Source organism: Trachurus trachurus (genome assembly GCF_905171665.1).
Source record: "Trachurus trachurus genome assembly, chromosome: 22".
Classification (NCBI taxonomy): domain Eukaryota; kingdom Metazoa; phylum Chordata; class Actinopteri; order Carangiformes; family Carangidae; genus Trachurus; species Trachurus trachurus.
Genome location: NC_139907.1, coordinates 11,028,393 through 11,167,318, shown reverse-complemented (window position 1 = coordinate 11,167,318; position 138,926 = coordinate 11,028,393). Strand labels below are relative to the sequence as shown.

Below are 138,926 nucleotides of genomic sequence, written 5' to 3'. Positions count from 1 at the left end.
AGTTGGCATCACTGTGTGAACAGGTGATTTCTGCTCTTTTTCCTTCATTGCTGTAAATATCGGCCGGACCCTGGTTGACTTTGTCACTGAGAGATGAACCTGTTGGAGAAGCATCACAGAGCATCACAAAACAAAACAATGAAAAGCCCAATTGAAATAACACAATTACAAGAAACTGTTACCTGAAAACAGAACAATGTTGATGAGGAATAAATAAATCAGGACAGTCATTTTGTGTTATTGAGTTTTTGGTTACATTGAAGAAAATCAGATCATGTTGTTGCTGCAGTGAGTGAAGTAGTTTCTCTGAGAGTTTCTGATCATCTACTGGTTTAAACCCTCTGATGTCAGAGAGTGGGTGGAGTCATGGTCCGTCCTCCTCAAAGTCTAACTATCAAAAGGCATCAATATGAAGAGATTTGAGGTGGAAACACACTGAATGTTTAATTCTGCTTTTTATAACAGGTGGTGTGGCGTCAACAACATTGGACCTCCCATTATAATCTCTGATCTTAATCAGAGGAGAGAGCGACATTGGTTAGATGGTTTATTCCAGGTGCATGTGGCTGTATGAGCTGTAACACAGGGATCACAAGAGGTTTTTGTACAGAGGAGCAGGGATGTGTAGCACTGTGGTAGCGAGCAGCACAGAAGTAAACTGCACTGCTGTTCACACTGAGCTCTTCAATTGTTAATGTGCAGGTCTCTCCTTTATTTGACCCTCCATCTATTGTCACATCCACTCCTTTCTCTGGATAGCCGTTTCCATACAAATATCCTAAAAACTGCAGTTGTTTGTCTTTCGTTTGTTTGTACCAGAGGATTCGATCATAGCTGTCAATATTGTGTGAACACTTGATTGTAGCTCTTTTTCCCTTATTGATGTAAATATCGGCCGGACTCTGGTGGACTTTGTCACTGAGAGAAGAACCTGTTGGAAAAGGATCATAGAGGCATTAGAGTAAAATACAGCATGAGCATAAACACAGATAACTCTCAAATTTGATGTGTATAAAAAAATAATATTATGAAAAGCTCAATTAAAATAACATCACTACAAGAAACTGTTACCTGAAAGCAGAACAATGTTGATCAGCGATAAACAAATCAGGACAGTCATTTTGTGTTATTGAGTTTTTTGCTACATTGAGGAAAATCAGATCATGTTGTTGCTGCAGTGAGTGAAGTAGTTTCTCTGAGAGTTTCTGATCTTCTACTGGTTTAAACCCTCTGATGTCAGAGAGTGGGTGGAGTCATTGTCCGTCCTCCTCTTATAACAAGTTCACTTCAAACTATCAAAAGGCATCAATATGAAGTGTCACGTGGTGCACACTGAATGTTTGATTCTTTCTTGGTGTGACGTCAACATTGGACCTCCCATTATAATCTCTGATCTTAATCAGAGGAGAGAGCGACATTGGTTAGATGGTTTATTCCAGGTGCATGTGGCTGTATGAGCTGTAACACAGGGATCACAACAGGTTTTTGTACAGAGGAGCAGGGATGTGTAGCACTGTGGTTACTAGCAGCACAGAAGTAAACTGCACTGCTGTTCACACTGAGTTCTTCAATTGTCAATGTGCAGTTCTCTCCTTGATTTGCATTCCCCTCTATCTTCACTTTTACTCCAGGTTCAAGGGTTTCACGGGTTATTACAATGTATCCAAGCAGCTGTAGTTTTCCATCTTTTAACTGTTTGTACCAGAGGATTCGATCATAGCTATCAATACTGTGTGAACAGTTGATTTTGGCTTTTTCTCCTGCTTTGCTGTAAATATCGGCCGGACTCTGGTGGACTCTGTCACTGAGAGAGGAACCTGTTGGAAAAGGATCACAGAGGCTTTAGAGTAAAATACAGCACGACCATAAACACTGATGTCTCAAATTTGCTCAATATAAAAAATAGTACAATGAAAAGCCCAATACACATAACTACAAGAAACTGTTACCTGAAACCAGAACAATGTTGATTATAAATAAATAAAACAGCACAGTCATTTTGTGTTATTTAGTTTTTTGTTACATTGAAGAAAATCAGATCATGTTGTTGCTGCAGTGAGTGAAGTAATTTCTCTGAGAGTTTGTGATCTTCTGCTGGTTTAAACCCTCTGATGTCAGAGAGTGGGTGGAGTCATGGTCCGTCCTCCTCTTATAACAACATCAAACTATCAAAAGGCATCAATATGAAGTTATATGAGGTGGAAACACACTGAATGTTTGATTCTATTTTTTATAACAGGTGGTGTGACGTCAACAACATTGGACCTCCCATTATAATCTCTGATCTTCATCAGAGGAGAGAGCGACATTGGTTAGATGGTTTATTCCAGGTGCATGTGGCTGTATGAGCTGTAACACAGGGATCACAACAGGTTTTTGTACAGAGGAGCAGGGATGTGTAGCACTGTGGAAACTAGCAGCACAGAAGTAAACTGCACTGCTGTTCACACTGAGCTCTTCAGTTGTTAATGTGCAGGTCTGGCCTACGCTTCCACTCCCAGATATCGTCACATTCACTCCAGGTTCAGTGTTTTCAATGGTTGTAAATATGTATCCCAGGAGCTTTAGTTTTCCATTTTGTAATTGTTTGTACCAGAGGATTCGATCATAGCCGTCAATATTGTGTGAACACTTGATTGTAGCTCTTTTTCCCTTACTGCTGTAAATATCGGCCGGACTCTGGTGGACTTTGTCACTGAGCGAGGAACCTGTTGGGAAAGGATCACAGAAGAATCAGACAAAAATAAAACATGAGTAGAAAACTGATTTAAAAAAACAAAAGAAAGAAAGAAAACAAAGAATTGAAAATTGTCTAAAAACTTGATTTCAAATGATTTCATTGTCTCCATACCTGCAACCAGTACATAGTTAACAGTGATGCAGATGAACAAAATGATCATTCTGTGTTTGCTAATTATACTGAATGAAATTAGATCATGATCATAGTTTCTGTGATGAGTGAATCCGTTCTCTCTGCTTTTACCTTTCTGAGTAAACCCTCCCCTCTCATTATGTGGGTGGTGTCATTGTGCATCTTCCTCTTCTACACAGAGGTGGGAGGTTTTTGTACAGAGGAGCAGGGATGTGTAGCACTGTGGAAACTAGCAGCACAGAAGTAAACTGCACTGCTGTTCACTCTGAGTTCTTCAATTGTTAATGTGCAGGTCTCTCCTTGTTTTGCACCCCCGTCTATCTTCACATTTAGTTCACGTTCAAGCTTTGGAGTTCCTGCGTACATGTAACCTAGGAGTTGTAGTTCTCCATTGTGTAACTGTTTGTACCAGAGGATTTGATTAAAGCTGTTATCACTGTGTGAACAGTTGATTTTTGTTTTTCCTTCATTGCTGTAAATATCGGCCGGACTCTGGTGAACTTTGTCACTGAGAGAGGAACCTGTTGGAGAAGGATCGCAGAAGATTTAAATTACAACACGGCCATAAACACAGACAGCTCTCAAATTTGATGTGTATTTATATAAAATAAAACAATAAAAAAGAACAAATTAAAATAACAGCAGTATAAGAAACTGTTACCTGAAAACAGAACAATGTTGATCAGCAATAAATAAAACACGACAACAGTCATTTTGTGTTATTGCGTTTTTGGTTGCTTTGAAGAAAATCAGATCATGTTGTTGCTGCAGTGAGTGAAGTAGTTTCTCTGAGAGTTTCTGATCTTCGACTGGTTAAACCCTCTGATGTCAGAGAGTGGGTGGAGTCATGGTCCGTCCTCTTATAACAAGGTCAAACTATCAAAAGGCATCAATATGAAGAGATATGAGGCGCAGCCACACTGAATATTGGATTCTGTATTTTATAACAGGTGGTGTGACGTCAACAACATTGGACCTCCCATTATAATCTCTGATTTTAATCAGAGGAGAGAGCGACATTGGTTAGATGGTTTATTCCAGGTGCATGTGGCTGTATGAGCTGTAACACAGGGATCACAACAGGTTTTTGTACAGAGGAGCAGGGATGTGTAGCACTGTGGAAACTAGCAGCACAGAAGTAAACTGCACTGCTGTTCACTCTGAGTTCTTCAGTTGTTAATGTGCAGGTCGCTCCTTTATCTGCACTCCCCTCTATCTTCACTTTCTGTCCAGGCTCAAGTGTTTCAAGAGTTTTAAACATGTATCCCAGGAGCTGTAGTTTTCCATCTTTTAACTGTTTGTACCAGAGGATTACATCATAGCTTTGTATGTTGTGTGAACAATTGATTGTTGTTCTTCCTCCTTCTTTGCTGTGAATATCAGCTGGAGTCTGCTTGACTTTGTCACTGGAACCTGTGGAAAAAGCATCAGACAAAATACAACATGAGTTGAAAAACCGAGAAGCACAAAACCTTAAAAATCCAGTAACAGCAGCAGTATGGGAGACTGCTCAAATAGAAATCTCTAGTGCTTTCAAATTTTAAATAATCGTATTACCTGAAACCAGAATCATGTTGCTGAGGAAAAACCAAAGTAGAAGAATCATGTTTGTTTTCTTGACAGTATCAGCAGATCAGATTGTTCCTCAACTTCCTTCAACTCATATTAGTCAAATAAAGTTGAGCTGTGTAGGTGGTGGGTGGTGTCACAGTGCTCTCTCCTCCTCTGAACGTCGTCATCTTCATGTCATCTGCCACTAACTGAATATAGATATACTGCCACCTAATGAGAGGAAGGAACACAGGAGCTGATGATAAAGATGTGACGTGCAGGTTTTTGTACAGAGGAGCAGGGATGTGTAGCACTGTGGAAACTAGCAGCACAGAAGTAAACTGCACTGCTGTTCACTCTGAGTTCTTCAATTGTTAATGTGCAGGTCTCTCCTTTATTTGCATTCCCCTCTATCTTCACATCCACTCCTTTCTCTGGATTGCCTTTTCCAAACATGTATCCTAGAAACTGCAGTTTTTTGTCCTTTGTTTGCTTGTACCAGAAGATTCGATCATAGTTGGCATCACTGTGTGAACAGGTGATTTATGCTCTTTTTCCTTCATTGCTGTAAATATCGGCCGGACCCTGGTTGACTTTGTCACTGAGAAAGGAACCTGTTGGGAAAAGCATCACAGAGCATCACAAAACAAAACAATGAAAAGCCCAATTGAAATAACACAATTACAAGAAACTGTTACCTGAAAACAGAACAATGTTGATGAGGAATAAATAAAACAGCACAGTCATTTTTTGTTATTTAGTTTTTTGTTACTGTACATTGAAGAAAATCAGATCATGTTGTTGCTGCAGTGAGTGAAGTAGTTTCTCTGATAGTTTCTGATCTTCTACTGGTTTAAACCCTCTGATGTCGGAGAGTGGGTGGAGTCATGGTCCGTCCTCCTCAAAGTCTAACTATTAAAAGGCGTCAATATGAAGAGATATGAGGTGGAAACACACTGAATGTTTGATTCTGCTTTTTATAACAGGTGGTGTGACGTCAACAACATTGGACCTCCCATTATAATCTCTGATTTTAATCAGAGGAGAGAGCGACATTGGTTAGATGGTTTATTCCAGGTGCATGTGGCTGTATGAGCTGTAACACAGGGATCACAACAGGTTTTTGTACAGAGGAGCAGGGATGTGTAGCACTGTGGAAACTAGCAGCACAGAAGTAAACTGCACTGCTGTTCACCCTGATCTCTTCAGTTGTTAATGTGCAGTTCTTTCCTTCATTTGCATTTCCTTCTATCTTCACTTTCACTCCATGCTCTAGAGTTGGCCGCTCTCTGTTCATGTATCCCAGGAGCTTTAGTTTTCCATCTTCTAACTGTTTGTACCAGAGGATTACATAATAATCCTGAATACTGTGTGAACAGTTTATTTTAGCTTCTCCTCCTGGTTTCTCGTACATGTCAGCTGGAGTTTGTTTGACATTGTCACTGTCAGAGGAACCTGTGGAAAAACATCAGACAAAATACAACATGAGCTGAAAAACGGAGAAATAAAAAAACCTTAAAAATCGTATAACAGCAGCAGTATGGGAGACTGGCTGCACACATGCAAATCTTTGTTTGTTTTAAACTTTAAAATAATCTTGATGTTACCTGAAACCAGAATCATGATGCTGAGGAAAAACCAAAGTAGAAGAATCATGTTTGTTTTCTTGACAGCATCAGTAGATCAGATTGTTCCTCAACCTCCTACAACTCATATTAGTCAAATAAAGTTGAGCTGTGTAGGTGGTGGGTGGTGTCACAGTGCTCTCTCCTCCTCTGAACGTCGTCATCTTCATGTCATCTGCCACTAACTGAATATAGATATACTGCCACCTAATGAGAGGAAGGAACACAGGAGCTGATGATAAAGATGTGACGTGCAGGTTTTTGTACAGAGGAGCAGGGATGTGTAGCACTGTGGAAACTAGCAGCACAGAAGTAAACTGCACTGCTGTTCACACTGAGCTCCTCAGTTGTTAATGTGCAGGTCTGTCCTGTATTTGCATTCCCCTCTATCTTCACATCCGCTCCTTTCTCTGGATTCGGACTTCCGATATTCATGAATCCCAGGAGCTGTAGTTTTCCAGTTTTTAATTGTTTGTACCAGAGGATTACATTATAGCTGTCAATTCTGTGTGAACAGTTGATTTTGGCTCTTGTTCCTTCATTGCTATAAATATCAGCCGGACTCTGGTTGACTTTGTCACTGAGAGACGAACCTGTTGGAAAAAAGCATCAGATATAAATAAAACAGAATACAACATTAATTGAAAAAAAGATTTTAAAACTGTGCACTTAAAACCTGCACATCTGAAATAGTTAAAAACAAACAAACAAACAAAACAGAATTGGATGAAAACTTGATTAAAATACTTATTTCTTTTTACCTGCCACCAAAACAGAGTTAACAGTGATGCAGATGAACAGGATTATCATTTTTGTATTTTCTAGTTATTATGTTGAATGAACCAATATGATTCTTTAGTTCCTGTGATGAGTGAATCAGTTCTCTCTGCTTTTACCTTTCTGAGTAAACCCTCCCCTCTCATTATGTGGGTGGTGTCATTGTGCATCTTCCTCTTCTACACAGAGGTGGGAGGTTTTTGTACAGAGGAGCAGGGATGTGTAGCACTGTGGAAACTAGCAGCACAGAAGTAAACTGCACTGCTGTTCACACTGAGCTCTTCAATTGTTAATGTGCAGGTCTCTCCTTTATTTGCATTCCCCTCTATCTTTACATGTAGCCCTTTCTCTGGATAGCCATTCTTTCCAAGCATATATCCAAGAAACTGCAGTTTTTTGTCCTTCATTTGCTTGTACCAGAGGATTCGATCATAGCTATCAATACTGTGTGAACAGTTGATTTTGTCTCTTTTTCCTTCATTGCTGTAAATATCGGAAGGGCCCTGATGGACTTTGTCACTGAGAGAGGAACCTGTTGGAAAAAAGCATCAGATAAAATACAACATGAACTGAAAAAAGGATTTTAAAACAGTCCACTAAAAACCTGCACAACTGAAATAGTTGGAAAAGAAACAAACAAAACAGAATTGGATGAAAACGTGAATAAAATACTTATGTGTTTTTTACCTGCAACCAAAACAGAGTTAACAGTGATGCAGATGAACGGGATTATCATTTTTGTATTTTCTAATTATGTTGAATGAATCAAGACGATTCTTTAGTTTCTGTGATGAGTGAATCAGTTCTCTCTGCTTTTACCTTTCTGAGTAAACCCTCCCCTCTCATGATGTGGGTGGTGTCATTGTGCATCTTCCTCTTCTACACAGAGGTGGGAGGTTTTTGTACAGAGGAGCAGGGATGTGTAGCACTGTGGTAACTAGCAGCACAGAAGTAAACTGCACTGCTGTTCACACTGAGTTCTTCAGTTGTTAATGTGCAGTTCTGTCCTTTATTTGCATTTCCCTCTATCTTCACTTTCACTCCAGGCTCTAGACTTGGCCGTTCTCTGTCTATGTATCCTAGGAGCTGTAGTTTTCCATCTTTAAACTGTTTGTACCAGAGGATTCGATTATAGGTGTCAATACTGTGTGAACACGTGATTGTTCCTCTTCCTTCTGCTTTGCTGTAAATATCGGCCGGACTCTGGTGGACTTTGTCACTGAGAGAGGAACCTGTAGAAAAGGCATCAATGAAAAAATGATTTACAGTGATGGAGCAGGACGAGAGCTTTAGATGACAACCTGTGGATAAAAACATTTTCTTACTTTACCTGAAACCATCATGATATTGAAGGTTATGGAGAATATAACGATCATCTTGTTGCTTTTCATGACTGATAGAATCAACGTGTGTGCAGCTCTGTTGAATATTTACACCTCTGTGTTTCTACGACTCGTCCCATCAGGAAACACTTGTGCAGCTGGGTGGTGTCTGAATGTGTCGTCCTCCTCTGTGACCGTCACCACACACACCACAGACGTGCTGTTTACTGTACTGCCACCTTATGAACAGAAATAAAATAACACAGACCTGAGATGAACCCTGAATCCCTCCTGTAACAATCCAATCAAATCATCAAATCAAATCAAATTTTATGGCACTTTTCATGCATAAAAGCAACACAAAGTGCCTCACAGAACAAAACAAAAAACTAAGAAGAAAACTCAACCCTCCCACCCCCACAAATACACACAAGTTACAAACCCACACGCACTAGCCGTCATTAGAGAAACATGACCGGGCACCAAGACCTGAGGCGATAACAAAGCCACCTTTGGGGGCCAATCCACCCGGGCTCCCAGCCCACGACTAGGGAGCACTGCCACAGAGACAAGTTGCAAACGTGATGATGAGTATTGGAGGCATCGTATTGATTCTGATATGAGGTGCAGCCACAGCAGACACAATAAATGTTTGATTTTGTTTTTTATAACAGGTGGTGTGACGTCAACAACATTGGACCTCCCATTATAATCTCTAATCTTACTCAAAGGAGAGAGCGACATTGGTTACAATGGTTTATTCCAGGTGCATGTGGCTGTATGAGCTGTAACACAGGGATCACAACATGTTTTTGTACAGAGCAGCAGGGATGTGTAGCACTGTGGTAGCGAGCAGCACAGAAGTAAACTGCACTGCTGTTCATACTGAGCTTTTCAGTTGTTAATGTGCAGGTCTCTCCTTGTTTTGAACCTCCATCTATCTTCACATCCACTCCTTTCTCTGGAAATCCAGTTCCTACATTCATGTATCCCAGGATCTGTAGTTTTCCATCTTTTAATTGTTTGTACCAGAAGAATCGTTCATTGTTTTCAATACTGTGTGAACACTTGATTGTTCCTCTTCCTCCTGCTTTACTGTAAATATCGACCGGACTCTGCTGGACTCTGTTATTGAGAGAGGAACCTGTTGGAAAAAGCATAAAAGAAGATACAACATGAGCTGAAAATTTTACAACGGAGCACCAAAGACCTGCACATCTGAAATACTGTAGCTGGGAAAAAACAAACAAAACAGAATTGGATCAAAACTTGATTAAAATAGCTACTAATTTGTTTTTACCTGCAACCAGAGCATAGTTAACAGTTATGCAGATGAACAGAATTATCATTTTTTAATTTTCTAACTATATAGACTTAATTATGTTGATTATTCAGCTCCTGTGATGAGTGAATCAGTTCTCTCTGCTTTTACCTTTCTGAGTAAACCCTCCCCTCTCATTATGTGGGTGGTGTCATTGTGCATCTTCCTCTTCTACACAGAGGTGGGAGGTTTTTGTACAGAGGAGCAGGGATGTGTAGCACTGTGGTAACTAGCAGCACAGAAGTAAACTGCACTGCTGTTCACACTGAGCTCTTCAATTGTTAATGTGCAGTTCTGTCCTTTATCTGCACTCCCCTCTATCTTCACTGTCACTCCAGGCTCAGTTTTTGGACTTCCATACATGTATCCCAGGAGCTTTAGTTCTCCATCATTTACCTGCTTGTACCAGAGGATTACATTATAATTTTGAATACTGTGTGAACAGTTAATTGTGGCTTCTTCTCCTGGTTTCTTGTACATGTAAGCTGGAGTCTGCTTGACTTTGTCAGAGGAACCTGTTGGAAAAAAACGTCAGACAAAATACAACATGAGCTGAAAAACTGAGAAATACAAAACCTTAAAAATCATTTAAAAAAATATATATATAACAGCAGCAGTATGGGAGACTGGCTTCACACATGCAAATCTTTCTGTTTCTGTTTTATACTTTAAAATAATCTTGATGTTACCTGAAACCAGAATCATGTTGCTGAGGAAAAACCAAAGTAGAAGAATCATATTTGTTTTCTTGACAGTATCAGCAGATCAGATTGTTCCTCAACCTCCTTCAACTCATATCAGTCAAATAAAGTTGAGCTGTGTAGGTGGTGGGTGGTGTCACAGTGCTCTCTCCTCCTCTGAACGTCGTCATCTTCATGTCATCTGCCACTAACTGAATATAGATATACACTGCCACCTAATGAGAGGAAGGAACACAGGAGCTGATGATAAAGATGTGATGTGCAGGTTTTTGTACAGAGGAGCAGGGATGTGTAGCACTGTGGAAACTAGCAGCACAGAAGTAAACTGCACTGCTGTTCACACTGAGCTCTTCCGTTGTTAATGTGCATGTCTCTCCTTTATTTGCATTCCCATTTATTGTCACATCCACTCCTTTCTCTAGATAGCCCTTTCCATACAAATATCCTAAAAACTGCAGTTGTTTGTCCTTCATGTGTTTGTACCAAATGATTTGATCATAGCTGTCAATATTGTGTGAACACTTGATTGTAGCTCTTTTTCCCTTATTGATGTAAATATCGGCCGGACTCTGGTGGACTTTGTCACTGAGAGAGGAACCTGTTGGAAAAGGATCATAGAGGCATTAGAGTAAAATACAGCATGAGCATAAACACAGATAACTCTCAAATTTGATGTGTATAAAAAAATAATATAATGAAAAGCTCAATTAAAATAACATCACTGCAAGAAACTGTTACCTGAAAGCAGAACAATGTTGATCAGCGATAAACAAATCAGGACAGTCATTTTGTGTTATTGAGTTTTTTGCTACATTGAGGAAAATCAGATCATGTTGTTGCTGCAGTGAGTGAAGTAGTTTCTCTGAGAGTTTCTGATCATCTACTGGTTTAAACCCTCTGATGTCAGAGAGTGGGTGGAGTCATGGTCCGTCCTCCTCTTATAACAAGTTCACTTCCATCTTTTAACTGTTTGTACCAGAGGTTTCGATCATAGCTATCAATACTGTGTGAACAGTTGATTTTGGCTTTTTCTCCTGCTTTGCTGTAAATATCGGCCGGACTCTGCTTGACTTTGTCACTGAGAGAGGAACCTGTTGGAAAAGGATCATAGAGGCATTAGAGTAAAATACAGCACGACCACAAACACTGATGACTCAAATTTGCTCAATATAAAAAATAGTACAATGAAAAGCCCAATACACATACATGTAACTACAAGAAACTGTTACCTGAAACCAGAACAATGTTGATTAGAAATAAATAAAACAGCACAGTCATTTTGTGTTATTTAGTTTTTTGTTACATTGAAGAAAATCAGATCATGTTGTTGCTGCAGTGAGTGAAGTAGTTTCTCTGAGAGTTTCTGATCATCTACTGGTTTAAACCCTCTGATGTCAGAGAGTGGGTGGAGTCATGGTCCGTCCTCCTCTTATAACATGGTCAAACTATCAAAAGGCATCAATATGAAGTGATATGAGGTGGAAACACACTGAATGTTTGATTCTATTTTTTATAACAGGTGGTGTGACGTCAACAACATTGGACCTCCCATTATAATCTCTGATATTAATCAGAGGAGAGAGCGACATTGGTTAGATGGTTTATTCCAGGTGCATGTGGCTGTATGAGCTGCAACACAGGGATCACAACAGGCTTTTGTACAGAGGAGCAGGGATGTGTAGCACTGTGGAAACTAGCAGCACAGAAGTAAACTGCACTGCTGTTCACACTGAGCTCTTCAGTTGTTAATGTGCAGGTCTTTCCTTTATTTGCATTTCCCTCTATCTTCACTTTTACTCCAGACTCGAGACTTGGCAGTTCTCTGTCTATGTATCCCAGGAGCTGTAGTTTTCCATCTTTAAACTGTTTGTACCAGAGGATTACATAATAGTTGTCAATACTGTGTGAACAATTGATTGTGGCCTTTTTTCCTGGTTTCTCGTACATGTCAGCTGGAGTCTGCTTGACTTTGTCACTGAGAGAGGAACCTGTGGAAAAAACATCAGAGAAAATACAACATAAGCTGACAAACTGAGAAACATGAAACCCTAAAAATCTGATAACAGCAGCAGTATGGGAGACTGGCTGCACACATGCAAATCTCTAGTATTTTAGACCTTAAAATAATCTTGATGTTACCTGAAACCAGAATCATGTTGCTGAGGAAAAACCAAAGTAGAAGAATCATGTTTGTTTTCTTGACAGTATCAGCAGATCAGATTGTTCCTCAACCTCCTTCAACTCATATTAGTCAAATAAAGTTGAGCTGTGTAGGTGGTGGGTGGTGTCACAGTGCTCTCTCCTCCTCTGAACGTCGTCATCTTCATGTCATCTGCCACTAACTGAATATAGATATACTGCCACCTAATGAGAGGAAGGAACACAGGAGCTGATGATAAAGATGTGATGTGCAGGTTTTTGTACAGAGGAGCAGGGATGTGTAGCACTGTGGAAACTAGCAGCACAGAAGTAAACTGCACTGCTGTTCACTCTGAGCTCTTCAGTTGTTAATGTGCAGGTATCTCCTTTATTTGCACCCCCATCTATTGTCACATCCACTCCTTTCTCTGGATTTGGACTTCCTACATTCATGTATCCCAAGAGCTGTAGTTCTCCAGTTTTTAATTGTTTGTACCAGAAGATTCGATTATAGGTGTCAATACTGTGTGAACACTTGATTGTTCCTCTTCCTCCTACTTTGCTGTAAATATCTGCCGGACTCTGCTGGACTTTGTCACTGAGAGAGGAACCTGTTGGAAAAAGCATCAAACAAAATATAACAAACAAAATATAACATGAGCTGGAAAAAAGATTTTAAAACATGGACATCTAAAATTGTTGAAACAACAACCCCACAATTGGCTGAAAACCTGATTTAAATTTCTTCTTTCTGCATTACCTGCAACCAGTACAGAGGTAAGAGTGATGCAAATTAACAGGATTCTCATTTCGCGTTTACTAATCATAGTGAAGAAAATAAGTTGATTATTCAGTTCATGTGATGGGTGAATCAGTTCTCTCTGCTTTTACCTTTCTGAGTAAACCCTCCCCTCTCATTATGTGGGTGGTGTCATTGTGCATCTTCCTCTTCTACACAGAGGTGGGAGGTTTTTGTACAGAGGAGCAGGGGTGTGTAGCACTGTGGAAACTAGCAGCACAGAAGTAAACTGCACTGCTGTTCACACCGAGTTCTTCAGTTGTTAATGTGCAGGTCTCTCCTTGTTTTGCTCCCCCCTCTATCTTCACATTTACTCCTTTCTCTGGATTGCCTTTTCCAAACATGTATCCTAGAAATTGCAGTTTTTTGTCCTTCGTTTGTTTGTACCAGAAGATTCGATCATAGTTGGCATCACTGTGTGAACAGTTGATTTCTGCTGTTTTTCCTTCATTGCTGTAAATATCGGCCGGACTCTGGTGGACTCTGTCACTGAGAAAGGAACCTGTTGGAAAAGGATCATAGAGGCATTAGAGTAAAATACAGCACGACCATAAACACTGATGACTCAAATTTGCTCAATATAAAAAATAGTACAATGAAAAGCCCAATACACATAACTACAAGAAACTGTTACCTGAAACCAGAACAGTGTTGATTAGAAATAAATAAAACAGCACAGTCATTTTGTGTTATTTAGTTTTTTGTTACATTGAAGAAAATCAGATCATGTTGTTGCTGCAGTGAGTGAAGTAGTTTCTCTGAGAGTTTCTGATCCTCTACTGGTTTAAACCCTCTGATGTCAGAGAGTGGGTGGAGTCATGGTCCGTCCTCCTCTTATAACAAAATCAAACAATCAAAAGGCATCAATATGAAGTTTTATATGAGGTGGAAACACACTGAATGTTTGATTCTATTTATTATAACAGGTGGTGTGACGTCAACAACATTGGACCTCCCATTATAATCTCTGATCTTAATCAGAGGAGAGAGCGACATTGGTTAGATGGTTTATTCCAGGTGCATGTGGCTGTATGAGCTGTAACACGGGGATCACAACAGGTTTTTGTACAGAGGAGCAGGGATGTGTAGCACTGTGGAAACTAGCAGCACAGAAGTAAACTGCACTGCTGTTCACACTGAGCTCTTCAGTTGTTAATGTGCAGGTCTCTCCTTTATTTGCATTCCCCTCTATCTTTACATGTAGCCCTTTCTCTGGATAGCCATTCTTTCCAAGCATATATCCAAGAAACTGCAGTTGTTTTTCCTTCATTTGCTTGTACCAGAGGATTCGATCATAGCTGTCAATACTGTGTGAACAGTTGATTTTGGCTCTTTTTCCTTCATTGCTGTAAATATCGGAAGGACCCTGATGGACTTTGTCACTGAGAGAGGAACCTGTTGGAAAAAAGCATCAGATAAAATACAACATGAACTGAAAAAAGGATTTTAAAACAGTCCACTAAAAACCTGCACAACTGAAATAGTTGGAAAAGAAACAAACAAAACAGAATTGGATGAAAACGTGAATAAAATACTTATGTGTTTTTTACCTGCAACCAAAACAGAGTTAACAGTGATGCAGATGAACAGGATTATCATTTTTGTATTTTCTAATTATGTTGAATGAATCAAGACGATTCTTTTGTTCCTGTGATGAGTGAATCAGTTCTCTCTGCTTTTACCTTTCTGAGTAAACCCTCCCCTCTCATTATGTGGGTGGTGTCATTGTGCATCTTCCTCTTCTACACAGAGGTGGGGGGTTTTTGTACAGAGGAGCAGGGATGTGTAGCACTGTGGTAACTAGCAGCACAGAAGTAAACTGCACTGCTGTTCACTCTGAGTTCTTCAATTGTTAATGTGCAGGTCTCTCCTTGTTTTGCACCCCCGTCTATCTTCACATTTAGTTCACGTTCAAGCTTTGGAGTTCCTGCGTACATGTACCCTAGGAGTTGTAGTTCTCCATTGTGTAACTGTTTGTACCAGAGGATTTGATTAAAGTTGTTATCACTGTGTGAACAGTTGATTTTTGTTTTTCCTTCATTGCTGTAAATATCGGCCGGACTCTGGTGAACTTTGTCACTGAGAGAGGAACCTGTTGGAAAAGGATCACAGAGGATTTAAATTTCAACACGGGCGTAAACACAGATAGCTCTCAAATATATACAGTATAAAAAATAAAACAATAAAAAAGAACAAATTAAAATAACAGCACTATAAGAAACTGTTACCTGAAAACAGAACAATGTTGATCAGCAATAAATAAAACACAACAGTCATTTTGTGTGACTTTTTGGTTATATTGAAGAAAATCAGATCATGTTGTTGCTGCAGTGAGTGAAGTAGTTTCTCTGAGAGTTTCTGATCTTCGACTGGTTTAAACCTTCTGATGTCAGAGAGTGGGTGGAGTCATGGTCCGTCCTCCTCTTATAACAAAGTGTAACTATCAAAAGGCGTCAATATGAAGAGATATGAGGCGCAGCCACACTGAATGTTTGATTTTGTTTTTTATAACAGGTGGTGTGATGTCAACAACATTGGACCTCCCATTATAATCTCTGATCTTAATCAGAGGAGAGAGCGACATTGGTTAGATGGTTTATTCCAGGTGCATGTGGCTGTATATGAGCTGTAACACAGGGATCACAACAGGTTTTTGTACAGAGGAGCAGGGATGTGTATCACTGTGGAAACTAGCAGCACAGAAGTAAACTGCACTGCTGTTCACACTGAGTTCTTCAGTTGTTAATGTGCAGGTCTCTCCTTTATTTGCACCTCCATTTATTGTCACGTCCACTCCTTTCTCTGGATTGCCTTTTCCAAACATATATCCTAGAAACTGCAGTTGTTTGTCCTTCGTTTGTTTGTACCAGAAGATTCGATTCAAGTTGCTATCACTGTGTGAACAGTTGATTTCTGCTCTTTTTCCTTCATTGCTGTAAATATCGGCCGGACTCTGGTTGACTTTGTCACTGAGAAAGGAACCTGTTGGAGAAGCATCACAGAGCATCACAAAACAAAACAATGAAAAGCCCAATTAAAATAACAGAATTACAAGAAACTGTTACCTGAAAACAGAACAATGTTGATGAGGAATAAATAAATCAGGACAGTCATTTTGTGTTATTAAGTTTTTGGTTACATTGAAGAAAATCAGATCATGTTGTTGCTGCTGTGAGTGAAGTAGTTTCTCTGAGAGTTTCTGATCTTCTACTGGTTTAAACCCTCTGATGTCAGAGAGTGGGTGGAGTCATGGTCCGTCCTCCTCTTATAACAAAATCTAACTATTTAAAGGAATTCGAGGTGATATGAGGCGCAGACGCACTGAATGTTTGAACCTGTTTTTTTTTTAAATTTTATAACAGGTGGTGTGACGTCAACAACATTGGTCCTCCCATTAAAATCTCTGATCTTAATCAGAGGAGAGAGCGACATTGGTTAGATGGTTTATTCCAGGTGCATGTGGCTGTATGAGCTGTAACACAGGGATCACAACAGGTTTTTGTACAGAGGAGCAGGGATGTGTAGCACTGTGGAAACTAGCAGCACAGAAGTAAACTGCACTGCTGTTCACACTGAGCTCTTCAATTGTTAATGTGCAGGTCTGTCCTTTATTTGCACCCCCGTCTATCTTCACTTTCACTCCAGGCTCTAGAGTTGGCCGCTCTCTGTTCATGTATCCCAGGAGCTGTAGTTTTCCATCTTCTAACTGTTTGTACCAGAGGATTACATAATAATCCTGAATACTGTGTGAACAGTTTATTTTAGCTTCTCCTCCTGGTTTCTCGTAGATGTCAGCTGGAGTTTGCTTGACTTTGTCACTGTCAGAGGAACCTGTGGAAAAACATCAGACAAAAAACAACATGAGCTGAAAAACTGAGAGACACAAAACTTTAAAAATCTCATAACAGCAGCAGATCGGGAGACTGGCTGCACACATGCAAATCTGTCTTGTTTTTAAATTTAAAATAATCTTGATGTTACCTGAAACCAGAATCATGTTGCTGAGGAAAAACCAAAGTAGAAGAATCATGTTTGTTTTCTTGACAGTATCAGCAGATCAGATTGTTCCTCAACCTCCTTCAACTCATATCAGTCAAATAAAGTTGAGCTGTGTAGGTAGTGGGTGGTGTCACAGTGCTCTCTCCTCCTCTAAACGTCGTCATCTTCATGTCATCTGCCACTAACTGAATATAGATATACTGCCACCTAATGAGAGGAAGGAACACAGGAGCTGCTGATAAAGATGTGATGTGCAGGTTTTTGTACAGAGGAGCAGGGATGTGTAGCACTGTGGAAACTAGCAGCACAGAAGTAAACTGCACTGCTGTTCACACTGAGCTCTTCAATTGTTAATGTGCAGGTCTCTCCTGTATTTGCACCCCCCTCTATTTTCACATCCACTCCTTTCTCTGGATTGCCTTTTCCAAGCATATATCCTAGAAACTGCAGTTTTTTGTCCTTCGTTTGTTTGTACCAGAAGATTCGATTCAAGTTGCTATCACTGTGTGAACAGTTGATTTCTGCTCTTTTTCCTTCATTGCTGTAAATATCGGCCGGACTCTGGTTGACTTTGTCACTGAGAAAGGAACCTGTTGGAGAAGCATCACAGAGCATCACAAAACAAAACAATGAAAAGCCCAACTGAAATAACAGAATTACAAGAAACTGTTACCTGAAAACAGAACAATGTTGATGAGGAATAAATAAATCAGGACAGTCATTTTGTGTTATTGAGTTTTTGGTTACATTGAAGAAAATCAGATCATGTTGTTGCTGCAGTGAGTGAAGTAGTTTCTCTGAGAGTTTCTGATCTTCGACTGGTTTAAACCCTCTGATGTCAGAGAGTGGGTGGAGTCATGGTCTGTCCTCCTCTTATAACAAAGTCTAACTATTAAAAGACGTCAATATGAAGAGATATGAGGTGGAAACACACTGAATATTGGATTCTGTTTTTTATAACAGGTGGTGTGACGTCAACAACATTGGACCTCCCTAGGCCTGGGACGATAACAAATTTTGCTGGACGATATATTGTCCCACAAATTATTGACGATAAACGATATTATTGACACATTTTTTTGAGAACAAATTAACCACTAATATAATAATAATATTTCATAATAATGCAAGTAGACCCTTTTAAATGCGATAAACTTTTATTTCTCATGAGTATTTTTTTTTAACCATGTAATTGGAATGACAAGAACTTATAGCCTATAGCTACTATCCTAAAAAAAATAAAATCAAACAAAAAATAATAAACAGTGCAGTGCAGCTCTTCTGTCCAATAACGTTACACACCTGAAGCTCCACTTTTCATTCAAACAAACTACCGTAATGTGACTTCCACAGATGTAAGATTTCATCAATGAGACTAGCATTTATCTCCTAAAAGATATTAAACCAGCCGGCGGTAAACCTCTAAAAACCTGCTGATAAGTTTTCTTAGTCGTTTTCTCCCCCAATGACGGAGGTTGACCGGCCCGTGAGCTGCTGCAGACAGACGGCTGCAGACTGTGGGAAGCCCCGCTCCTCCTGCTCGCTGCTACCACAGTAGCTCCAAAAACGTCGGAGAAAATCTCCCACAGGCGATATGTGGATAAACTGACCACAGACTGGGGGTCTAAACTGTGACTTTCTGGCATGAAAAAATATTAAAACTTTAAAAAGTGACGTGTTAACAGCGCTGCAGCAAGAATTACGGTAAAATAGCTTTCAGCTGCTTAGCTTTACAGCTAGCGCTGCCGGTTGCTGCCAAATGCATTCTGGGAAACAAAGATCCTGGATGACTGAGAAGAGGGTTCACTCCTTTCATTCTGCAAAACAAACGGCCCAGGTGCTGAGACCGATGCACAGAGTGAAGCCTCTTGTCATCCAGCCTGGTTGGAGGAAAACAAATATGTGCGCATGCACATGGCGATTTATCGAGGCCGGAAAAACTATCGAATTCATTTTCATTTATCGTGCGATTAATTGATTTATTGATTATCGTCCCAGGCCTAGACCTCCCATTATAATCTCTGATCTTAATCAGAGGAGAGAGTGACATTGGTTAGATGGTTTATTCCAGGTGCATGTGGCTGTATGAGCTGCAACACAGGGATCACAACAGGTTTTTGTACAGAGGAGCAGGGATGTGTAGCACTGTGGAAACTAGCAGCACAGAAGTAAACTGCACTGCTGTTCACACTGAGTTCTTCAGTTGTTAATGTGCAGGTCTCTCCTTTATTTGACCCTCCATCTATTGTCACATCCACTCCTTTCTCTGGATAGCCGTTTCCATACAAATATCCTAAAAACTGCAGTTGTTTGTCTTTCGTTTGTTTGTACCAGAGGATTCGATCATAGCTATCAATACTGTGTGAACACTTGATTGTAGCTCTTTTTCCCTTATTGATGTAAATATCGGCCGGACTCTGGTGGACTTTGTCACTGAGAGAAGAACCTGTTGGAAAAGGATCATAGAGGCATTAGAGTAAAATACAGCATGAGCATAAACACAGATAACTCTCAAATTTGATGTGTATAAAAAAATAATAATGAAAAGCTCAATTAAAATAACATCACTACAAGAAACTGTTACCTGAAACCAGAACAATGTTGATGAGGAATAAATAAATCAGGACAGTCATTTTGTGTTATTGAGTTTTTTGCTACATTGAGGAAAATCAGATCATGTTGTTGCTACAGTGAGTGAAGTAGTTTCTCTGAGAGTTTCTGATCTTCTACTGGTTTAAACCCTCTGATGTCGGAGAGTGGGTGGAGTCATGGTCCGTCCTCCTCTTATAACAAGTTCACTTCAAACTATCAAAAGGCATCAATATGAAGTGTCACGTGGTGCACACTGAATGTTTGATTCTTTCTTGGTGTGACGTCAACATTGGACCTCCCATTATCTCTAATCTTAATCAGAGGAGAGAGCGACATTGGTTAGATGGTTTATTCCAGGTGCATGTGGCTGTATGAGCTGTAACACAGGGATCACAACAGGTTTTTGTACAGAGGAGCAGGGATGTGTAGCACTGTGGAAACTAGCAGCACAGAAGTAAACTGCACTGCTGTTCACAATGAGTTCTTCAGTTGTTAATGTGCAGGTCTGGCCTACGCTTCCACTCCCAGATATCAGTGTTTTCAATGGTTGTAAATAGGGCTGGGTATTGTGGCCAATTTCCTGAATCGATTCGATTTCGATTCCTAAGGTTCTAAATCGATTAATCACGATTCGATTCGATTCGATTCGATTTCATTAGAATCGATTCAATCTCCTCTTGAAAAATGAAAATGGCTCAACTCTGTGTTACAAAATACACTGCACTTAAAAGCTGATGTTTATGGTGAAAAGAAAGAAATAAAGAACAAACTTGTAAATGTGACAGTTTAAACTTGAACTGTAAATAAAACTGTTCCAATTCTCAAAAGGGCAATTTTGAAATTAGAAAGGAATTGCAGGTGAAAGTGAACTTGAACTGCAACATTCCATCACTGCAAATTGCATTAATTAATTTATAATTAAAGCATTGTTTCTTTAAGTGCAAAAATAATATTAATGGTAAAAAAAAAAATTTAAAAACTCAAACTGCCTCAAGTCAAGTCTGCAGCAGCTAAAGCTCCCTCCTTCCCTCTTTTCGAGGAAATGTGTAGAAACGGAGCCCATGGTAAATAAAGTGACGGTGAATGTGTGGAGTGGTTCATGAGACGAGTTCGGCCCGGTCACGTCGCTTATCTCCAGAGTCCGGGCGTCATGTGTTATGATCCGACGGTCATTAAGTGGAGAAAAGTCGCACTGTGAAAACACGGAGCTGCTCGTGTCCTTTATTCTGCGGTAACACGTATCATACAGTATGTTGGCTCACCTACGGCGTGAAGAACATGCGGTTCCTGTAGACGTCTGTGTGTGTGTGTCAGCTCTGCACCGCTGCCACACGCACACACATACACAGCGGCGGAGCGCTCAAGTGAAACAATAACCTGCAGATCACCTGAGCTGACGTGAACTCCGCTCGTAGTTTGGTTTGGTTTTTATTCATATCAAACACAGCAATACATTGCACAGCTACAAAGAGGAAGAAAGAAACTCCGCTGGTAGTTACTGTGAGTCAGAGCGTCAGACGTAACGGCGCCGCTGCTTCATCAGGCACGAGACTACCGGAGGAAAAAATCGATCTCACGCGCTGTGAATCGATATTACAAAATTTTAATGAAATCGATCCAGAATCGATTAAATCGATTTTTTTACCCAGCCCTAGTTGTAAATATGTATCCCAGGAGCTGTAGTTTTCCATTTTGTAATTGTTTATACCAGAGGATTCGATCATAGCCGTCAATATTGTGTGAACACTTGATTGTAGCTCTTTTTCCCTTACTGCTGTAAATATCGGCCGGACTCTGGTGGACTTTGTCACTGAGCGAGGAACCTGTTGGGAAAGGATCATAGAAGAATCAGACAAAAATAAAACACGAGTAGAAAACTGATTTAAAAAAACAAAAGAAAGAAAGAAAACAAAGAATTGAAAATTGGCTAAAAACTTGATTTCAAATGATTTCATTGTCTCCATACCTGCAACCAGTACAGAGTTAACAGTGATGCAGATGAACAAAATAATCATTCTGTGTTTGCTAGTTATACTGAATGAAATAAGATGATTATAGTTTCTGTGATGAGTGAATCAGTTCTCTCTGCTTTTACCTTTCTGAGTAAACCCTCCCCTCTCTTTATGTGGGTGGTGTCATTGTGCATCTTCCTCTTCTACACAGAGGTGGGAGGTTTTTGTACAGAGGAGCAGGGATGTGTAGCACTGTGGTTACTAGCAGCACAGAAGTAAACTGCACTGCTGTTCACTCTGAGTTCTTCAGTTGTTAATGTGCAGGTCTCTCCTTTATTTGCATTCCCATCTATCTTCACTTTCACTCCAGGCTCAAGGTTCGGACTTGTTGTGCTCATGTATCCCAGGAGCTGTAGTTTTCCATCTTTTAATTGTTTGTACCAGAGGATTACAAAATAATCTTGAATATTGTGTGAACAGTTAATTGTAGTTTCTCCTCCTGGTTTCTTGTACATGTAAGCTGGAGTCTGCTTGACTTTGTCAGAGGAACCTGTGGAACATCAGTCAAAATACAACATGAGCTGAAAAACTGGGAAACACAAACCTTAAAAATCAGCAGCAGTATGGGAGACTGACTGCACACGTGCAAATCTGTGTTTGTTTCAAACTTTAAAATAATCTTGATGTTACCTGAAACCAGAATCATGTTGCTGAGGAAAAACCAAAGTAGAAGAATCATGTTTGTTTTCTTGACAGTATCAGCAGATCAGATTGTTCCTCAACCTCCTTCAACTCTCATATCAGTCAAATAAAGTTGAGCTGTGTAGGTGGTGGGTGGTGTCACAGTGCTCTCTCCTCCTCTGAACGTCGTCATCTTCATGTCATCTGCCACTAACTGAATATAGATATACTGCCACCTAATGAGAGGAAGGAACACAGGAGCTGCTGATAAAGATGTGACGTGCAGGTTTTTGTACAGAGGAGCAGGGATGTGTAGCACTGTGGTAACGAGCAGCACAGAAGTAAACTGCACTGCTGTTCACACTGAGTTCTTCAGTTGTTAATGTGCAGGTATCTCTTTTATTTGAACCTCCATTTATTGTCACGTTCACTCCTTTCTCTGCAAATCCAGTTCCTGCATACATGTATCCCAGGAACTGTAGTTTTCCATCTTTAAACTGTTTGTACCAGAAGATTCGATTATAGGTGTCAATACTGTGTGAACACTTGATTGTTCCTCTCCCTCCTTCTTTGCTGTAAATATCGGCCGGACTCTGCTGGACTCTGTCATTGAGAGAGGAACCTGTTGGAAAAAGAATCAGACAAAATACAACATGAGCTGGAAAAAAGATTTGAAATCAGAAGATCAAAAACCTGCACATCTGAAATGGTTGGAGAAACAAAACAAAAAACAACAACAGAATCGGCTGAAAATCTGGTTTAAATTTCTTCTTCCAGATTTACCTGCAACCAGAAAAGAGTTAACAGTGATGCAGATGAGCAGGACTTTCATTATGTTGAATGAATCAAGGTGATTCTTTAGTTCCTGTGATGAGTGAATCAGTTCTCTCTGCTTTTACCTTTCTGAGTAAACCCTCCCCTCTCATTATGTGGGTGGTGTCATTGTGCATCTTCCTCTTCTACACAGAGGTGGGAGGTTTTTGTACAGAGGAGCAGGGATGTGTAGCACTGTGGAAACTAGCAGCACAGAAGTAAACTGCACTGCTGTTCACACTGAGTTCTTCAGTTGTTAATGTGCAGTTCTGTCCTTTATTTGCATTTCCCTCTATCTTCACTTTCACTCCAGGCTCTAGACTTGGCCGTTCTCTGTCTATGTATCCTAGGAGCTGTAGTTTTCCATCTTTAAACTGTTTGTACCAGAATATTCGATTATAGGTGTCAATACTGTGTGAGCACGTGATTGTTCCTCTTCCTTCTGCTTTTCTGTAAATATCGGCCGGACTCTGGTGGACTTTGTCACTGAGAGACGAACCTGTAGAAAAGGCATCAACGAAAAAATGATTTACAGTGATGGAGCAGGACGAGGGCTTTAGGTGACAACCTGTGGATAAAAACATTTTCTTACTTTACCTGAAACCATCATGATATTGAAGGTTATGGAGAATATAATGATCATCTTGTTGCTTTTCATGACTTATAGAATCAACGTGTGTGCAGCTCTGTTGAATATTTACACCTCTGTGTTTCTACGACTCGTCCCATCAGGAAACACTTGTGCAGCTGGGTGGTGTCTGAATGTGTCGTCCTCCTCTGTGACCGTCACCACACACACCACAGACGTGCTGTTTACTGTACTGCCACCTTATGAACAGAAATAAAATAACACAGACCTGAGATGAACCCTGAATCCCTCCTGTATCAATCCAATCAAATCATCAAATCAAATCAAATTTTATGGCACTTTTCATGCATAAAAGCAACACAAAGTGCCTCACAGAACAAAACAAAGAAGAAAACCCAACCCTCCCACCCCCACAAATACACACAGCGACACACACACACTCACAAGTTATAAACCCACACGCACTATTGTTGTTAGAGAAACATGACCGGGCAACAAGACCTGAGCCGATAACAAAGCCACCTTTGGGGGCCGATCCACCCGGGCTCCCAGCCCACGACTAGGGAGCACTGCCACAGAGACAAGTTGCAAACGTGATGATGAGTATTGGAGGCATCGTATTGATTCTGATATGAGGTGCAGGCCCACAGCAGACACACTGAATGTTTGATTCTGCTTTTTATAACAGTGGTGTGACGTCAACAACATTGGACCTCCCATTATAATCTCTGATCTTAATCAGAGGAGAGAGCGACATTGGTTAGATGGTTTATTCCAGGTGCATGTGGCTGTATGAGCTGTAACACAGGGATCACAACAGGTTTTTGTACAGAGGAGCAGGGATGTGTAGCACTGTGGAAACTAGCAGCACAGAAGTAAACTGCACTGCTGTTCACACTGAGTTCTTCAGTTGTTAATGTGCAGGTCTCTCCTTTATTTGACCCTCCATCTATTGTCACATCCACTCCTTTCTCTGGATAGCCGTTTCCATACAAATATCCTAAAAACTGCAGTTGTTTGTCTTTCGTTTGTTTGTACCAGAGGATTCGATCATAGCTGTCAATATTGTGTGAACACTTGATTGTAGCTCTTTTTCCCTTATTGCTGTAAATATCGGCCGGACTCTGGTGGACTTTGTCACTGAGAGAAGAACCTGTTGGAAAAGGATCATAGAGGCATTAGAGTAAAATACAGCATGAGCATAAACACAGATAACTCTCAAATTTGATGTGTATAAAAAAATAATACAATGAAAAGCTCAATTACAATAACAGCACTAGAAACTGTTACCTGAAACCAGAACAATGTTGATCAGCGATAAACAAAACAGGACAGTCATTTTGTGTTATTTAGTTTTTTGTTACATTGAGGAAAATCAGATCATGTTGTTGCTGCAGTGAGTGAAGTAGTTTCTCTGAGAGTTTCTGATCTTCTACTGGTTTAAACCCTCTGATGTCGGAGAGCGGGTGGAGTCATGGTCCGTCCGTCCTCCTCTTAAGGTCAAAAGGCATCAATATGAAGTGTCACGTGGTGCACACTGAATGTTTGATTCTTTCTTTTTGTGACGTCAACAACATTGGACCTCCCATTATAATCTCTGATCTTAATCAGAGGAGAGAGCGACATTGGTTAGATGGTTTATTCCAGGTGCATGTGGCTGTATGAGCTGTAACACAGGGATCACAACAGGTTTTTGTACAGAGGAGCAGGGATGTGTAGCACTGTGGTAACTAGCTGCACAGAAGTAAACTGCACTGCTGTTCACACTGAGCTCTTCAATTGTTAATTTGCAGGTCTTTCCTTTATTTGCATTTCCCTCTATCTTCACTTTCACTCCAGACTCGAGACTTGGCAGTTCTCTTTCTATGTATCCCAGGAGCTGTAGTTTTCCATCTTTAAACTGTTTGTACCAGAGGATTACATAATAGTTGTCAATACTGTGTGAACAATTGATTGTGGCCTTTTTTCCTGGTTTCTCGTACATGTCAGCTGGAGTCTGCTTGACTTTGTCACTGAGAGAGGAACCTGTGGAAAAAACATCAGAGAAAATACAACATAAGCTGACAAACTGAGAAACATGAAACCCTAAAAATCTCATAACAGCAGCATCTCTAGTATTTTAGACCTTAAAACAATCTTGATGTTACCTGAAACCAGAATCATGTTGCTGAGGAAAAACCAAAGTAGAAGAATCATGTTTGTTTTCTTGACAGTATCAGCAGATCAGATTGTTCCTCAACCTCCTTCAACTCTCATATTAGTCAAATAAAGTTGAGCTGTGTAGGTGGTGGGTGGTGTCACAGTGCTCTCTCCTCCTCTGAACGTCGTCATCTTCATGTCATCTGCCACTAACTGAATATAGATATACTGCCCCCTAATGAGAGGAAGGAACACAGGAGCTGATGATAAAGATGTGACGTGCAGGTTTTTGTACAGAGGAGCAGGGATGTGTAGCACTGTGGAAACTAGCAGCACAGAAGTAAACTGCACTGCTGTTCACACTGAGCTCTTCAGTTGTTAATGTGCAGGTCTCTCCTTTATTTGACCCTCCATCTATTGTCACGTCCACTCCTTTCTCTGGATTTGGACTTCCTACATTCATGAATCCCAGGAGCTGTAGTTTTCCAGTTTTTAATTGTTTGTACCAGAGGATTACATTATAGCTGTCAATACTGTGTGAACAGTTGATTTTGGCTCTTGTTCCTTCATTGCTGTAAATATCGGCTGGACCCTGATGGACTTTGTCACTGAGAGACGAACCTGTTGGAAAAAAGCATCAGATAAAATACAACATGAATTGAAAAAATGATTTTAAAACAGTGCACTAAAAACCTGCACATCTGAAATAGTTAAAAAACTAACAAACAAAACAGAATTGGATGAAAACTTGATTAAAATACTTATTTCTTTTTACCTGCCACCAAAACAGAGTTAACAGTGATGCAGATGAACAGGATTATCATTTTTGTATATTCTAGTTATTATGTTGAATGAATCAAGACGATTCTTTAGTTCCTGTGATGAGTGAATCAGTTCTCTCTGCTTTTACCTTTCTGAGTAAACCCTCCCCTCTCATTATGTGGGTGGTGTCATTGTGCATCTTCCTCTTCTACACAGAGGTGGGAGGTTTTTGTACAGAGGAGCAGGGATGTGTAGCACTGTGGAAACTAGCAGCACAGAAGTAAACTGCACTGCTGTTCACACTGAGTTCTTCAATTGTTAATGTGCAGGTCTCTCCTTGTTTTGCTCTCCCGTCTATCTTCACATTTAGTCCAGGTTCAAGCTTTGGAGTTCCTGCGTACATGTACCCCAGGAGTTGTAGTTCTCCATTGTGTAACTGTTTGTACCAGAGGATTTGCTCAAAGCTGTTATCACTGTGTGAACAGTTGATTTTTGTTTTTCCTTCATTGCTGTAAATATCGGCCGGACTCTGGTGAACTTTGTCACTGAGAGAGGAACCTGTTGGAGAAGGATCACAGATGATATAAATTACAACACTGGCATAGATAGCTCTCAACTTTGATGTGTGTATATATATAAAATAAAACAATAAAAAAGAACAAATTAAAATAACAGCACTATAAGAAACTGTTACCTGAAAACAGAACAATGTTGATCAGCAATAAATAAAACACAACGACAGTCATTTTGTGTTATTGAGTTTCTGGTTACATTGAAGAAAATCAGATCATGTTGTTGCTGCAGTGAGTGAAGTAGTTTCTCTGAGAGTTTCTGATCATCTACTGGTTTAAACCCTCTGATGTCAGATAGTGGGTGGAGTCATGGTCCGTCCTCCTCAAAGTCTAACTATTAAAAGGCGTCAATATGAAGTTATATGAGGTGGAAACACACTGAATGTTTGATTCTGTTTTTTATAACAGATGGTGTGGCGTCAACAACATTGGACCTCCCATTATAATCTCTGATCTTAATCAGAGGAGAGAGCGACATTGGTTAAAATGGTTTATTCCAGGTGCATGTCGCTGTATGAGCTGTAACGCAGGGATCACAACAGGTTTTTGTACAGAGGAGCAGGGATGTGTAGCACTGTGGAAACTAGCAGCACAGAAGTAAACTGCACTGCTGTTCACACTGAGTTCTTCAGTTGTTAATGTGCAGGTCTCTCCTTGTTTTGAACCTCCATCTATCTTCACATCCACTCCTTTCTCTGGATTCTGACTTCCGATATTCATGAATCCCAGGAGCTGTAGTTTTCCATCGTTTAATTGTTTGTACCAGAAGATTCGATCATAGCCGTCAATACTGTGTGAACACTTGATTGTTCCTCTTCCTCCTTCTTTGCTGTAAATATCGGCCGGACTCTGGTGGACTTTGTCACTGAGAGAGGAACCTGTTGGAAAATCATCGAGCAAAATACAACATGAGCTGAACATTTTTAAAACAGTGCACCAAAGACCTGCACATCTGAAATAGCTGGGAAAAAACAAACAAAATAGAATTGGATGAAAACTTGATTAAAATATCTACTAATTTGTTTTTACCTGCAACCAGAACATAGTTAACAGTTATGCAGATGAACAGAATTATCATTTTTTAATTTTCTAACTATATTAAATACGTTGATTATTTTTTTCCTGTAATGAGTGGATCCGTTCTCTCTGCTTTTACCTTTCTGAGTAAACCCTCCCCTCTCATTATGTGGGTGGTGTCATTGTGCGTCTTCCTCTTCTACACAGAGGTGGGAGGTTTTTGTACAGAGGAGCAGGGATGTGTAGCACTGTGGTAACTAGCAGCACAGAAGTAAACTGCACTGCTGTTCACTCTGAGTTCTTCAATTGTTAATGTGCAGGTCGCTCCTTTATTTGCATTCCCATCTATCTTCACTTTCACTCCAGGCTCAAGTGTTTCAAGAGTTTTAAACATGTATCCCAGGAGCTGTAGTTTTCCATCTTTTAACTGTTTGTACCAGAGGATTACATCATAGCTTTGTATGTTGTGTGAACAATTGATTGTTGTTCTTCCTCCTTCTTTGCTGTGAATATCAGCTGGAGTCTGCTTGACTTTGTCACTGAGAGAGGAACCTGTGGAAAAAGCATCAGACAAAATACAACATGAGTTGAAAAACCGAGAAGCACAAAACCTTAAAAATCCAGTAACAGCAGCAGTTTGTGAGACTGCTCAAATAGAAATCTCTAGTGCTTTCAAATTTAATTGATTTTGATGTTACCTGAAACCAGAATCATGTTGCAGAGGAAAAACCAAAGTAGAAGAATCATGTTTGTTTTCTTGACAGTATCAGCAGATCAGATTGTTCCTCAACCTCCTTCAACTCATATTAGTCAAATAAAGTTGAGCTGTGTAGGTGGTGGGTGGTGTCACAGTGCTCTCTCCTCCTCTGAACGTCGTCATCTTCATGTCATCTGCCACTAACTGAATATAGATATACTGCCACCTAATGAGAGGAAGGAACACAGGAGCTGATGATAAAGATGTGATGTGCAGGTTTTTGTACAGAGGAGCAGGGATGTGTAGCACTGTGGAAACTAGCAGCACAGAAGTAAACTGCACTGCTGTTCACACTGAGCTCTTCAGTTGTTAATGTGCAGGTCTCTCCTTTATTTGCACCCCCCTCTATCTTCACATTTAGCCCGTTCTCTGGATTGCCTCTTACAAGCATATATCCTAGAAACTGCAGTTTTTTGTCCTTTGTTTGTTTGTACCAGAAGATTCGATCATAGTTGGTATCACTGTGTGAACAGGTGATTTTTTCTGTTTTTCCTTCATTGCTGTAAATATCGGCTGGACTCTGGTTGACTTTGTCACTGAGAGAGGAACCTGTTGGAGAAGCATCACAGAGCATCACAAAACAAAACAATGAAAATCCCAATTAAAATAACAGAATTACAAGAAACTGTTACCTGAAACCAGAATAATGTTGATGACGAATAAATAAATCAGGACAGTCATTTTGTATAATTGAGTTTTTGGTTACATTGAAGAAAATCAGATCATGTTGTTGCTGCAGTGAGTGAAGTAGTTTCTCTGAGAGTTTCTGATCTTCTACTGGTTTAAACCCTCTGATGTCGGAGAGCGGGTGGAGTCATGGTCCGTCCTCCTCTTAAGGTCAAAAGGCATCAATATGAAGTGTCACGTGGTGCACACTGAATGTTTGATTCTTTCTTTTTGTGACGTCAACAACATTGGACCTCCCATTATAATCTCTGATCTTAATCAGAGGAGAGAGCGACATTGGTTAGATGGTTTATTCCAGGTGCATGTGGCTGTATGAGCTGTAACACAGGGATCACAACAGGTTTTTGTACAGAGGAGCAGGGATGTGTAGCACTGTGGTAGCGAGCAGCACAGAAGTAAACTGCACTGCTGTTCACACGGAGTTCTTCAGTTGTTAATGTGCAGTTCTTTCCTTTATTTGCACTCCCCTCTATCTTCACTTTCACTCCAGGCTCATGTTGTGCACTTCCATACATGTATCCCAGGAGCTGTAGTTTCCCATTTTTTAATTGCTTGTACCAGAGGATTTGATTAAAGGTGTCATCACTGTGAAAACAGTTGATTACTGCTTTTCTTTCTGCTTTGCTGTAAATATCGGCCGGACTCTGGTGGACTTTGTCACTGAGAGAGGAACCTGTAGAAAAGGCATCAATGAAAAAATGATTTACAGTGATGGAGCAGGACGAGGGCTTTAGGTGACAACCTGTGGATAAAAACATTTTCTTACTTTACCTGAAACCATCATGATATTGAAGGTTATGGAGAATATAACGATCATCTTGTTGCATTTCATGACTGATAGAATCAACGTGTGTGCATCTCTGTTGAATATTTACACCTCTGTGTCTCTACGACTCGTCCCATCATGAAACACTTGTGCAGCTGGGTGGTGTCTGAATGTGTCGTCCTCCTCTGTGACTGTCATCACACACCACAGACGTGCTGTTTACTGTACTGCCACCTTATGAACAGAAATAAAATAACACAGACCTGAGATGAACCCTGAATCCCTCCTGTAACAACACAGAGGAGTGGGTTATATTGTATTTGTTTCTATTTTAAGCTCTGTGGCTGAACTTTACTGTTGCTAATAATTAAAAAAAATTATCTTTAGTTTTTATGAGACTGTTACGATTATCCTATATTCACTTTGTTATCTCATCAGACAACTCAATGGTAATCCCTTCATGCACACATAAAGGAATGTACCCGAATACAGTATTGTTGAGAATATGCACAGGCATATTGTTGTATTTAAGTTTTCAATCATTAAAAATGGACTTATTCAGTCGGGTAATTAACTTTAGAGGCACATTAGCTCTGAAATGTCACTCGTATTGAAAAAAAGACAGTTCCACGTTATATTTTCATTATCCATACTATTTATTTTGCTTATTTATGACTATTTATTTCATATACAGGAATAGAGCTGAACATGCTTCTGCATGTTTTACTTTGTAATTGAGTTCATGTGACAAATAAATAAACTTGAACCTTGAACAACTGTAAACTGCAAAAAATATTAAAACACAATCAGTTTCTCTCCAGTGAGATTTAATAAAAGTGAGTGAACAACATGATATTACCCTGAGTTAGTAGTAAAGACGTCCTGAAAATGAAGAGCTGGTGTGTTGGGTATTTGTGCAGCTGTCAGAGTCGCCTGCATCACTGTGTTGACACAGAACAGAAATACACTCCACTGTCTTGAGGCAGCAGCTTCTCCACAGTCAAAGATCCAGCCTGAGCTCCGCTCCTCTTCACTGGGAATTTGTCCTCATGGAAGTCGCTCTCATATTGAAATGGGGGAAACTGGTTCGTATAAACTATTTGTCTCATCATCTCTCCAGGCAGCTGTTGGTACCAGTACATCTGGTAGTAGTCCAGACCCTTGGTGTGACTGCAGTTCATTGTAGCAGACCGACCCGGTATCATCCACAGCAGAGGAGTCTGGGTGACATCGCTCCCGTCAACTAGATCTGTGGAGTAAAACACAGACCATAATTAAATCATTACTACTAATTCATATCTAATATCTACTAAGAATAGCCCTCACTATAATGTTGTACCTTGAAGCCACAGGGACGAGACTGCAAATGTGATGATGAGTATTGGAGGCATCGTATTGATTCTGATATGAGGTGCAGCCACAGCAGACACAATGAATGTTTGATTCTGTTTTTTATAACAGGTGGTGTGACGTCAACAACATTGGACCTCCCATTATAATCTCTGATCTTAATCAGAGGAGAGAGCGACATTGGTTAGATGGTTTATTCCAGGTGCATGTGGCTGTATGAGCTGTAACACAGGGATCACAACAGGTTTTTGTACAGAGGAGCAGGGATGTGTAGCACTGTGGAAACTAGCAGCACAGAAGTAAACTGCACTGCTGTTCACACTGAGCTCTTCAGTTGTTAATGTGCAGTTCTTTCCTTTATTTGCACTCCCCTCTATCTTCACTTTCACTCCAGGCTCATGTTGTGCACTTCCATACATGTATCCCAGGAGCTGTAGTTTCCCATTTTTTAATTGTTTGTACCAGAGGATTTGATTAAAGGTGTCATCACTGTGAAAACAGTTGATTACTGCTTTTCTTTCTGCTTTGCTGTAAATATCGGCCGGACTCTGGTGGACTTTGTCACTGAGAGAGGAACCTGTAGAAAAGGCATCAATGAAAAAATGATTTACAGTGATGGAGCAGGACAAGGGCTTTAGGTGACAACCTGTGGATAAAAACATTTTCTTACTTTACCTGAAACCATCATGATATTGAAGGTTATGGAGAATATAACGATCATCTTGTTGCTTTTCATGACTGATAGAATCAACGTGTGTGCAGCTCTGTTGAATATTCACATCTCTGTGTTTCTACGACTCGTCCCATCAGGAAACACTTGTGCAGCTGGGTGGTGTCTGAATGTGTCGTCCTCCTCTGTGACCGTCACCACACACACCACAGACGTGTTGTATACTGTACTGCCACCTTATGAACAGAAATAAAATAACACAGACCTGAGATGAACCCTGAATCCCTCCTGTAACAACACAGAGGAGTGGGTTATATTGTATTTGTTTGTATTTTAAGCTCTGTGGCTGAACTTTACTGTTGCTAATAATTAAAAAAAATGATCTTTAGTTTTTAGTTTTTATGAGACTGTTACGTTTATCCTATATATCTGTCCATTCACTTTATCTCATCAGACAACTCAATGGTAATCCCTTCATGCACACATAAAGGAATGTAGCTTGTCAACCCGAATACCGTATTGTTGAGAATATGCACAGGCATATTGTTGTATTTAAGTTTTCAATCGTTAAAAATGGGCTTATTCAATCAGGTAATTAAAGCAGAAGTAAGCGATCCGGTCGTTTTGGCTAATGCTGCGTTCCAGGCAGGCTTTTGAAACCGTAAATTACAGCTTCAAGTCACAACTTACGACTTTGTAGCGTTCCAGGCAACCCACTCGTGTTTTTCCGACCTGTTTTACCTGTGAAAGTCACTATAACTGCCACTCGTAACTTCCGACCCGTGAACTCGTACCAGATCAAACTGGTACGACTTCACAGGTTGGAAAAACACGAGTTACGGGCTGCCTTGAACGCACCATAACAGTCCTCGTCCCTACGTCACCACATTCACGGCGTCCCTTGGCTGCACACACAGCCCTTCATGCCATTCTCTCTCCTCAAAAAAAAAAACTGTAGGATACGATAAATGTTTTCTCCTCGGCTCAGAGCAGAGCAGAGGGACTGACAGACCCGTGTTTCGGTCCAAACACTCTATGTAGGCCTACCGTAAGTGATTGCTGTCGAAAGATATAACTATTTAAGACTTATATTAACACAAATATATCACTTACTTCTGCTTTAACTTTAGAGGCACATTAACTCTGAAATGTCACTCGTATTGGAAAAAAGACAGTTCCACGTTATATTTTCATTATCCATACTATTTATTTTGCTTATTTATGACTATTTATTTCATATACAGGAATAGAGCTGAACATGCTTCTGCATGTTTTACTTTGTAATTGAGTTAATGTGACAAATAAATAAACTTGAATCTTGAACAACTGTAAACTGTAAAAAAATATATATATATATTAAAATACAGTTTCTCTCCAGTGAGATTTAATAAAAGTGAGTGAACAACATGATATTACCCTGAGTTAGTAGTAAAGACGTCCTGAAAATGAAGAGCTGGTGTGTTGGGTATTTGTGCAGCTGTCAGAGTCGCCTGCATCACTGTGTTGTCTCACAGCACAGAAATACACTCCACTGTCTTGAGGCAGCAGCTTCTCCACAGTCAAAGATCCAGCCTGAGCTCCGCTCCTCTTCACTGGGAATTTGTCCTCACGGAAGTCGCTCTCATATTGAAATGGGGGAAACTGGGTCGTATAAACTATTTGTCTCATCATCTCTCCAGGCAGTTGTTGGTACCAGTACATCTGGTTATAACTCACACCCTTAGTGTGACTGCAGTTCATTGTAGCAGACCGACCCGGTATCATCCACAGCAGAGGAGTCTGGGTGACATCACTCCCGTCAACTAGACCTGTGGAGTAAAACACAGACTGACCAGATTAAATCATTACTAATTCATATCTAATATTTACTAAGAATAATCCTCACTATAATACTGTTTAGTACCTATGATGCAGAGCAGAGCTGCAGAGAGTTTGATCAGACCCAAATGTAACAAAGGTGTTCTTTGTACCTTGAAGCCACAGAGACGAGACTGCAAACGTGATGATGAGTATTGGAGGCATCGTATTGATTCTGATGAGGTGCAGCCACAGCAGATGGATGATTCTGTTTTTTATAACAGGTGGTGTGACGTCAACAACATTGGACCTCCCATTATAATCTCTGATCTTACTCACGAGGAGAGAGCGACATTGGTTAGATGGTTTATTCCAGGTGCATGTGGCTGTATATGAGCTGTAACACAGGGATCACAACAGGTTTTTGTACAGAGGAGCAGGGATGTGTAGCACTGTGGTAGCGAGCAGCACAGAAGTAAACTGCACTGCTGTTCACACTGAGCTCTTCAGTTGTTAATGTGCAGGTCTTTCCTTTATCTGCACTCCCCTCTATCTTCACTTTCACTCCAGGTTCAAGACGTGCACTTCCATACATGTATCCCAGGAGCTGTAGTTTCCCATTTTTTAATTGTTTGTACCAGAGGATTTGATCAAATCTGTCATCATTGTGTAAACAGCTGATTGTGGCATTTTCTCCTGTTCTGCTGTAAATATCGGCCGGACTCTGCTGGACTTTGTCACTGAGAGAGGAACCTGTTGGAAAAAGCATCAAACAAAATACAACATGAGTTGAAAAAAAGGTTTAAAAACGGAGCATAAAAAAAATGCACATCTGAAATAGTAAAACACACACACACACACACACACACACACACACACACACACACACACACACACACACACACACACACACACACACACACACACACACACACACACACACACCCACACACACAATTCGCTGAAAACCTGATTTAAATTCATTCTTTCTGATTTACCTGCAACCAGAACAGAGTTAACAGTGATGCAGATGAGCAGGATTATCATTTTTGTATTTTCTAATTATGTTGAATGAATCAAGACAATTCTTTAGTTCATGTGACGAGTGAATCAGTTCTCTCTGCTTTTACCTTTCTGAGTAAACCCTCCCCTCTCATTATGTGGGTGGTGTCATTGTGCATCTTCCTCTTCTACACAGAGGTGGGAGGTTTTTGTACAGAGGAGCAGGGATGTGTAGCACTGTGGTAACTAGCAGCACAGAAGTAAACTGCACTGCTGTTCACACTGAGTTCTTCCGTTGTTAATGTGCAGGTCGCTCCTTTATCTGCACTCCCCTCTATCTTCACTTTCACTCCAGGCTCTAGAGTTGGACTTCCATACATGTATCCCAGGAGCTGTAGTTCTCCATCATTTACCTGCTTGTACCAGAGGATTACATTATAATTTTGAATACTGTGTGAACAGTTAGTTGTGGCTTCTCCTCCTGGTTTCTCGTACATGACAGCTGGAGTCTGCTTGACTTTGTCAGAGGAACCTGTTGGAAAAAAAACATCAGACAAAATACAACATGAGCTGAAAAACGGAGAAATACAAAACCTTAAAAATCGTATAACAGCAGCAGTATGGGAGACTGGCTGCACACATGCAATTCTTTGGTTGTTTTAAACTTTAAAATAATCTTGATACCTGAAACCAGAATCATGTTGCTGAGGAAAAACCAAAGTAGAAGAATCATGTTTGTTTTCTTGACAGTATCAGCAGATCAGATTGTTCCTCAACCTCCTTCAACTCATATTAGTCAAATAAAGTTGAGCTGTGTAGGTGGTGGGTGGTGTCACAGTGCTCTCTCCTCCTCTGAACGTCGTCATCTTCATGTCATCTGCCACTAACTGAATATAGATATACTGCCACCTAATGAGAGGAAGGAACACAGGAGCTGATGATAAAGATGTGACGTGCAGGTTTTTGTACAGAGGAGCAGGGATGTGTAGCACTGTGGAAACTAGCAGCACAGAAGTAAACTGCACTGCTGTTCACTCTGAGCTCTTCAGTTGTTAATATGCAGGTCTGTCCTTTATTTGCACTCCCCTCCATCTTAACGTTCACTCCTTTCTCTGGAAATTGAGCTGCTATGTTGATGTATCCAAGCAGCTGTAGTTTTCCATCTTTTAACTGTTTGTACCAGATGATTCGATTATAGCCGTCAATACTGTGTGAATAGTTTATTTTGGCTTTTTCTCCTGCTTTGCTGTAAATATCGGCCGGACTCTGGTTGACTTGGTCACTGAGAGAAGAACCTGTTGGAAAAGGATCACAGAGGCTTTAGAGTAAAATACAGTACAGCATGAGCAGAAACACAGATAACTCTCAAATTTGATGTATATCAAAAAATTAAAACAAGGGAAAGCCCAATAGAAATAGCAGCACTACAAGAAACTGTTACCTGAAAGCAGAACAATGTTGATTAGCAATAAATAAAATAGCACAGTCATTTTGTGTTATTGAGTTTCTGGTTACATTGAAGAAAATCAGATGTTGCTGCAGTGAGTGAAGTAGTTTCTCTGAGAGTTTCTGATCTTCTACTGGTTTAAACCCTCTGATGTCAGAGAGGAGTCATTGTCCGTCCTCCTCTTTTTAAAAACCATCATATCAACTACTACCACAGGCAGAGTGAAAATATTTGACTCATGATATATTCGGGAAGGGTTACAAACCCTCCCCTCTCATTATGTGGGTGGTGTCATTGTGCATCTTCCTCTTCTACACAGAGGTGGGAGGTTTTTGTACAGAGGAGCAGGGATGTGTAGCACTGTGGAAACTAGCAGCACAGAAGTAAATTGCACTGCTGTTCACACTGAGTTCTTCAGTTGTTAATGTGCAGGTCTGTCCTTGATTTGCTCCCCCCTCTATCTTCACATTTAGTCCTTTCTCTGGATTGCCTTTTCCAAACATATATCCTAGAAACTGCAAGTTTTTGTCCTTTGTTTGCTTGTACCAGAGGATTTGATTAAAGTTGCTATCACTGTGTGAACAGTTGATTTCTGCTCTTTTTCCTTCATTGCTGTAAATATCGGCTGGACTCTGGTTGACTTTGTCACTGAGAGAGGAACCTGTTGGAGAAGCATCACAGAGCATCAGAAAAAAATACAATGAAAAGCCCAATTAAAATAACAGAATTACAAGAAACTGTTACCTGAAAACAGAACAATGTTGATGAGGAATAAATAAAACAGGACAGTCATTTTGTATAATTGAGTTTTTGGTTAAAATCAGATCATGTTGTTGCTGCAGTGAGTGAAGTAGTTTCTCTGAGAGTTTCTGATCATCTACTGGTTTAAACCCTCTGATGTCAGAGAGTGGGTGGAGTCATGGTCCGTCCTCCTCTTATAACAAAGTCTGAAGAGAAAACGGGATGATGTCGCTCCTGTCAGTTAGACATACAGTATGGAGGAAAGAAAAATCATAATTAATTAAATCCTTTTTATTACAGCTAACTGAATAAAACTCCTCAGTTTGACACAGTTCAGTACCTGTGATGCAGAGCAGAGCTGCAGAGAGTTGGATCAGACCTGCTCTGGTCATCGTTCTGCTCTGAGGAAAATCAACTTGGATGTGAGTCACAGTCAGTATGTGTGGTGACGATGTGACGTTACAACAGAGATGTGAAGAGTCGTCTGTGGGAGTGTCACTACTGAGACTTTGCTGCACAGGCATTTTTTGGGGGGGAGTTTTTGTTCAGCCTCCACATTCATCTGTATCACTGTGTTTGCTGGCAGCACAGAAATACCAGCCTGAATCTCCAGGCTCCAGATTCTTCACTGTGAACGTCCCGTTCTCAACATTTGGTCTGGTGGCTGAGAATCTGTCTTGTTTGAAATCTCCAAAGTCGTGTTCAGCTTTAGTTGTTGTTGTGAAGACAATTAGTTTCATCATTTCTCCAGGCAGCTGTCTGTACCAGTACATCTGGAGGTAGTCGACACCCTTGGTTTGTTTACAGCGCATTGTTGCAGTGTCACCCTTCTTTCTCCACTCTAACGGGGTCTGGGTCACATCACTCCCATCAATAAAACCTGTGTAACAATTTGACAATTAGGATTTGAGCACTTTAAAACTCTCCTCATCCTCTGCAGCCATCCATGTAATAAACTGTTACCTGTGTAAAACAGCAGGTTGTATAACTAACTTACCTTTAATCCAAAGCACAAATATCAGAAAGCTGAGTGGACCATGTTTGATCACGTCCATGTTTTCACAGTCTGAGTCTCATATATAACTGTCATGTTGTTCACAGAGATATGAAGAGTTGTAGGTGGGAGTGTCGCAGCAGAGAGTGACGCCTGATCCTGCAGCTGCATCAAAACCCTCTCAGTCAGTCAGGATGTACCTGGGAGTATTTGTGGTGCTTGAGGTCCCCCTACTTGAGACAGAGGGATAGAGGTGTGATACCATTGCATGGGAGGTTTTTGTTCAACGACCTCGTGCGTCTGTATCACTGTGCTCACTGACGGCACAGAAATACAAGCCATTATCTCCTGGCTCCAGGTTCTTCACTGTCAGTGTCCCACGGTGAGCGTCAGGCTTTGTGGCTGGGTGTTTCTCCTCACTGAAGCCAGGTTCATAATCATTTTTACTTTGTTGGGTGAACACTATTTGTTTCATGGTTTCTCCAGGCAGCTGTCTGTACCAGTACATCTGGTAATAAGCAGCACCCTTAGTGTGACTGCAGTTCATCTCTGCATGTTCACCCTTGATTTTCCACAGCATGGGGGTCTGGTTGACATCATCGCCCTCAGTGAGACCTGTGTGCATTTAACAGTTAAAGTTACAGTACATATTGTAAACATGGACAACAAACTAATATTAAATGGCTCAGTTTTTTATAATTTACCTGCAGTCCACAGCAAAAAGACTGATAATATGAGGAGGTCTTGTTTAGTGGTGGTGATATCCATGTTCTGTTGGAGAGAAAGTGTCTGAGTCTCATATGAATGAGTTGAAGGTGGGAGTGTCAGTGCATCAAAATGCCCTGTCTGTATAAATAAAGCTGCAGGTCCCCCTACAGTTCAACAGTATGTACCATGTACGATACCTATACAGTAGTTTGAGGGGCTTCTGAAAAGAACCTATGTAACTATTAATTCAGGGCTTTTGCATATTTTTGTAGTTATGATATTCAGAGAATTTACTGTGGTGCTGCGCTGCCGCCATATTGAATATGTAAAAAAAAAAGAAAAAAAGTTGAGTCTTCAATACATATTTGTCACAAGTTTCTGAACAATGTTTGAGGGATCATTGCAACAAAAAAAAACATGTGTTTCATGTAAACATGATTATTAAGATATTGGAATATTGGATGTTGTTATTGACCCCCACAAAAAAAACATACTGGTCAGGCCGTAGTATTTTGTGATGTTAAAAACAGAAAGTGGAGGTTAGTTGTTGACTTGTATTATGATCATGTCTGTTTCTGAGAGAGTTTATCAATGGACAGAGTCAAAAAGCAGGAAGCTGACTAGTCTGGAGGTGTGGCTCTTATCAATCCTGTAGCTGCTGAGACAACTTCACTTATTCAACATTTTATTCTGCACATCCAAAGATTGCAGTGACTACATATTGTTGAACTGTGTGTGAATGTCATGACCTCACAGAGGATCACAATAGTGGGGAAAACAACGGTTGATAAAATCTTCAAAGACTGCAGCTGCTTGAACGTTTCGTGTGTCTTGACTCGAGGGTTTTTGTATTGACTTGAGGAGAATCTGCAGCACTGTGTCTTCTGGCAGCACAGAAATAAACACCGCTGTCACTCAGTGAAACGTTAGAAATGGTGAGATCTGACTTTTTGCTGCCGTCTCCGTCGAAGCTGATTTTGCCCTTCACGTCCTCCTCAGGGTACGGGTACTGCAGGTTCAGATATCCCAGAAACTTCAACTTGCCTTTGTCTTGTTTGTACCACAGAATGTGTTCAAAGTTTGTTATATTGTGTGCACATTTGATCTCACTGTCGACAGTTTGACCAGTTCTCTTAATCATGAATGGAGGAGTTTGGGAGATATGCTTGGTGTCAGATTCTCCTGTGGAAAATGAATAGATGAGATTAAAACACAGAAATCCTCAGCTCTGTGCAGCATCTTCCTCTGTTTGTGATACTCACCATTATTTCCTGGAAGGTGAAGGAAACAAAATATTAAAACCATGAGGATCATGTTAGAGAAGAGAGAGTCTGGCAGCAACTTCCTTGTCCTGTCAGTGCAGCTCCTGTTGACAAACGTATATTGATGAAACAGGGAGGTGTCGGATATCTACATCACAGATTTTCACCTCCTCTTCTGATCGTCATCTTCATGTCATCTGCCACTACCTGAATATAGATATACTGCCACCTAATGAGAGGAAGGAACACAGGAGCTGATGATAAAGATGTGACGTGCAGGTTTTTGTACAGAGGAGCAGGGATGTGTAGCACTGTGGAAACGAGCAGCACAGAAGTAAACTGCACTGCTGTTCACACTGAGTTCTTCTGTTGTTAATGTGCAGGTCTGTCCTTCATTTGCATTCCCCTCCATCTTCACATCCACTCCAGGCTCAGGGAATGGCCTGGTTACTAACATGTATCCAAGGAACTGTAGTTTTCCGTCTTTAAATTGTTTGTACCAGAGGATTCGATCATAGCTGCTAAGACTGTGCAAACAGTCGATTGTTGCTCTTTTTCCTTCATTGCTGTAAATATCGGTCGGAGTCTGGTGGACATGGTCACTGTTAGAGGAACCTGTTGGTAAAGGATCATAGAGGCTTTAGAGGAAAATACAACACAAGCTTTAACACTGATACTTGCAAATTTGATGTACTTGTATTTATATAAAAAAGAACTTTACAATAAACTGTTGTTACCTGAACCCAGAATAATGTTGCTCAGCAAAAAATAAAACAGCACAGTCATTTTGTGTTATTGAGTTTTAATTACACTGAAGCAAATCAGATAATTCTCCTGCTGCAGTGAGTGAAGTAGTTTCTGATCTTCTACTGGTTTAAACCCTCTGATGTCAGAGAGTGGGTGGAGTCATGGTCCGTCCTACTCTTATAATAAGGTCTGAGGAGAAATCTGGATGATGTCGCTCCTGTCAGTTAGACTTATGGAGGAAAAAATCATAATAAAATAAATCATTAGTATTTGTTACAGCTAATGTTCAGTACCTGTGATGCAGAGCAGGGCTGCAGAGAGTTGGATCAGACCTGCTCTGGTCATCGTTCTGCTCTGAGGAAAATTAACTTGGATGTGAGTCACTGTCAGTCTGTGTGGTGAAGATGTGACGTTACAACAGAGATGTGAAGAGCCGTCTGTGGGAGTGTCACTACTGAGACTTTGCTGCACAGGCATTTTTTTGGGGGGGAGTTTTTGTTCAGCCTCCACATTCATCTGTATCACTGTGTTTGCTGGCAGCACAGAAATACCAGCCTGAATCTTCAGGCTCCAGATTCTTCACTGTGAACGTCCCGTTCTCAACATTTGGTTTGGTGGCTGAGAATTTGTCTTGTTTGAAATCTCCAAAGTCGTGTTCGGCTTTAGCTGTTGTTGTGAAGACAATTAGTTTCATCATTTCTCCAGGCAGCTGTCTGTACCAGTACATCTGGAAGTAGTCGGTACCCTTGGTTTGTTTACAGCGCATTGTTGCAGTGTCACCCTTCTTTCTCCACTCTAAGGGGGTCTGGGTCACATCACTCCCATCAATAAAACCTGTGTAACAATTTGACATTAGGAATTGAATCTAAAGCACTTTAAAACTCTCCTCATCCTCTGCAGCCATCCATGTAATAAACTGTTACCTGTGTAAAACAGCAGGTTGTATAACTAACTCACCTTCAATCCAAAGCACAAATACCAGAAAGCTGAGTGGACCATGTTTGATCACGTCCATGTTTTCACAGTCTGAGTCTCATATATAACTGTCGTGTTGTTCACAGAGATATGAAGAGTTGTAGGTGGGAGTGTCGCAGCAGAGAGTGACGTCTGATCCTGCAGCTGCATCAAAACCCTCTCAGTCAGTCAGGATGTACCTGGGAGTATTTGTGGTGCTTGAGGTCCCCCTACTTGAGACAGAGGGATAGAGGTGTGATACCATTGCATGGGAGGTTTTTGTTCAACCACCTCGTGCGTCTGTATCACTGTGTTGGCTCACAGCACAGAAATACCAGCCATTATCTCCTGGCTCCAGGTTCTTCACTGTCAGTGTCCCGCGGTGAGCGTCAGGCTTTGTGGCTGGGTGTTTCTCCTCACTGAAGCCAGGTTCATAATCAGTTTTTCCTTCTTGGGTGAACACTATTTGTTTCATTGTTTCTCCAGGCAGCTGTCTGTACCAGTACATCTGGAAGTAAGTAGCACCCTTAGTGTGACTGCAGTTCATCTCTGCATGTTCACCCTTGATTTTCCACAGCATGGGGGTCTGGTTGACATCATCGCCCTCAGTAAGACCTGTGCAATTAACAGTTAAAGTTACATATTGTAAACATGGACAACAAACTAATATTTAATGGCTCAGTTTATTACTGTATAATTTACCTGCAGTCCACAGCAAAAAGATTGACAATATGAGGATGTCTTGTTTAGTGGTGGTGATATCCATGTTCTGTTGGAGAGAAAGTGTCTGAGTGAGTCTCATATGAATGAGTTGAAGGTGGGAGTGTCAGTGCATCAAAACGACCTGTCTGTATAAATAAAGCTACAGGTCCCCCTACAGATCAACATGTACCATGTACGATACCTGCTCTCATATACTGTAGTTTGAAAGGGCTTCTGAAAAGAACATATGTAATTATTAATTCAGGGCTTTTGCATTTTTTTGTAGTTATTTTTATTCATTTTATTTCAATATTCAAAGAGTTTACTGTGGTGCTGCACTGAGGCCATATTGAACTTTTTATTTTATTTCTTTATGTTGTGTCTTCAATACATATTTGTCACAAGTTTCTGAACCATGTTTGAGGGATCATTGCAAAAAAAAAAAGTCTGTTCATGTAAACATGATTAATCAGATATTGGAATATTGGATGTTGTTTTTGGCCCCCACAAAAAAACCATACTGGTCAGGCCGTAGTATTTTGTGATGTTAAAAACAGAAAGTCAAGGGAAGTTCTGTGCACTGGAGTAAAAGTCTGACTTATTATGATCATGTCTGTTTCTGAGTGTGTTTATCAATGGACAGAGTCAAAAAGCAGGAAGCTGACTAGTCTGGAGGTGTGGCTCTTATCAATCCTGTAGCTGCTGAGACAATTTCACTTATTCAACATTTTATTCTGCACATCCAAAGATTGCAGTGACTACATATTGTTGAATTGTGTGTGAATGTCATGACCTCACAGAGGATTTGTGGAAAAAAACGGTTGATAAAATCTTCAAAGACTGCAGCTGCTTGAACGTTTCGTGTGTCTTGACTCGAGGGTTTTTGTATTGACTTGAGGAGAATCTGCAGCACTGTGTCTTCTGGCAGCACAGAAATAAACACCGCTGTCACTCAGTGAAACGTTAGAAATGGTGAGATCTGACTTTTTGCTGCCGTGTCCGTCGAAGCTGATTTTGCCCTTCACGTCGTCCTCAGGGTACGGGTACTGCAGGTTCAGATATCCCAGAAACTTCAACTTGCCTTTGTCTTGTTTGTACCACAGAATGTGTTCAAAGTTTGTTATATTGTGTGCACATTTGATCTCACTGTCGACAGTTTGACCAGTTCTCTTAATCATGAATGGAGGAGTTTGGGAGATATGCTTGGTGTCAGATTCTCCTGTGGAAAAAGAACAGATGAGATTAAAACACAGAAATCCTCAGCTCTGTGCAGCATCTTCCTCTGTTTGTGATACTCACCCTTGTTTCCTGGAAGGTGAAGGAAACAAAATATGAAAACCATGAGGATCATGTTAGAGAAGGGAGAGTCTGGCAGCAGCTTCCTTGTCCTGTCAGTGCAGCTCCTGTTGACAAACGTATATTGATGAAACAGGGAGGTGTCGGATATCTACATCACAGATTTTCACCTCCTCTTCTGATCGTCATCTTCATGTCATCTGCCACTAACTGAATATAGATATACTGCCACCTAATGAGAGGAAGAAACACAGGAGCTGATGATAAAGATGTGACGTGCAGGTTTTTGTACAGAGGAGCAGGGATGTGTAGCACTGTGGAAACTAGCAGCACAGAAGTAAACTGCACTGCTGTTCACACTGAGCTCTTCAGTTGTTAATGTGCAGGTCTGTCCTTCATTTGCACTCCCCTCCATCTTCACATCCACTCCAGGCTCAGGGAATGGCCTGGTTACTAACATGTATCCAAGGAACTGTAGTTTTCCGTCTTTAAATTGTTTGTACCAGAGGATTCGATCATAGCTGCTAAGACTGTGCAAACAGTCGATTGTTGCTCTTTTTCCTTCATTGCTGTAAATATCGGTCGGAGTCTGGTGGACATGGTCACTGTTAGAGGAGCCTGTTAGAAAAGGATCATAGAGGCTTTAGAGGAAAATACAACACAAGCTTTAACACTGATACTTGCAAATTTGATGTATTTATTAAAAAGAAAGAACAACTTTACAAGAAACTGTTACCTGAAACCAGAATAATGTTGCTCAGCAAAAAATAAAACAGCACAGTCATTTTGTGTTATTGAGTTTTAATTACACTGAAGCAAATCAAATTATTTTCTTGCTGCAGTGAGTGAAGTAGTATCTCTGAGAGTTTCTGATCTTCTACTGGTTTAAACCCTCTGATGTCAGAGAGTGGGTGGAGTCATGGTCCGTCCTCCTCTTATAATAAGGTCTGAGGAGAAATCTGGACGATGTCGCTCCTGTCAGTTAGACTTATGGAGAAAAAAAATCATAATAAAATAAATCATTAGTATTTATTACAGCTAATTGAATAAAACTCCTCAGTGTGACACTGTTCAGTACCTGTGATGCAGAGCAGAGCTGCAGAGAGTTGGATCAGACCTGCTCTGGTCATCGTTCTGCTCTGAGGAAAATCAACTTGGATGTGAGTCACAGTCAGTATGTGTGGTGACGATGTGACGTTACAACAGAGATGTGAAGAGCCGTCTGTGGGAGTGTCACTACTGAGACTTTACTGCACAGGCATTTTTTGGGGGGGAGTTTTTGTTCAGCCTCCACATTCATCTGTATCACTGTGTTTGCTGGCAGCACAGAAATACCAGCCTGAATCTCCAGGCTCCAGATTCTTCACTGTGAACGTCCCGTTCTCAACATTTGGTCTGGTGGCTGAGAATTTGTCTTGTTTGAAATCTCCAAAGTCGTGTTCAGCTTTAGCTGTTGTTGTGAAGACAATTAGTTTCATCATTTCTCCAGGCAGCTGTCTGTACCAGTACATCTGGAAGTAGTCGGCACCCTTGGTTTGTTTACAGCGCATTGTTGCAGTGTCACCCTTCTTTCTCCACTCTAACGGGGTCTGGGTCACATCACTCCCATCAATAAAACCTGTGTAACAATTTGACAATTAGGATTTGAATCTAAAGCACTTTAAAACTCTTCTCATCCTCTGCAGCCATCCATGTAATAAACTATTACCTGTGTAAAACAGCAGGTTGTATAACTAACTTACCTTTAATCCAAAGCACAAATACCAGAAAGCTGAGTGGACCATGTTTGATCACGTCCATGTTTTCACAGTCTGAGTCTCATATATAACTGTCATGTTGTTCACAGAGATATGAAGAGTTGTAGGTGGGAGTGTCGCAGCAGAGAGTGACGTCTGATCCTGCAGCTGCATCAAAACCCTCTCAGTCAGTCAGGATGTACCTGGGAGTATTTGTGGTGCTTGAGGTCCCCCTACTTGAGACAGAGGGATAGAGGTGTGATACCATTGCATGGGAGGTTTTTGTTCAACGACCTCGTGCGTCTGTATCACTGTGCTCACTGACGGCACAGAAATACCAGCCATTATCTCCTGGCTCCAGGTTCTTCACTGTCAGTGTCCCACGGTGAGCGTCAGGCTTTGTGGCTGGGTGTTTCTCCTCACTGAAGCCAGGTTCATAATCAGTTTTTCCTTCTTGGGTGAACACTATTTGTTTCATGGCTTCTCCAGGCAGCTGTCTGTACCAGTACATCTGGTAATAAGAAATACCCTTAGTGTGACTGCAGTTCATCTCTGCATGTTCACCCTTGATTGTCCACAGCATGGGGGTCTGGTTGACATCATCGCCCTCAGTGAGACCTGTGCATTAACAGTTAAAGTTACATATTATAAACATGGACAACAAACTAATATTAAATGGCTCAGTTTATTATGATTTACCTGCAGTCCACAGCAAAAAGACTGACAATATGAGGATGTCTTGTTTAGTGGTGGTGATATCCATGTTCTGTTGGAGAGAAAGTGTCTGAGTCTCATATGAATGAGTTGAAGGTGGGAGTGTCAGTGCATCAAAACGACCTGTCTGTATAAATAAAGCTGCAGGTCCCCCTACAGTTCAACATGTACCATGTACGATACCTGCTCTCATATACAGTAGTTTGAGGGGCTTCTGAAAAGAACCTATGTAACTATTAATTCAGGGCTTTTGCATATTTTTGTAGTTATGATATTCAGAGAATTTACTGTGGTGCTGCGCTGCGGCCATATTGAATATGTAAAAAAAAAAAAAAAAAAAGTTGAGTCTTCAATACATATTTGTCACAAGTTTCTGAACAATGTTTGAGGGATCATTGCAAAAAAAAAAAACATGTGTTCATGTAAACATGATTATTAAGATATTGGAATATTGGATGTTGTTATTGACCCCCACAAAAAAAACAAAAAAAAACATACTGGTCAGGCCGTAGTATTTTGTGATGTTAAAAACAGAAAGTGGAGGGTAGTTCTGTATGGTAGAGTAAAAGTCTGACTTATTATGTTCATGTCTGTTTCTGAGAGAGTTTATCAATGGACAGAGTCAAAAAGCATGAAGCTGACCAGTCTGGAGGTGTGGCTCTTATCAATCCTGTAGCTGCTGAGACAATTTCACTTATTCAACATTTTATTCTGCACATCCAAAGATTGCAGTGACTACATATTGTTGAATTGTGTGTGAATGTCATGACCTCACAGAGGATCACAATTGTGGGGAAAATAACGGTTGATAAAATCTTCAAAGACTGCAGCTGCTTGAACGTCTTGTGTGTCTTGACTCGAGGGTTTTTGTATTGACTTGAGGAGAATCTGCAGCACTGTGTCTTCTGGCAGCACAGAAATAAACACCGCTGTCACTCAGTGAAACGTTAGAAATGGTGAGATCTGACTTTTTGCTGCCGTGTCCGTCGAAGCTGATTTTGCCCTTCACGTCCTCCTCAGGGTACGGGTACTGCAGGTTCAGATATCCCAGAAACTTCAACTTGCCTTTGTCTTGTTTGTACCACAGAATGTTTTCAAAGTTTGTTATATTGTGTGCACATTTGATCTCACTGTCGACAGTTTGACCAGTTCTCTTAATCATGAACGGAGGTGTTTGGAAGATATGCTTGGTGTCAGATTCTCCTGTGGAAAAAGAACAGATGAGATTAAAACACAGAAATCCTCAGCTCTGTGCAGCATCTTCCTCTGTTTGTGATACTCACCCTTGTTTCCTGGAAGGTGAAGGAAACAAAATATGAAAACCATGAGGATCATGTTAGAAAAGAGTGAATCTGGCAGCAGCTTCCTTGTCCTGTCAGTGCAGCTCAGTATATTGATGCTCCAGTTTAACAAACAGGGAGGTGTCGGATATCTACATCACAGATTTTCACCTCCTCTTCTGATCGTCATCTTCATGTCATCTGCCACTAACTGAATATAGATATACTGCCCCCTAATGAGAGGAAGGAACACAGGAGCTGATGATAAAGATGTGACGTGCAGGTTTTTGTACAGAGGAGCAGGGATGTGTAGCACTGTGGAAACGAGCAGCACAGAAGTAAACTGCACTGCTGTTCACACTGAGCTCTTCAGTTGTTAATGTGCAGGTCTGTCCTTCATTTGCACTCCCCTCCATCTTCACATCCACTCCAGGCTCAGGGAATGGCCTGGTTATTAACATGTATCCAAGGAGCTGTAGTTTTCCGTCTTTAAATTGTTTGTACCAGAGGATTCGATCATAGCTGCTAAGCCTGTGCAAACAGTCGATTGTTGCTCTTTTTCCTTCATTGCTGTAAATATCGGTCGGAGTCTGGTGGACATGGTCACTGTTAGAGGAACCTGTTGGTAAAGGATCATAGAGGCTTTAGAGGAAAATACAACACAAGCTTTAACACTGATACTTGCAAATTTGATGTATTTATTAAAAAGAAAGAACAACTTTACAAGAAACTGTTACCTGAAACCAGAATAATGTTGCTCAGCAAAAAATAAAACAGCACAGTCATTTTGTGTTATTTAGTTTTAATTACACTGAAGCAAATCAGATTATTTTCTTGCTGCAGTGAGTGAAGTAGTTTCTCTGAGAGTTTCTGATCATCTACTGGTTTAAACCCTCTGATGTCAGAGAGTGGGAGGAGTCATGGTCCGTCCTCCTCTTATAATAAGGTCTGAGGAGAAATCTGGATGATGTCGCTCCTGTCAGTTAGACTTATGGAGAAAAAAAATCATAATTAAATAAATCATTAGTATTTATTACAGCTAATTGAATAAAACTCCTCAGTGTGACACTGTTCAGTACCTGTGATGCAGAGCAGAGCTGCAGAGAGTTGGATCAGACCTGCTCTGGTCATCATTCTGCTCTGAGGAAAATTAACTTGGATGTGAGTCACAGTCAGTCTGTGTGGTGACGATGTGACGTTACAACAGAGATGTGAAGAGCCGTCTGTGGGAGTGTCACTACTGAGACTTTGCTGCACCGGCATTTTTTTGGGGGGGAGTTTTTGTTCAGCCTCCACATTCATCTGTATCACTGTGTTTGCTGGCAGCACAGAAATACCAGCCTGAATCTCCAGGCTCCAGATTCTTCACTGTGAACGTCCCGTTCTCAACATTTGGTTTGGTGGCTGAGAATCTGTCTTGTTTGAAATCTCCAAAGTCGTGTTCAGCTTTAGTTGTTGTTGTGAAGACAATTAGTTTCATCATTTCTCCAGGCAGCTGTCTGTACCAGTACATATGGTAGTAGTCGACACCCTTGGTTTGTTTACAGCGCATTGTTGTAGTGTCACCCTTCTTTCTCCACTCTAAGGGGGTCTGGGTCACATCACTCCCATCAATAAAACCTGTGTAACAATTTGACAATTAGGATTTGAATCTAAAGCACTTTAAAACTCTCCTCATCCTCTGCAGCCATCCATGTAATAAACTGTTACCTGTGTAAAACAGCAGGTTGTATAACTAACTCACCTTCAATCCAAAGCACAAATACCAGAAAGCTGAGTGGACCATGTTTGATCATGTCCATGTTTTCACAGTCTGAGTCTCATATATAACTGTCATGTTGTTCACAGAGATATGAAGAGTTGTAGGTGGGAGTGTCGCAGCAGAGAGTGACGTCTGATCCTGCAGCTGCATCAAAACCCTCTCAGTCAGTCAGGATGTACCTGGGAGTATTTGTGGTGCTTGAGGTCCCCCTACTTGAGACAGAGGGATAGAGGTGTGATACCATTGCATGGGAGGTTTTTGTTCAACGACCTCGTGCGTCTGTATCACTGTGCTCACTGACGGCACAGAAATACAAGCCATTATCTCCTGGCTCCAGGTTCTTTACTGTCAGTGTCCCACGGTGAGCGTCAGGCTTTGTGGCTGGGTGTTTCTCCTCACTGAAGCCAGGTTCATAATCAGTTTTTCCTTCTTGGGTGAACACTATTTGTTTCATTGTTTCTCCAGGCAGTTGTCTGTACCAGTACATCTGGTAATAAGAAATACCCTTAGTGTGACTGCAGTTCATCTCTGCATGTTCACCCTTGATTGTCCACAGCATGGGGGTCTGGTTGACATCATCGCCCTTAGTGAGACCTGTGCATTTAACAGTTAAAGTTACATATTGTAAACATGGACAACAAACTAATATTAAATGGCTCAGTTTATTATAATTTACCTGCAGTCCACAGCAAAAAGACTGACAATATGAGGAGGTCTTGTTTAGTGGTGGTGATATCCATGTTCTGTTGGAGAGAAAGTGTCTGAGTCTCATATGAATGAGTTGAAGGTGGGAGTGTCAGTGCATCAAAATGCCCTGTCTGTATAAATAAAGCTGCAGGTCCCCCTACAGTTCAACATGTACCATGTACGATACCTGCTCTCATATACTGTAGTTTGAAAGGGCTTCTGAAAAGAACATATGTAATTCTTAATTCAGGGCTTTTGCATTTTTTTGTAGTTATTTTTATTCATTTTATTTCAATATTCAAAGAGTTTACTGTGGTGCTGCACTGAGGCCATATTGAACTTTTTATTTTATTTTTTATGTTGTGTCTTCAATACATATTTGTCACAAGTTTCTGAACCATGTTTAAGGGATCATTGCAAAAAAAAAAAGTGTGTTCATGTAAACATGATTAATCAGATATTGGAATATTGGATGTTGTTTTCGGCCCCCACAAAAAAAACATACTGGTCAGGCCGTAGTATTTTGTGATGTTAAAAACAGAAAGTCAAGGGTAGTTCTGTGCACTGGAGTAAAAGTCTGACTTATTATGATCATGTCTGTTTCTGAGTGTGTTTATCAATGGACAGAGTCAAAAAGCAGGAAGCTGACTAGTCTGGAGGTGTGGCTCTTATCAATCCTGTAGCTGCTGAGACAATTTCACTTATTCAACATTTTATTCTGCACATCCAAAGATTGCAGTGACTACATATTGTTGAACTGTGTGTGAATGTCATGACCTCACAGAGGATTTGTGGAAAAAAACAGTTGATAAAATCTTCAAAGACTGCAGCTGCTTGAACGTCTTGTGTGTCTTGACTCGAGGGTTTTTGTATTGACTTGAGGAGAATCTGCAGCACTGTGTCTTCTGGCAGCACAGAAATAAACACCGCTGTCACTCAGTGAGACGTTAGAAATGGTGAGATCTGACTTTTTGCTGCCGTGTCCGTCGAAGCTGATTTTGCCCTTCACGTCCTCCTCAGGGTACGGGTACTGCAGGTTCAGATATCCCAGAAACTTCAACTTGCCTTTGTCTTGTTTGTACCACAGAATGTTTTCAAAGTTTGTTATATTGTGTGCACATTTGATCTCACTGTCGACAGTTTGACCAGTTCTCTTAATCATGAACGGAGGTGTTTGGAAGATATGCTTGGTGTCAGATTCTCCTGTGGAAAAAGAACAGATGAGATTAAAACACAGAAATCCTCAGCTCTGTGCAGCATCTTCCTCTGTTTGTGATACTCACCCTTGTTTTCTGGGAGGTGAAGGAAACAAAATATTAAAACCATGAGGATCATGTTAGAGAAGAGAGAGTCTGGCAGCAGCTTCCTTGTCCTGTCAGTACAGCTCCTGTTGACAAACGTATATTGATGAAACAGGGAGGTGTCGGATATCTACATCACAGATTTTCACCTCCTCTTCTGATCGTCATCTTCATGTCATCTGCCACTAACTGAATATAGATATACTGCCCCCTAATGAGAGGAAGGAACACAGGAGCTGATGATAAAGATGTGACGTGCAGGTTTTTGTACAGAGGAGCAGGGATGTGTAGCACTGTGGAAAGTAGCAGCACAGAAGTAAACTGCACTGCTGTTCACACTGAGTTCTTCAGTTGTTAATGTGCAGGTCTCTCCTTCATTTGCACTCCCCTCTATCTTCACATCCACTCCAGGCTCAGGGAATGGCCTGGTTACTAACATGTATCCAAGGAACAGTAGTTTTCCGTCTTTAAATTGTTTGTACCAGAGGATTCGATCATAGCTGCTAAGCCTGTGCAAACAGTTGATTGTTGCTCTTTTTCCTTCATTGCTGTAAATATCGGTCGGAGTCTGGTGGACATGGTCACTGTTAGAGGAACCTGTTAGAAAAGGATCATAGAGGCTTTAGAGGAAAATACAACACAAGCTTTAACACTGATACTTGCAAATTTGATGTATTTATTAAAAAGAAAGAACAACTTTACAAGAAACTGTTACCTGAAACCAGAATAATGTTGCTCAGCAAAAAATAAAACAACACAGTCATTTTGTGTTATTGAGTTTTAATTACAATGAAGCAAATCAGATAATTTTCTTGCTGCAGTGAGTGAAGTAGTTTCTCTGAGAGTTTCTGATCTTCTACTGGTTTAAACCCTCTGATGTCAGAGAGTGGGTGGAGTCATGGTCCGTCCTCCTCTTATAAAAAGGTCTGAGGAGAAATCTGGATGATGTCGCTCCTGTCAGTTAGACTTATGGAGAACAAAAAATCATAATTAAAAAAATCATTAGTATGTATTGCAGCTAATTGAATAAAACTCCTCAGTGTGACACTGTTCAGTACCTGTGATGCAGAGCAGAGCTGCAGAGAGTTGGATCAGACCTGCTCTGGTCATCGTTCTGCTCTGAGGAAAATCAACTTGGATGTGAGTCACAGTCAGTCTGTGTGGTGAAGATGTGACGTTACAACAGAGATGTGAAGAGCCGTCTGTGGGAGTGTCACTACTGAGACTTTACTGCACAGGCATTTTTTGGGGGGGAGTTTTTGTTCAGCCTCCACATTCATCTGTATCACTGTGTTTGCTGGCAGCACAGAAATACCAGCCTGAATCTCCAGGCTCCAGATTCTTCACTGTGAACGTCCCGTTCTCAACATTTGGTTTGGTGGCTGAGAATCTGTCTTGTTTGAAATCTCCAAAGTCGTGTTCGGCTTTAGCTGTTGTTGTGAAGACAATTAGTTTCATCATTTCTCCAGGCAGCTGTCTGTACCAGTACATCTGGTAGTAGTCGGCACCTTTGGTTTGTTTACAGCGCATTGTTGCAGTGTCACCCTTCTTTCTCCACTCTAAGGGGGTCTGGGTCACATCACTCCCATCAATAAAACCTGTGTAACAATTTGACAATTAGGATTTGAATCTAAACCACTTTAAAACTCTCCTCACCCTCTACAGCCATCCATGTAATAAACTGTTACCTGTGTAAAAAAGCAGGTTGTATAACTAACTCACCTTCAATCCAAAGCACAAATACCAGAAAGCTGAGTGGACCATGTTTGATCACGTCCATGTTTTCACAGTCTGAGTCTCATATATAACTGTCATGTTGTTCACAGAGATATGAAGAGTTGTAGGTGGGAGTGTCGCAGCAGAGAGTGACGTCTGATCCTGCAGCTGCATCAAAACCCTCTCAGTCAGTCAGGATGTACCTGGGAGTATTTGTGGTGCTTGAGGTCCCCCTACTTGAGACAGAGGGATAGAGGTGTGATACCATTGCATGGGAGGTTTTTGTTCAACGACCTCGTGCGTCTGTATCACTGTGCTCACTGACGGCACAGAAATACAAGCCATTATCTCCTGGCTCCAGGTTCTTCACTGTCAGTGTCCCACGGTGAGCGTCAGACTTTGTGGCTGGGTGTTTCTCCTCACTGAAGCCAGGTTCATAATCAGTTTTTCTTTCTTGGGTGAACACTATTTGTTTCATTGTTTCTCCAGGCAGCTGTCTGTACCAGTACATCTGGTAATAGGAAACACCCTTAGTGTGACTGCAGTTCATCTCTGCATGTTCACCCTTGATTGTCCACAGCATGGGGGTCTGGTTGACATCATCGCCCTCAGATAGACCTGTGTATTTAACAGTTAAAGTTACATATTGTAAACATGGACAACAAACTAATATTAAATGGCTCAGTTTATTATAATTTACCTGCAGTCCACAGCAAAAAGACTGACAATATGAGGAGGTCTTGTTTAGTGGTGGTGATATCCATGTTCTGTTGGAGAGAAAGTGTCTGAGTCTCATATGAATGAGTTGCAGGTGGGAGTGTCAGTGCATCAAAACGACCTGTCTGTATAAATAAAGCTGCAGGTCCCCCTACAGTTCAACAGTATGTACTGTACCATACATGCCCTCATCTACTGTATAGCATATAGTTTTTGGGGCTTGTGAGAAGAACATGTGTGCAATTATTCATTGAAGGCTTTTGCCCTTTTTCTTTTTCTTTTTATCTGTTTTTATTTACATTTTAAAAGAGTTTACTGTAGTGCTGCGTCAAGGCCATTTTTAATATTTAAAGTAACTTCTTGTTTGACAGGAGAATGTGGAGTCCCCTATACATAATTGTCACAGGTTTTTCTGAACCATGTTTGAGGGATCATTGCAAAAAAAAAAAAAGTGTGTTTATGTAAACATGAGAGAGATGCTCCTCTTGTACTTTATCTGTCATCCAAAACAGAAAAGAGAACAAGATGTGTAGATCATGATCCATCAAGTCTGTGGTGAATAAAATAAATAAGGAGTTGCAGATGGCCACGTCTGAATCTGATTTTAGCTGCTATGTTGAGAAATCGACATGATGAATCAAAGTGTAACTGTGACTGTGTGTGTGGTATTTGAGGTGATGTTGTGTCGTTAACTGCACACTGGGGGTTTTTGTTCAGCTCCCACATTCATCTGTATCACTGTGTTGGCTCACAGCACAGAAATACCAGCCTGAATCTCCAGGCTCCAGGTTCATCACTGTGAACGTCCCACTGTGAGCGTTTGTTTTGGTGGCTGAGAATTTGTCTTGTTTGTAATCTCCAAAGTCGTGTTCGGCTTTAGTTGTTGTTGTGAAGACGATTAGTTTCATTGTTTCTCCAGGCAGCTGTCTGTACCAGTACATCTGGTAGTAAAGATCACCCTTCGTGTGGCTGCAGTTCATTGTAGCAGACTGATCCTTCATCATCCACAGCAGAGGAGTCTGGTTGACATCATCCCCATTAGTTAGACCTGAGGAGTAAAAAAAAAAACATATTTAAATCATTTTGTATTACTTCTAATTAATATCTGCTACAAATAAAACTCATCAGTGTGACACTGTTCAGTACCTGTGATGCAGAGCAGAGCTGCAGAGAGTTGGATCAGACCTGCTCTGGTCATCGTTCTGCTCTGAGGAAAATCAACTTGGATGTGAGTCACTGTCAGTCTGTGTGGTGAAGATGTGACGTTACAACAGAGATGTGATATGATGGGACATTTGTGGGAGTGTCACTACTGAGACTGTGCTGGAGCTCCCTCTATACAGCAGGTGTGTGTGTGTGTGTGTGTGTTAGGTTTTTGTTCAGCCTCCACATTCATCTGTATCACTGTGTTTACTCACAGCACAGAAATACCAGCCTGAATCTCCAGGCTCCAGATTCTTCACTGTGAACGTCCCGCTCTCAATATCAGGTTTGGTGGCTGAGAATCTGTCTTTGTTGAAATCTTTGCTGAAGTCGACTTTAGTTGTTGTTGTGAAAACAATTAGTTTCATCATTTCTCCAGGCAGCTGTCTGTACCAGTACATCTGGTTATGATTAGCATCCTTGGTGTGGCTGCAGTTCATTGTAGCAGACTTATCCTTCATCATCCACAGCAGAGGAGTCTGGCTGACATCGCTCGCACCAATAAAACCTGTGGACAACACAGGAGAAGTTACTGATACACATAATGTAGTGTGACATGACTTCACCTCCAAAATACTAAAAAGTAACCAAAGTCCTACTGTTAGTTGAATTAGTTGTTAATTACCTGTGGTGCACAGCAGAAAGAGCGACCATCTGAGGAGGACGTGTGTCATGATAAGATCCATGTTCTGAATAAAACTGAGGGAGTCTCATGTTCTTACAGAGTTCATGGAGATCTGCAGGTGGGAGTGTCATTGTGTGAAATGATCCTGCCTTTAATCTACACTTTGGACTTTCCACAACAGTAACAGTGAGACGGTACCTCTGGTCTGAGACTTTGTCAGTTTATGCAGCTTTTTCATTTGATCTGTCTCAATTAATCATGAAAAAGATGGTCACATGGCAACGATGATTGAACATGATCATTTCAAGCAAGTCTGTTATATTTTCAGTTTTTCTCAGTCTTCTGTGACAGTAAATTGAGTATATTTGACTTTGACAAACTTTCAGGGTTGATGTTCAGATGACACAAGACATTGAAAACAAACATACTGTAATACCCAGTTGCAGCTGTATTAACTTTTTTTATTAGAACAATTCATAACCACAATTGGGCTCATTGCTAAAACAAACTTTATTTCAAACATCACAGATTGTTTAGTGTCAGGTGAGGTCAAAAATCTAAATGCAACAGCGGATAAAATCTTCAAAGTCTTGGTTTATTTGGCGGCTGGCTGCAGGTGTTGGAGCGCCTGAACGTCTCATCGTGGGTGTTGACTTCAGGGGTTTTTGTATTGACTTGAGGACAATCTGCAGCACTGTGTAAACTAGCAGCACAGAAATAAACGCCACTATCGCTCGTTGCAAGATTGGAAATGCTGAAGTTTGAGTGTTTACTGCCGTCTCCAGCAAAGCTGATCCTTCCCTTCACATCGTCCTCAATGACCAGTTGCATTATATTCAAATATCCCAGGAATTTGAACTTGTCTCCGTTCTGTTTGTACCAGAGAATACGATTATAACTCGCTATGCTGTGAGTACAGATGATCTCACTGTTGACAGATTGACCAACTCTCTTGATGATCGATGGCGGTGTTTGGTCGACTTGTTTGGTGCCGTAGGCTCCTGTGGAAAAAGAGCAGATTTTAGATTCTGGACTCACTCCACATCGACTTTGTCTGGATTATTGTTGTATCTCTTACCTTTATTTAGGAGCAAATGAAGAAAACACAACACAAAGAACATGAAGGTCATGTTAAAGCAGTGAAGGTGTGACACTTTCAGGTCCTGTCGATTCAGCTCCTGTGGATGAGAGTGTGTCTCTAAAACAGTGCAGTGTAAAGAGGAGGTGCTATAGAGCTCTAACATTATCAGCATGGGGAGGCCACTTGTGTTATGTTGGTTTTGTGAAAGTGCGAGTTGTTTGATTTGTTGAAGTTTGTTTCCCCCTGCTGGTTTGAACAATACTTTACCTTAAAACACAAGTCACACTCATGACCCATTGTTATAACTCTATTATTACTCTCTTCTAGAGTTAAATAATTTGTAATATTTAACTAGATAATCAGATGACAGCCTGGTCAAGAGGAGTATCTGTAACTGCTGTGTATTTCAGTGCACTTTAACCCTTTATCAAGCAAGTGACCACATTCAGTAACTTATTTTTGACTTGGGTTATTTGTTAATAAATATTCCTTTACTGTAACTTTATCCATGGGTTTTTAAATGTTTTGTATACAGTACACATTGGAAATATGATTACCGTAAAAGTATGAAGAACCACATGGTAACTTCACTGACCTTGATTTGCTTGCTTGTCTTTTCAGTAATTATTTAACTAACTACTGTAAATGAGTTCATACTGTGTAGTGGTTCTGAGTGTCCACACTTGCCTCTTTGTCTTTAATAACAATTGTTTATCCTGTAATCTTTATTGAACACAACAGTCAAATTGGTTGAGGTATGATGGTATGATGCCTAAAAATGAAAAGATCTCAAAAACTTAATTTACTGCAGTATGTTTGCAAATCTTTACTCTTCTAGTATATATTTTTAGTAATAACTGCTGTATGTCGTCGTTTAATGACACAACATTTAGAGAAACAGTAGTGCAGAGGTTTTTGTTCAGGGTTGTCATTCATCTGTATCACTGTGCTCACTCACAGCACAGAAATACCAGCCGTTATCTCCAGGCTGCAGGCTCTTCACCGTGAGCGTCCCACTCTGAGCATCAGGTTTGGTGGCTGAGAATTTCTCTGCGGTGAAACCTTGTGAAAAGTCAATTTTTGCAGTAGTCGTGGACACAACTTGTTTCATCGTTTTTCCAGGCAGCTGTTGGTACCAATACATGTAAGAGTAGGAGAGACCTTTTGTGTGGCTGCAATAAATAGTTGTGCTGCCATCCTGTTTTTCCCACAGTGTTGAATTCTGATGGACATCACTCCCTTCGCTTTGACCTGTGTGTATAACAGTAAAACCTGTTTTAGTTCACATACATTAGAACCTTTACTGTGACTTTCCTCTATTAAAAACTCACTTCTATAGAAAAACCTTTTTAACCCATAGGCAACTAGACACTAAATCTTTAACATATAATGTCCTCTGTTGGATTTATTCATGCTGTATTTAATGTTTTTAAATACCATTCGTTATAGGATTTTACTATTTGTTTTATGAATTTGCTAGGTGCTATATAACAATCCTTGTTATTATCACTCTTAGGCAAGGCAGCTTCAGCACACTAATTCCACAAGCGCACTTCCACGTGTTTCACAGAACAATAAAATATAAGACATAATAAAAGACACAGAAGAGTAAGAAAAAAGTAAAAGGTCAAATCAGTCTGTTCTGACCTTAGGACTGTAGCTTTTGATTTCTGTCCTTTTAAAAGAAGATAAACTCATTAATTCCATGTGTCCATCTCTTTGACTTTACCTTTTATCCAGAGCAGAAACAGTAGCAGGCTGATGAGACCGTGTTTGATAATGTCCATGTTCAGAAAGTCAGAGTCGCTCTCATAACTGTCAGTTAGTCACAGAGATATGAGGAGCTGCAGGTGGGAGTGTCACATATTGTGTGGTGAGCAATCAAAGTTTGTGGTGCTGGAGATCCCCCTGCAGTTCATCAGGTGGATAGTCCTGGATTCAGTCGTACGCTATACGACTGGGGTTTTTGTTCAGCCTCTACATTCATCTGTATCACTGTGTTGGCTCACAGCACAGAAATACCAGCCGTTATCTCCAGGCTGCAGCTTCTTCACTGTGAACGTCCCACTCTCAACATCAGGTTTGGTGGCTGAGAATTTGTCTTCGTTGAAATCTTTGCTGAAGTCGGCTTTAGTTGTTGTTGTTGTGAAAACGACTTCTTTCATCGTTTTTCCAGGCAGCTGTTGGTACCAGTACATGTAAGAGTAGTCAACACCTTTTGTGTGGCTGCAATAAATAGTTGCGCTGCCATCCTGTTTTTGCCACAGTGTTGAATTCTGATGGACATCACTCCCTTCGCTTTGACCTGTGTGTATAACAGTAAAAGCTGTTTTAATTCACATACAGTAGAACATTTACTGTGACTTTCCTTTATTAAAAACTCACTTCTATAGAAATACATTTTTAAGCCTTACACTGCATCTTTAACATGTCCTCTGTTGGATTTATTCATGCTGTATTTAATGTTTTTAAATACCATTCGTGTAGGATTTTACTATTTGTTTGGTTTATGTTGTCTTATGACTTGTTATTATCACTCTTAGGCAAGGCAGCTTCAGCACACTAGCGCAATTCAAAGTGTTTCACAGAACAATGAAATATAAGACATAATAAAAGACACAGAGCACACAGCAAAGAAACTAAAAGGTCAAATCAGTCTGTTCTGACCTTCGGACTATAACTTTTGATTTCTGTCCTTTTAAAAGAAGATAAACTCATTAATTCCATGTGTCGATCTCTTTGACTTTACCTTTTATCCAGAGCAGAAACAGTAGCAGGCTGATGAGACCGTGTTTGATAATGTCCATGTTCAGAAAGTCAGAGCTGCTCTCATAACTGTCAGTTAGTCACAGAGATATGAGGAGCTGCAGGTGGGAGTGTCACATATTGTGTGGTGAGCAATCAAAGTTTGTGGTGCTGGAGATCCCCCTGCAGTTCATCAGATGGATAGACTTAGAAACAGTCGTACACTATACTCTGGGGTTTTTGTTCAGCTTCTTCATTCATCTGTATCACTGTGTTGGCTCACAGCACAGAAATACCAGCCGTTATCTCCAGGCTGCAGCTTCTTCACTGTGAACGTCCCACTCTCAGCATTTGGTTTGGTGGCTGAGAATTTGTCTTTGTATGAATCTTGTGAAAAGTCGTGATTTTTATTACCAGTTCTCGTAAACACGACTTCTTTCATAGTTTCTCCAGGCAGCTGTCTGTACCAGTACATCTGGAAGTAGGCACTACCCTTGGTATGGCTGCATTCAACTGTTGCCTCGGTTCCCTGTGTTTTCCACAGCAGAGGGGTCTGAGTGACATCACTCCCTTCACTTAGACCTGCGTGGTCAACATTAGAGGTTACTATCATGTTCAACAATGATAAACTCCTTTCAAGTATAAAAGCATGAACACATTTTTAAACTTTTATCTACAAATATGAATAAAATATCTACAAATCCATGAAGTCCCACGCTAGATTTTCTGATTAATTACCTGAAGGCCACAGCAAAAAGACAGACAGTGTGAGGAGACGATTTATGAGAATATCCATGTTGTGTCAGACAGGAACTATCATGTCTCTTGTAGTAGCACAGATATGAACAGCTATAGTTGGGGGTGTCATTTCTCTGAGTGACGCAGTCATGCTAAAAGTGTAAAGGTCCCTCTACGCCCCCTTGTGGTCAGTGAGTTCTGTCATCAAATTTCACAAACTAAAAAGTTATATTCCTTTTGACTGTCTGCGGATCACCAGTACAGAGGAGCAGGGATGTGTAGCACTGTGGAAACTAGCAGCACAGAAGTAAACTGCACTGCTGTTCACACTGAGTTCTTCAGTTGTTAATGTGCAGGTCTCTCCTTTATTTGCACTCCAGGCTCAATGTTTGGACTGGTTATTAAAGCAGATATCAGCTTCACGGCCGTTTCGGCTAATGCTGCGTTCAAGGCAGGCTTTTGAAACCGTAAGTTACAGCTTCAAGTCACAACTACGACTTGGTAGCGTTCCAGGTAACCCGTAGCTCGTGTTTTTACCATCCTGTTGTCTGTGAAAGTTCCCTATAACGGCCACTCGTAACTTCCGACCCGTGAACTCGTACCAGATCGAACTGGTATGACTTCACAGGAAGGAAAAACACAAAGTACGAGTTTCTTTGAACGCACCATGAGTTAGCAGCCCCCGCCCTTGTCAGGCATCAATTGGTCCTCGTGCTACGTCACCACATTCACGCGCATCCCTTGGCTGCACACACAGCCCTTCATGCCGTTCTCTCTCCTCATTGGATAACACTTGTATCCCACAAGGAAAATTTTCTCCTCGGGTTACAGCAGAGCAGAGTGACGGAGAGACTCGTGTTTAGGCTGAAATACTTCATGTAAGTGATTGCTGATGGAAAATAGGACTATTTAGGACTTAAATTAACAAAAACATTCCACTGATATCTGCTTTAACATGTATCAAAGGAGCTGTAGTTTTCCATCTTTTAAAACAGGGGTGGGGAACCTTTTTCATATCAAGGGCCATTTCAATTTTTCCTCCGAGGGCCATACTATTATGAACACATAACTAGGGATGTAAAAAAAAAAAAAGACGAAAAAAGTCTATAACTGCTGTGTAAGCCTCATGATTGCTGCATTTCTAGACTCACCTGTTTTTCACGAACTCTCCTTCAGCGTGAGATTTCAGCTTCGTGGCTATTAATTCACTCACCACAAAACTTGCACACGTAATATTCTCTCTGTCAGTCTGCGGTCGTGAGACAGCTACTTGTTGAGCACCCAAACTCCGACGAAGAGCATTAATTTTATCCAAACACATTTGTCCTCTCAACTCGTCGAGTTGTTTCAAGCTGCCAGTGCCTCACCACAAACTAGGCACACTGGCTTGCCTTTCACTTCAACAAAGAAAATGTAATTTGTCCATTTTCCTGGAATACGCGACATTCTGCATCCACCTCCCTTTTCTTTACAGTCGCCATGATCCATCACTTGTGTCAAATCACTCCGGCCCAATTCAATGACACGTACATCACATGCTGTATTCACTGACCCTGACGTTGACTCGGACATAGGACATAGGCCGTCTGTTTCTCTCTGAAAACTAATGGCTGGCGATATATTTTTCCCTGCTTTTATTATTATTATTATTATTTTTTTATGTATTCATATGCATACGATATCAAATATAAAAATTGTATTGCATTGCGGGCCGACTGAAATGGTCTCGCGGGCCGTATACGGCCCGGAGGCCGGACGTTCCCCACCCCTGTTTTAAAAGTTTGTAGTGCTGGAGATCCCTTTGCAGTTCATCAGATGGATAGTCTTGGATTCAGTCATATGCTCTGGGGTTTTTGTTCAGCTACATTCATCTGTATCACTGTGTTGGCTCAGAGCACAGAAATACCAGCCGTTATCTCCAGGCTGTTGTTATGTGACATTACAGCAGAGATGTGATGGGACATTTGTGGGAGTGTCACTACTGAGACTGTGCTGGAGCTCCCTCTATACAGCAGGTGTGTGTGTGTGTGTGTGTTAGGTTTTTGTTCAGCCTCCACATTCATCTGTATCACTGTGTTTACTCACAGCACAGAAATACCAGCCTGAATCTCCAGGCTCCAGATTCTTCACTGTGAACGTCCCGCTCTCAATATCAGGTTTGGTGGCTGAGAATCTGTCTTTGTTGAAATTTTTGCTGAAGTCGGCTTTAGTTGTTGTTGTGAAAACAATTAATTTCATCATTTCTCCAGGCAGCTGTTGGTACCAGTCCATCTGGCTATAAGTTATATCCTTGGTGTGGCTGCAGTTCATTGTAGCAGACTTATCCTTCATCATCCACAGCAGAGGAGTCTGGCTGACATCGTTCGCACCAATAAAACCTGTGGACAACAAGTTACTGATACACATAATGTAGTGTGACATGACTTCACCTCCAAAATACTAAAAAGTAACCAGTCCTACTGTAAGTTGAATTAATTGTTAATTACCTGTGATGCACAGCAGAAAGAGCGACCATCTGAGGAAGACGTGTGTCATGATAAGATCCATGTTCTGAATAAAACTGAGGGAGTCTCATGTTCTTACAGAGTTCATGGAGATCTGCAGGTGGGAGTGTCATTGTGTGAAGTGATCCTGCCTTTAATCTACACTTTGGACTTTCCACAACAGTAACAGTGAGAAGGTAAAGAGACAGATTTGATCCCACAACGTCTTTTATGTTAAAGATATTTTAAAAACAGAAACTGGATGATTGTCCTGTTTTCATGAGAAAGCAGATTTATGATGTCATTAGGTCAGATTTTTATTTTCTGAATCGGATGGCAGTGAGCAGACAACCTCTGGTCTGTTTATGCAGCATTATCATTTGATCTGTAGCAATTTATCATGAAAAATAAATCACCTGTTCAACTGACAGATGGTCAAATGGCAATGATGATTAAATTTGATCATTTCAAGCAAGTCTGTCAAAAACACATCTTATTTCTGGTATATTTTCTATTTTTCTCAGTCATCTGTAAGTAAGTAAATTGAGTATCTTTGACATTGATCCCATGAACCAGTTGCAGGCAGCTGTATTGAGTAGGCTATATTTTTATTTTTATGAGAAAAATTCATAACCACAATTGAGTCCATTGCTAAAACAAACTTTATTTCAAACATCACAGATTGTTTAGTGTCAGGTGAGGTCAAAAATCTAAATGCAACAGCGGATAAAATCTTCAAAGTCTTGGTTTATGTGGCGGCTGGCTGCAGGTGTTGGAGCGCCTGAACGTCTCATCGTGGGTGTTGACTTCAGGGGTTTTTGTATTGACTTGAGGACAATCTGCAGCACTGTGTTAACTAGCAGCACAGAAATAAACGCCACTATCGCTCCTTGCAAGATTGGAAATGCTGAAGTTTGAGTGTTTACGGCCGTCTCCAGCAAAGCTGATCTGTCCCTTCACATCAAATATATTCAAATATCCCAGGAATTTGAACTTGTCTCCGTTCTGTTTGTACCAGAGAATAAAATTATAACTCGCTATGCTGTGAGTACAGATGATCTCACTGTTGACAGATTGACCAACTCTCTTGATGATCGATGACGGTGTTTGGTCGACTTGTTTGGTGCCGTAGGCTCCTGTGGAAAAAGAGCAGATTTTAGATACTGGACTCACTCCACATCAACTTTGTCTGGATTATTGTTGTATCTCTTACCTTTATTTAGGAGCAAATGAAGAAAACACAACACAAAGAGCATGAAGGTCATGTTAAAGCAGTGAAGGTGTGACACTTTCAGGTCCTGTCGATTCAGCTCCTGTGGATGAGAGTGTGTCTCTAAACCAGTGCAGTGTAAAGAGGAGGTGCTATAGAGCTCTAACATTATCAGCATGGGGAGGCCACTCGTGTTATGTTGGTTCTGTGAAAGTGCGAGTTGTTTGATTTGTTTGATTTGTTGAGGTTTGTTTCCCCCTGCTGGTTTGAAAAATAGCTACATTAAGGGATATTTCAACATTTTGGCAAATTTGCTTATTTTGCCACAATCCCTATAGTTTTAGGAATAGGCTAATTGCCTTTAGTTGTCGGTGTTATTTGTTAATAAATATTCCTTTAACTTTATCCATGTTTTTAAAAATGTTTTTACACGTATTGGAAAAATGATTACCTTCAAAGTGTGAAAAACCATACATGGTAACTTCATTGGCGTTGATTTGCTCCCTACTCTTTTCAATAATTGTTTAACTAACCCAACTAAATTCATGGTTCTGAGTGTCCACACTTGCCTCTTTGTCTTTAATAACAATTGTTTATCCTGTAATCTTTATTGAACACAACAGTCAAATTGGTTGAGGATATGATGGTATGATGCCTAAAAATGAAAAGATCTCAAAAACTTAATTTACTGCAGTATGTTTGCAAATCTTTACTTAATACTACTTTATATATTTGATTTTTAGTAGTAACTGCTGTATGTCGTCGTTTAATGACTCAACATTTAGAGGAACAGTAGTGCAGAGGTTTTTGTTCAGGGTTGTCATTCATCTGTATCACTGTGCTCACTCACAGCACAGAAATACCAGCCGTTATCTCCAGGCTGCAGGCTTTTCACCGTGAGCGTCCCACTCTGAGCATCAGGTTTGGTGGCTGAGAATTTCTCTGCAGTGAAACCTTGTGAAAAGTCAATTTTGTCGCTACCAGCAGATGTGAACACAACTTGTTTCATCGTTTTTCCAGGCAGCTGTTGGTACCAGTACATGTAAGAGTAGGTGCCATCCTTGGTGTGGCTGCAATAAATAGTTGCGCTGCCATCCTGTTTTCCCCACAGTGTTGAATTCTGATGGACATCACTCCCTTCGCTTTGACCTGTGTGTATAACAGTAAAACTTGTTTTAGTTCACATACAGTAGAACATTTACTGTGACTTTCCTCTATTAAAACCTCACTTATATAGAAATACCTTTTTAACCCTTATACTGTAGGCAACTAGATGCTGCACCTTTAACATATAATGTCCTCTGTTGGGTTTATTCATGCTGTAACTTAATGTTTTGGCACTGGTGGTCACAGGATTTTCCTATTTCTATCCTATATCTTTACAAGTAACTTATGAATTTGCTAAAAAAAAAAGGTGCATGAATGTTGTTAATAATCCTTATTATTGTTACTCTTAAGCAGGGCAGCTTCAGTCATGTAGCACACTACTTCCACAAGGGCAATTCAAAGTATTTTACAGAACAATAAAATATAAAACGTAATAAAAGACAGAAGAGTATGAAAAAAGTAAAAGATCAAATCAATCGGATCTGACCTTAGGACTGTAACTTTTGTTTTCTGTCCTTTTAAAAGAAGATGAACTCACTAATTCCATGTGTCGATCTCTTTGACTTTACCTTTTATCCAGAGCAGAAACAGTAGCAGGCTGATGAGACCGTGTTTGATAATGTCCATGCTCAGAAAGTCAGAGTCGCTCTCATAACTGTCAGTTAGTCACAGAGATATGAGGAGCTGCAGGTGGGAGTGTCACATATTGTGTGGTGAGCAATCAAAGTTTGTGGTGCTGGAGATCCCTCTGCAGTTCATCAGATGGATAGTTTTGGATTAAGTTGTATGCTCTGGGGTTTTTGTTCAGCTTCTTCATTCATCTGTATCACTGTGTTGACTCACAGCACAGAAATACCAGCCGTTATCTCCAGGCTGCAGTTTCTTCACTGTGAACGTCCCACTCTCAACATCAGGTTTGGTGGCTGAGAATCTGTTTTTGTACGAATCTTGTGAAAAGTCGTGATCATCTTTACCAGTTCTTGTAAACACAATTAGTTTCATCATTTCTCCAGGCAGCTGTCTGTACCAGTACATCTGGTTATGATTAACATCCTTGGTGTGGCTGCAGTTCATTGTAGCAGACTTATCCTTCATCATCCACAGCAGAGGAGTCTGGCTGACATCGCTTGCACCAATAAAACCTGTGGACAACACAGGAGAAGTTACTGATACACATAATGTAGTGTGACATGACTTCACCTCCAAAATACTAAAAAGTAACCGTACGTTGAATTAATTGTGAATTACCTGTGGTGCACAGCAGAAAGAGCGACCATCTGAGGAGGACGTGTGTCATGATAAGATCCATGTTCTGAATAAAACTGACTGAGTCTCATGTTGATGGAGATCTGCAGGTGGGAGTGTCACTGTGTGAAGTGATCCTGCTGTGGACTTTCCCCTACAGTACAGTAACAAGAGACAGATTTGATCCCACGACGTCTTTTATGTTAAAGGACAATTCCAGGCGAATTCAACTCTGGGGTGTATTTACCTATCATTTTAGGTCTAAAAGAATGAATCTGAAGATTTTCAGTTTAATTGCTCCTGTTTAGCGGTAGTTGCATCTGTCCCCGCATCCCCACGGCAGCAATGAATGGGAGTGGATGTAAGTTCCGCTGTTTAGGCTGTTTCCAGCCCTCAAAGCCGCAATTTTTTTCCACAGACAGCGTCAGATGGCTACTCAAACATGTACCGAGAAGTTTATTTACTTCAAGCAAGCCGGCATGTTTGTAAAACTAGATCTAATTCAAAGTCTCCCGGAGTCTCGCGCGAGCCCGAAGTTGCAGTGCTGGTGTATTCAGGCGCAGTAGGAGCTCCCGCTTGTGTCATAAACACAGGAATATCAACTCTTTACTTGCTTGAAGTGTACATTTTTTTCCACAGACAGCGTCAGGTGGCTACTCAAACATGCGCCGAGAAGTTTTTTTTACTTGAAGCAAGTCAAGAGTTGATATTCCTGTGTTTATGACACAAACGGGAGCTTTTCCCACTGTGCCCGAATACACCAGCACTGCAACTGGGTCTCGCGCGAGACTCCGGGAGACTTTGAATTAGATCTAGTTTTACAAACATGCCGGCTTGCTTGAAGTAAATAAACTTCTCGGTACATGTTTGAGTAGCCATCTGACGCTGTCTGTGGAAAAAAATTGCGGCTTTGAGGGCTGGAAACAGCCTAAACAGCGGAACTTACATCCACTCCCATTCATTGCTGCCGTGGGGATGCGGGGACAGATGCAACTACCGCTAAACAGGAGCAATTAAACTGAAAATCTTCAGATTCATTCTTTTAGACCTAAAATGATAGGTAAATACACCCCAGAGTTGAATTCGCCTGGAATTGTCCTTTAAAGACATTTTAAAAACAGAAACTGGATGATTCTTCTGTTTTCATGACATTTTCTGATCAGACGGCAGCAGACAACCTCTGGTCTGTTTATGCAGCATTATCGTTTGATCTGTAGCAATTAATCATGAAAAATAAATCACCTATTCAACTGACAGATGGTCAAATGGCAATGATGATTAAATTTTATCATTTCAAGCAAGTCTGTCAAAAACACATCTTATTTCTGGTGTATTTTCCATTTTTCTCAGTCATCTGTAAGTAAGTAAATTGAGTATCTTTGACATTGACCCAATGAACCAGTTGCAGGCAGCTGTATTAAGTAGGCTATATTTTTATTTTTATGAGAAAAATTCATAACCACAATTGGGCTCATTGCTAAAACAAACTTTATTTCAAACATCACAGATTGTTTAGTGTCAGGTGAGGTCAAAAATCTAAATGCAACAGCTGATAAAATCTTCAAAGTCTTGGTTTATGTGGCGGCTGGCTGCAGGTGTTGGAGCGCCTGAACGTCTCATCGTGGGTGTTGACTTCAGGGGTTTTTGTATTGACTTGAGGACAATCTGCAGCACTGTGTAAACTAGCAGCACAGAAATAAACGCCACTATCGCTCATTGCAAGATTGGAAATGCTGAAGTTTGAGTGTTTACTGCCGTCTCCAGCAAAGCTGATCTGTCCCTTCACATCGTCCTCAATGACCGGTTGCATTATATTTAAATATCCCAGGAATTTGAACTTGTCTCTGTTCTGTTTGTACCAGAGAATAAGATTATAACTCGCTATGCTGTGAGTACAGATGATCTCACTGTTGACAGATTGACCAACTCTCTTGATGATCGATGACAGTGTTTGGTCGACTTGTTTGGTGCCGTAGGCTCCTGTGGAAAAAGAGCAGATTTTAAATAACGGACTCTCTCTACATTGACTTTGTCTGGATTATTGTTGTATCTCTTACCTTTATTTAGGAGCAAATGAAAAAAACAAAACACAAAGAGCATGAAGGTCATGTTAAAGCAGTGAAGGTGTGACACTTTCAGGTCGTGTCGATTCAGCTCCTGTGGATGAGAGTGTGTCTCTAAACCAGTGCAGTGTAAAGAGGAGGTGCTATAGAGCTCTAACATTATCAGCATGGGGAGGCCACTCGTGTTATGTTGGTCCTGTGAAAGTGCGAGTTGTTTGATTTGTTCGATTTGTTGAGGTTTGTTTCCCCCTGCTGGTTTGAAAAATACTTTACATTAAAGGGATATTTCAACATTTTGGCAAATTCGCTTATTTTGCCACAATCCCTATAGTTTTAGGAGTAGGCTAATTACCTTTAGTTGTCGGTGTTATTTGTTAATAAATATTCCTTTAACTTTATCCATTTTTTTTAAAATGTTTTTACACGTATTGGAAAAATGATTACCTTCAAAGTTTGAAAAACCATACATGGTACTGTAACTTCATTGGCGTTGATTTGCTCACTTGTCTTTTCAATAATTATTTAAAGGATCAACGAGGAGTTTTGGAAAAGCGAAGCGTTTTCACACTACATTTATGAGCCTCCGCGCGCACCGTGAAATTCTTTGACCGGCGCAAGACAGACTCATGTTTTCATTCATCAAGAATTAAAGTCAGAGGTTCGAAGACGATCACATACCGTCGTAGTTCCGACCATAAACGGCGATTCGGTGGCGTTATTCTCATGACTCGCCACAAAACCGAAAGTAAAGAAAGCTGGTCGGCTCGACCAGCATCTCCGCCACCACTAATAATAACAAAATAACGATGGAGACAAAACGATATATTTATCGAAAATGGAGCCATTAACAAGTGTGGCTAGCGTAGATTCATCCACATTAACGTGAGACTTTTTTATAACCAAATAGAAACTCCTCGTTGTCCCTTTAACTAACCCAACTAAATTCATGGTTCTGAGTGTCCACACGTGCCTCTTTATTTTTAATAACAATTGTTTATCCTGTAATATTTATTAAATACAACAGTCAAATTGGTTGAGGATATGATGGTATGATGCCTAAAAATGAAAAGATCTCAAAAACTTAATTTACTGCAGTATGTTTGCAAATCTTTACTTCATACTACTTTATATATTTGATTTTTAGTAATAACTGCTGTATGTCGTCATTTAATGACACAACATTTAGAGAAACAGTAGTGCAGAGGTTTTTGTTCAGGGTTCTCATTCATCTGTATCACTGTGCTCACTAACAGCACAGAAATACCAGCCGTTATCTCCAGGCTGCAGGCTCTTCACCGTGAGCGTCCCACTTTGAGCATCAGGTTTGGTGGCTGAGAATTTCTCTGCGGTGAAACCTTGAGAAAAGTCAATTTTTTCGCTACCAGCAGTCGTGGACACAACTTGTTTCATAGTTTTTCCAGGCAGCTGTTGGTACCAGTACATGTAAATGTAGCTGCCATCCTTGGTGTGGCTGCAATAAATAGTTGAGCTGCCATCCTGTTTTTCCCACAGTGTTGAATTCTGATGGACATCACTCCCTTCGCTTTGACCTGTGTGTAAACAGAAAAACCTGTTTTAATTCACATACAGTAGAACAATTACTGTGCCTTTCCTCTATTAAAAACGTACTTCTATACCCTTTTAACCCTTAGGCAACTAGACACTGCACCTTTAACATATAATGTCCTCTGTTGGATTTATTCATGCTGTATTTAATGTTTTTAAATACCATTCGTTATAGGATTTTACTATTTGTTTGGTTTATGTTGTCTTATGAATTTGCTAGGTGCTATATAATAATCCTTGTTATTATCACTCTTAGGCAAAGCAGCTTTAGCACACTAATTCCACAAGCGCAATTAAAAATATTTTACAGAACAATAAAATATAAAACGTAATAAAAGACAAAGAAGAGTAAGAAAAAAGTAAAAGGTCAAATCAATCAGATCTGACCTTAGGACTGTAACTTTTGGTCGATCTCTTTGACTTTACCTTTCATCCAGAGCAGAAACAGTAGCAGGCTGATGAGACCGTGTTTGATAATGTCCATGTTCAGAAAGTCAGAGTCGCTCTCATAACTGTCAGTTAGTCACAGAGATATGAGGAGCTGCAGGTGGGAGTGTCACATATTGTGTGGTGAGCAATCAAAGTTTGTGGTGCTGGAGATCCCCCTGCAGTTCATCAGGTGGATAGTCTTAGAAACAGTCGTACACTATGCTCTGGGGTTTTTGTTCAGCTTCTTCATTCATCTGTATCACTGTGTTGGCTCACAGCACAGAAATACCAGCCGTTATCTCCAGGCTGCAGCTTCTTCACTGTGAACGTCCCACTCTCAGCATCAGGTTTGGTGGCTGAGAATTTGTCTTCGTTGAAATCTTTGCTGAAGTCGGCTTTAGTTGTTGTTGTGAAAACAACTTCTTTCATCGTTTTTCCAGGCAGCTGTTGGTACCAGTACATGTAAGAGTAGTCAACACCTTTTGTGTGGCTGCAATGAATAGTTGCGCTGCCATCCTGTTTTTGCCACAGTGTTGAATTCTGATGGACATCACTCCCTTCGCTTTGACCTGTGTGTATAACAGTAAAACCTGTTTTAATTCACATACAGTAGAACATTTACTGTGACTTTCCTTTATTAAAAAACTCACTTCTATAGAAATACCTTTTTAAGCCTTACACTGCATCTTTAACATGTCCTCTGTTGGATTTATTCATGCTGTATTTAATGTTTTTAAATACCATTCGTATAGGATTTTACTATTTGTTTGGTTTATGTTGTCTTATGACTTGTTATTATCACTCTTAGGCAAGGCAGCTTCAGCACACTAGCGCAATTCAAAGTGTTTCACAGAACAATAAAATATAAGACATAATAAAAGACAGAGCACACAGCAAAGAAACTAAAAGGTCAAATCAGTCTGTTCTGACCTTAGGACTATAACTTTTGATTTCTGTCCTTTTAAAAGAAGATAAACTCATTAATTCCATGTGTCGATCTCTTTGACTTTACCTTTTATCCAGAGCAGAAACAGTAGCAGGCTGATGAGACCGTGTTTGATAATGTCCATGTTCAGAAAGTCAGAGTCGCTCTCATAACTGTCAGTTAGTCACAGAGATATGAGGAGCTGCAGGTGGGAGTGTCACATATTGTGTGGTGAGCAATCAAAGTTTGTGGTGCTGGAGATCCCCCTGCAGTTCATCAGATGGATAGACTTAGAAACAGTCATGGGGTTTTTGTTCAGCTTCTTCATTCATCTGTATCACTGTGTTGGCTCACAGCACAGAAATACCAGCCGTTATCTCCAGGCTGCAGCTTCTTCACTGTGAACGTCCCACTCTCAGCATTTGGTTTGGTGGCTGAGAATTTGTCTTTGTATGAATCTTGTGAAAAGTCGTGATTTTTATTACCAGTTCTCGTAAACACGACTTCTTTCATAGTTTCTCCAGGCAGCTGTCTGTACCAGTACATCTGGTAGTAGCCACTACCCTTGGTATGGCTGCATTCAATTGTTGCATTGGTTCCCTGTGTTTTCCACAGCAGAGGGGTCTGAGTGACATCACTCCCTTCACTTAGACCTGCGTGGTCAACATTAGAGGTTACTATCATGTTCAACAATGATAAACTCCTTTCAAGTATAAAAGAATGAACACATTTTTAAACTTTTATCTACAAATATGAATAAAATGTCTACAAATACATGAAGTCCACGCTAGATTTTCTGATTAATTACCTGAAGGCCACAGCAAAAAGACAGACAGTGTGAGGAGACGATTGATGAGAATATCCATGTTGTGTCAGGCAGGAACTAACATGTCTCTTGTAGTAGCACAAATATAAACAGCTACAGGTGGGGTTGTCATTTCTCTGAGTGACGCAGTCATGCTGGAAGTGTGATGGACCACTTTTTTGTCCTTCAGCGCCCCCTTGTGGTCAGTGAATGGATTTGTTAAAATGTCATATGAAATTTCACAAACAACTGCAGATCACCACAAATCCAAATAGTGAGTTTGTATGTGTTGTAGGTATTTGAATCCGTTTTTTATTTCTTCTTTATTTCCACTTTTAAGCCAAGTGTCAAATGAGATTCATTGTGTGTTTGACATTTGACCAGTGTCCAGAAGTTTTATTTTTTAATGGTTAAGTGTTCCTTGGTCCAAAAAAGTATTAGAAACACTCATGATATGTGATGTGGAGAATAGACTTCATCCTTCAGTCCATCACTCCCACCTGCATTAACTATAGTAACAGTCCATAAGTAATACTGCCAGTCTATTTTTTTTTTTTTTTTAAAGCTGGCAACAATCTAGAAAAAACATTAGAGGACATTGGTACAGTATGATTTACTAAAAACAAGATCTTTAAGACTAGTTTAAATAAAGAGTATTATATTTCTCTCTGCCATCCCCGCCATTTCCACAGCGACAGACTCTTTACAGTCACACATTTCCAGACATAGGGGGCAAGTCAAGTCAGACTGAGGGCTGAATGCAGCTGAATTCAAGTGAAGACTCTGCAGCTATTCATGTTTTTATAATTACTTAGCTCCAAAAATGTTCAGTACTTGTTTTTTGTGATCCTGCTGTAGTCTCATTTACAGCACCAAGACAGTTAGGAGCAGTAGGGGGCAGCATTATCAAACTTTTCCAGTGAGACAGAAATGCAGATAAAGAAAGAAAGAAAGAAAAAATCCTCTGAATCCGTCCAGACTTAGCCAGGGTGTCTTGAGCATTAGAGCTGGCTTTGAAAGCGCGAGTACAGTCTTTTTCATTTAAATTAAATTCTGCCCCCTGGTGTTTTAAAGCCTGAACACGTCCTCTGATCTCCTGGCTCCTCTCCCCCTGCGGTTTCTGCAAGTCACTGTAGATCATATTGGATGCAATATTTATTCACACAGCTGTGGTTGGTTTTCACAGACATCTTACAAGTGTACACAGTTCAGAGATATGTGAGATTTCACAAACCAGTAAGGAACAGGAAGTAAATCTGCGTCTATGCAGCAGGACGCGCAAAATGTTGACTGGTGAAAGTGGTTCGAGGGGGAATCAGGTGCAGCCGCCGGCCGGCCTCACCTGACACTCACCTGGTACATTTATGTGCACACTTACTTACTAATTAAGTCTAATATGATTAAGCTAATATATACACCATGACATTTAACATCTTCAATATGACCTGATAAAGATAAATCACAAAAATATCTATCTGATATTACTCTGTTCCATGAGAAGTCAGTAAAGATTTTGATGTAACAGGATATTTATTTACAAAAATGACAGTGATGTAATGTTGTAGTGACATAAATTTCTGGACCGCCTCCAAAACCTTTTCTTTTCTTCCCCCTGAAGCCATCCAGACAAATGAGTATTTCTCTGGATTTCTGATGAAAATTATGACACATAGGAAAAATTTTCCATGATGTTGTGGTCTGTGCGTCATAACACTATTTGTGTTAAAAAACAAAGCCAGCTGTCAAATAAACCTTTGCAAACTTGGTCTCCAGAGAGAGAACAAATCCAATTTTAGTCCTCATAAACTAAACGAAGTAAATTACTGTGAGCCCCTTGGTGATGCAGACTTTGTTTTTTTTTCACTTTCACTGTTTAATGGTTGGAAAGTGTCCACTGTCTGCCCCAGAAAGGGTCCCTTTTGCTTTACAACATAATACAACGATTACAAAATGCCTCAAAATATGCAGTATAAATATCAGTGATTGCACACTTTGAATCTGATAATCATAATAATGTTGGAGAGCCAAGTTAACTGAGGCCATGTCTTACAGTCTGTCTTACTCAGCCACGTCCTGTGACTTGCTGGTTCCCTCGAGGTAAAACAGAAGTTTGTCCCTTAGGAAGGTCGAAAGGTCAGTTCACCCAAATTACTCTGTGGAATTTGGTTTTTGGTGCACTGAAATTTAAAATGTCTTTTTAGCAATAATACTGTAGTTTGGCAGTTAAACTGTTGTGAGGGTGATTGTTATCTTTTTATAACTTAATAAAATTACGGTGGCCCTGAGAGCTGAACAAACTGCAGCTTAAGAAAACACATGCAAAAAAATTCAGAACTCAACACAATGGGAGTGTCATCATCTATGTGTTGTGTGGTGAGTTTGCAGCACATGTCAGCAGTTTTCTAAATTACAGTACATGGCGTTTGTGTCTTTGCATGGTTTTTTCTTGAGCCCTCAGGGCCACCGTATAACAGTGACAAATAAAATACAGAAGTTAAAACCAAAAACTGTTTGGTTCCATACTGTACGTACAGTACCACTAATAATTGGTGAAATATTTCAGCTGTAAATTTGGTGAACTGACCCTCTCACAGTGTGACTATGACGACCCAGATGTCATGGAGTCTGTCAGGGGAACGTGTTGAATCCAGTCTTGTTGTGCAGAGGAATCTCATCCGCTCCTCTGAACTCCTCTGCAATGTCATCGAAGGTGCGTCCTTTTGTCTCCGGGAGGCGAAGCCAGGTGAAGATGAAGGCGAGCAGAGCCACAGTCATGAAGAGGAGGTATACATACTCGTTGCAGATTTTCTGTTTGTGGCAGAAATGGAACAAAATTCAATTTTATCAGGATATTTGAACTTGATACAACAGAAAAGATCAAAAAATCTGACCCAATTTGTAGCATATTGACACCATGTGAAGCAACATTCACAAAAAGAAGAGTAAGCAGTAATAAAAGTATAAAATGAGAGGGAACAAGAGCTTTAAAACAAGAAAGAAGAAAACAACACGATTGTTTTATTTGGGTCATTGCTCTTGGTTCAAGGTTGGCTGCAATCTCTGCTGTTCAAGCAGATGTTTCCCTGGTTAACTGTTAATTTACTTACCATTATTTAAACCTCATTTTAAAGGATTTAGCAACAGATTTATACATAGTTAACCTTGAACAGATTTATGTCTCTTTTTATAGCCAATTCATATGTATATAGCAGATTGAACAGATTTATAGTCGCTGCGTCTCTGAGGTGTGAGCAAACTGGCAAAAGCAAACAAGAAATCCACCCCTAAAGTTTTCCCCCATGACGTTCAGCTCGGTCGTATACGGCACAAAGGCCCAACTTTATAAACCCACCAGTAACGGAGGGAAGAGGAGCGCCAGGACAAACTTCCCTCCCCAGTTGAGCATACTGGTGAAGGCCATGGCGATGGGTCTGCTGGGCTGGTCGAACAGCTCAGCCGCGATGAACCAGGAGATGGGGCCGGGGCCCAGCTCGTAGGCCGAGATCAGGCAGAAAACCAGCAGGACCTGGAGGCTCCGCATCTGTGGAGCCAGGTGCTGCAACGTGGAGAGACGGCTTAGTTATGGAAGGATGGTTATAGATATTTTCATGTAGATCTGAACATTTGTTTAAAAGTTTCAAATCGTTCTCAAAAAGTTGGCGTACCTTGTTTTAAAGCAGAAGTAAGTGGAATGTTTGTGTTAATATAAGTCTTAAATAGTTATATCTTCCGACAGCAATCACTTATATAGAGTGTTTGGTCTGAAACACAGGTCTGTCAGTCACTCTGCTCTGCTGTAAGCCGAGGAGAAAACTTTCCTTGTATCCTACAACCTTTATCCAATGAGGAGAGAGAACGGCATAAAGGGGCGGTCCTCTCTGTGTGTGCAGCCAAGGGATGTGCGTGAATGTGGTGACGTAGGGACGAGGGCGGAGACTGCTAAATCCATCGGCTGACAATAACTTAGCCAAAACGACCGGATCGCTTACTTCTGCTTTAACTTCACCCTTTTAATGATTGAAGAGTGAATCTCATCTAGTGCATGTCTAATATTAGAATCTAACTTTTCCTGCACAAATGAAAATAACAATCGCACCGAGTAAAATGATCTCACCAGGACTGAGTCGACTATGGTCATGAGTAAATTGCACACTGCTATGGAGATGAAACCAGTCAGCAGCAGCCTTCTCCTCCCTGCCCTTTCCATCAGGAAGAACTGCAGAGGAAAAATCAACATGAGCGGTGACTCTGCTCACATTTCAACCCGCTCTCTGAATTAAAATGCAACATTATACCTGTTGTGGTTCAGGCTGTAAAACCACTCAAGAGGAAAACCTCAACAAGTCTTTATCTTTAGTCCAAGATTTGAGTTCAGCTTGTGGCAAAATCAACAGAATGTGACTCAACATCTATTTTCAGCAGATTTCAGGTTAATTGAACAAACGTATGTCCATCCATGTGATATAAATCATGTTGTCACACTTGTATATTAGTGGAATATAAATTATCACCTCTAGATTTTGCACTTACTGCCACCAAAGTGAAGGTCACGTTGACGGCGCCCACACCCAGCGTCAGGTATTTGGCCTCGTCAAACTTGGCCTGGAACATTCTGGTGGAATAATTAATGATCTGGGGGAACAGAGCAGAAACGGACTTGAGCTTAGTGGGTTACTGGGACATCTTTTTTTAAGGGATAAGTGGGAACTGTACTGATTCACTGCCAGTACAGGACTGGGAGCTGGAGAGAAGTGCTGCGGCTAAATAATTTATAGATGGGCCACAGGGCTGTGCAAAAAAAAAGAGAAGCTCCAATTTGAGCATATCTTTTATTTCTATCTATTTATTTTACCACTTGGCCTCGGAAACTTTTCTTTATTTCATTGTGTGCGACTCACAGCGTTGAATCCGGACAGCTGGCTGCCCAAGTTGACAATGAGGACGATGATGATCGGCTGCTTGTAGCTGCGCTTCTTGAAGAACTGCTGGATCGTGACGCCGCTCTGAGTGTGAGCGGCTTCCTCCTTCATCTCCTGCAGCTCAGCAAACACCTTCTCTGCTTTGCCTCTCAGTCGCAGCAAGGCTGCAGGGTGAAAACAGGAGCGAATCCATAAAGCTGCAATACTGGAGAGCGTTAAAAGCATTTTCATGTTATGTATCTATATGCAGGTGCTAAAGCTTCTTCAGGTAGAAGCTCCTCTCAATCATCGATGGAGCTGCAGGAGCGATCCCAGTTTAATTCTTCATGTGGAATAATGTGAAATACATTTTGAACCTTCCTCTTGTGTTCGGGTCACCAGTGACCCGTGTTCAGGTTTTAAATGCATAAAAGTAGGCCACATTGTTTATAGCATCAAGGCTTTTTGACTTTGTCAGGAACCTTTATTTAAACAAACAAAAAATTCACAAAATTCTAAAAGGCTCTGGTTAGAATGATGACATTTGTGGTGTTAGGACCCGGTTATAACAATAAGAACAACAATGAGAGTTAAAACTGAAATCATAAGTGCAAAAACAACCTTTTCATGGATAAGGAAGCCTAACAACGTAACCAAGAGATGAGAAACAAATGGGATGAAAAATCATTGTTTTTAGTGTGTTTTACAGCTGATTTAAGACTCGGGTCAAAACTGACCCAAACACAAGAGATGGTAGCAGAAAGCTGACAAGAGGAAGGTTAAATTGAAGACATGGGGTATACTGACAAAAAAGGACCAGGGGCCTACAACAAAAGTATTAAAACCAATATTTTCATGAATAAGGAAGCTGAACAATGTAACCAAGAGAAGAAAGACAAATTGGATGAAAAAAAAAAAGTTTTTAGTGTATTTTTGGTCAAAACTGACCCTAACACCAGAGAGCTAGCACAAGACGAAGGTTAAACAGTGCTACTCACCTGCCTCTGCCTTGCTCTCCTCCCCCCGGTTGATGAGCAGGTATCGAGGGCTCTCGGGGCAGAGAGGCAGCACCAGGTACTGGATCAGGGCCGGGATGAGGGACAGAGACAACATCATGGCCCAGTAATGCTCCGTCCCCAACACCGTCTCCAGACCTGCAACCTGCAGCAAACAAAAATAGGATTTGTTTGACAGTTTCACTTTGTATCCAGATGTAAACATAATCTATCAAAACCCTGGAAGACAGTAAACATCAACCTCAAGCAGCCTTTTCCATTTAAAGCCAGATTTCTGACTCACCATCCCCACCAGGATGCCCGAGGCGAAGGACACCTGGTTGAGTGTAGCAAAGGCCCCTCTCAGGTTGGTGGGAGATACTTCCTGGATGTACAGCGGATTTAGACTCATCACCAGGCCGCAGAACAGGCCGAACACCAACCGTCCCAGGATGAGGACTTCAAATGACTCGCAGGCTTTGGACGCAGACATCAGACACGCTCCCACCACGGAGAGGAAGTTCACTATCAAAATGGAGTTACGCCTGGATGGAGGGCAAGATGTGAGGAATGAAGACAGAAAATAAAGTAACAAATTTGATCGACAGAAAACCACATTTCTAAATATTTCTCTCTTACAGTACCTGCCATAAGAATCTGCCACATATTTGACTCCCAGGGACCCGATCAAGGCTCCAAAGTCCTTAATGCTGACGGAGAGGGACCACAGCAGAGTCAGACTGTGATCGGGCATTGTCTGGTTGTGTCTGGCTCTCCAGGTGTGGTTGAAGAACTCCTCGATTATCTTTAAAAAACAAAACAAAGATAGGCAATCTCCATCACTACATAGAGGAAAAGCATTACTTCAAACAGAGAAATTAATCTTAAAATTTTCATCATCGCACAACCACATAAGTTTCTGATCAAAATGTTATTTAGCAATCTAAATCATTAAATGAATATGGGTTTCAGACGGAATGCATTTTGTTTAATGTTGAAAAAGTAAATTAAAAATACGTGAATAAAGCACATACTCAACTTGCAAAACTTTGGTCAACCTGTGAAAAATGCAAACTCTGCCAGTCGAGAGCAGCCAAGCCTGGAGCTGAGCCGCAGAGTTTCAGCTGATAAACTTTATTCTGTGTTTTATTGAGGCTCTGAGATATTTGTTCTTCAGCCGTGGGACTGTTACTGCACTTCTATACTTCATTTGTATTAAAGGACTATTGTTCTGAAAGTCTGGACAAAGTCTAGATACATGCATGGTGTATAATTATTTTTTCATTTTGAAGGAATATGTATTATTTGAGATTTTCCTTGATTTCTTGGAGTCACTAAACCATGAACAGAGCTCCTGTCTGCAAAGAGGAGCCGAGTCGAGTTCCCAGGCGAACTCACATACAAATAAAAAATCTCTGGTTTAAACACAAATGATACAACTGTCATCATTTCAAAGGGAGTTTATTTACTGTGTGTACACTCGCACGCATGAGTTTCTGTCTTTCCAGTCAGTGCTCAAGTCCAGGTCGAGTCATTTGAAGCCAAGTGTCGTCATCATCAGTGTCAACCTGCGTCATGTGATCTCTCCCCCTCAGCTCCCGTCTGTCCCGCTCACCTTGGCCGGTGCGTTGATGTTGCCTGTGTGGTAGCCAATCTGCAGGGAGCCCAGCACCGCCGCCAGGATGGAGGTCAGGAGCGTGGCAGTCAGATGGCTCTGTGCAGTGACATTGTTTTGGGTGAGTGGAGCTTTTAATCTCTTTTAAACACAAAATGAGGAAATTAACTTTTAATTAAACCAGATTCACAACAAACTGGACTTTAACAGTTTGCTGAATCAGATGCATTTCGATTTTCACTATTTCCTACTACTTTTTATTTGCACAACAAACATCAAACAACCTGAAAATTAAAGTGAATGATTTTACTTTAGACATTAATTTCTCTAAACACACAGACATAGTTACAGCCCAGACTTAACCTCCCTGACCCGTCATGTCTCACCGTACTTAACTGACCCTTTTACTTTCTCTAAAGGTCAAACATGGGCAGAAACTATACAGTAGCATGTTCACACACTGGCAAGATGTCCAGGATTTTAATTACCACGAGTGAGTGTTAGTGCTCCCTCTGTCACGTTGTTCTCATGTAGAAAAATGGTTAAAACAACAAACCTCCTGGGACGCCATTCGTGTGGGTCGTTTGGGTCTCTCTCTCAAGATGTAGGTGCATTTATTTTCTTCTGACCTTCTGTGCTGTGAAAAACCCAAATGATGACGATACTGAACATGTGATATAGCCAAGGTATTTCACAAACACAGTTTATTCACCAGCTGTATGTTATGCAGAATCTTTTTTTTTCTTCTTTGTTTTAAAAATACAGTTTTGTAATAGTCTACATTAAATTTTGCATATTTAGTTTCTTACATCCAGGTAGAGCTACTGTATGTCCCCTATGCTTCAAGACACTCAGTATAGTTTTGTTTTGAGAAAATGTCTAATCGGTCATTGAAATGATACTTTTAATGTACAGTTGCTCTTTCTTTATGTCAACTTACCTGTGCTGTGGAGTGAAGCAGATCGCTCGTTGTGTCCAAAATGTGAATCAAAAAAGTGAATAAGAAAGAATTCCAGTTAGTTGTCGCTGTGAGGAGAATAATCGCTCCTAAAAATATGCACTTAACTTACAGACTCTGATTTTCATAATGAAGTCAAATCAAAACTGTGATAGAATTTCACATGAGTAAACTGGATGTCGGGAGATTTTTGCTCCTTCTGCACCTTGTTCTTATTACTGCGTTTGAAAATGGACAAAATACCTGATTCAATCTTAAACGTGTCCATTTGAAAGTCTTACGCTAAAACTAAAGATCGTTAAAATCATTACAGCTTTAGTAAAGTCCTAATACTGCAGTCTACACTAACACCTGTACTGAGCGATATGTAGATTAACATCCATATCTCTAAATACCTTTTTCAAGCTCTCACCACTGTTCCTCAGTGTCGCACGATGATCCCTTCTCCATCCCTGAGTTTCAGATATGACTGTGTAAATTTTCCTGACTGAACATGCAAACACCAGCATGACACACACACACACACACACACATAGATGCACACACACTGGACCAGTGAGTCCAATGATGAAGTCACACCCAGCTGGTGAATTTGGGGCCGGCCTGACAGAATGGCGGCCGCGAGTCTCCTCTGGTTCTCATGGACCAGCTGATCGGCGTCCTGAGTTCACACTGACCGAGGATCAGTTCACCAGCTGCAACCCAACAGTAGATAAACTCACTCTTAAACAACACGACTGTTCTCAGGTCGCGGCGAAGCTGTATGGCACTGAATAGGCATTTTGGCAATAACACAGCCACGTGCTTTAGCTGTGTGTGTGTGTGTACTGTGTGTGTGTGTGTGTGTGTGTGCATAGAGTTGTGGGTATTTTTGACTGTGTGCTGTGATGATGCTCACTAAAATGAAGAATTCAAGAGCGTCTAGTGACCTTGAATGTCCAAGTGTCTTTCTAGGAACTGTCTAGATTAATATACTCCTTGGCAAATAAATGAAAACAGATCATTATTGGTTGGATTTCAGGAAGAACTAGCTTGATGTGTAACCAACAGTATATGGCTAGTTGTACATTGTGGGTAAAGATGTCTGCTGACAGAGGCACACCGTGGTGCTTTCAAGGACAGTCCTGAAAGACAACACCCATCGCACAAGGCTGTGACAATTTTAGAGCCTCAAGGATTTAACAGACAGAATCAGGCGGACGTATATGTGTGTGTGCATACACTCCTACACCCCACCCCGACCCCCCCACCCCTCCTACCACCTCCTCCTCCTCCTCCTCCTCCTCCTCCTCCTCCTCCTCCTCCTCCTCCTCCTCCTCCTCCTCCTCCTCCTCCAGTAATGATGATAATCTTCATATTGGCCTAAAATGCTCCCTGCTGTCCATCAGCCTGCCTCTGACTATTGAAGCTGTAGAAAACCAGCATTACAGGTTGTGTATTTTAATATTATTATTATCTGGTCATTCATGTTCATGATAGTGAAGGTGATTATATGAGCCTCTATTGTTTGTACGAGTTGTTTGTGTGTAAATTTGTGCATTTTTTATGTTTGTATGGCCATTGAATTGTTTTCATGTATCATATTTCAGGTAATAATAAAATATCTGAGGTCATACAGTACTTAAAATCTCAGATCTCATTACCTCAGTTTTATGGTTTTCATGCTTAAGTTTCAGCTCGTGAACTTTGTGGCCTTACTGGAAGAGCTTTAATCTTCATTCACGTCTTCACATGGATCAATGACGTTTAATCCAATCCAGCCTTATTGAACGGCGGTTACACGCCTAACGTGTGTTTTTGGTTATGTGCGGTTATGTTTGTATGCCTGAATGTACAAACACATTTCAATATATAGGCTAAATGTATGCAGATTATAGCATATACACTAGTAAAATACAGGTTATAAGTAACACACACACACCTGCCCTTTGACCAAATCCAAATGGGCAGGAACAGCTTTTCACAAGCCAAATAAATGAAAGCATGGAGGAGAGGGATGAACGTTGGTTGAGGAAACCTCAGCCTCACCACAAACTACATCATGTGTGTTTGAAAATAATCTTTTATTATAAAACTTGAGTAAAATATGCACAAATTAAATACTAAGTGAGCCCCGATGGCAGCAAGTGATGAAAAGCAGATACCGGTACTTTCAATCCAACGAAATAAAAACTACACTGCACTTATTCATGTGAAATACTTGTGTTGTGCTAAAGATGGGACATAAATTCCTCTCTTATAACTTTGTACAAAACAGCTGCTAGATTCACATAAAAAATATTTATTTCCTATCAACTATGTACTGTAACTTATTCATAGCTTTTTCACAGCTGCTGGTAGACGCATTTTCAAATAATATTATATTATGTACTACATTTTGTGTCTTTGTAAGTAATTGTCAGGCCTTAAAGAACATAAAACCATGTGCTTTTAAATCACCTATAATAAAACAGAATCTGTCTGTAGACTGAAGTAAATGAGAAATACAATCCCTCTTTATTTCCATTTTATAGAGCGGACATTCTCACTAACACCTTCAGCTAACAGAAGTTTATTTCTGGCTGCACTTGCTGTACTTGTCGCCGGATTATAATTAAAACAAACCCCTTAAACTCTTCAGATGCTCCTCTGGTACATTAGAGCAAAAAGATAGAAAAAAGAGAGGAAAGAATAGTTGGCATTAGGGGGTTAAATGCATTGTCCACCTGCAAGCTCTGTTCTGCCAGCTGAGTTCTCAATTAGCATGTGGATATGCTTGTCTGGAACATGACCTTTGACCCCTGAGCTCTGGCCTCCTGGCAGGCAACCCCCCCCCCCCCACACACACACACACACACACACACACATGACCCTGTGCTCAGGCTGCTGGGCAGGTGCTGCATCAGGCACAAATGGTGAGCAGTGTGTACACTATCATCCCCCCACTGCTAATGTTTAGCTATCACACAAGCTAATGGTCCTCTCTAATTACCTGTAATGGTGTTTGATCTGTTTCTAAGTGTTTCAGTGCACACAGAGGAGCGGGAGAAAAGAAAAAAAAAAACTACACAGCATTTCTCACAGCTGGCAGAATGTGGGAAATGTAAAACAGTAGGTTGTTGTTACCGGGGAAGCCCGATACAGACTCCTATCTAATACCCTGATATCCCTGCTGCTGGTTTAGTTTTGGCTTTAAGAAAAAAAAAAGCTTTAGGTATTAGATGGTCAGTGATACTGATTCCAAATGTCTTATCCTGTACGCCTCATTAATGATATTTTGTCTTAGATACATCAGAAATGGTGATTTTTAAATGATTTTTGATAAAGTGTCAGAGGTAAGAAAGAAAAAAAAATCAAAACCCAAGATGGAGATGGAGTTTTTGAAGATGAAATAGCTTTTCGATTGGATTCAAACTATCGAACCCAACAGCATCAAAGTTATTGTGATTCAAAAAGAGATAATAACAACAACTACCTGTTGTTTGTGATTAATTGTGCGTCATTCTAAATATAAACGCCAAATTCAACTCTTACAGTGTGATAAATGAAACAGCAACATGGGGTCATGAACATGAAACTTCTTTTAAGGCACTGGATTATCTATACGTAGGCACACTGCATTTTTTATTTTATTTTTTTACCACAAAAAGTGCCCTTGATGTGAATATCAGAAAAATAAAGTTATGAATTTCCTTGCACCTGCACTGCCCACACGTCACTCTCAAAACCCCAAATTCCAATCTTCACCTATGAAACCCCTTTGCCAGCCCACCTCCCCACCACCCCACCTTCAACAAAGGGGAAAACACACACACGCACATGCATCCCTAAGCAGCTGCGTCATTATAAAACTCTTTTGAACTTCACACTGGAAGTCAAATGCCACATGTGTCAGTACAAGACAGATGTACTGCAGCTGCCTCTTGGCTCCAATTTCATCTGTGATACAACCCTCCTCTCCCCCTCAAAACCTCACCTCCCCCATCCCCACCACCAGCGACCTCACCCCCGAAGCCCTCCGCCTCCCATCATGCACTGACAACATCCGCACCTTTGAAGTCTCATCACTAAATCAGAACATCTCCCACCACACGCAAAACAACGGGCCAAACAGAGTGCGACTCTGCACTCAGGAGTTTGACGTTAAAACAAGAGAATAATAATTAACCTCAACTATTTATGTGGCAACCAAAGAGTCCACTTTTAATTAATTAATTGTTCAAATAAAGGAACCAGACAGTTTTCATGCTACACAAGCTGGACATCAAAGAGTGGCCTGTGCACATAGACTGTATGTGCAACTGTGGTATAAGGTTAAGAAAATTACAACATATAACTGTTCTTTAAAAATATTATATATATATATTTATATATATTATCAGTTCATGATGCTGTGAGTGAACTTGCAGCCTGCAGAGGTCTCTCCTCCCCATTAGGGGTCAGTATGGAGCTCATCAACCCCCCCCAGACTGGTCCTCTTCTGTTCTTAATGTTTTCCCACTGCACAACAAGTCCAAACTGAACATAGTTTGAATAGATGTGGTGTAAAAACAGCACAGGGATCCGATCAGTTCCATATTATTGTTGCTTTTGTTGTGGTTGTTTGCCAGGATTATTATACCACATGTACAAGTGTAACTAAGATGGTTTAATAGAAACAGGAAAAAGAGGAGAGACACTTGTTCTGTGAAAGAAAATCCATCTGGACATTGTTCCAATTTAATAATTAACAAGCTTTAAAAACATTCAAACATGTGTAGTGTTGCCAACTTGAGTCAAAAAACAGGTGAGTGATTGAAAAATAGTCTTTTCTTATACAAGATTTAGGCGATCCCATCTTTTTAGTCCTTCCTATTGTTCTGTATCGTCTGTGTTTATTGTGACACAAGTTCAAATAGCTCAGGAATGAAGGTCTACATTACAGTGGACAAGCATTTCAGTTTTCAGTGCGGAGCCAACAGCTGCACCTCAAGCCACATCATTTACAATTGACCAATTTCACCCAAAGACAACACGTCTCAGCGCTTTGTTTTCCAACAGATCTCATTTCTTCAGCCATGAATAAGAAATGTTGTGAAAACATCCCGCAGTGGAAAAGCAGCCGGTGAGGAGCAGGACAGTCTTGGCATCTTGCTGTCAGACTGACAATCATCCCTAAGCCTCCTTCACTATGTGCACCCTCCCCTCCTCCTCCTCCTCCTCCTCCTCCCCTCCCATCGTGATTAGCAGTGATTACTAGCCTGTTAGGTTGTTTTAGATCTTGCATGTAATCTGCAGGTCTACAGCGTCTGGAAACACTTCAGCAGACACACACAAGCCTAGTGTTCAGACCTGGACTGAAACAGGCGCTCGGCAAAGAGAGACTGCACAGTCCTCTATGAAACACAGGTTTCTTTTCTCATTCTTGGCAGAAGTGTCCAGCTCAAATTAGACGAGACCGGACTTGTGATTGTGGTGGATTAAGCACCAGATACTGTATACATTCTTGACCGTGTATAGTGACAATGACAGGACTCATAAAACACAAGCTGAAAAAGTCAAATAACCCCACCACAGATAAAATAAACACTGCTCTGAGCTGATAACATACAGTCTGGTCTAAGCATTTCAATGTTGTGAATTAGCTACTGTAAAAGCCTAATGTTTGACATGATGTAAACAGAAAAGTATACATATATTTTTTTTTACAATAAGCCAGAATGACAGTGAAGTAAGTGAACACCCAAATGCCCCACAATGCAATTTAGTAAAACAAACAAACAAACAAAGGTTATTGTACATATTTACAATAGGAGCCTTTTTTTTCTTCTTTTTTTTGTCTCGCATTCATGAGCCACTGCTGTGACCCTCGGGAATATGGTAAGAAATACACAACTCAAAACAAATAACACAAGCATCCAGACCACAATAGCAACTCGCAGTTCCTTCTCAAAACTCAATTGTTCCCAAATGTGAGGAATACATTTTTTTTTTTCACATTTCTAAAACGTATCATTCTCAGGGCCTTCACTTCTCTTTTCCTTCCTTGCGCAGTCACTTTTCCTATCGATCAGACACCCTGGGGGGTATTTTGTATTGTGAGACTTAATGCACTGTCTTCTGTGGCAAAGCTCCAAGCGTGTGTGGTAAATGCTTCGCATAGCGAGGCTGAGATCAACTGTTGGAGAACGGACAATGAATGTGCTTACATACACAAATTGTACTCTGATATTACTGGGCAGACTCAAGTATTTATTTCAGGAACTGGCATTTCTAAGTGCCACATCTCGTTTACAGTAACGGGGATGAACATGAATATGACGGCTGAGACCAGCTGGTATTACTGGTTCAGGTTCAGTCACCTCTACTGTTGCCAATGAGCTCTCGATGCAGAAAATTCAATAACATGTGAAACTCAACATTAACATGCTGGAGCTTACTGTGATGGTGTATTAGGGCTATCATAGGTTTAAAAAAAGAGAGAGATCAGAATTTCCAAGTTTCCAAGTTTAAAACTCAAAATTTTCAAGGTTGAAGTCACAAATTTGGAAGAACAATTTGAAAACTATTTGAATTCTGGTATTTATTGTTGTTTTTTAATCCAGAAAAGCTTCACTTTACAAGGTTGGAAGAGCACAGACACCATAATGATCTGGTGATTCTGGGCAAGCACAATTTTGTTGTTTCTAAATCCAACTGTAAAGTAAGGGTTTTTACAAATTTCTGACTATATAATAATTTTTTTCCCCATATATTTGTTGTTTCTAAGTTTTTAACTCAGAAATTGACCCTCTTTCTCTTTCATCTTGTTATTTTAACAAACAATAGCCCTAATACGTCATTGTAAATAAAAGGCTCTTTTGCTGTTTTATGGAAAACTAATATGAACTCAGAGGGACAATATTATCCACAATGACTTGAAACACATCAGCGTGATATGCTGTGTAAGATATGTGTAAACCAATGGCCTTCACTGTGGGTCGGACTTAAAGCTCAGCTTCTTTTAGCTTATTATTTTGATGGCAATCTATTATGTAGTTTAATCCCACTGCTGTTATCAAACCGCATAATAAAATCCACATTTTTCTCTTTTTCTTTTTAATACCACCAGTGTGGCAACAAAAACCAGACGGATATAATGAACGAGCACCTGTGACCATAGTGGAGCCTTAAGCACCTAATGAACCAGATATTATTTCCCAGGTGACGGTGGAAACCACAGTAGAGCTAAATGAAAAGTGAATGTTAGATATGGGATCGAATGATAGTGTAAAGGCAATCTATTGCCAATATGTTGTAATTTTCTCAGGCAATAATATTTCATGGATGTGTGGTTTTTTTTAGGTTTGGAGTGTCTCTCTGAAGCTTTAATGTGTTTTTTATATGTTCATACTGCCACATGCATGTAAACATACAGCAACGTTTCATTTTCAGATGCATTAGTAAACTGCTATCATTGTGTTCCTACTGCACCAGTATTATTAGGGGGGAGGATTGAGCTCGACAGTCAAAGCTGCTTTAAATTTTCCAATTCTCACAATCTGTCACAATTTTCTTTTCAAACATTTTTTTTTGTTACTATAATTTATTTTCAACGCTGGTATTTAGTGAAGAAAAAACATAACACATCAGATTTTGTTTAACAAACATCTGACAAACATCTTGAGCCAAAAATGTTAATGCTTCTAAAAAGTTCTTTACAGTGCAAGGGGATTGATAGAGCTAATTCTGTGCTGATCAATTAGACTTGGATCACAGTCTAATTCTAATGCATGCACTTCACTTAATATTGCATGTTCACATACATACATGACACGTTTGTTTGCACCGGTCTGCATCGCCGTGGTTCTTCCTCAAGGAGTTTGTGTGTATCAAAGCAATAAGTGGATTCAATGTGGCTCAATGTTTGCTCCTCTGTAGTGGGCCGCCACTGCCTCTAGTATATGTAACAGGGGACACGGTATGTTTAATTTTCTAAGCACTAAATGCGACAGACTGATCACATGGGGAAATGTGGTAACATGAACATACATGTACTCGTTCTTCCAGTGGGGAGCCGCTCTTCTCTTGACAAATATATTCTCACTCTTACCTAGACCTTTTCAGTCACTTCAAGAGAAAAACAACACGTACAAACAGATAAAATGTCAAACATAGGGAGGAGAAAGTGCAAATATTTTGGCGCTGCTTCATTTTCTTTTCTTGTTTTTCTGTTCATCTTTTTTTTTTAAACTCAGGAACTTCTTAATTTTTCTGCTCCATCTTTCTCTTTCCTGTCAGCAAGCGTACTGATGCCTTCCCTCTGTGCCCTCTGCTCTCGTCTCATCTCAGCTTCTGGATCCTTCTCTTCTCACACCAGACGACCTACTGGGAACAAAAGGACAGACGGACGAGGGTGGGAAGGAGAGGAGAAAAAAAAGTAAAGAAAATGTATTCACTCGTCAGTTTCAGCGTCCTGGCTGCAAATGTGCTGCTGCATGACAAGACAACGACATCGCTCAACAACAAACACAAGCCACTTGGACAGAGCAGCACAAGCACACTTCTCTCATAATGTAGGTACAGTAACATCTACAAAGTTTAAGAAATATAATTTTCTTATTAGTGATGTGTGTGTGGAAATCAGATCTATCCTCTGCAGCTGCTAACATCTCACCTTAAATAAAACCAAAAATCTATATCTAGTCTAATCTAGTTTACATAGAATTAGACTGAGTGTCACTCAACAAACATAAGTCACAGGCAGCACAAGATAAGTGGACAGCACAGTGCACACAGGTGACAAGCTGCCGCGCTTGGCTGGTGCTTAAAAACAAAATGCAATTCAACAATTTTATCAATTTCGCAATCTATTTTCCTTTTTCTGTCTCTGTAAAGCGTATAATAAAGTAAACACTGTTTAAACTTTCACATAGCATTATGGCTTCCGATACCAACTGTCCGGACCATTATAAAATGCAGTATGAAAGATTATAATTACAGATAATTCCAGTAGCAAAAAAAAAAAATCAATGTTTCACTGGTTATCTAATCCATTGGAGGTGATGTTAATGAAAATTACAGCATCAAATGACTCAACAAGGCTCTGAAGTTGTGTGTTGTGTTGCATTCGTGCTGAAATTGCATGAGACAGTCGGTGTGCAGCACAAGAGATTGACCGCTCACTCATCAATGGAGCGATGGGTGGGAGGGGAGGGGGGAGCAGGGAGCGAGGGAATGAAAGAAAGAAGGATAGACCTGGGAGAAGAAGAGATGGGTGAAGAGCTTAGATTGCTTACAGATGGCTGCGAGGGGAGGGGGGGGGGCAGAGGTTCAGGTTTGTCTTTGTGTGTGCACAAGTTTGTGTTTTGTCTTTTTTTTTCCTTATGCACATAGCAAAGAAAGTTGTGTGTTCATGTCTCTGAGCATGCGTGAGCACATTATCTCCATCTATTGATCTGCATGTCCCGTGTGTATTGGTTCATTGTTGCATGTTGTGAGGATTTATGTGTGTGTGTGTGTGTGTGCGCAGCAGTCAGTGGGGGTGGGGATATGCAGGTGCAGTCCATGTCAGTGCCGGTTATGTTCACCGTGAAATCAAAGACCAGCTGATTCCTCTACACGCTCTGGAAGCTTCTGTAGTCTGAGGCAAAGACTTTTACCTCCTGAGTCAAATATTCTGCTCAAACTTTTAAGCATCACGATCTCTCCACGGCTTCATAAATCACTGCTTACATTTCCCACAAGCCAGTTGACTAGTGAATGTTTCCACCTTATTTTAAGTGTTCAGGATAAAGCGGAGAATAAAATATTACGGCCACATATTTGTACTGCGAGTTGGTTGGATCCAGATGACTACTGTATTTGTCTGTTGCAAAAACACATTATCCATATGGAAACCATCTGGACAAACATGTAGCAACATTTTAGGATAGAAGAAATAGTTTTAAATGTTGTGAACAAGCTTCTTTCGCTGTAGTTTAAATGAAGGAGCAACATCACATTGTTGTATATTCAGTGTGATCTAGATGTTACAGGCCTGGGTGCTTTAGTGTCTTTAGCTTCTATCTGTTGAGCTCTGCAGCACCACAGCACAGTATGTCCTGTTGCCTCTGTCCAGTGAAGTCACGCCGTCTCTCTCTCTTTAGCTCAGATAAACGTCTCTGTTGTGAGGAGCTGAGCTAACAGTGCTGCCCATGAATCGACTTTGCAATTACCAGGCTCCAGAGCAGCGAAGGGTCCTCTCCCTCCTTTTCCTCCCAGTCACTGAGGACACTGTCTGCGCCATTACCAACACAAAGCTCCCCGGCCTCTCCCTGGACACCTTGGCCCCACTTGTGATAAAGAGCTGAAAGCAGATCCTGTCTCCAAGTGAATCGCCTCGACTCACCTGGGACCGGCCGATAAAGACACTTGGCTCAGGAGCTGGGAATCATGGTATACCTGTACGTGGTGGCAACTGAGACTCAGACTTAAGTTCACTGTGAAGGATTTTTTTTTTTGAGCATCAGAATTACAGGTTGTGATGGCAATGCTTATCTAACTGTCACAGTCTCCTCTCCTTTCGACCTCTGTTACCTTTAACGGTACAGTGTGTCGAGCTGATGTCACAGTAATTAAAACACAAGCAGTGTGGAGTAATTGCTGCTGGCTCTGAGAGGACAGGACTCTGGGCTCCCTAATGGTCCGGCGGCCCCGGTGCCAGGGCCTGCCTCATAATGCCCTCCTTTCATTCTTGGCTAATGACAGACACAGCCAGGACAAACAGGAGAGGAACTAAGAGAGGGGAGCAGGGAAGGAGACGAGGGAGGAAGAGTGCGGTGGAGTTTGACATAAAACAGCAGAGAGGACACATCTGAGTGTGTCAAAGCACTTACAGAGCAGAGTGGGAACTTCATAATGTCAGTTTGATATTTATACTGTAGTATATACTGTATGATCATTAACTCACCATTATACCAGCTCATGGAGATAGGCTGCACGCTCATGCTGCTGTCACTACAGTACCTTTAACGGACCGACTGTTTAATGTCCATCTCTGACATCTCCAAAGCCGCATCATACCTGTGTTTCATCTGTGAGCTGAGCCTTTACTATGTAAACTCTTCCAGTTTGTCATCAGATCACTGGATCAGTTGCCTCATACCAACTAAACTGGGGAGAACTGGACTCTAGATTTAGAGCCACTCTTTAGGGATCACCAAATAAGGTAACGCTTTATACTAACTGCAGTGCGCACTATTAAGCATTAGTTAACCATTACTAAATATTTTTAATCATCATTTATCTTTCACTGATACTCAATAGAATTTAGTTTATAAACAGTTATAATAGTTTACCTCTGGGTTAATTAGTTCAGCTGTGATAAAATATCTATTAAAACACATATTGTATAATTACAGCATTTAAATGTTAATTTGACACTTTATAAATGATCTTATAAACCACTGACATCTGCTAAATAACTGGTTTGTAAATTATCTACAGTAATACTTGATTTATAGTGTATAAATTAGAAGAACAATACAATGATTGAACACATTATAGATGAGCTTATACTGTATACTTGGAGTCAAGCATTTATAACTCTGTTTATGAATAAAATGGTTCATAGTATCAATGTATAAAGACTGCTTTTTAAATTAAGTTTTAAGAATGTTTAGTTATTTTTAACGTGTTATCAATATACTGTATTAAATAATACTTCTCTTGTGCTACAGAGTATAGATGTATAGAGCTATGTAAATAGCTCTTTAATCGCGTTTAAAAATATACGTCATGAATAAATGAAGCTTAACGAACTCGCTGTGTAATTTACTGTATATTTGACATTATGCAGAATTTAAGAATTAACTGACCGGAAACAGATACAGTTGCAACAACACAGCACCGTCCATCACTGTCATTCAACCTCTACGTTAAGGAATGGCTTTCTGTTCCTGTCAGTGTGACTGTGCAGTTGTGCTGAGCTGCAACTACTGTGCACAGCAGCAAAGAAAACGAAGCACCTACTCTACTGTACTTACCAAATACACAACTACTCATGCTCGACAACAGCTGATGTTTTCTGGAACATGAGCGCTTTGTCTAAGAAAAGCTCTGTGAACAATCATAATCCATCCTCTAATATCTTATAATTGTCTACTCCCATGTTTGGTGTGTTTTTGTGCGTGCGAACACCCGCATGTGTTTGTACTTATTCAAAAGTGTGTTTACGTCTTTCTAAATAGAATTAAGACTTCTGCTAAGAACATCATGAACCCTGCTGCCAAAGCCTGTTGCAGGAAGTTTAACAGTTTTTTTGTGTGTGTTTTCTTTCATTGCAGTGAATGAGAGAAAACGCTGGAAACATGTGAACCGGTGGACCTGCTTTTCAGCCTCGGGCCGCGCTGTGAGGAGGCTTTATAGAGAAAATCACCGCCCTAGGCTTCTGTTACATATCTCATCTATAATGAGATTTCCAGTCTCTTCAGAGGATGGATGCCACCCTCTCCAGCACTTCAGAGCACACACACAAGGTATTCAGATGTTTTCCTTTGCTGTTTCCAACGTGTCAAAGAGCAAGGAGCCTCATACAGATGTGCTCCACGCTGCCCCACATGCTCGCTCTCCTTCACCTGAGAGCACGTACTGTAAACTGTAAATATGTCCAACAACACTCCGGTGACGGTCCAAAGCTGCGACAGAGCATGATAAGATTTAAAGCCTGGCAAAGGCAGCCTGACTTAAAGGGATCCAGGCCATTAAGGATCAGCTAAGCATACCTGAACACAATGGCCGTCTATCTCTGTCAAGACAGAACGCTGCCATATGTTCTCACAGACTCCAGCTCCTCTCTCTCTCTCTTTCTCTCTTTTTCACATACCTCACACTGTCCGCAATCATCTCTGGCCTGGAGTGGCAGCACAAGGAGCCATATAAAGCTGTCAGGCCATTTAACTGTAGCTCTTAAGCATGAAGGTGAGAGATTCAGTGACTACAGGGAAAACGACCGGCTCCCTCTCCTTGCTCCTCCAATACCCGAGCTGTTTATCCTGGCAGCCGTGCCCAGGGTCCGAGAGGCCTGACGTTATGCCCGCTCTGAGCCACTGTTCTCCAGGCACAGCGGGGCAGCGCCAGGGTAAACACATGACCTCAGTGCTCTGTGGCGCTAAACCAGCCGAGTGGCCAGAGTCAACAGCATCAGCGGGACCAATAATCGCTCAACGGGGGGAATCCCAACAGATCGAAAAATAGAGATCAGGATGTGAAGGAGACAGACTGCAGAGTGAGTTGGACTAAAAGATTATTATTTAAATGTGTTGATCTCAGCTCCCTTTTCTTGTCATATATGATAGAAAACTTTATTTATTTGACACCTATCTCTATAACGTATTATAACTTATACTTATAATGAGTTATAATGCAGTTATAGCACTGTATAACTATAGTTATAAGCACTCGTAAATGATCGTAATGCTTTATAACAATAATCATTACACACTATAAAGAATTTTATCATGATATAGGGTATAAGGTTAGGTATTGCGATACGTTATAATTGTTAGTACTATTATGTGTTATACTTAGTATTATAAAGCCTTGTGTTTATACACGTTTATAAGCCAATTATAACACATTACTATATTTATAATGCATTATCCATGTGGGCATTGTCAGTGAGTTACTAACAATTATAACATATTATACTACCAGACCTTATAAGTCATGATAAAATGCTTTATAGTGTGTAATGATTATTGTTATAAAGCATTATGATCATTTATGAGTGTTTAGAGCTATAGTTATACAGTGCTATAACTGCATTATAACTCATAAGTATAGTTATAATGCGTTATAGAGATAGGCGTCAAATAAAGTGTTACCAGACTGATAAATATCAAATGATGAAACCTTGAACTTTCACCATTTACTGTAGAATAATCATTATTGCAATTTTACTAAAGGGACCAGTCTGATTCACTAGCGTTATTGGGTTCTGTATTTATGTAATCTGTTTATTGGATATCGGATCAATAACGATATGATTATATATAGTAATTGAAATCGGTGCATCTCTAATTTCTGAGGATGGATGTCACTCACTGGACACAAAACGTGATTCACAGTGAGCCACTCTCTAAAAATATCTGCAGAACAGACGACATGAACACACACGCCGCACCAACTCACACACACGCACACAGGAGGACAAAGAAATCAACGTTTTAAGTGTTCAATGCTTTGCGTGTAAACGAATGCTGCTTTGCCGACTAGCTGGAACTCCTCCAAACCAACTCATTTCATCAAAGTGCTGGTTAATGGATTACACAATAAGCCAACTACAGCGCTCAAAGCCAGAGGCGGGGGGTTAGTGAAAGCGTATTAGTTTGCCTTACTGAACAAATTTGTCCCTTGCCTTGTCCCTTGGCTGCCACTTGTTGTTGAACTACCTGTAAAAGAGAAAAAGACGAAAAGACGATTAATAGTTATAGGAGGCAGATGTATTGTTTTTCCAAGTCGTTAAAAGAAAAAAAAAAATCAGACATTATATTAAACATTAACGACCGTGACTGTTTTGTCATGAATTTAAACTGTCCCTTGGATGCTGAATGTCTTTTTAAAACAAGGTAAAAACTTTATTTGAAAAGCTTTAAAGATGGCTGTCAGTAAGAACATGCCTTTTCTCTGTGCTGGATGATATGTGGATTGTAGTTGGCAGCAGCCTCTCCCTGTAAGCTCCTTTGACAGTTGTTACTGATCTATATTAGGGCCAGTCTGTAAACTCATGATGAGTAGTTACAGTTTTCCGGCCCAGACTGTGTCTAGGATCCACGACTACATTAGTCTTGTCTAAATATTCATCAGCGAGTGCTGAGGGGAGCCGTGCACCTTATTTAGACTGCCAACACATCTGTTTGTCACATGCACCACACTTACTTCATCGTCTTCCCTAAATGACTGCGTGCGACAGACTTTTTTAAAAACTTGATGAAAATATGAGTAAAGATCTAATGTGGGAGTAAATGGAAATGTCATTATAATGCAAGAAAGAACCACATTTTATCTAGTACATGCTAAATTTGACATTTCTTCATTCAGCGTTGTCTTGAAGCCTCGCCACTGCTTCATGATTTACCATCAGACTAGAAACGTGTTGTATGTCTATCTAGCTCTATGCACATTTTCCCAGCTGGCCTGAGGTTTATACCGAGGTCGTGACCCTACTCTGTGACCCTGCCAACACACTCTCAGCCATCCCTCTCAGTTTTTCCCCAGATTCCCTCTTCCTCTTCTTCTTCTTACCCTCCTTGCTGACGCCGAGGCAGCCTTTCAGCTCCTGCAGAGAAATGGCCCTGTCCTTATTCAGGTCACAGAAGTCGATGAACTTGCGAGAGCATTTCTTGGGTTTGGCTTTCTTCTTCAGGTACTTCTTGAAAGGTTTTAGTTCCTTCTTGTTTATGTCATGGCTGCCGTTGTTATCCAGTTGGGCAAAGTACCAGTGCACCACCCGCTCCTCTAGAGTGTGACTGGGGTCGGGCTCAACAAACCTGAGGAAGCACAAAACATGAAAGTAAGAAAAGTCGTTTAAAGGCAGTGACAGTTTTAACCATTAGTTACAACATTATTTTGGTACAGATCAAGTGAGAATAGACACTTTGACACCAGATCATGATCCATTTTGTTGATTATAATGGAATGAAATCACAATATCTATGCAAATAAGTAAGAATCAGGTTCCTGCGGGCAGTTTTTTTTTTTTTACAGCATAAACTGTCAACTTGTTATATAGGAGCTTCGCCTGCAGAGAATTATTTAAAAAAAAATCAAACTTCTGCTTTCTTTTGCAGAACAAATTCACCTCTTCAGGCAAAAACTAGCTCAGCGCACACTGACATGTTCCATGATATGGACAGCTGTTACTCCACAAAATACCTTTCAGTCGCATCTGTGTATATGGTTCTGACACTGATGGAAAGGGAACACTAAAGCCTGTCAGAGTCTGTGCCAAAATGTGTGCGTTGCATGTCAGAGAGAAAATATTAGCATGCAATTTGAGAGAAACCAGAAGAGGTGGAAGTTTTCCACAAGGAATCAGCCATGAGGTATTTGTACTGTAGGCTCCTGAGAGTGGTACGTGACATCACTACTTACCTCCCACCACCAGAGGGGGCTGGTGAGTTTATAGCTTGCACCATGTCTGTGGTAAGGGCATCTAATAAGCTTGTAATGAATTCCACTTTTTTCCCCTCCGGACAGCCTGGCACAAATCAGAGACAAAAAATACACCAGAATTACCTTCCACAACTAATTTGAGTCATTACGGCACAGTGAAGCTGCGGAGCCTCCAGTGAATCAGTGTGACAGATGTCAAACAGAAAACGGCTGTAAAAGGAATCATTATCAATCACGACTGATGAATCATTATGGATACACGTCTTTTTCAGCAGAGGGGAAATACAGAGTTTGGCTGTTTTTGTAAGAGTGAGAGAGCCGAGGCACATGGCGAGAGGTGGAACAGAAGTGTGTGGTGATGAGAGAGCTTTGTTGAGCAGTGCAGACCTGTTAACTTTTATGACACAATTCTGAACACCTTGGGTAGCTCTTTTTAATTGCCCAGATGTATGGTTTTAATAGCACGCTAAACCAGTGCAAATTTTTCCCTCCTAATTGTGTCTCTTAAAGGGAAACTTCAAACGCAGCTGCATAGTAAACTAATCTTCTTATTCTGTCCTTTTTTTTCTCTCTTCGGTCTCTCCCTCTTTCTCTCAAGCTCTCTAAATCCCCCTCCTCCTCTTCTTCCTCCTCTTCCTCCTCCCTGTGTTTGTGGCCTCCTTGTCCTCTGCCCTGTTCTTCTTTCCCTTTGTGCTGGGCCCTAGGACGTTCTGTGGGAGGTGGTCCGCCGCCACCGCCGCCCCGCCAGGTGAATCCAATTAGCATTTCGTACGACACGACAAGCTCGGAGAAGCAACCGCCTTGCTGTGCCATAATCCAAGTGTTAAATTGGGGTGTTATGAAGCGCAGACCGTTGTGTTGTACGGAGCCGACGTGGCCAGGTGTCAGGGGCACAGTGTGGTGCACGACCACTGGTACTTAGGTTTGATCCTGTTAATATGAAGAGTTAGAGGCACGTTAAAGCTGTGTGAAAAATGCACACACCTCATCACCTCAGGTGTAGACAGATGGAGGATTTACAGTCGTGTGGGTTTGCTATTGGGCTAAATCATTGGCTAACAACTTATTTGGCAGGTAACCTCTTAAAACTAAGTCAAATTCAGCTCATTTGTTTAATCTATAATGTTTTTAGCACCGTGAAAATATAAAACATTTCATCCCCAAATAAAGCAAAAGTTAGAGAAAACAAGACTAAATTCTATAATTCAGACTTTTTCCAGGTTTACAAACATTAGATTAGATTACTTTTGTCTCTTTGTAACAAACTGATCACAGAGCAGCGGGTTGAGTCAACATTAAATCCTGTAACCTAAAACTGACATGAACAGAGAGCAGTGTGCACAGTGTGTGACCCCACTCAGCTCTGCAAATGTGGATGTGTCTCACACCTACGGGCACATAGATAGGGGAAATGTAATTTGAGCTTTAGTGTGCATGGTCCTGTTACCAAATTACAAAGAATTACCTGCTGAAATTATTTCCAACTGTTTTAGCTCTGAGCATAAAAAGATGATCTTGAAAGGAGCCATAAAATCTGAGCTGTTTCAGTCCTGGTATTTTATAGTGTCATGTCAGGACGGTGTCTCACTGTTAAATTATTTGTAGATACTGTAGATGAGATAAAACCAAACTATTCCCACTGGTTTTTTAAGTTTATAGGTTTTGAACAAACTCCAGCTCCTGATGTGACTGAACTGGAGGTTAACAGATCTCAGGCTTCGATCTGACGGTGAAGAGCTCTTGTCTGCTCCTGCTGACAGAGCTGCTATTGTGGTGTTTTTGTGTACAGTGAGATTGAACCTGTCGCTGCATGCTGCCCCTCACAAACCTTCATTCCTCCTCCTGCCTTGATGCGATGGCTATGAAATACCCTGTTTTGTTGTGGCTGTTCAGAACATCCCTCTGTAGTACATAAAAACATCTCCGCTCAGCGACCCGCAGTCTCCATCACCCCCAGCAGCCCCCCCATCCTCCGCCACCCCCACACAGCCTCGCCGCCGCACCCCGCAACACTCACACCTTCCATAAAACATGCCACACATCTGCTGCACAGTCAGGAGTCATGCTTGACTCTGTAAACTCACCAGATGGGGAATTAAATAAGAGTTACAATGCAACCTTAAATGATGGGGAAACAGAGGGGCAACAAAAGTAAGTGAGCAGTAACAGGGGCAGAGGAGTATGAGCCGAGGTTACGACCTCCAGGTTAGAGGAGAGTCTCTGATCTTTGCTGCCAGGGAATCCAACACCTCAAAGTGCGGTTTGGTCGATTATTAATCAAAAGCCTCTCTCTGGAAGAAGAAATGTGTGGACTGGAAGACGTGGGAGTGGATATACTCTCCAGCAGGCGTCCTGAAGAGAAACTGTCCAATCATAGCTTTGACCATGTTTAATTATGGTTGCTAAGTTATCATGTCCAGCTAACTACATTACTACCTACTGTACAATAGTGTAGCGTTACTCCCAAAGCCAAAGAGATGGCATCCCTCTAAGGCTACACACTAGACGACTAGAGATTTGCTGCAACAAAAATGACCTTCATGTTGGCAAAATAAAGTTGCTTTACAGTAATGAAGCTTGGCATAGCAACAGTAACAGCACTGGGAGTTAACAGTCAGCAAAAAGCAGTTAATGTCAAAGTGCGGATATTTTAGCTCCTTGTTTGTTATCTAATAAAGGTTCTTGTATGCAAGACTGTTTCTATCCCATAGTGAGAAGTTTATTTAACCTGTCAGGTCTCGGCCCTGGAAGGGATCTTCTGTGTCTGAGACCCGAGATCTTGCGGCGCTGTCGCACTCCGGCTTCTGGTACCTGTTAGACAGAGAGGAGAGGAGAGCAGAGGAGGGACATGGCTGCATGAGACAGAACCAGAGGAAGGAAATAATCAGCCTGAGACATTTAAGGAGCTATGTCCGTGTTGAAAAATGTTGGTCAAACCTAGAAATGAAAAGAAATCCAAAATTGGTCCGTGACCCAACACTTAACAAAAGATTTTCCTGGTTTCCTTCCAGGTCTAAAAACCAAAAGAGGTGGAGCTTAAAACCAGTAGATGTTGCTGGTGCTGTAGAAACACTGTACTGATAAAACTAATATGATGTTTATGGTCCCATCCAAACTGCTTCATCTGCATCCTGGCTGCCATCTACAACCTGTTGCTCTTTGGGTTTGAATCTGCTCGCTGCTGTCAGTCTGCAAAGAATTATTGACAGTGATTAATTTTTCTTTTTATAAACACTTAATAGATAAATTTGATTTGACGTGCACAAAGCTTTGTTTCGGAGCCATAACAAACTGTTTGGCATTATGCGTAGCATGACTCGTTTTCTCCTGGCTATTGTATCAGTGCTTCTTGGAAAATTGAGCATGTGTGTCTCATTTGGCTTTCTTTTTTTTTCTCAAAGTAAAATCAAGTTGTCATTTCTTTTTTCACAGTCTGCGTCGCCACCGATCCAAGATGGGATGTCTGATGCATGACTCTGCACATTGCCGTCCAGGGGAAAGAAATTGGGATGAATGATACAAGGTCTGATCCAAAATTCAGCACATTCTTATGTGAAGAAATAATCTCCTCAGAGTTGTCAATATATCTAAAATGTAGGAGTTAATTTAGCCTGAAAGATTATTTATTCATTAGATTTTTATGGACTGTCAATCATTATTGACTAAAAATGTATAAATATTGTCACTAAATAATCTCTCCAAGACACACAATCTGCCTTACCCTAAATGAACCAAACTAAGAAAACAGATTTGTAAAAAGTCAGCACCTCATGCTGTAAACTAAAATGATGTCTGACAACAGCATCAATCAAACAGTGCATGATTAATTTTCCAAACATCCAAACTGTATTTCTTTGTCTAGCAGTGTTTCACTACAATATTCATGCTCTAGATACAAATCATAAAAACCAAAACACAAGCAATGCACGTCATTTATTTAACTTTTTTTTTTTTTTAACGTTGCCTCATCTTCGTCCCTCTGACATGCAACTTTTGCAAAAAGCCATTGTGTCATTCTCATTTCCCCGAAGGCAGTGTAAACAGTAGTAACAGCGCTAAAACAAAATGTCATATCACATGCTGATTGTTTACGGCAAGGTCAGTGATATTCACATCAAAGCTTAAAGCATTTTTACAAAGTAAACTAGCAACAGCAGCTTGGATCCAAATCTCCTTGAGAGGTTTAAGATCTGTGAAGCAAAAGTAGCGTTTAGCCATTGGCAGTGTTGGTCTGTTGGTTAGTTGGTCAGTCCACCGCTTTGTTCCAGACTGAAATACAACAGCAGCTACTTGATGGATTACCATTTAATTCAACGGAGACATTCATGTTCCACAAGGATGAATCAGACTGACTTAAGTGAGCTGTTGTTTGTGCTTTTTTTGTGAAATGTATGTCCAAAAACCTGCAAACCTTACCACATCCCCATCAGCCTCAGCTGTACTCTGAGTTTAGTGCTAAATAATTAGCTGTTACCACATTATAATACGATGGCAAACATTAAATCTGGTGAACCTTAGAATGCTATGATGTTAGCATTGAATAAAAGACAAGCAGCACAGCCTCACAGAGCTGCTAGCACAGCTGAGGACTCTTGTTAAATCTGACATTCAAAGACTTTACTGCCATAGACACCTCACAACAAGCTACTGTACTGTATGTACGGTGTAATAGCACATCTCATTAAAGGTATGGAGCCTGACTTGGGTTTCCATGTTTGTGCTGCCAGGATATTAGATAGTAGACATTTAATTCGATTTTTAAAAAGAAGCTGCTTGTATTTTCTAATCCTCAAAGAGAAAAGTTATCATACCACTATAATGAGTAGAAGATAACCAGGTCTAGGTTACAGTAAGTGCCACATCTTTGTAGATCTCTTACCTGGTGGAGGTTCCAGGAATGGGCCGTCCCGTGTCCACCAGTACACACCAGCAGTAGCCTGTGGACTGGTGGCACTGGACCGGTTTGTAAAGGCCTCCGGGTCCACAGTCGGGGATGAAAGTGGCCTCACGAGGGTTCTGCCGATCCTCGTCCAGGGCGCTCTGTCTCTCCTGGTCACAAGAGGGAACTTTCTCTAAAACCATGAGAAACGCACTCAATACAGAGAGACACAAGTTCCGGGAAACCAGACACACACTGCACACGCAAAGATAAAACATCTAAAACAAAATATCTCACAGGCTCAGTAGGAGTCAGTGTGGGAGGAAATAAAACAGAGTTGATTGTGTGACTCATTATCAATCCAGATCTTAGATGTTGTTTGATGAGCTTTGTTGTTGTTTCACATTGTATAGATAATCTCATGGTGCAGTTTGCAATGCTTGGAGGCAAGTCATCCAACTGGTTGCTGAGTTGATGATGAGCAACCAGGACAATAATATAAATGATCATCGTTGTCTTTTGTTGCCTCATTCCCTTGGGCGTATGCAGCTAATCCTACCATACTGTATACAACCAACTGTTTACATGTGCCAGAAGTCACTACTGTCATGTGATGACAATTGAGCTGTTGTGAAAACTAAAGTTGGGCATACGCTGTGCGGTTTTAGCCCATTTTTGACCCGATTTTTTTAAGCCGTACAACTCATTTTAGAGTCGGGCTTTGTGTAGTCAGATAGATTTCTGATTAAAGTTTATTTTTGGGGCTTTTTTATTGCCTTTAATCGATAGCACAGTCGAGAGAGAGACAGGAAATGGGGAGGCCGCCTGCAGTGAGGACTGTTAGCCTCAACATGGGGCGACAGCTATACAAAGTGAGCTACAGTAAACGCCGCCCCAATTTCTGATAGATTTTGGTTGGTCAACTTCAGGCACTCAAAACACACAAAACCGATTCCGTAACGTCTGTCACTTTTCTCTCAATTTGTCAGAAGCCGATCAGACTGTACATGAGCTTTGTCTTTACATCTTGGATGATTGGTTGTACAAGATTTCTGAAATAATACGGTGAATGTCCAGTCTGAGGAAAACATGTGCAACGACAGTGAGTGGATCTTTGTCTAAGGTATTTAGTCAAATCAGTTTGTGATCCACGGTGGCTTGTTGCCTCAAGAGTTGTTTGGATTCCAAGTAGTCTATGGATCCACCATATGTAGGGTGTAAACAAACCACACCAAGCTGTATCAACAAGTCTGTACCCAGCAACATGTTGGACCGACCGGTCCTGCTTCAACACGAAAGGACTGTTGCCAGAAAGTCCTCAGCCAGCAGCTCTTCCTCGGGGTGTATTAGGAATTCTTTTCCCACCGCCATCTCTCATATTTATCTGTCCAACAACAGCCACTCAGCCCCCGGAGAGATGCTCCTGCAGCACCTTGTCCCACTGCACTGTATTTACTTTCACATCCATTTAGCCCATCGCTCACTCTTAAGCCAAGTACAACATAGCTGCATGCAAAGCTTATTACCGTGGCGACGACGAGTGCTTTTACCGCTCCTGATCCATTCCTCATTTTAACATTCAAGTGCGCTATGAGGCATTAAGCTACAATAACAGGGTCACAGTTTCTACAGGGTGGTGACATGTGGTAGTTTCACATTGTGGAGCTTATTAGTGCCACAGCGGTGCCGGTAGTCTCCGCTCACACAGTTCCAGTAACCGAAGCATAATTAGAACAATACGGCACAGTCACTGTCTGGTTCAAGTCAACATCAGGGAAGGAAGCTTGTGAAATTTAATGTGGAACTTCTCTTGTACAGAGTTTTGTGCATATTCTCTTCCCCTCAAGACAAAGATGGAAGAAGTATTCACATCCTGCACATGAAGCATTAACACTTTTTTTAATCAACACTGGCTGAAATGAGCACGTGACACGAGAGGGTTTTTCCTTGTAGTGACAGTCCCACTGAGAATAATCAACGGTGCCCCTCAGATCTGCAGAGACTCTGTGTGTTTTCGGTTGTTGCCTCGGTTTGACAGCCCACAGCTTTACTGTTTTGGTTCAGTCTCATCGCTCTCATCAACCTCGTTTCCAGATGCAGCGAGCAGCTGTTTTTAGGAAACCAAACCGCAGCACTAAATGGCAGACGGACAAAGTTAGCAACTAGCTGGGAAAATCAAGTAGAAGGTTTAGTGATGAAAGAGACAAATATTTTCTCAGGATTTGGTCGAAAACAAATCGGATCAAAAAGCAGACTATTAAACTTGCATTAGTTGCTTTCACAAATGTCCGACCAGGCAACTGATTCCTGACACGTTTACAATAAAATCACTATGAGGTGGTCAAAAAAAGTCAGTGCGTGCAGGTTTAATTAAGAACACCACAATTTGAAAAGACTGTATTAGCAAAGTAAAACAGTACGTGCTGATAAAAGTTTAGTTTTGTCAAAATGAATACACCTATGTGTTATGTGATTATCGTTATGTGCAATAATCTTTTTTGTATTTTGGATATGGTAGGTCATATTGTGTTAATTATTTAATCTTCATTACGTATATTTGTATATGTGAAAATGAGCACTGTAACATAACTGTTTCCCATAAGAGATCAATTATTTCTGATACTGATTGAGGTTATCAGTTCACACAGTGCTGATTGAGTTCATAATTGATTCTGAAATATTAAATCAGTAATTTCTTAAAGTGGTGAGAAGTGATGAGCAGCAGGTTCAACAGCAGCTGGTCTGGGCACTGGCAAACAGAGCTAGGATGTATGTGTGTGTGGGTGGGTGGGTGGGTGGGTGGGTGTGTGTTTGGGGGGTGTTCGTGTTTCCTGAGTTTGGCTGCCGACACAAAACGAAACGTGTCCCTGCACCAGTGAACTTTTTCTTCTGTAAAGACTCACACTCAAGTGTTCTTAGCGCTGCGCCGTGGCTCTGGTCGCTGCCAAGGTTTCTTCACATCCAAATTATTTAGCACTGTTTATTATACAGAGGTTATACTGGCGCCAGGAGTTAGGATTCCCAAAAGAAAATTGTTTTATACATATAAATGGAAAAAGGCTGGACGCTTGCAATGCAATCCTCTGTTTTGTGTGGATCTGAAATTCAATCTACAGCTCCTTTGCCTCCCGTGGATATCTGCATTTCTGCTCTATTTATTTTCTTGTTTTCGTTTCTTTTTCAAATTCATTTCTCTTCCTCTGGCAAGAAGCAAATGACGAGAAACACAAACCCATGGAAAACAAATATTGTCCTGAAAAAACATAAGCAAAAACACACACTGACACAGACACACTCTCAAGCATGCACACACAGACACACACACACACACACACACACACACACAACTGGTTGTCAGGAACAGTTGTAACAATTTGCTGGTTGTTGTGGTGATTTTCTTCAGGGTGAGCTGATAATAGACGAACGACGACCATCTGCAGTATCTTTGATGAGAACAGGCCGGCACCATTTAGTGCTGAGACTGAAGCCCGCGTCGTTTACGCTTCAAACCAAGTCAAACTGTTTTAAAATGCTTTCTAGTTTCATTATCTTTAAGTTTCTCTTTTCCTTCATTTATCAAACAACCTCCACCTCTCTCTCTCGATCCCGTCCTCCCTCATTCCTTCACTTCACTTTCCTTTTCTTTCTCTGCCTCCTTCCATCCTAATACCTCCCTCCCTCCCTCCACCCACCCGATGCTCTCTCCTCTTCACTTCATCCCAATGGTTTTCAGCTGTGGAGTAATCACTGCAATATTGTCTCTAGCAAGCCTTCTCTGCAGTTAAAATAGCGGAAATGTCAGTAATAGGGGAACTCTGTGTGGAGGTATGTAGGTGCATGTGTTTGTCTTTATGACCCAGAGCGCAACAACACCAGAGAGATGATGACGGAGGGCTGTCCCATAAAATGGATTCGTGTTTTTTGACAAAAATCGTTACTTTTCAACACATCACTGATTAGCGTGTTCACGACAAGTTGCGGTTGTCTCTTATTGAGCTGAAAAGCAAAACCCAAGTGTATTCTCCCGCAAATTAAACACATTAGAAACAAAATCCCCTTTTAAGACTTTGGGGTTTCAATACGAAATCATGCTCTCAGTTGACACGATGGCATTATATTCTTTCAACGTTTTTGTTTTTCTGTTGTTTGGCTCGCCACAGGGGAGGGAGTGGTGGTTAGCCAGCCAGTTTCTGGTTCTCTACACTTTTGTAAATGAAAGGCATGACAGAGCGCTTCCCCCTCCTCGCAACGCTGGAACAACGGCACGTCAAAGTCTGGCAACAGAGCATCTGTGTGAAAAATGGACATTGCATTGCTTTGCCTAAGCAAACAGGTTTCGCTAACACAATCTCCGCATCACCTTAAATCATAATTATGGGGTATCCAGAGACGGAGAGCCAGTAAATGAATAATGAAGTTTATGTGCACACAGGAGGCCTACTTTGTGAGCACTCAGGTTTTCCAGCATGCAGGCAGAGAGAGACAGAGAGGGTCTGATTCTGAGTTTTGAATATTGAGCACTTGTTGCACCAAATCTCAAGCAAGAAGGGAAGAATTTATACTCTGCATAAATGATCTCTTCACTCGACTGCTTGCTATTTCAGACTCCCTGGATTTTGGCAAAAACAAAACTCACTCACCAGTGATGGAAGAAATATTCAAGTCCTTTCACTTTTGTAAAAGTAAACTCAAGCAGAAGTTCTGCTTTTAAATGTCACTTAAACTTATTTTTAGAATTACAGTATATGGAAAAACAATGTTGCGTTTAGTGATGTATAACTAGTTACAAATTACAACTTTTTTTTAGCTGCACATCCTAACTCAGCAGTTGGTGGAGACCAAATAAGGAGGTAAAACTGAGTAAATATTGCATTAAATTCAACAAATGGAAAGAAACAGGACTACAATTTTGTTGCTGTGTAAATGTATCAGCATATCAACTCCCCTTCCCTTCAAGAAGCTTGCGCTTCTGGTCAGGCCATCATTGCAAATAAGAACTTGTTCTTAATGATTTTTGCCTGGTTAAATAAAGGTTAGATAAATAAAATGTAATAATATATCAGTGGTCATAAAATCAGTTGTTGTAACAAAAATATAAATGCAGAGATTCAATAATGATTATTTTTGTTCTGGTAAACCATAATTGTGACCAAGCATTCAATTTACTACCATTTACAGAAAAGCATCACATTTCAGAAACTGAACCTAAAATGTTTTTGGCATTTTTTGCTCAAAGAATGACTGAAATAATGAATCACTTTTTTCCCCACCTACTGTACATAAATGGTTGACAATGAATTTCTGTTCATCAACTGACTGACTAATAACTCCGGCTCTTGATGACTACTGTATATCAGTGGATAAAGTATCAGACGTCCTGGCTGTGATGAAGAGTTGGATTGCGTGAACGTTCCCAGGATTTTATGTGGATGTAAAATGTGAAACTGTGGAGGAGCTACTGTAACTACAGCTGTCTCATAAATGTAGTGACGTAGAATGCACAATATTTCTTTCTGACAAAGTGGACAGATCTGCCAAAAGGAAAATTCTTGAGTACCAGAACCTCACAGCTGTATTAAAGTACAGTCGTCACACACAAACGCACACTTTACATGTACATATTCAGACGCACATGCTCTCCCTTTTACACGCAAATATTCAGTCACAGAAAAGAACACACACACGCACACTGCTTGCAATCACATACAGATGCACTGGCGTGCACACACACTCATGTCTCAAATGTGATGACCCCTCTCTCAGTTGGCCTTGTCGCTTGTCCTTTGATGACACCGGATGCTAATTGGAAACAGGAAGCTGGCCTTTCCACACAACTTTCAAAGAGCTGTCACAGCGAATCTCTCTCAGCTCAAATAGGATCCAACATGCTGCTCCGACCACAGTTTCCCCTGCCACATCACCATCACTCAAAAGAAACCTTATATTACAATCAACTGTTTGTGTGCTCTATTGTGTGAGAGTCTGGCCTGTAAATAAGTGCATGAGCTGAATAGGAAACAGTAAAAGACAGCGACGGCGGTTTGAGCCCTGAAGAACATGCAAATAATCCCATTTCTATATCCTGAATATTAACACAAGCTACATCAATGCACAATGTTGAGACTATTAAATAGTAGTATAAACATTAATACATCAGCTAACCAGTATATCCATCCAACTTTAACACACACACACACATGCTCACACATCCCCCACCACATTCACTCTTTGACTTGTTGCAGCAGCGTCAGCGGCGTCCAGCTGCCCAGAGGGTAGTGAACATGTTGAGGCGTAATTGAAAAGGAGACAGAGAAAGCTAAACAAATTACACCAAAGGAAAGAAACCAAGAAACATAATCCTGGCAGCGCAGTGCAGGCCTGTCCTCGAACTGGAAATGTTTTACATTTCGTCTCAAACTGGCGGCTTTGAGAGCGGCTAACAGCGGAGACAAGTTGATGTACGCTTCATTTAGAGTTCAGGCCTCCTCCTCTGGTTCAGTTTTTATTGGTCAATGTGTGGCTAATAATTCTACCTGGAAAACAGTGTGGTGGTGCTGTTTGAGGAGGTGGTTACACTGGATTGTGTATCAGTGGATAATGATCCCTCACTGGCTTCCCACACATTTCCCCAGTTAAGTCTGATATGGCTCTGTGTTGTTGATGGTGCACTGCGTTAACCTCTGTTAGTTTGAGAATAAAGAGATGTTTCTTTTTTTCTCACCTAGTTTCCTGGTGGTGGAGCTGTTCTGCTTGACCAGCTGCTTAATCCACAGCGTCGGAGCCGTTATCTCTGCACAGCAAAGAGGAGGACAGAGGAAAGATCAATCACTCTCACACTTTACTTTACTTAAACCTCGTCAGCTGTGCCGACACCACCAGTAGCTGCATATTTCAGACACAATTTGTACAGCCAAGCTTTGCCCACAAAACCAAAATTAAAAACTGGTCCAGGTTCCTATTAGTTCCAAAAAAATATCAAATATGTCATCTAGTATTTTTGACATCTGGACTTTTCCATTTGATGTAATGGTGCATTTTTAAGAAATAGCATATTGGGTTTCAGTCTTAAATTCATGAAATACTGTAGCTTCACTCAAGTCTTGGAAGCGGTTGTGAATCTAAAGCCTAAAAGTACACAAAGCAGGAATAAGATGACACGCAGCGTGAGCGTGAGCCAGCGTTAAATCATGACGGTCAGCACAAATTCACTGTGTTGACCTCAGCTAACGAAGTGACCATACTGTATCACCACTGTGGCGCAGGTGGAGAAGCAGATAGAGGAGACTTACCATCACCCTCAGGGGGGACGTGCGTCTCCATGGTGGGTGTGGGCTTGGAGCCATCATCTGGGTTAAGGGTGAGAAAGAAACGGAAAGAGACTACCATTATTGAGGTTAATACAATCTACTCTCCAGAACTGTTGAATGGTTGGGATTTGCACATGGCCCGGCCAAGACAGATAGAAAAACAGGCAGAGAGACAGACTGAATAATACAAAAACAGAGGACGACCACCCACATGTGGCTCTGCAACACACACACACTCTCTCTCGTTCTCTCTCTTTCTCTCTCACACACATAAAAATGTCAAAAATCAACTTCTCACACTGCCCATCTTACGCAAACACAGCCAGCCATCACATTTAACATGCTCACAATCACACTAAAAAACACACATACATTCACAGACACACACCCCCACCCATATGTTTGCAGTGCAGGTGTAGGATGTGTAGATGAGGATATGACGGCCTATTGATAACACTGAATAAATAATACTTAATTATCCTTTATTGTAACAATAAGACAGATTTGTCGATGTTGGTGCGGTCAGTTGATTGATTGGTGAAATGATCGTTTCTAGAGAATAATAAATGACTTTGACAATGGTTGCTGCAGATACCAACGCTATCGACAGGAACTGTCCTTGATTCATGCCTTGGTCCATGAGAGAGCCATCTCAACATGTCCAGAAAATAAATATTCAAAATATTGATTAACATTTTTATTAGAAAGTTAATAAAATCATAACACACTCATGCAAATCCCTTTTAACAGCACTTATTTGTTTTTCACATGCGATTAATGTTCTGTTGAATTAATCACTGACCCGACTCATAGTTTGAATCAGTTGCGGTTGCAGTCTCAAGTTAAACCGTCTCTGCTCACGGTTACCACTTGGATACGGCCATCATGTTATTATTTGAGCATATTTTTTATATGCCAAATGCAGTGAGGCTTTTGAGGGTTTCTGGACAATATTTCTAATCGTTTCAGGTTGATGTAAGTTATATTTTCATAAAGAAGCAAAAAAAAAAATGTAAAACTTGATATCTCTTCAACAAGGTAGATTTTGAATGAATACAAACTATAGACTAATGGACACTAATGGATGTGATTTATCTTGATTGGATATTTTAATTGACTGACAGCCTTAATTTTTAGTCATCCCTCTGATGTTTTCCTCTATTGCCACAACCGATATGCTTCGACTTTCTATTTCTTAACGCTGTAGGATTTAATGACCCTGTGGCCACTCCTGTAGCATCACTCTCAGGATAAACTTTGTTAAAGTTTCTATCTAGTGAATAATCATTTCTGATACTTACCAACATTCTGGCTGCACCTTTTACTACAGTATTTCTTTGAATTTTAATTTCACCACTTAGGAACCTTCAAAACAGCGTACAACCAGTAGTAGATCACTACTGCTGATATGCTCATGAATATTCATATATTCTTTTCTCATCCCCATCCTTTTTTTTTACTGACTGTTGGGGGAAAAACATTAAATCATTAAGTAGTTGGAAAAGTAATGAAGAGTCATTTACCAGATTTTAAGAAGTGAAATACGATCTCACAAATCCAATATAATTCCAATATAATTGCCTTTAACTTTTTAATTTGTGATAATCTTCTCAGTGTAAAAATTACAACTATTTCTAAGAGTGGTAAAATATTCTTTACTAATCACTGGATAAACTGTAATCGATCGTATATGATGCTGTGGATTAGAGCTACCTGGAATACTCACCCATGTGCAGTTTTGTCGCATCTGGAAAATCCCTTTGGAAATAATTCAGTCAAAAGCAAACCACAAAAAACTTTGATTGGAGTCATTCTACTGTACAAACACTTCATTCTACAAGCACTGAAGTAAGTCCTTAAATCAGACGACATGTCAGTATGTTGAAACAGTTTTGAGGTCAAACTGACCTGAGCTGGTCAAACTGTAAATTAAGTTAGGCTGATCTCAGGCAAGTGCAAACCTGGGTCAAACACTAGTCAGAAATACCAGGATTTCCTGCGGCTTCTTGCAGATATAATGCACACTGACACTGGCCGTGTATGCTGAGCACATTAAAAAAACTTCCAGGATTTCTCAGTTACTGTTTGATCCAGGTCTGGACTGTGAACTACAAACTGTGAGGGGTTAAAAAAACAAACAATTAATGTAAATTTTTACTGTCCATAACAGTATGTATATGTATGTATGTATGTATGTATGTATGTACAGACTTTGCACAGACCAGTGGGAACGAAATCAGGTCAAAAGACATTTTGAACTTACACGCTCTTTCTGCAAACAGAAACACACATACACACACACAACATACAGCTGATCTCAGCTCACCTTTTCTGCCAGGCCCAGGTGGTTTATCGGTTACTGACCCTGTGTAGAAAGAAGAAGAAAAAAAACACATGTACAAAACAACACAGCAGAAAGCTGCTCTGGGGTTTTGATTCCAAAATGCTCTTAATTAAAAATCTTAATTATTAACCCGGATACTTAAAAAAATATTTCATTTTGCAAGAGTTTGAGTAATTTAATAGATTTTTTTTATGATTTAAAATTAAATCTGTTTTCTCCTCTGTCTGAACTTTAAGTACATACTCCAACAGGAAAACATCCCAGATTACCCAACCCATTGACGTCTTGTTTTAGAATTAGATGCTACAGTTTATCAAAGTTTGATGAGTACATTCTGTTAGTACTTCATAGTCACACATTTGGCTTGTTGCATTATCTTAATGCTGACTAATGCAAACCTGAGTGATTCAATATCTGTGGAAAATGATCAAACACAGGTTGAACATTTCCAAATATTATTCTGGTTCGGTGCATGCAGAGAGCTGGTGTCGTGCATGGATGCATGGAGAGAAAGAGCGAAATTAGACAGTGCAGCCAATTACAATAGAAGGACAAAGGGGAGAAATTTAGAGTGAAGGCAACTAGAAGGAGATTTACTACCTGACAATCCACTTGTCGCAGCATGAGTTCCCATAAATTCATGGAAGTTTCCTGCAAATGTATGTGAGATGATTGATTTGGGTCATAGTGTACAGGGGCGTCTGAGCATGTCAGGTTATTTGCTGTCAGTTGAGAGGGAAGGGATTGTAAAAGAAGGGTAGAGTTGGGCATGTTCGACTGTAGCAGCAGCTGTATATCAGGTTTATTTAGCCCAGATTCTGGTTCCAGTGTCATACATACCTTTGCAAGAAACAATGAAGATATTGGATCTTATGCAGGACAGAAAGGAGGCCGCTAGAGACTGTGATGTACAACCACATACAGTATATTTTGGAATTTGGTATTTTTTTAATCCTGTACAACTGAAAAATATTTACTCTATCCAGTGCTGGCAGAGTGCAGGAAAAGTCACATGAGATTAAAATGTAATTTCAGTCACACCAGCCTTGAGCTTTCAGCATTTAACAAAACATATTCACTTCAGTGGGGACAGAGTAAACCCATGGGTTGTTTAAGATATGATGAGAGTGGTTTAAACAATCTAATTTCATATTAAGCTCTTGTTAAAAAAATCTTCTTGTATCATAATGTTCAGTGCATTTTCTTCCTCGCAAAACATTCACAAAACTCATTTAGTACATTATATTCTGCCTCCCGTGAAACCATCAGAAAGACCATCACCGTGTGCATGTGTCCTGGTCAAAACTTTAACAGCATCAAGTTACACAAAGAGAGCTGCATTTGCACTAAGGATCAGTATTTATGTCTATCTAGAAAAAGAGTTCTGTGGTTTTTCTGGTACGAGTCGACATGCTCCATTTGTGAAGTTGACTAATTCTGTTCTAGCAGTTGCTGAGGGCAGCCGTACAGTTGATTAGTGGCAGAGAGAGGGAAATGCCGAGGAAAGAGAGTGAGCAGAAGAAGACTGGGGCAGAGAGAGAGAGATAGAGATAAAGACACTGAGGGAGGAAAAGATGGAGAGAGCGGGAAGCCTCTGGCTGTCTGCTGAACAGCTTCAGAGGGGCATGCGACCATTCTCACCGCACTCTCCGTACAAAATTTGCACCATATGCTCTAGTGACTGTGCAATCCAATTCTGGCAAACACCCCCGTGTATTATCTTCTGAGGGAAAATGATGGTGATTATCATAAAGTGTTCCCATCCAAGATGAGGGTGCAGAGGCCCGGACTCTCTCCTCCAGCCTGCTGAGAGCACTTAAACAAGTGGAGGGGTGGGGGGGGGGGCGGAGGGGTCTGAGAGGCCCCTGGATCTACGGCCATTAGCTGTCTCATTGACCCTGCACCTGCTATATGCCACATGACATGTAATACACATGTGCCCAAAGTATGGCGAGACAGACTCTCTTTGACTGTAACCCAAAGGCTGTGTTCACTCGTTATCTTTCATCAGCACAGTCAGATTTCCTGAGAGTCATTTATTTCAGATGTAGGGTCAGTTCACAGATAATTCACCCAATTTAAGTCCTGCCTTGAAATGCACTGCACACTGTACTAATATAACCCATCCATTCTTAATCTTGTCTGGGGAGCTGAGGTTATAAATTATTTCCAGTTGTTTTTTTTGTTTTTTTTTGTATTTTTGAAGTGACTGAAATTTAATTGGCCCAAACCCCAGTGACTTGGCTTCCAAACACTGCGGGCCTCAAGATCCTACGAAATGTAGCCACAATTGACATTTTCACATGCTTGTTATGTTGCTTCTCAACTCTAATAAACAATTGTCAGGAAACATCCTACCCTCCTACCATCGTTTTTTAGTCACACAACCTCTTAAACATTACTCTGAAGTACAGCTGCTCTCTTAAGTTTTATATGAAGCCTTGTATTGGAACAAACTTTTGAAAAACTCTGGACATTTCATCCACAGGTTCCCAGGCTGTCTGCCTCCCAGTACCTGAGCACACCGGGGTCCGGTTTTGCACAGAAGAGCCACTCACTGGTTTGCCGTCACTGGTGACACACCAGCAGTAACCTGTCAGCGTATGGCACTGGACCTGCAGAGGAGGAGAAAAAGGTACATCACACCACAAATGACAACAGCCTATAACACGTGTGATTTGTTTAGTGCATTTGGAAAATAAGAGGTGAAGAGTTTGGTCAAATATTTCTGTCAGTGAAGAGACGGAGGGAAAGAGGAGGAGTAAATCTGTGGCGGTGCATGCAGACACAGACCTGAGCAAACGTTCCATCCTCGTTGCATTCTGGGACAAACATGGACTCCTGAGGTCTCCGGGCTTGTTCCAAAGCCTGGTTTCTCTCAACACGACACTTGGACTGACCTGCATCTGTAACGTATCGACAGTCTGTTCTCAAACACTGCACACAAACCTCCAGCACTAGTGTTTTTTTGTTGTTTTTTTACCAAAGACATGTGTTCTTTGTCGACTCAACACCACCTTGTTCACACCTGGGAGCTGACCAGCACAGCCACAATTTACTACTGTTGGCCATGGAGCCATGTCTGACATCTGAATGTCTTGCTCAGGGGCACCTTTTGATAGATGTGCAGAGAGAGTCTGAAGATATATATATATATTTTTTTTTAGCTTCCTCTGCTATTTTTCTTTTCAATAAACATGATTTTAGTTTTCTATGAATCTAAGAATGAGTCTACCCTGGATCCATTTGACCTATATATACCTACAACATGACTCCATTGTAAAAAGATAAAACATTTACTCCTCTTATGTATTGTTTTAAATTATTTTTGGGGCCCTTTTATGCCTTGAATCCAGTGGCCCTGAGAGCCCAATGCACTGCAGCTGAAGGAAACACATGCAAAGGCACAAACGCACAACAAATTCAGAAAACACCATCAGTTCGACAACACAGGCTCTGCAGAAACACACAAAAAAAACACAATGGAAGTCTTTAAGGACACAAAAAAGTGACTAACTCAGTCAAAGAGTAAGGTTAAGATACCATGACGGTACATATGAGCAATAACATTACACATCATAATGAACCAAACAACCTTATCCTATCATCAGACTCCACTAACTGGTAGTTATCGTCTTAACTTTTAAAGTTAGTGAGTTTTTGCAGCACATGCGTTCTGAATTTAAATCGCATTTGTTTGAGTTGCATTGTCTTTTCTTAAGTTGCAGTGCTCTGACCTCTCAGGGCCACCGCACTTTAATGATAGGTGGAGTGAAGAGACACAGGAAATGGGGAGAGAAAGTAAATGTCTGGGAATGACCGGACTGGGAGTTGAACCAGCGTCCTCCTGCACCGAGGCTCATTATGCTACACATTCCTACTCTTTAGAGTCCAGAGAACCTCCTCTGTAGTATTTCTGATAAAATAGTTGCACTTGCTGTTTGCATAATAACCACAGTTGTTGGATTAAGGATTACAACATTGATTAGTTGTTGCTTTTGGCACTGGACAACCCGCAGTATTTGCTGGTTGTGATGTGTCATAATGTTTAATAAAAACCTGTCCTTGTTTTAAAAACCCTTTACACAGCTGATACATGAGGCACAGACAAGTCAGAGACCTTTTATTACACATTCCTTAATGCTAAAACAACGCATTCCCCGACAAATTACACTACCATTGACGACTGCCGGTGCCAGGGCTGGGCTGCGAGCAGCACATTGTTAGCGCTGGCGAGTGCGTCACGGACTCGACATTGATGTTTTTGAAATGTCAGTGGAAAGTGAGCCTGTGTTTCTGCAGCTCTGATGAGCCAGAGCTGCGCCCGGGGGACCAAGGAGATGGAAGTGGCTGAAAGGTCAGAGAATAAAGGCGGCTCCACAGGTTCAAAATCCCATCAGTGACTACTGTTTTTATTGCCCTCGCTGCTCCCGCGGAGTCGAGCTTCACGTCTCGATTGTGTGTGTATACACAGTCACTGACCAGTGGAACCACAGTCCTCCGCTTCTGGCAAAAAACCCTCTCCACCTTCCCCTTAGATAAATAAAAGTTTTTTAGTCATCTCTGGACCTGAGAGGAGACAGACATGTCGTCTCCTCCAGAGTGAACTACTGCCAGAGGCTGGACACTGCGATGATGTCAGCGAGGACAGACATGGTTACATGGCGAGGACTTTGACCGAGTATATTTAGACTTACAAGGCTCATTAAATATTGTAGTGCTCGTGTCAGTCCAGTGTCCCACTGAAGTTCCCCGGCTCCTTATTTAAATAAATCAGATTTATGGAAATGTAAAAACAACTTAATGATCAGAGTCCCAGCTTGTCAGTGCTTGTTAGTTGTGTCAAAGCAGGAATATCCCACATCCAAAGGTTTGTTTTGACAAGGCACACAACCTGAGTAAAAAAAAAACATCACTTCATTTCAGGGATTTCGGATAAAGAGCTGTTTCATGATGTGGTGATTTTCCCCATGTTGTTGAATTCCTGGCTAAATAATGCATAAACGGGTCTGTCTGTTGTGAGAGCCATAGTTTTGTTGTTTGTGGTTGTTTGTTGTACCTGTTAACAATTTATATGCCCTGTAGTCAAATTAATCTGTTGTGTTTAATCTGAATCTCACGCACACCTCGGTGAGCCCTTGCCAGACTTTGCCATTGTAAACAGGGATTGGTTCATGAACTGCCTGCTTAAATAAAGCTGCCATTTCGTTGCAACAAAACAGGCCCGCCGCATCTGCAGCGACTGAGCGAGCTTTGCCCGGCTTTCCTTTCCTTGGCACACCACTGACATTATGAAACAAAACCACGTATTACCATACAGAGGGAGGAAAATTCACTCCAAAAATGGATTTGGTTGGGACTGCTGCTTCTCCTGATGGACAGGGGGGAGAGGTGGGGGTAGAAAAAAAAAGGAGGGGGGAAATGCCAAGTTCCAACCTTGACTCCAGGCCTATCAATCTCTGCTGTTGTTGAGTGGCTGGCATCCAGAGACTGAGGAAGTGTGTGATCCTGGTCTGTAAAAACTTACACGCCTACAGAGAGGCGGAAAATGAAAGCCATCTTCTCACTCCGCTCCACTTTTCCCAAATTTTCTCTTTGTCGTCCGTGGCCCCCGAACTTCAACATCTTAGACACACTTGTTGCTTTTCAAGTTTGCAGGACGTAGAAGATTGGGTTACGATTAGATACTGAATTACTTTAGCATGTCTTGAGGTTTCCCGGCTCTCTTACCTTTGAGCTCCAGGTCTCTACCCTCAGATGTTGAGGTCGGTGCCGGAGCCACCGGCAGCTGATCGATTTTCACCCAGTTTTTACCTGAAAGAGTCACATCAAGCTCAAGTCTGTGTGGTCTGATGATGTGTGTCAACTTCACAGACCCAGTTTTTGTTTCATCCAACATCAAAAAACCACAAGTACTTTCAGACGTCCATCCTTAGCTTGGCAATCATATGTTATACCATGTGTTTTTAGGCCTAGGAGGCAGAGGCAAGCAGAACAGCTCTACATAGATACTAAACCATCCTAGACAATCAGCTAACACAACTGCCTTAGTTTCAATGCCTGTTTTTTCTTACTTCTACGTGAATGTGATCAAGTTTTTTAGACAGTTGCAGAATAAGCCAAAAATACTAATTCCTATGTTTTTATTCTGTGCAATCAATTTTCCAGAAAATGTATCATATAACAACATACTGTAGTAATACTACTCATGGTAATGGAGGCTGTTTAGAAAAAAAAATCCTTGGTACTGTAGTTGGAAACTCCTTCTGAAATGTTTGTATGGAAATAAAACAAATGATTTGCACTTTATGAATTTCATAATTTCTTGCATTAGCTGCCAGATGAACAGTTATGAGTTTCCTTGAATGCGCCGTGACAGATAATTCATCGCACAGAAAGGGGAACATGTGTCTGCAGGTTTATTTAGGACACAGGCACAGATTTAAAAGTTCAGCGCTCACCTCGACATCGGCCGCGATGCGCCAGTGTGAGTGTCTTATCTTTACAGCGCGCCCTCTGCAGTTCACAGCCGGTCTCGTAGCTCCGCCCATCCGAGCCGCACACCGGCTTCCCCTGCGTCCGAGAGCAGATGACTCCACAGTGACTGTCTCTGTCTCCAATCAGCCACTGCAACACGGGCAGAAATACAGTACAACAACACGTTAGCATAACAATGATGCAACGCATGAGAAATTTAACTTGCCTCGGGTTTCACATAGCAGGACAGATACATCTTAAGATTACTGAATTTAGAGCTTTTTTTCATGCCTTGAAATATTGGTTTGTTCTTTCATTTTGGCTCCTTGTCTTTCTTTCTCTTTAGTTTCCCTGCGTTTAAACAAAGGCTGCATTCAGATGAATCTGAGATTATGCCAAACTAATGTACAAATTGGACTCATGGGTCATTTGCCCATTTTACTCAAAACATTTCTGCATTCCTCAAACACTTGTCGGCTGCTGCCTTCCTTTGTTTACGCTACTGTAACAAGAGTGTGAGCTGCACCGGACTGAAGCTCAGGCTAGAAGCTAATTTGTCTAATTGGTCTTTGGCTGAGGACAGGTTGAACCTTGATGAAGTTTCAAAGTAGCCAAACCACACTCGGAGCAATGGGAATCCTTCTCCCCGCTCTCCCCAGATCCTTCCTCGTGATCTATTAGTGAGTGGATTCTGCTCTGCTGTTGGACGACGGCCTTCTCTCTGACAACAGTAATGGCTCTTGGCTTCACAGCTGCCTCAAATATATTTTAAGGTCTAAAGGATTTCAGGGGAGCGCAATCTGTGCCAAAAAGATGGAGTTGTGGGTTGGTGAGGAGAGAGGAGTAGGTGTGCACTGAGCAGCACCAGAATCTGCTCTGCTGTGAAAAGTAGCTCAACAGCAGCTATGCCAGCACTTGTTGAAAAGACTTCAACTATTCAAATAAGAAACACACACACACATACAGAGAGCACTTGGTTTGCCTTATCTCGTAAGTGATTATTAAACTTTTGTGGCTGCTGAAACACCTGTTTTATAAAAGAGGGAAAAGGAAAATCAGGCGGTTCTAAAGTAGGAAAAATGCTGCATGGGAAAACTTTCTTGAATGCTTTTTTTACCCAAAGTCTCTCAAGCAATTACCAGAGAGCTGGTCGGAGCTCAGAGTCCGACACAGGAGATCTCGTTAAGGGCAGGTACAGAGGGAGGAAGGTGATGGAAAATGAGACGCAGCCAGAAACGAAGGGCACAGTTTCCATGCTTCATTCGCCAACTCCTATCAGATGGTCTGAGGCCATTTTTTTAAATTATCCACAGCAGAAGTGCACGTGTGCGTTACACTTTCATGTACACAACCACAATTCCTCTCTTTGTCACTCTCCCACTGACCCCAAACAAAAAAAGCTATTTTGAAAAACAGTAAAAATGTTGCTTGGAGACAGATTCTCTCCGAACGTATAAAGAGCAATCAGACAAAGTGTAGATGGTCACATAGCCAAGCCGCTGATGTCATGAATGAGCTGGTGCACAACTGGATCTCATATACAAATGAATCGCCAGGAGTTTTCATCTTACATGCTCGAAACAGATTCACTGACTGATATTTCTGTACATCTGGCTTTGCCTATGCATTGGTGCACTGTACTGAGTATGTTTATGTTGTACTGAGAAATAATACAATTCTAAAAGACAAAGACAAAGGTCTATTAAATAATAAGACTAAGCCATGCTCACAGCTCTGTAAAGCTGCACTTAGGCACAGTATCACTACAAGTTAAAATCATGACATAACCACAGTGACAACTCTAACTACTCTACTACTCAATGAGTATTGCACACTACCTACTTAATGAACATACGAGTGTGACATCACCAAGCCTACAGAGTATATCCCAAGCCAATATCCCAGAAAGCATTTCACACAAAGTGGCAGCAGCGAGTGCTGTTACAGTATTCACTAATAACAATATAGGTCATGTTTTAAATGTTTTAATACACACATTTCAACAGTGTAGATTTATAGAAGCAACATCTACTGAATTTAAAGGGCTGCAATGCATCTTGGGAGAGTTCAATATGTTTATTGCCCTCACGGTGCACACTCAGAAATTCTTGCTATACAGTAGATCAGAGTGTTTCTCACATTCACAAAGTTTGCGTACTGTTATGCAGTGTGAACATACACATTTTGACATCATGCCTATATGAATAGTACTGTAAGGAGTTATGTTACAATGTTAATATGCTGGTGATTAGCAGGTATAATATGCAACATTAGTTTAATGCTTACAAATGCTAAAAAGAATAACAGCTGAGGTTGATGGGAATGCCGTGAGTTTAGAAGGTTTGTGTGACTTGATGATGAAGTCAGGAGATCACCTGAAGTCTTTTCAAGTCTTATCAAGTCATGTAATACAATGAATGTCCAAGTGTTCAACATTCATCTACCTATTACCCAGTTTTCACAGTTCATATGATAACTTTCTTCAGTGCTTCTATGGAAGTTTATCATGTTCTGACCGACTCATTATAAAAGCAGAAACAATGCACCATGTGTCTGTTGCTACATGAGTCAGAGGCAACTAAGGCGAGAGTCACAGGCTACAACAGTGGCAGCTCTCTCTGACTGAACCTGTCAGTGTGCTCACACTCAGCTGTAATACAAAGGAGACAATCGGTCTTTTCTAAAAAGCTCCTGGAGTTTAGGCTACTTCCTTGTGAGGATGTGAAGCTCTGTACAAAAATGTCACGTCCATGTTCAGATATCGACATGGATCAACAAACACAGTCATCCCTTGGGTCACATATTCGGCTGCAGTGGCACCGAACTCTACATGAATTTTATGTTTGGTGTCATATTCTGGCTTATATATCTTTCAGACGAGCTGGAAGTGACACAGATATTTAGATTTGTTAAGGCCAGAATTACAAAATCCAAAGATGTGGTCAGGAAAATGAGACTTGGGTCAGAAAATAATCGATTTACAGTTCTCTGTGGTGTTTCTACTTTACAGATACCAAACCAGCTCTGCCAGCGCTGACAGTTATGACAGTCATGAACATTAATTTCTAAATCCGGGCAATTAAATCAAAAACCTGAGTCCAAAAAGTGAAAAATCAGCCAGTTGCTGAGCTAATATTAAATGTGTCCAATGCAAATGAACTGGTTTCAAGACTTTCTTTGGCTCATTTTCTTCATATTAGTAAAAAGAGCTGCCGATTTCTGGCTTGTTTTAACACTTTTACTTAAACAGATGGAACCTCATTTGGAAAAAATGTGAAATAATTTCACCCCATAGACATATTATTTTATTCTTACTGTGTCTGAAAACTGAGTTTTTTCACAAATTATAACATAAAGTAACAGTTTAAGAAGAGCTGAGAAGTCTGGGTAACTATCACAGATGTCAGAACAGGCAGATGCTCTGTTATTTGGAAAGATTAGGCTCCTCCTGGAATAGAAAAAGACAACAAGCTTCAGTACTGTACCTGCCAGATAAAACCAGGAGGTAACTTGGTGGTCCAGATTTTTAAGAAAGTGTCCCGGATTTGCAGGGTCACAGGTTAAATCCCCATATAAAACACTGTATCTGTTAAAATATCCAAGCTTTCAACACAGAGACACTTTTGGCTGCTTCAACGTTTCCAATGAAATGTTGATACTTCCCTTAAATAGGTACCAAAAAAAATCCTCTTTCAACAAGGTGAAAGGAAGTTTAGACAAAAGGGGAATAATACTCTACAGGATACAATGGGACACATCCAACTCGCCTCGCTGTAACAATAATGTCCAGATCAAGCCAGACAGTTTAATGTGATTTCAGCCTTGGCATAGACACATACCGTAGAAAAGTAAAACTAAATCATGATGTGCCTCTTTATGAGAACGTGCAGACAGGGCGGAAAACACAGCACATCATTTCAGTGACGGACACCAACAGTTTGATGCATTTTCTCATTTATCTCATAATAGAGAGACAGTGCAAGCAGTTGAACTGTAAGCCGGAGCATAAGACAAGAAAACAGGAGTTACATGTTTCTTCCAGCAGAAAGAAGTGGTTAAAAAGAGTGGACATGGACACTGAGCCAAAGTGCTGTGGATGGAAAGCAGTTTGTCCATGTGATGAGCTGTTAAATCGGTAAAAAAGTATCCAAAGAAAGCTTTTTCTATAAAAGTGATTTAACTCTACTCTAGCTACTCCTCCAGGTTAAGAGCCACAGAGTCTGGCCTCTGCCCACAGACTGACCTGTGCTCCCCGTCCCTGACTCACAACCTTAATGGATGCAGCCTTTCTACCTCCGCTGTCATAATAAAGCTTTAAATCACAGATTTTGAGACGGCATTGTCCGGTAAGTGGAAATAAACACTCTCTTACCAAGTCTCCCACATGTAGTCATTTCTTAGTCATACTGTCCCACCCACAGATTCGTCTCCCATAAAGGTGTAACCAGAGACTCTGGCACATACGAGTCTCTTTTACTTGAACTTAAGATCAAAATTTCAATAAAGTACTCTTAAAGGGCAGAAACATGTGACTATAAATGGTCATTGGAACATTTTGACACATTGTTTAGCCTTGAATTGTGTTTTTTTTTTTAACACAAACAATAAGCACAGAATTTATACCATTATAAACACTATTCACTTCTTAGGTGAGTTAAAGGAATAGTCCCACATTTTGGTAAATACACATATTTTGTTTCTTGGCAAAAGTTGAGATGATATGGATATTTCCATGTCTATGTATTTATATTATGGACATGCTGGTCCCACATGAGCCACAACACAACCTGAGATCTTCAGGTGGGTGTCTTTTATTTGTTCCTCCCACCCATCTTGTAACTATAGTGGACCGGGGCCTGTTCAGCCTGGGCCCCTCAGTTGTGTAACTCCCTGTGCATCTCAGGGAAGACAAATCTGTCTCAGTTTATACATCACTTCTTCAAACTCACTTTTATAGAGAGGCCCTCCAATAATTGTATATATAATATCAAAATAAAATCTAATTTGGTTTTATTGTTGTGGATGCTCTAAGGTCGGTGCAGTAAACATGAGGCTACAACGTACAGTAGTTTGTATAAAGACTGGTAATGGTGTGAAACTGTTTATCCTGCCTCCTTCACACAGAGTTGTGTTGGATTATATATTGAGAAAAAATACAACTTGTTTCGCATTTTTGTTTTTCCATCATTTAAACGAGCAGGACGTGAAGTGTTCGAGATGCACACAAGAATGGTTTGTTGAGGTGGGAACATCAGCGGCCCCTCGATACAATATTATCACAATATAACAATAATCATGATACAAAATTATTGTGATTGTAAAGCTTTTGCGATATCCCAACATATTGTGATACACTGCGTTTATTACCTTTTCAAAACTGCAAACTATGTCCCAAAAAGAGGATAGGATTGTCAAGCAGACAAACTGAGGAACACAGTATTTAAAGAATACTCCAGTATACTGGTGCTAATAATAATACATTTATTTTTTGTTATTTAAATGATAGAAGATTGATACTTGGCGTCTGTGCATAGATACCAATACCATATTGCCACACAAAATATCGTAATACTGTTCTGTATCAATTTCTATCCCCCCCTAACACCGAATGGTTTAACCTTTTTAGCCAATGTTAACAGTCAAGACTGTTGCCAGGCTTAATGTGAAGCTAACAGGGTTCTGGCCGTTGATTCATATTGACACTGAGTGGTATCGACTTCTCATTCAAGTCTCTGTAACAAAGCAAACAAGCATATTCCTTCAAATTTTCAAACTGTTCCCCAAAGAGTTGCTGCTAATGGAGGTCGGCCAGTGACTGATGAAATCTTTACAAGCAGCTTCTGTAACGCCCTGTGTGTGTGATGTCCAAAAAAATATCAGTGCATACTTTAAAAAAGAAACATGAATAATTGCCAAAGAACTGTTTCAGGGGTAAAACTAAAATCGAGTGTAACTTAATTCACGCAGAGAGAGAAAATCCCTTGAAAAGCCGAGTCCCCTGAAGAGGATATCAAGTAGCCGTCGATATAGTAAACTGTGTCTAATCTAATCTGCCGACTCAGACTCCTCTCTCCAGTGTCACAACAGTTTCTATTGCTATACATTATATATTCATTGCTATAATAAATGTGCATATGTTTCATGTTAAAGTAAGAGCAAAATAAAGTTCATTCACACCAGCAGAAAGTGACATGAGTCTGGGTGATATGCTATCTGACAAAAACAGCTCTTGTAGATGCGTGAGGTTTGACTTTGGGGGCAATCAGCAAACATTTTGACAACATCCTTACACTTTTTTGTGGTGACTATAGTCCTGATGTGGTAAACCCCACCCATCTGGCAACTTCAGAAGTTTAAAACAAACACTAAGAGTTATTTCCAGTTACTGTCCGACCCAGGTCTGTTTGACAGCAATCGGCTGCTACAGCGTTAACCGGGATGACGGGACCTGGCATTATCTCCTGAGGGAAAACAGCCGCCCCTCCTGTTGGGACAATAATGGCTGAGGGCTGAGACCCACCCGCCATCCCATAATCAAAGTCAAACAAACACATCCAAATTAAACAGGCTAACGTGTAGCAGGAGCTATTACGGGATCTGCTAAAGGAACACGTGCTGCTCAAAATAGCATTAATTACCTACACTGGCTCGTAGCCTCCTTGTTGAAGATCATTATGCAAAGTTTGACATCATAGTGCAAGAGGCAGCACATCAAAGTTTTACAACGAGGTCTATAGCGCCAAGCAACATAATGAAGTATTGAATTGACCCCTGAGGGAAAAATCTCACTTTAACAAGCGCTCATCGTCTCATTTTCTTTAATTTTCAAAGAGGAGGAGAAGAAATGTATTATTCTTTTATTCTTTAATCGACTGAGAGCAGCTCAGATAATAAATCCCCTATAACTCAGAGAGGACACAGTATCCTCGTCTGCCTGATGGCCCACCAGAAGAGATGAAATCAAAGATGAGTCGGTGGTGAAACACCAGGGGAGTTACACGATGTTTTGGTACTGATATCTTGACCGGGAAACAATGAGCATCGAGATTCTCACATTTAACAAGCCAAATTCCCCCCAACACACACAAACACACACAATCTCACACACAGACATCTCAGCCAGAAGCACACACAGCCCTGAGCTCTCTCTCTCTGTCTCTCTCTCTGCACCACTCATAAAATAAGTGAAATGCAACCCCCATTGTGCAACCATTACAGCATTAACAAAATGGTCTTTTTTTTTTTACCGTCACTGGCAGGGAATCTGTTCCAGCCAAAGCCACAGCGGTGGAGCAAGAAGAAAGAATATGATTAGAAAATAATCATTTTTATATATACATGCTTAACGGGCTGACAGGGGGGGAAAGAAAGCAGGCTAGGTAGTAAATAAACAAATCTGTGGATTACGTCTACTACAGTAAATGCAATTATGGTAAACTCTCCAACTGGGTTTATGTGGTTTGTATAAGGTAGAGCTCATTTCTCTGGAGATTTTAAGTACACAAACAAAGACGCACAACATAAACAGCGGAGTTCACCTTTATAACACTTATCGTCCCTCTTTAGTGGGAAGCAGGTTTGCGTAAGTATTGTTTAACGATGCGTTGGCTGATTTATACAGCAGATACACAACAGATGTAGTGACAAGAAGGACAAATAGGAGGCTGACAAAATTAAGCTGCATCTTTTTTTTCTTTTCTTTTTTACCTCAGACCAGCCATGTGTCAGACTCTGCTATAACACAATTGTGAAACTATGCTGTTGTGTTTTACAGAAGTGAATCTGAAGCGGTTGGTTTTCATATTTTTTCCATGTGGTGTTCAAATCTATTAGCAGACTTTTGACACTGGCTAAAGTTGTGTAATTCACCGCAGTGAACACCAAGTCAACATTATTTTTTTTCGTCATGTAACACTGTACCGGTCAACTAATGTAGGACAGACTTTTAAAACCAATCTGCCTGAGAAATCGATTACCAGCACATTTAGAATAATGGATTAGAGGAAACAGATGGAGGTAGAAATTAATGGAAAATGCGAACCAAAAACTCTGTAACCTGCTTTTGAAAATGTTGAGCAAATACATAAAATGTGCAAGATTTATAACTGAGCAGCTCAACCTTCCAAACCCTCCTTTGATTTAGCATTTTGATGATGTTAGCGAGTGCATCTGGTAGCATTGGCAGCTTGACATGAGCTAACAATGAGTCGTGATGTGTCTGTCTCTGTGTTTCTTTTAGTATAATGTGGAATGTTGTATAAAAAGTCAGCTGTGCCTCTGGAATAGTAGAACAATACTGGTTACGAGCTGCAAAGAGAGATAAGGTCTCAGACCTGCAGTCCGACCCTTCAAATCCAAATTATAGACATTACAGTTAATTTAATACTTCTGTTTAATTTTAAAGTCTCACTGCCAGACCTCTGAGTTTTCATGTCCAAGTATGTAACTGAAACTGAAACCAAAACATCTTCATTACTTAATAACACAAAAATATTTATGGCTCACCATGTATGTAAAAAGAATCCACATATAAATGAATAAGCTTCACAAATGGATTTTTGATGCACACACAAATATTTCTTTTTTTCAATACATACAGTATAATGAAAATCCACCAATGTGTGTGTTTAAAAAAATAGCAGTATTCATCAAAAACATCTGTATGTATGTTGTGACATTTTTACACAAACTGTCTAATCTGTATTTACTTGTGGTTTGTAAACGTTTCAGCACAGCGCTGCATCTGCATAGTGGTGGCCAGAGGTCAAGGTCAGACCAAGATCAACCTCAACATGGCGACGGCGCCCAGTAACAACACAAGAGGTGTAAGTGAAATATTGATCACGTTTATCTGGTTAGCACCTTGTTATGAGATGTTCTTTAATCTTTAATTACTAGGGTGCGCTCTGGTGATTGTCTGAAAGGAGGAAGACATCTGATTGGATACTGATAATTTCCATGCATTTGTGGATTGAGACATGTTAGGGGTCTCAAATAAAATTCCACTGAAAAACTTGCATCACATTAACACAAGTACAGGTCGCAATATGGTTGTTATTATAAAGAGAAATGGCCGAAAATCTCCCATTGATTCTGCTGATTGACACAACGTTTAGCTGGATGACAACCCTCTCCACTTTGTTCTAATAAGGGCCGACTTAAGCTGTTGCCCCGGGTTGATTATCACAAGGAGCGGTTAAATCAGATCCTGTGTAGTGGAAAAAAAAATGTCTGCTGTACTTAACTAACAGGAACATGCACCTTGACATGAATGACATCACTGCTTCTAAGGAAAAGGCTTTTGCGTGCACAGATGGAGATTCATTACAGGCTGAACTACATCAGCGTGTGTGTGTGTGTATGTGTGTGTATGTGAGACGGAGAGACAGAGATCTGTGTGCCAGCTCCACGCTAACGTGTCATGGGCTCATTATCCCCTTTGGGCTCAACAGCAACAAACAATGCAACAACACCGACGCATACATAAATACATACATAAATGGCCATTAGCCCAGACCTGTGTCATTAATCACCAGGTATTTTTGGCATTCCCACCAGCCAACAAGTGGATTAGACAAATAGAGTAAAAAGGGGGATAAAAGTGAGCCAACCACAGAGGTAACAAGCCAATGAAAGTTGTCCACCAAAGTCAGAGCTAATTGTATGCTGTTGTATGCTTTTAACGGGCCAAGGTAATCACTTTTGTCCGATAATTAGCATTTAGTTTTCAGGAAATCTATAAAGTGAATGCCATCCCTCATGCTGTTTCAATTTACACACTTTACTTAACCGTGTTATAAAAAAAAAAGTGGAGAAAATAATAAGGAATGTATTAAAAGTTGTGCCCTTCTTCTCTTCCCACTTATACCTTTTAACATTTCTAATGGGGTTTTGTCTTAAAACAGCAACCTGTAATTTAAGATTTTCAAAGTAACCCTTTAAAAAACCTTAAAACACAGCTCTAGCATGTTGTGAACTGGAAACGCTAAAGGAGTTGGACGACTTTCACACAGGAGGTGCAAGGTGTGTGTGCCACTCACAGCAGGAGGGTGGGGAATTAGGCTTAAAACACTAAAGTGTACTCCCCTGCTCCATTGTTTCCTTTAATACGACCTCTTAATCTAATTACTGTCATGTTTCAGTAGATAAAGTTTTAGCAAATTAGTCCTCAGAGGTGACTTGTGGAGAAAGAGCAGAGCAACAACCATTTGTTTTCTTTCATCTCCCATGTTGGGCTCAACAGATGTAGTAGATGGAACATGAAGGAAAAACTACAAAAGGACTCCTCATAGATACAGTATTAGCCAATAGTGTTGATTGTACATCAAGTACTGCCTGTGGGAATTAGGAATTGTTGCTTGGTCCTATAGGTGAAGGTAGTGGACCAGCGGTATGAGCGGCTGACAGGGGTTGAAATGAGGGAAGATGATGAAAGCAGTGTAAACATTTTTGGAGCGAGACCATATATGTTTGACCTTGAGCTGAAGATAGCAGTTATGTTAGCGAGGGAGAGGCAAGCTCATTTCCATAACAGAGACGATGCAATCACAGGACATGGCAATACAGAATCGCAAACTAGTCAGCACAGATGGTGACTGTGACAATTTTAATATGGATGCAAAATTAGGAAATGCTCTTGAGTGCTGGATGGGCCACTTAAATGTTTGAACTATTTTTACAGGAAGAAAAGATACTCAGATAATAACTTTCTGACATGCATTTGGCAAATATTAACAGGTAAATGAACAATTACTGCGGAGATACAGGATTCAAGCTGGGAAAATACATATAACCTTTGATTGATTGAGACGCACGCTCAGACTGTAACCTAAATGCTTATATTGCATGTTTTTACAGTGATTACAAAATGTTCTGGCATCATAAAGGCATAAATGGTTTCAGTAAACTATGGAGCAGCAGAAACAAACTGTAAACATTCACATATACAGGACTTAAGATTTGATACAGACTGTATGAAACTGATTGGAGCTGTAAAGTCATGTGGCTTCGTCGGCACGAGCAGCCTCTTTCACTTTACGCGGTCATTTGACTCTCTGTTATCAAATGTTGATTTTAGCAGCCCTAATTCATTGTTAGTGTTACGGTTATAAACTCCGGCAGATTTAATACCTCTGATAAAGATGAAAAACATTCTCACACTGCTCTGAAATCAGATTTCCTCTTCAGATGACGGTCAGGAGATTAAATATGAGATTAACAAGAAGGATTACTTCCTTATTTTCCTTTTTGAAGTGGCGTGAAGAAATAAAAATGAATGTGTGACTAAGGGGTGGTGGGGTGGGGGTGGTCGAAGGGGTGAGAGGGTTGTTCTTCCTTTTCGGAAGTGGCTCTAAATCTGATTAACAACATTCCTTGTTTGTCACTAATGCTACATCCTGGCTGCAGAACAATCAACTGTCTTTGCCGTTCCCAGGAAGTGTGTGTGTCTCTATCACACATTATAATAGATTACACACCACCACTGCACACTTAAGCTGAGACCACACTCTCCCATATCAAAGGAAATGATTAAACATGTGGCAGAGCAGAGGCTAATCTGCTGAGCTAGTCTGACAGGAAAGTGGAAGTGTTTCTGCCGTCATGATAATCTGATGGATTACAGAGAGCCGTAACTCTCTCACTCAGCAGACGGTTTTCCTCTTGAACAAGAGCCTGTGTGTCTCGCAAACACAATGGATTTACATAGAGCAAGTTCCCATAGTGGACAAGACACAGGCAGAAAGAAAGGTTGAGTGAAACAGCAGTGATCTGTGTGTTGAGCTCAGTGGCCTGAAATCCCAGAGCTGAACCTTGACTGTATTTCATTACACTGATTAGAAAGCTCTACAATTGACCATGAAATGCATTTGCTGATCTCACATTCATCAGAGGGAATTGACATATGTAAGCAATTTGATTGGCTGCTGCTGGAGTCGCCCATAAAGCCATCTGTCAGTGCCCTGCGAAATATAAGTGGAGTCTAGGTGTCTACCTCGGCCTGTGAGCCTGTGAGTTTCAGATGAGTTTTCTGTCAAAGAAAAGCTAATTTGTTGACACCGTAATGAATTCAGCAGCTATTTGAAAGCTTCAGGTTGCCATTGAATTCACTATTCCCTTCATCGTACTCCTACTGACAACCAAAAGATGTGATTTTTTTTTTTAACCCTTGTCATATGTTTTATTTTTTTTATAGCTTGATAGATAAAAGCCAAATGGTATCAAATTGCATAGTTATCAATCCATCTGTTGTGTTGTGTTTATTCCAGTACAGGAAAATAATCCCACTAATCCGCTTTGCACACAAGAAAATGTAAAATGTTACTAGTAGATTGAAATTGAAACATTTAAAGTTTATTTTAAGTATGAGTTTGCCAATTTTTCAATCCAATACTGTATACAACAATGTGCTGGTTATGGAGCACATTCATGATCCCCAGAGGAGGAAACTTTCTGAGTTTTATTTTCTGTTTCCTTCTTAGCGAGGTTTTAAAACAGCCGTATCATGCCTGTGAATGTTGTTGCATCTGTAAACAAAATCGCACCAACATACAACAAAAGATCCCAGAACCTCAAGCTTCATCACCAATAACTTTTTTTTAGGGTTTTTTCCCCTCTAAGTGCCTAATCAGAACCTGCTGCTGAACAAAAAGTCAGGACAAAGTTAATCTAAAAGGTTTGTATTTCATGACTCTTCACAGAAGACGGTGATGCCAAACTATGACCTTATCACTTTGCCAAGAATGTTTTTCCCCATAAAGACTAAATGGAGAAATGTGCACTGCACATCTGTGTGATTATGGTCAGCAGGTCATTTTCTATGCATCTCAGTGGTTTTAATGGTTAATAGACAAACCCTTCACTCTGTCCTCTTTTACCCCTCTTCACTTCATGTTATGTATTAGTTGCCAAAGTGATAAACTCAGCTCTTTTAAGTTACACATTACCTTAAGAAGCCTTGTAAAATACTGTCATGATAACATCTTTTCTCTCACATTGTCTATAAGGAGGATTTCACATTAAGGCAATGTGGTTTGTTTGAAGCGGGCTTTCCATCTTGACTACATGCAGCTATTACTCTGAATATTCACCACACTTTTAGCCTTTTTTATATATGAAAATTGTTCTGGAGAGCTGTCATCTGAGCAGCTGTCCCACATACTGACAAGCACATTCCCAGTACATTGCAAGAATGGTTCAGATTCCTTAAAAGTCCAGTCCATTTGTTGCATTTCTTCATCATTCTTCATTATCCTGCTGCTGTTCAGCCTGTTGACTGTAGATTGGCAGCAAAGCTGCTGAGTTGACAGGTTTGAAAAATGCTTTGGATTGAGGGATCAACAATAAATTTGCTGAAACTAAATACATAATGATTTGGTTTGTTGAGATCATTGAATATATTGCTTTATAGCTAAATAAATAAATTATCCTGACTTGAGCTTCTTATCTTTTGGTGCGTTCCATTAGGAACTGGAAATCAGACTTTCCGAATTCCCAGTCGGCTTCGTCATCAGAAACGGAAGAACCTCAGTAACCCCTAAGGTCACAATCCAAGATGGCTGCTCTGTGCATCAACAGTGAGTAAAAGCTTTAAATTACACTGTTGATCTTGTTTCTGTGTTTACTGACAGGACTGAGCAACTTCTACCTGTAGACATGTTGGTATGTTGCTTTCACGTGCAGTGTTGGGCGGTAACACATTATTTATTAACGCGTCACGTGCCGTTTGATTACTTATTTTAGAAACGGAGTAAAGTAACGCGTTACAATTTCTAAAATAGTAATGAGATTATAGTTACAAGCCCAGGTAACTATACGTTACCATTGCCAGTCTCTCCGCTCCTCTCACCCACACCCGTCCTTGAATACACAGGGTCAGCTCGCCCCACCTGACCCCCGCAGTCCTCTCCACTGCTCTCATCCACACTGAGGTACCCTTTTTTGTTGAGGGAATGGAGTAACTACTAATGTAACTAATTACTTTCGAAATAAAGTAATCAAAACAGTAATGTAATTATTTTTATAAGGAGTAATCAGTAATTTAAGTACTTTTCCAAGAGTAATAACACTATTCACGTGCAAACTCACGCACAGAGTGTTGTTATTGGCTGGCATTAGCTAACAACGCTAACAACAACATAGCTAACAGAAGTGTAACAACAGTGTTGGTCCTAAAAAGTAACTGGGATGTGATCAACTCTGATGTGATAATTCCTGGCTCAATTATGACTTCCAAAGTTGGAATTGAGCACATTTACTAGGAATCGGGGATTTAAATGTGACGCTATTGGTTGCATTATGGGAAAATTTGGGGGAAATGTAGGATCTAATGGACTCAAAACAGCTGTGATAATTTTTCATTTGGTTCAGTTATGAGTCCCCAAAACTTGTCACCTTGTAGTTGTCTTCACATTTTTTGTTTTCATGCTTTCTGCAAAAATAACTTCTTCTTGATGAAAATTTAAGGTCTTGACAATGAATACAAATTTTAAATTGGGTGTCTAGTCAACACAGTAACAGTTTCCCACTTTGTTCACCCTGTGAACAATTGTGAAGGGAAAACAAAGAGTGATGTGGGTCCATCAATCTAGAAAACTACATTGCAATGCATTCTGCCGCTATTAATTTCCCTCCTATATGACTGAAAAATGCTGAGACCTAAAGAATCCATTGAGTCACTAAAGCCTGATGAAGTCCATTGCCTCCATTCCTTTGTGCGTTGTAAGCATAATTAAGAATCACTGGCCGACTAAACAACAGGCACCTGCACACATACGTTACATTGCAGACCTCTCACACCTGCACTTTGGCTGTGATCTACCTCACACCTATAAAAAAGGCTTTCCTGCTTTTGTACCAGGCCTCTGCTTTCCCAAGCTGTAGGCATGCACTTTTGGCTGCTTCGCCACTCAGGCCTGGCTGTTTGTTTGTTTTTCAGACACTCCATGAGTCTTCACTGATGCCTTCTCTTAAGTATGTTAGTTGACTGACCATCTTGTCCTAAATCTGGCACTAATAGGTCGATTTGATGAAGGGGATTAAGGATAGATAGGTAGACAAGGACAGCGGTTTTCTTTATTGGAAATGAGACATTGTCTGCATGTCCACCACCTGCCTCATTAGACGGATCATGCCCGGTGCTAAAGAGCAGAAAAGCTGCAAAATATCGTATTACAGTCGTTAAGAAGTGCAATTTAGATGTGAACATTAATCCTCTTAAAGTCTGGAGAAAGCATTCTGCAAAATAAGAAAACGTTTTTCAGTGAGATCATGTTTTTTCTTTACTAAACACTTAGTGTATCACTTTTACGCAGAGACCACCATGTGTGATCGCCATCGTCAGACATCCTTATCGTTTGACTGGTGCTGTCCTCCCACTGCTGACAGTAAAGGGAGACATCAAAGTTAAACCCTGCAGAGGGAACGCAGAGAGCGAGAGACAGACTTATCGGAACTGAGCAAACAGCAACAATCACAAGGCAAAACAGTCTGAATTGTCTGAAGCTTTGTTAGTGTCCCAATTACTCGTCTCCCCCAGCTCTGAGAAATGTTGGACTCGTGCACTTATTGCATCATTGAGCCTCCGGGGGAAATGAGAAAGGAGAAGTGCTATGCAGTGAAGTTAGCTCCGGCTTCCACCCCTGATATCAACGTGGAAAGTGGGGGTGTGAATTCTGGTATTACAGCAGCTGTGAGCAATGTTGAAAGTATCTACTGTGGGGCGGGTGGGTGTGGGCGGGGGTAGGGGGTGTAGCGGGGCTGAGTGTGACTGCTCCTCCTCGATGCTTAATCCAGGCCAGGAGGAGGATGAATTGGATGCAGAGGGGGTTTAATTTTGATGAGGATAAAATTGATAGAGATGCTGTGATTGTTCACAGAAACTTGGACCAAAGGTTCAACATTTCACTGCTCCATTGAAAAGCTTTTGCCTGTAAAGTGTTATTAAAGTGTTATTGAGGACTAAAAATCCCTCTTTTGTATATTGGAGTTGATCCAGTGTGGTTTTGAGAGGGTTTCCTACGGCAGGGGGTGATAGTTTTTCAGTCTGCAGAGGAGCATGAAATCCATAAACAAGGAGAAAGAAGGGGGGGAAAATCACTGCAGCAAAACATATCTCATTGATTAGTCCAATAAATCTCATTTAAAAGTCTTTCCTAAACATCCCAGCACTTGTTGTATTACCCAGTGTGACTAAACCACATAGCTGCCACCTGAATCAGCCACACCAGATGCACACGCATGACAGTTTTTCATTGTGGCCTGCAGGAAAACAATTGGAAATCGAAAAACAAAGTCGCGATTACGCAAACTATAAATTCCCTATGACGCTCTCCATAGAGCAGTCTTGACCACAGTGTGTGGAGTGTGGGGGTGGGGAGGGGAGGGGAGGGGGGGGCTTAAAGACATTGTGAAATAGCTCCAGTATGTGAGACGGTATTACATACTCACCCCCCCTTCAAAAAAATATTCTCCCTGACCACAAATAATATTACTGTGAACTGAAACAATGCTGTTCTCCTCCGCTTCACATCACTTATTTCCTTTCCCGCCTGGACACTGCTATGGATGGTAAGAGAGAGAACAAATAAAGCAGTGTGTGTGTGTGTGTGTGTGTGTGTGTGTGTGTGTGTGTGTGTGTGTGTGTGTGTGTGTGTGTGTGTGTGTGTGTGTGTGTGTGTGTATGTGTGTGTGTGTGTGTGTGTGTGTGTGTGTGTGTGTGAGTGAGAGGGGAGAGAGTTTTAAAGAGAGAGAGATGGATAGATGTGGAAGTGACAACTAAGACGGGATCGAGTGGGGATGCTGTGGAGGAGGTGTTGCAGGGTCAAATCTGCTCAGTTGTCACAGTGAAGAGAAAAAAAACTGAATTATATTCCATATCTGTAATAAAAATAAATTAAATTAAAAAAGTATTTTATCATGTCTTATAATGTAAAGGAATTTGGGCAACCTAAACTGAATAAAGTGGAATCAAGTAGGATCCATCTGACCCACCTGGAGTAGGACAGAGGTCTAAAGTCTCTCTTCAATGATTCAGTGACATCAGATGGAATTTTTTTTTTTTTTTGCATGCAGCTAATCACTGAGTAAATGTTTAGTTCAGAGGCAAAATCTGAAATGAATGTGAATATTTGCTGGTCACAGTTTGCAAAGTGAACAGGCCACACTGTAAACAGCTGAACTTCATCTCCTGAGTTAATCGGTAATAAATTGGTGATTTTATTTGTGTAGGCTATATGGACGAATTCATTCACATCCCAACCCCACAACCCCACAGCATGTTGTGTTTGTGTTTGAAAGTCCTTGAATGTGATACCGGTTGTTGACTTTATTGATCTCTTTGTAGGACTCCTCCTTCACCTACATGTTACTCTTACAACTTGTCTGAATGAAAATGCAAATAAGAATTGCATAATCCTACACTGGAGTGCTTTATTTTGTATTTTTGTGCGTATTTATGCACTTTGTATCATAGGAAATCACGGAATTGGCCCACCTTTAACAAACAATAGCTCATGCAGTCAAAAGCCTGAGAGTCAGTAGGCTATTTACAATTTGATCAATATCTGATGGTGAAACTGAGGACAGTGGCTGATCTGGTCCTATTTCTAAGGGAAAACGTGGAGGTTGTGATCCATGCATACGCTCAGGTAGGTACAGTAGGTAGGCTGTACGTAGGCTACTCACCCGTGAACTGGGCTTCTGTGCGGAGACTTGAGGCAGGTAGCACAGAAACAGAGGCGCCAAAAGGTGAAGAAGGGTGAAGATTACAAAACTTGACAGTAACATAATTGAGCGTCGGTGAGCGCGGAGCAGGGAGCGGCAGGTATCTGGCTGAGCGCTCAGTGTCCTCTCTGTCACACTGATGATCAACAGGTCCAGACCGTGGAAAAGTCAAAGGCTCCTTCACTCTTTTCTCCGCTCCACTCGGGTGTCCTTTGTCTGCTGCTCCTGAAACTCTTCACGGTTCTGCACGAAGGCTGAGAAATCATGACGCGGCGGTGACCATAGTAGTGATCGGTTTTTATCCACTGCGGGAGGATCAGCTGTTCATCGCGGCTTCCACAGGTTGAGTCGCGCCTGTATCCATTGCAACCTGATTTAAAAGCAAAGGCGTGAGCAGCAGCGGTGACTGACAACCTCCTCTGTCCAATCGCAGCGAGGTGCAGCTTTTGAAGCCACGCCCCCCACCTCAAACTGGTCCAAGATGAACTCCCCAGAGGAGAAAGAGCTGCTGTGGTCAGTGCAGGCAGGGAGAGGAGCAGGAGACTCAGCAGCTGCAGGGACACTCAGTGTATTATCATCAGTCTTTGAGAGCGGGGACAATGGCTGAGCAATTGTGAGGTCAAATTTTAGGTTCTCATCCCTATTCAGAGACATATAATGCTCTATAATAGCCTAGTATCCTGCTGCCTTGACATTTAGCCTGTGTACTTGGGCGACAATGGAAAACATCTATTGAGCAAAGTCAATAGCTGTCAGGAGCACTGCAGGGGGTCAGCCTGTGTTTGTAGATCTGGCTCTGTGTGTGTGCTTGTGTGTACTTGTGTGTGTGTGTGTGTAGGATGAGAGTTCAGTGGTTCACTGGGTAAAAACATCTGGCTGTTACACTTTATTACTGTTAATATTTGGGTTTTTAAGGCTAAATCTCATTATCTGGAAGAACGGGCTCTGAACACTTTCTAACCAACTTAAGATGATAGTAATATACATATTGATAGTTGCTTAATATTGTATTGCATGGAAAATATGACAGTGACAAGGCTGAAATGAACATTGCATATGTTTTCATTAAAACTTTCCAAATGTGTAAAAAAAAAAACACACATTTTGTTTGACTGTCATCATGCATTATGGCAAAATAGATTCATTTGTATGGCATGTTTCAACAACACAGCAGCTCAGAGTGCTTCAGCAATATAAAATGCTTGAAGACAAGAAATAGATGCATAAAGCACTTAAAGTCAAAATTCAAAAAAAGTAGAAGAGTAGAGGTTACAGTGCAAAGCCCGAAACAAAGAGGTCAACAGCCTTGATATAGACAAACTTTTTTGGCTCCAACACCAAATAAATCCAGTGGTGGAGAGTAACCATTTCCTCAACAAATGTGAAGTAGCTATGTTTATTTTATTTATGAATTATCCTACAGTGTATGAAATAATTTAAATTAACCATACCTGAGCTAACTAGAGAAATAAAATGTTATTATACATAATTATAATAACTACATTAATAATAAGCCAGTAATATGACATACTGTGTAATACTATATAAATGACATAGGAACCATTTTCTGCTTCACTTTGAACATTTAGCCATTATAATAATATTTTACATACTAATACATATGACATTTTCAATAGGACATTTATTTGTAATGGGTATATATTTATGTGCAGCTTTGCCACTTCCCCTCCTTCACAGACCACGCTGCATTAATGTAACTTTTACATAAAGGCCCAGTCTTACATAAAAACCACCAAATGAACTCATACGCCCGGTCCCACACTGTAGTTGTCCTACGGACTCTCAACTTCTGGCTCCCACGTCCTTGCTCCCTCTGTGCTCTCCCTCTCTCTCTTTCTCCATCTCTTCCCTTTCAGATAAATTGTGTGGCCCATTGAGAGCGAGTTAAAAAGAAGGAGGAGAGACTGGAGAGGGTGAGCGAGGGAAGCAGTTTAGTGCAGGTGTCCAGCTTCAGTTCAGCAACCCCTCAATCCACAGAAAGTGGGCTTTTAAGAGCTGAAAAGGGCCATCCGGTCACCCTTTGCTGGAATGGGTAACAGCCCCCCTCCCCAAATCCTTTTTTCTCACTCTTTGTCCCCATAGATATTTTTTAATTGTTAGCTATGACAGTTCAGCGGCTTTTTGAGTGCCTCAGTGAAGAGCCTTGTAATTAGAGCTATTGAGATGCTGGAATTGGCACAATTAGGGTCAGCATTAACGATTTCTGTGTGCACCAGGCAGCTTCAGTAAAGCCATTTTCTCAGAAAAGATGGAGAGAATTCATGAAGAGGGTCAGGCTGAGTTGGGGAGAGGAGAAAGGGACGGGGGAGTGGGACATAAAGGAGGAAAAACTGAGGCCTATAAACAAACTGCAGGCAGTGAATTATCTGGATTCTTCTTTATTAGACCACTGTAGGGACTCAGTGTAGTATCATTGTCAGAGCTGCTTCATCTCCCTCTCTTCCTCTTCCTCTCTGTGCCAGCCGGTCCACTCATGTCCCGGTGTGAGTGGAGAAATGCTGTGGGAGGTGAGGATGAGAAGCGGAGCGGGGGAAACAGGAGTGTCTCTAGGAATGTTAACGAGATCAGTTAATATCTGCTCTTCCCTCTCGCTCCGGCCCTCCACCTCTAACAAAGAAGACAAAGTATTCTGGGGTGTAAAGCTGTTGTAGGGAAAGCATGGCTCGACACTTTAATTCTGTTGTCATTTGGCCAAGCATGAAAGAAAACCTCTGACAACAAAAACAAAGAAGGAATGAATGGCCACGCTGAAAGGAAATGTACTTCCCAATTACTGCAGCGGCCCTTCCAAAGCCGCCCCAGCCGCTGTACCCCCGCCGGCTTACACCAACTACATACGGCCGAAAATTAGCAGGTGTCTGAAACAGACAGAGCAGGACAGAGGCCACCCAGAGATCTGACGGCCGGGGGGGGTGGGTGGGTGGGGGTGGAAGAGGTGGAGGTGGAGGTGGAGGGGGGAAGATTTAGCACAGATGTTCAACCATGATGTCACATGTATGTAAAGTACAATTTGGACACACACACAGAGTTCAGATGTGGTATGCTGCGTGTTGTGGGTGATAGTAGAGGGGCAAACTAGCTGTACAAGTAATTCACAGTGTAATATTTCATCATGTATAACATACCGTTCAAAATAAGAGCTGCACTTATATTCTTTGTGTGCTCTTGTTCATGCATATCAGAGGGATATGTACTTTTTACAGCAACATGTTTAACATACCGTGTAATAATCTCAAATGAAATGATACAATAATAAAATACAGTATATTGAACTTTAGTGGCGATTATACTTACTGTACTCTACTGTACAGTAATGTTATGCTTTACTTTAGTATTTAGATTATGTCACTTTATAAATCCACAATATTTCTGAGAGAC

At 40.8% G+C, this 138,926-nt stretch overlaps 2 protein-coding genes and 1 gene segment (V, D, J or C); all 3 read right to left on the bottom strand.

The window, feature by feature from the left end:
• Nucleotides 1-31,371: 31,371 nt before the first annotated feature.
• Nucleotides 31,372-31,824, bottom strand: LOC311005957 (T cell receptor beta variable 29-1-like). The segment is given in 2 exons: nucleotides 31,773-31,824; nucleotides 31,372-31,682 (listed from the first exon to the last, which is right to left on the bottom strand).
• A 43,045-nt stretch (nucleotides 31,825-74,869) lies between these two features.
• Nucleotides 74,870-80,320, bottom strand: slc2a1c (solute carrier family 2 member 1c; the record flags this gene model as incomplete). Its single annotated transcript, XM_083998558.1, has 10 exons — nucleotides 74,870-75,049; nucleotides 75,594-75,797; nucleotides 76,356-76,457; nucleotides 76,772-76,873; nucleotides 77,140-77,324; nucleotides 78,138-78,300; nucleotides 78,439-78,679; nucleotides 78,779-78,939; nucleotides 79,750-79,890; nucleotides 80,306-80,320. 10 exons carry the CDS (start codon nucleotides 80,318-80,320, stop codon nucleotides 74,870-74,872), a joined length of 1,494 nt encoding a protein of 497 aa, XP_083854684.1.
• A 4,959-nt stretch (nucleotides 80,321-85,279) lies between these two features.
• On the bottom strand, nucleotides 85,280-135,980 carry smoc1 (SPARC related modular calcium binding 1). Of its 7 annotated transcripts, none has more exons than XM_083998686.1 (15): nucleotides 135,489-135,980; nucleotides 117,791-117,956; nucleotides 117,060-117,143; nucleotides 114,123-114,235; nucleotides 113,845-113,944; nucleotides 111,930-111,980; nucleotides 111,312-111,350; nucleotides 108,968-109,057; nucleotides 108,400-108,468; nucleotides 101,679-101,871; nucleotides 99,528-99,610; nucleotides 96,779-96,884; nucleotides 95,930-96,174; nucleotides 95,023-95,076; nucleotides 85,280-89,029 (listed from the first exon to the last, which is right to left on the bottom strand). In XM_083998686.1, exons 1-15 carry the CDS (start codon nucleotides 135,588-135,590, stop codon nucleotides 89,016-89,018), a joined length of 1,509 nt encoding a protein of 502 aa, XP_083854812.1. In that variant the 5' UTR covers nucleotides 135,591-135,980; the 3' UTR covers nucleotides 85,280-89,015. The 7 variants fall into 7 exon arrangements, with proteins under 7 accessions (XP_083854812.1, XP_083854811.1, XP_083854809.1 ...); XM_083998685.1 differs by having other exon boundaries at nucleotides 95,043-95,076; XM_083998683.1 differs by having other exon boundaries at nucleotides 85,281-89,032; nucleotides 95,043-95,076; nucleotides 135,489-135,979.
• Between the last annotated feature and the right edge of the window lie 2,946 nt (nucleotides 135,981-138,926).

Excerpts from the sequence above, each read along its gene's own strand:
- smoc1 (XM_083998683.1), bottom strand. The coding sequence starts at position 135,590 with ATGTTACTGTCAAGTTTTGTAATCTTCACCCTTCTTCACCTTTTGGCG. Across the intron at positions 117,957-135,488 it reads CACAGAAGCCCAGTTCACGG|TGGCTGATTGGAGACAGAGA; the intron begins GTGAGTAGCCTA and ends CCCGTGTTGCAG. Across the intron at positions 99,611-101,678 it reads ATTCCTGGAACCTCCACCAG|GTACCAGAAGCCGGAGTGCG; the intron begins GTAAGAGATCTA and ends TCTGTCTAACAG.